Source organism: Salvelinus namaycush, chromosome 41 (genome assembly GCF_016432855.1).
Source record: "Salvelinus namaycush isolate Seneca chromosome 41, SaNama_1.0, whole genome shotgun sequence".
Taxonomy (NCBI): Eukaryota; Metazoa; Chordata; class Actinopteri; order Salmoniformes; family Salmonidae; genus Salvelinus; species Salvelinus namaycush.
Window position 1 is genome coordinate 18052660 of NC_052347.1, and position 144179 is coordinate 18196838.

The 144179-nt window shown below is 43.0% G+C and overlaps 3 protein-coding genes and 1 pseudogene across 6 annotated transcripts; 1 reads left to right on the top strand and 3 right to left on the bottom strand.

Moving 5' to 3' along the window:
- Positions 1-38804: 38804 nt before the first annotated feature.
- LOC120034466 (beta-galactoside-binding lectin-like) lies at positions 38805-43663 on the bottom strand. The gene is made up of 4 exons (XM_038981039.1): positions 43595-43663; positions 40113-40192; positions 39676-39847; positions 38805-39470 (listed from the first exon to the last, which is right to left on the bottom strand). Exons 1-4 carry the CDS (start codon positions 43598-43600, stop codon positions 39324-39326), a joined length of 405 nt encoding a protein of 134 aa, XP_038836967.1. The 5' UTR covers positions 43601-43663; the 3' UTR covers positions 38805-39323.
- Positions 43664-54562: 10899 nt separating this feature from the next.
- On the top strand, positions 54563-64004 carry LOC120033898 (GTP-binding protein 1-like). Its single transcript, XM_038980276.1, has 13 exons — positions 54563-54760; positions 57132-57243; positions 57403-57583; positions 57898-58081; positions 58267-58431; positions 58700-58823; positions 59086-59200; positions 59309-59453; positions 59540-59722; positions 60187-60322; positions 60435-60613; positions 60893-61057; positions 62673-64004. Exons 1-13 carry the CDS (start codon positions 54563-54565, stop codon positions 62784-62786), a joined length of 2001 nt encoding a protein of 666 aa, XP_038836204.1. The 3' UTR covers positions 62787-64004.
- LOC120033896 (small G protein signaling modulator 3-like) lies at positions 63843-99440 on the bottom strand. Of its 4 annotated transcripts, none has more exons than XM_038980275.1 (21): positions 99312-99440; positions 81598-81690; positions 81129-81214; positions 80776-80836; positions 73258-73457; positions 72967-73074; positions 72510-72653; positions 71933-72128; positions 71444-71589; positions 70941-71174; positions 70691-70873; positions 69470-69625; positions 69080-69134; positions 68407-68456; positions 68111-68263; positions 67966-68036; positions 67810-67858; positions 66555-66640; positions 66344-66466; positions 65979-66039; positions 63843-65543 (listed from the first exon to the last, which is right to left on the bottom strand). In XM_038980275.1, the coding sequence occupies exons 2-21, from the start codon at positions 81602-81604 to the stop codon at positions 65460-65462; spliced, it is 2253 nt and encodes a 750-aa protein (XP_038836203.1). In that variant the 5' UTR covers positions 81605-81690; positions 99312-99440; the 3' UTR covers positions 63843-65459. The 4 variants fall into 4 exon arrangements, with proteins under 4 accessions (XP_038836203.1, XP_038836201.1, XP_038836202.1 ...); XM_038980273.1 differs by having other exon boundaries at positions 70941-71204; XM_038980274.1 differs by having other exon boundaries at positions 72952-73074.
- A 26294-nt stretch (positions 99441-125734) lies between these two features.
- On the bottom strand, positions 125735-129610 carry LOC120034027 (annotated as a pseudogene).
- Between the last annotated feature and the right edge of the window lie 14569 nt (positions 129611-144179).

Genomic DNA, 144179 nt, shown 5'->3' on the forward strand with positions numbered 1-144179 from the left:
TGAAAACTATGTCAAGATGTTACTATTCCCTCTGCTATGCAGCCCTAGGACAAGTGAACTGGAACAAAGTCTCGTTGTTGTCTGGCAAATATTGTCTCATACAAACTCATTCATAGAATCTACCGTTGCTTAGTGGTTAGAGCGTTGGGCCAGTACCTGAAAAGTTGCTAGATCAAATCGCTGAGCTGACAAGGTACAAAAAATCTGTTGTTCTGCCCCTGAACAAGGCAGTTAACAAATATGGCAAATATTGTATATCTAATAAGGTGTAAGAAGTATCATACAAACTCATTCATAGAATCTACCCTATAAAGACCTTTACTATACACAGATTCAAAATAGCTACTGATAACAAATGTTTATTTTGTGGTTGAGACTCTTGACCATTTATTTTGGCACTGTTCTTATGTCAGAAGATTTTATTTGAAAAGAAACTAACTTTAATGTTAACTTGAAAGACTCTGATATGATGTTTAATTTGAATCCAAATGATATGGACCCTGATTTAACTTTCATTGTTAAATAGTTTATTTTTCATGGCAGATTCTTTATCCATGAAATGAAGTGGGCGGAGAACAAACCCCTCTTCGCATTGTTTAAGATATAATTGAAATATTATTTAGAAATTATCAGAAAGTGTAAAAACTAAAAAGTCTTAACTTTTTGACAAATTGAAAATATATCTCGATGTGTAATACCCCTGTCTGTTAGGTTTATGTACTCTTGTTAGTATATTCCCACTTCTCAGGGGCTCCTCCATTTGGCTTCCCTATATACACTTGCAAGTTCCACGCATATGATGAAGCAGCATCATGGGCAGCCCAGATCTTGATTCCATATTTTGCGGGTTTGTACTGCCTGAAGGGGCAGCAGCCTCTAAATGACATAAGCCAGTACCAGTAACGTTGGGCCCTGGATATTAAAACAGGGGAAGGCGGTCCACCCACTTGTCCCACACTGACCTGATTGCAGCTAGCTTGTCTCTCTGCCGCCGAGCTGGTCTGGACATGAGTTGGAAGGGATTCTGTGGATTCCCCATTGCATCTGAAAACACCAGCAAGGGTATAAAAACAAAGTATGTGTGATGGACCAAAATGAGTTTGGTCCATCTCCTTCCATTCCCTCCAAATTAGTGCAGTCCAGAATGATTTTCTGGATGGTGTCTGGGATTAACAGTTCAAAAGAAGACTTTATGTCCTGCACATGATTAACCACCATCCGCGTCGGCCCTGGTTGCATCCTTATCACATTGGCAGCCATGCTAGGTGGCTCATTCCTTGGGCAAGAAGACCATTCATTTTCAAAAAAAATTGACATCCATATTTCTCCTCCTGCAGGCTGCTGATGAGCTGGTTGCTGACGGGCTGGTCCTGGCGCTGGCTGAGGGTCAATCTCATCCTTTTCTTCCAACTCACTGTCAGACATGATCCTCATATTCTGAAAATTCTTCATCTTCCAAAGTGGAAGACGCTCCTTCCACACTAGCTTCTCTCTCTGCAATAATTATTTCTAAAGCCCTCTGAGCAGAGATTATTTTTGACATACTGATTGATTGTGGTAAGGAGACACATGCACAGCTGTTTATTTGTTGTGTCCTTCCCCCAATTTGCACCTGGCTGGAGTAGAGTGGGAAAATAAATATATTTTTTACAATGTAACGAAATAATGTATTGTAATAACATTGTGCAGGTTCTCGCAAGATATTGTGTAGTTTGAAAGAAATTTTATCATATCTGTACATTATAGGAACACCTGTAATTACAAAAGTACAATGATTAATGTATTGATTTAGCTTGAGATTAAGAATCAGTGGTAGACACTTTGTAAGTGCGTGAAGAGGTCAACTGTACAAAAAGTCAGATGTCTGTGTCTGTGTGTTGAAACTATACTATCACTTCCTGTTGATATACTATGTCACAGTCTTACTTCTGCTACCACTTGATAGCAATAGGAGGAAGAAGGATTGGGAAACTAAATGCAAATAACAATAAGCTGAACTTCGCCTGGCAGAGACTTCTTTGTATTAGCAACTATTAATTATGAGCTTATATGGTATTAAAGTTAAGGGACCTCACCCTGGGCGGGGTGATCCTCAGTAGGGGATAAAAAGGGAAAACACCATCTTTTGTGCTGAGTGTGTTACTTGCAAATTACTGTAAGTGTAAACTCCGGGTTGCAATCCGGCTTGCAATCCTTATTAAACAAACTAACCTCTGATCAAAGAAGTTTCCTGTGGTCACTTGTGTGCACATAGGACAGAATTCCCTTACAAGTTTCACACACTACAAAGGGTAAAGAGTGTGAGAAAAGCTGTAGACTGGTAGACAGGCAGGGAGACAGACAGGTTCTTGGTGCTATGTTGAAACACCAGGCCCAGGGAGGAGGAAGACAGAGTTTTCACCTACTCACACACTTTTCCACACTTTTATTACCCTGGGGTCCAGTGGACCCGAACACCACTTATGTAAAATAAATGTGGAGGGGGGTGCACAGTGTGCACTCAATGAAAATGTGTTTGTTTACATGTTCTTGGCAGAAAATGAGCCACGGCCAATGAGTCTCAGGTTAAGAAAAAAGGGTTAAACAAAAATAAGGGTGGCACTACCATGGCTATCTGATTCATCATGTTGTGGAAATGCACTGTAAGACAAAAAAACGGTGTTCCTGATGCCACATTGTAGTTCCTATGTTAGCCATAGGTGTGGAAAAGTGTGTATAGACCTGTATGCTGGCTATATCTTGTGCCTAAAACCAAAGTTAGTCTTTAGGGAAAAACGATGTGCTGGTGTAGTCAAATGGGTTAAAACCATAAGGCCAATAGGCCATGGGGGTATAGTGCTCTTTGGAAAAGGGTAGTCTACAGACTGACAGAAAAACTAAGGGGATAATGGCCACCACTCAGTAAAGGAAAAAGCAACATTGATCCTGGGGCTTACTTTTCCCATCTAGGCACTCTGAGAACGGAAGGATGAATGTCTTGTTACTGAAGCTTTTATTGACATGGCATTTCAGTGGAAATCTTTCAAAACTGCAGGACAAACAAACGGCTTGGTACAGGCAGTGTTTTCACTCTAAGTGTTGCGATTGACACGAACCGTAATTGGTTCATGAGCCAATTCACTCGCCACTGCTCGACCAATCAAATACAAGGGAATTAATTCGATGAATGTATATTCTAATGAACAGTGTTGCGGTGGATTTCTTTCACATATCTCACTGTATTTACATGCATTAAATATGTGACATGTCTCAACTCCTCTTAAGCTAGCTATATGCTCATCGTCATAGGCTGAAGAGTGGTTGTGGTTTAATTAACTAGCATAGAAATGTAATGCTGCATTACTAACACATGGTTATTCTTTAAGTATCATAATCAAATACAGCTGGGTGTTCAACCAGTAAATGTGTAGTGAGGACCAGGATGGGTTTGACAATTAGTTACAAATGACTATAACCACACAGGAGTTGCATCGCTGATTTAATGCATTTATAATTAGGCTACATTAATGAATCTGTAGCCTAACATCTTGTAATGCAGGTAATAAAGTCACTGTAGAATACTAGCCTATCCAAAGCTCTATTATGCAGAAACGATCTCTAACATTGATAGCTGCAGAGACATTTACGAAAAGAAAAGATACAATCTGAAATGGTTCCAAAAAATATAATTTTAATGAACAAATATTTTGCACTTTTCTTAAACCACTGCTGAAATGATCTGGAATGATTGTTCCACATTAATGAAATACACATTTATCTTCAATAAAACAATTTCAACACTTCCAAGCTTGTAATGTGCTGCTATTGTAAAATGTATATTTTGCTTGTAGGTTTCACTGTTAGTGGCTCCATCCATTGGTTAGGAATGACAGCTTTAAAACTCATCTCTAATCTAACTGATCTCGATGCCCTGGATCCTGACGTCGCCCCCGAAGTGCATGTATTTATACTTCTCGTCTCCTTGGCGATTGGGGAAGTGGATCACAGAGCCGTCAGGAAGAGCAACTCGGAACTGCATCTTGGTGAAGGTGATATTTATCTGAGACAGAGAAGTAATTACACATTTTTATCTAAAGAGGTGCTTAGGTATTTGGGATGCAGTGATTGCAAGTTATTGCCACCAGAGGTCCCAAGTAGAACTCCCTTACACACATGGGAAGAGAGGAGGACATTCACATCAGCATGGGTTAAATTGGAAACATACACATATCCACCTGTGCGCACGCATACGCACGCACCCACGCACGCACGCACGCACGCACACGCACACACACACACACACACACACACACACACACACACACACACACACACACACACACACACACACACACACACACACACACACACACACACACACACACACAATTTGTAATTTCTCACCTTAAACTTCTCTCCCTGGTTGAAGGGGAATCGTGCCTCTCTGTGCTCCTCAAACCACTTGCCTCCATGGTACGAGTTAAACACCACGGTCCGAGTGTCTCCGAGTTGGTCGAAGCGGAAGCTCATATGCAGGGGGAGGTCATCCTTGCTGTTGCCCACGTTGATGACAAAACTACAGGAAAGGAAGAGGAGAGCACACAGAGAAGGGATAAGGAACCTTTAACATCTACTTTTTCATTGTAGTTTGATAATGTACGTTGTGAATATGAACGGATCATTCTCGTGATACAGTGACTAGTTTCTCTATGAGGTCTCTAGGCTGCTGACTGAGAAGTGGAGTGACAATGAATTGTGTCTGAAGGGGGTTAGCTACTCACTGTGTGGCGTCAGAGTTAGGGATCCCTGTGATGGTCAGGGTCTGGCCCACCTTGAAGGACATGTTCGTTACCACAACTCCCTGTAGAGGGAGAGGGAGAGAGAGAGGGAGAGAGAAAGAAAAGAGAGAGAGGGGGAGGGATAGAAAAGGGAGAGGGAGAAACAGAGAGAGAGGGAGAGACAGAGAGAGAGAGAGAAAAATCCATCAATTGAAAAACATTAGATGTGCAATAAGGGGATAGTTAGCTGATAGGAATTGGCCATAAGTTATCGCCCATAACTTCTGAAACAAAGATGGGTACAAAGGTGTGTACTTAGTGTAACCATTGTTACAGTAAGTACCCACAATGCACAGATGTCAATTCAATGTATAATCCACATTAAAATGATGTGGAACAACATTGATTCAACCAGTGTGTATTCAGTGGTTATAGTGTAGACGTGGAGTCTTTACGTGGCTCTGGTGTAGAGAGCTATAGGGTATGGCTACACCTTGCTAAACCCTTTCCTGTACTTTTATCCTAGCTCCATCAGTCTAACAAATACAACATCTGTCTCCAATTAAAGGTTTTACATCTATGGATTGCCATATAGATTGCTATAAATCCCAGTCCTGGACAGCGTTCCTATTTCCCTGTAGTGATTTGGAATTTGGAAGGGGAGGCTAAATCTGTCCATAAATGATGGGGGAAGGATGGCTGGGTTACACTCAGTAAGGCTGAAGTGAAGTCACATTCTCCGCAGGGCCCATATTATGGTGGGCAGCCAACATGGGACCAACGGAGGTTGGTCACGGCACAGAATCAAAGTAATGAGTAATCTTTAAGTGTCAGGGGAAATATTATTTAGATGATTGCACATATACAGTTCTCTTAATGACCTGCATATAGACATCTTATTGTGGCCATTCTGTCCACATGCCATCTATTGGCCGTGGTGTGTAGTAAATGTTACCCAGGCAATTCCCGCCAACTTCGGTCATTTCTGCTACTTGACAACACCCTGTTCCTTCTCTGACAGAAGACATAGTTAGCCAGTTGAGCTAAAGACCAGGTCGCTAATATACTGTATAACCCTGGGCAACAGCAGATAATCAAACAGGAACCTCACCAAAGGGAAATGACATCAACACTTGTACTTTGGTTTTGTTTCTGTCAGCAACACAGTGGGCATTGGACAAGAAAAAATGTCACACCTTACCCCTGAACATGTGTTTTAACTTTCTTCCTTGAATGCACTTCTTGTAAGTCACTGGGGGATAGGAGTGTGAACTTACACTGCTTACAGTGCTTACAGTGTAACTTTGAACGTACAGTAAGTGCTTAATCATTGCTTACAAGACATACACAGTAGGACACAGTATTTGGCCTTTAACAGCGCAGAGCCAGGCACAAACCCATTGACACCCAATCCAGAAATTGAACAACAGGATAATACTTGACATTAGATTTATGCAGGTTTACTACGGGATACATTTTTTTTAAAGCCACATTATAGAGGATTACCTACCTAGACATACTGACCAGCTCAAATAGACAGAAGCGTGTTATATGGCAAACCAATCCAAACTCATATCTCGGCATGTCCAGCCCAATCATTATCTCAGCCAATCATGGCTAGCGGGAAGGTTGTTGACTTTTTCTGTGGCTAAACCAACTAGGCTCGTAATTTAACAATTTTATTCATATTTACAGATGGCATACAGGTTTGTTATTAAGGCACATGAAAGTTCACATGTTCGAGAAGGCATTTCTCGAACATGTGAACTTTCATGTGTCTTACTAAAAAATTTAAATTAGTTTACGGTCAAACAGCTCTCCTGTGAAGTTGTGACGCCTACTTTCCTGAAACGGGTCATTCGTTTAATAATAGTAATTTAGTTCAATTAATTCATTGAGAGAATAAAATGAACTTTTGCATATGATAAAACTACATATCCTACTGCAATGAGACACCCTTCTCATCTGTAGTCACTGCAGAACAATAAAAAATGACATGTAATAAAGCTTAAACAAGACAGTCGAGCCATCTAGCATGCCAAAAGTCTCATTAGTCTCCCTAGACGCATTGACAACATGGTTGACTATAAAAGGGCATTGTTAGAGAGGACATTGCTCTCTTATTTTGGGCTACAGCACATAGGCAATTAAACCTAGTTAGGGCTAGGGGGCAGTATCCTGAATTTCCACCTGACTGACGTGCCCAAAGTAAACTGCCTGTTACTCAGGCCCAGAAGACAGTAAAGGAATATCATTAGTAGTAATGAATAGAAAACACTCTGAAGTTTCTAAAACTGTTCAAATAATGTCTCTGGCTATAACAAAAACCCAAGGAAAATCCATCCGGAATTTTTTTGTTTTGGAGGTCACAGTCCTTTTCAATGCAAGTCAATGGGTTATATATAAAAATTCCTCCCAGATTGCAGTACCTATGGCTTCCACCAGATGTCAAAAGTCCTTATGCAAGGTATCAGGCTTGTTTCTTGAAAAACAAACAAGTAATTGTAGTATTTCCAAAGGGAGCGACAGGAAAAGTAGTCTTTTGGCGCGCTTTCCTATTGAACATAGTTCTTTCCATATGAAATATTATCATTTATTTACATATTAGGATCACTGAGGATTGCATAGAAACGTTGTTTGACTTGTTTGGACGAAGTTTACCGGTAGCTTTTTGGACTCCTTTGTCTGCATGTTGAAGGAGTGGATTACTGAAATCAATGGCGCCAACTAAACAGACTTTTTTGGATATAAAGAAGGACTTTATCGAACATTCATTGTGTAGCTGGGACCCTTGTGATTGCAAACAGAGGACTATTTTCAAAAGTAAGTGATTCATTTTATCGCTATTTGTGATTTTGTGACACCTGTGCTGGTTGGAAAAATATGTTGATATGGGGCGCTGTCCTCAGATAATCGCATGGTATGCTTTCGCCGTAAAGCCTATTTGAAATCTGACAACGCAGTTGGATTAACAAAAAAATTAACCTTTTAAATGATCAGACACTTGTATGTTCATGTGTAATTATACAAATATTTATTTGAATTTCGTGCCCTGCAATTTCACCGGATGTGATCCCGCTAGCGGAACACCTAGCCCAAAGAGGTTTTTAAAATCTGAGCATTATTCTCCCAACAGTTGTTTAATTAACAGCCGCCAACATGAACCGTTATGAACTTCCACTGCATGTAGACTACTTTTCAGATAACAATCAAATGAACTAACATATTAGACATCGTAAGCCAGTAAAATAAAGGAAAGTTGTACTTACACTCATCTTGACTGCACAAACCGCAAATGTTCACAGGGGAAGAATGCTTAGCTGGCTTCGGATTGCAGTAGAACGGAGCAGGCAGACTTATATGGTCAAGTGCACTAGCCAAATTTGAGTGACGCTATAATAAACCAATAGGAATATAGGCGCTCAAAAAACGAACCAATCACAGATAAGTTATAAAAAGTGTTGTAAACAATGTAGCACCTAAGAGAGGATGTAAAAAAAAATGTCCATAGTTGAAGGTGATTAAGAGTGAAAAGATAATTAACCCTTATGTGGTGTTCATGTTTCTGTTATTCACCCAATGTTCGCGGTTCTGATGCACCCACATCTGATGGACAACATTATTGGGATTTTAAAACAATACAGCCATAACAACTTACGTCAAAATACTTAAAACTTAGATGTTGACTTATATCAGTTACAAGCAAAATAGACATCATACATGGTTAATATTTACCATTTAACTCTACTAGATCACATTTATCAATAAAAGCACTATTCATTTTTTTTAAAGTGATTTTTGTAAACAAAAATCTATTATAATCAAGACATGGGTTAAATAAATCATGTTAATCTTGAAAAGATTATTGTTTTGAACTGAACAAATTGGAAGGACACATTCTACATACAGTATTTTATGGAAATTATAAATGAGCCCCATTGAACACAAATTAAGGCGGGTATACACTACATCCGGGACAGTTTTATTGTGTGTGTGTAACATGTGTCAATGGGTGTTGGAACACTAATAATACATCAGGACATTTTCTTATTAGCAGTAGTATTATTAGTACTATCACTATGCCCTTTTAGTTAGATAATAAATACTCTGAACTGGAAACCTTGTCTTCAACTCCTCCTCATTGCAATATCACTCCTCAACTGAGCCTAAGATACAGTCGACTCTAATCCTTATCTATAACATCACAGACACATTTTACTGCAGCTTTGTTTTGCAAATTCTTTCACAGCCATGTGGGAGATAATGACTGACTTTGCAATGGTCGACTCAAAGGAACTCCCAGATAAACAGTGACAAACGACAGTAGGCTGTGGAACAGGATGTGGCTTTTCTGTGAATTTGGAGATGGAGGCCGATAGATCCGCATCTCATCATCTGTAATGGAGGAGCTGTTCTTGAAGTGTTATTCTGTCAAGGCCTAGCTGTCCCTGTTCTCTAGGAACATGGGGGAAGAAAACATGAGCCATGATGATTATGTAATAGAACACAATTAGTGGGGGACAACGAGGCGATGCACAGCTGTGGGAAGTGAGGATAGCCTGTATTTAATATACTTTGGACTACATTGCTACTGAAGTCAGAATAGCCCACATTTAATATACTTTGGACTGCATTGCTACTGTTTACTCTCGTGGAATATTTCTTATTCAAAGGATAGAGACTTTTAGATTTCTTCAAAACAATCAAAAGGTATTATTAATTATTGAAATAAAGGAGCCCCGTAAGTGATCACTGAGAGCCCAACGAGCAGATTTAGGGTCCAGCTCTTTATTGCAAAGTACATTCCCCTAAATGTTCATGACAAACAAAATGTGTAGAATTATACAAAGGTAGAGTTGAACCTTAGCCAAATACATTTAAACTCAGTTTTTCACAATTCCTGACATTTAATCCTAGTAAAAATTCCCTATCTTTGGTCAGTTAGGATCACCACTTTATTTTAAGAATGTAAAATGTCAGAATAACAGTAGAGAGAATTATTTATTTCAGCTTTTATTTCTTTCATCACATTCCCAGTGGGTCAGAAGTTTATATACACTCGATTAGTATTTGGTAGCATCGCCTTTCAATTGTTTAACTTGGGTCAAACGTTTCGGTAGCCTTCCACAAGCTTCCCACAATAAGTTAAATTTTGGCCCATTACCTCCTGACAGAGCTGGTGTAACTGAGTCAGGATTGTAGGCCTTGCTCGCACATGCTTTTTCAGTTCTGCCCACACATTTTCTATGGGATTGAGGTCAGGGCTTTGTAATGGCCACTCCAATAGATTGACTTTGTTGTCCTTAAGCCATTTTGACACAACTTTGGAAGTATGCTTGTGGTCATTGTCCATTTGGAAGACCCTTTTGCAACCAAGCTTTAACTTCCTGACTGATGTCTTGAGATGTTGCTTCAATTTATCCACATAATTTTCCCACATCATGATGCCATCTATTTTGTGAAGTGCACCAGTCTGTCTTGCAGCAAAGCACCCCCACAACATGATGCTGCCACCCCCGTGCTTCACGGTTGGGATGGTGTTCTTCGGCTTGCAAGCCTCCCCCTTTGTCCTCCAAACATAACAATGGTCATTATGGCCAAACAGTTCTATTTTTTGTTTCATCAGACCAGAGGATATTTTTCCAAAAGTACGATCTTTGTCCCCATGTGCATTTTCAAACTGTAATCTGGCTTTTTTTATGGTGGTTTTGGAGCAGTGGCTTCTTCCCTGCTGAGTGGCCTTTCAGGTTATGTCGATATAGGACTTGTTTTACTGTGGATATAGATACTTTTGTACCTGTTTCCTCCAGCATCTTCACAGGGTCCTTTGCTGTTGTTCTGGGATTGATTTGCACTTTTCGTACCAAAGTACGTTCATCTCTAAGAGACAGAACGCGTCTCCTTCCTGAGCGGTATGACGGATGTGTGGTCCAATGTTGTTTATACTTGCATACTATTGTTTGTACAGATGAACGTGGTACCTTCAGGCATTTGGAAATTGTTCCCAAGGATGAAGCAGACTTGTGGAGGTCTACAATTATTTTTCTGAGGTCTTGGCTGATTTCTTTTGATTTTCCCATGATGTCAAGCAAAGAGGTACTGAGTTTGAAGGTAGGCCTTGAAATACATCCATAGGTACACCTCCAATTGACTCAAATGATGTCAATTAGCCTATCAGAAGCTTAAAGCCATGACATAATTTCCTGGAATTATCCAAGCTGTTTAAAGGCACAGTCAACTTAGTGTATGTACACTTCTGACCCACTGAAATTGTGATACAGTGAATTATAAGTGAAATAATCTGTCTGTAAACAATTGTTGGAAAAATGACTTGTGTCATGCACGAAGTAGATGTCCTGACTGACTTGCCAAAACTTAGTTTGTTAACAAGACATTTGTGGAGTGGTTGAAAAAACAGTTTTAATGACTCCAACCTAAGTGTATGTAAACTTCCGACTTCAACTGTATATAATAGGCGTTGCCAGAGGAAAGCCCATTAAATTGTCAGAGACTCCAGTCACCCAAGTTATAGATTGTTTACTCTGCTACCGCACGGCAAGCGGTACCAGAGTGCCAAGTCTAGGACCAAAAGGCTCCTCAACAGCTTCTACCCCCAAGCCATAAAACTGCTGAACAATTAATAAAATTGCCTATGCATAGTCAATTCACCCCCACCTGCATGTACATATTACCTCAACTAACCTGTACCCCCGCACATTGACTCTGTACCGGTGCCTCCTGTTTATAACCTCGCTATTGTTATTGTAATTGTGTTACTTTTTATTATAACTTTTTGTTTTAGTCTACTTGGTAATTATTTTCTTAACTCTTCTTGAACTGCACTGTTGGTTATTAAGGGCTTGTAAGTAAGCATTTCACGGTAAAGTCTACACTTGTTGTATTCGGCGCATGTGACAAATAAAGTTTGATTTGAATTGATATAGGCTTGGGGCCTGCCCTTAGGGTCACAGGGCTTGTAATTATTATGAAATTACACCCTTCTCTGCAGCTAAGAAGCCAGGCACCAAATACCAACCACAGACATCAACATGAGAACTGAATAAAGCCCCCTCTCCGATTGTCTGAGTGTGACCTCCTCCCCATGGGTTACAGACATCAACATGAGAACTGAATAATACAACCCAAATAGCAACACATTGAAACATGGTAATCCAAGTCATTTTAGATTAAAGTATCAGATGATCAACTATCTCATTTATTGTAATAAACACTACATAGAACACCATGTAGAAGTCCATCCATACCTTCATGATCCCATTCCAGTTGTCCCCAGTGGAGACCTGGAACAGAGTGAGGAAGGCCATGCCGAAGTTCTCAAAGGTAGCATGGCGGCTCATCCCCTCACATGGGTAGTCCTCGTTACACACTGGGAGAGGAGAGTAAGGAGGGAGGGAGGAATAGGGGAGGGAGACATGGGGGAGGGAGGGATGGGGAGGGGGGGATGGGGAGGTAAGATAGAGTGAGAGATAGAGGACGAAGGGATAGAGGGAGAGATAAAGATACATGAAGAGAAAATAACAGTTTATAAAGAGAACATTTATCTGTTCAGTCGTCTTAGAAACCAACAACCAACAGCAGCAGACGTGGTAGTTTGCTCCTGGTCTTAAAGCCGTCTTGGCTGATTGTTTACACATCTCTCTCCTTACTACAGTTGCATGTGGCTCTAATACTTTGCTCAAGACTGATGGGTTGAGAGATGACCTCCAGCAGACATGACTAGAGTCCATAGAGAGAGTGTGACAGTTTGAAGACAGGCCTAGCTGATGTGTTATTGGTTCTCCTGTCTAGTCTCCATGATACTTCTTGGTTCTGGCTGCTTCCAGATACTTTACGACAAGTCCCTTTCTATTTCTGTCTTGGCTCTGTAATCGAACAGGATTGGATATGTATAACTCTGAACGTGGTGCGCCATTGGGTGTGCAGGGTTTTGTTCCAGCCCATCACTACCAACTCACCCAGTTCTCCAAACAGCTCAACCCCCAGTGCTGCATAGATGAAGAACAGGAGCATGAAGAGCAGGCCCAGGTTCCCCACCTGAAACACACATAGGAACAGTGTTAGGAACTGTTTCTGCTCTACATTCTCTTTGTATTGAACCGTTATTTTGACAGGGAGTCATGCTGAGTCCAAGGTCTCTTTTACAGATGAGCCCTGTAATGACAAAAATATACACATCAAACACACTACAAAAGCAAAACAAAGATACAAAACACAATCATAGAAAACAAACACAAAGGTCCTCAATCAGCCATCTGAATTGATGGGAGAGCATTATATACAAGGAAATTCACAAAGCTGCTAATGAGAACCTTAATGACCATGTACCTAGCCGGTGGGGATTCCACTGGAGTGCCCCCACCCAGGCAGTGGCAGTGGTGGCAGCACTAGCTCCAGTAACCCATGGGGAGGAGGTCATACTCAGACAATCGGAGAGGGGGCTTATTATTGTGGCCCTGGTGCCACAAAATAATCAAAGGTCTGACTGCACAGAGATGTTTGGGAAAATGGTCACAACGGGGGACCAGCGTTTGTGTGTTTCAGGGGAACGGGGTGGATCTGATCTCCATCACCTAGGACATGACAATGCTTAATCAAATCTCACATTTTTGCAAATTTTGCTCAATCTTGCATGCTTTCTCAAACAGCTGTAACTGTATATGCATTCATGAATCAGGTCCTTTGTTGAGTTGGGCTCTGGGATGTAACAACCTTTGAGCATCTGAGCTCATGGTTGAGTGTGTAAGAGTGTGTGTGTGTGTGTGTGTGTGTGTGTGTGTGTGTGTGTGTGTGTGTGCGTGCGTGCGTGCGTGCGTGCGTGCGTGCGTGCGTGCGTGCGTGCGTGTGTATCCCACTTCTGTTGCAAGGGGGTAAGGATGTTAGGGCCAATATAGGAGGAATCACAATAATTGTTTTGTAAAATAATAATTACTTGACAAAATGCAATGTAATGCAATGGCAATCCTGGTTATAGGTAACAATCCTTTGCACAAACTGCCAACATTATTATGCATATTAATTGTAAATGATGTAAATTAAGATACGTAGGATATTTTAATATATATGTATATTTTAACAGCAATATATAAAGCAAATTGAGGTGAGAGCATTGGAAATACTTTTAGTGTTTGATCTGTTCTGTGGGTGGCACTGTGTGCTCTTTTCCAAGGATGGGTCCTGGCCTTTCGGGGGCCCTAGGGATCCGGGGGGACGGGGGTGGTCTGCCAGTCACTGGGATGACAACCCAACTTGGGAGGGGCTTTGGCGGGTGGAGTAGTGGGGAACAATTTGAGGATTACTTAGTAGCAATGCAAACATCATGGTACAGCTATGTATATGGACACTCAATCACTATGATACTTTTTAATGGTACATTTACAAACATATATTATGATGAATAGATTTGAAACTTGTATCTCATTATGATAAATTATTAAATAAGTATAGCCAGTTATAATTGTAATGGCTTAGCAGATAATAATACAAATATTTTCCTTGCTCAAAGAGAAGCAATATAATATCTATTGTTTACAGGAAACTCATTCAACAATTTTAGATGAAGTTGAGTGGAAAATGGACTGGTGGGTGGGTGAAATATACTTCTCCCATGGGCAAAGAAACTCAAAAGGGGTGATGATTTTAATTAACAGTAATTTTGATCCAAATGTGCAAATTGTCCAAACAGATCCGCAAGGTAGATGGATGATTTTAAATATGTTATTGGACCATAAACAGATATGGCTTATTAATCTTTACAGACCAAATAATGATCCATGCTGTAACGCTCGTCTGAAGAAGAGGACCAAAGCGCAGCGTGGTACGTGTTCATGATTATTTATTCAAACCGAACACTGAAACAAAATAACAAAGTGGAACAAAACGAAACAGTTCTGTCTGGTGCAGACACAAAACAGAAAAACAACTACCCACAAAAACCCTGTGGGAAAAAGCTACCTAACTATGGTTCTCAATCAGAGACAACGATAGACAGCTGCCTCTGATTGAGAACCACACCCGGCCAAATACAAAGAAATACAACACATAGAAAATGAACATAGAATGCCCACCCAAATCACACCCTGACCAAACCAAAATAGAGACATAAAAAGCTCTCTACGGTCAGGGCGTGACACACGCTTCTTTGAAAATATATATAATAAATGATCAACCCTGCAAGCAATACAAGACTCTATTATTATTGTGGGAGATTATAATACTGTTTTAAATACCTCAATAGACCGTAAAGGAAATCACACTACAAACTATCACCCTCATGCTCTTAAGGAAATCATGAATGTCATGGATATATTGTAACTAGTGGATATATGGAGGCTTATATATCCTGACCTAGTGAGATATACAGTGGGGCAAAAAAGTATTTAGTCAGCCACCAATTGTGCAAGTTCTCCCACTTAAAAAGATGAGAGAGGCCTATAATTTTCATCATAGGTACACTTCAACTATGACAGACAAAATGAGGGGGAAAAATCCAGAAAATCACATTGTAGGATTTTTAATTAATTAATTTGCAAATTATGGTGGAAAATAAGTATTTGGTCACCTACAAACAAGCAAGATTTCTGGCTCTCACAGACCTGTAACTTCTTCTTTAAGAGGCTCCTCTGTCCTCCACTCGTTACCTGTATTAATGGCACCTGTTTGAACTTGTTATCAGTATAAAAGACACCTGTCCACAACCTCAAACAGTCACACTCCAAACTCCACTATGGCCAAGACCAAAGAGCTGTCAAAGGACACCAGAAACAAAATTGTAGACCTGCACCAGGCTGGGAAGACTGAATCTGCAATAGGTAAGCAGCTTGGTTTGAAGAAATCAACTGTGGGAGCAATTATTAGGAAATGGAAGACATACAAGACCACTGATAATCTCCCTCGATCTGGGGCTCCACGCAAGATCTCACCCCGTGGGGTCAAAATGATCACAAGAACGGTGAGCAAAAATCCCAGAACCACACGGGGGGACCTAGTGAATGACCTGCAGAGAGCTGGGACCAAAGTAACAAAGCCTACCATCAGTAACACACTACGCCGCCAGGGACTCAAATCCTGCAGTGCCAGACGTGTCCCCCTGCTTAAGCCAGTACATGTCCAGGCCCATCTGAAGTTTGCTAGAGAGCATTTGGATGATCCAGAAGAAGATTGGGAGAATGTCATATGGTCAGATGAAACCAAAATAGAACTTTTTGGTAAAAACTCAACTCGTCGTGTTTGGAGGACAAAGAATGCTGAGTTGCATCCAAAGAACACCATACCTACTGTGAAGCATGGGGGTGGAAACATCATGCTTTGGGGCTGTTTTTCTGCAAAGGGACCAGGACGACTGATCCGTGTAAAGGAAAGAATTAATGGGGCCATGTATCGTGAGATTTTGAGTGAAAACCTCCTTCCATCAGCAAGGGCATTGAAGATGAAACGTGGCTGGGTCTTTCAGCATGACAATGATCCCAAACACACCGCCCGGGCAACAAAGGAGTGGCTTCGTAAGAAGCATTTCAAGGTCCTGGAGTGGCCTAGCCAGTCTCCAGATCTCAACCCCATAGAAAATCTTTGGAGGGAGTTGAAAGTCCGTGTTGCCCAGCAACAGCCCCAAAACATCACTGCTCTAGAGGAGATCTGCATGGAGGAATGGGCCAAAATACCAGCAACAGTGTGTGAAAACCTTGTGAAGACTTACAGAAAACGTTTGACCTCTGTCATTGCCAACAAAGGGTATATAACAAAGTATTGAGATAAACTTTTGTTATTGACCAAATACTTATTTTCCACCATAATTTGCAAATAAATTCATAAAAAATCCTCCAATGTGATTTTCTGGAATTTTTTTTCTCATTTTGTCTGTCATAGTTGAAGTGTACCTATGATGAAAATTACAGGCCTCATCTTTTTAAGTGGGAGAACTTGCACAATTGGTGGCTGACTAAATACTTTTTTGCCCCACTGTACATGGCGGAGGCTCAATCAAGCTACTTGTCTTGACTTCTTTCTTATGTCATTCTCGTTGGCACCAAAAGTGGAAAGTGTTGACAGGGGATATAACGTGGTCGGACCATCATATAATTGGCATATACATTACTCTTACTGAATTTCCACGTGGGCCAGGATATTGGAAATTTAATCAAAGCCTACTGAAGAAAAACTTGTTTTTAACTAGGACAGAGGAATTTAAAACTGAATTTTTCCTACATAACATAGCAATGTTATCAAGTATAATATATTATAATAATAAAGCAAACTGGATGGAAAATGAGGGAAAATGCACCAAATTATTTTTTAAATCTTCAACATAGAAATGCTACCAAAAAGAATGTACTGAAACTTGTTACAAATGACGGGGTCACCTATGATTCACCAAATCATATTTTGAAAGAGGAAGTAAAGTACTTTAAGCAAATGTTTTCGTTTCAGTCTCCTCCATCTCCTCTAACTGAAGCTAATTGTATGCATTTTTTTTCTATTAATAATGTAAAATTAACAGCCCTCTGAGTATATCAAAAAAGGTTTGGTATACCTCAACTGGTATGGCATCTAGCCCTGGAGTTTTTCCGGACTTAAAGGCTTTAATTGCATCAAGTTCCTCCTCTGTAATTTCACCTTCACATGAGTCTTTCTGAGACATGAGACAGCGTTGCCTCCTGCCATAGGCTATATCTGAAGTTTATAACCCAGCCCCTGGAGGAGATAGAACAACTGGCTTTAGTGGTGACTGCCACCTAGTGAACAGCAGATGGAAGCCATTTTAGCTGAGTGGGGGAGAAATGGGATAATGGTGGATTCTAGTTGGGTCATGTGACTTTATTTTAGGCAGATCCTGTGAAAAGAGAAAGCGTCTGTCATAATGTGTCTGAGTTTTAGCTTCAGCTAGCTAGCTAACATCTGTCAGGGGCTTCTCCATGTAACACCATTACTCTCAGTCTTGACAGTGTGTAACACTACCCTGGCAGGTGATTTTCCATCTCCTTCTCAAGAGTGTTTAGTACGGCAGACTCATTGTCTCCTCTCATCCAACACACAAGCACACACACACACACACACACACACACACACACACACACACACACACACACACACACACACACACACACACACACACACACACACACACACACACACACACACACACACACACACACACACACACACGTAGCTCCTATGCTGTGATGAGTGCGGACAAACAGAGGGGCTGATTAAATGATTATGGCTAGGATTAGAGACACTGTTTACATGTTCAGTGGGAGAAACTGAACAGAAAATTAACAAGCATTTTTATCTGTTTTTCATCAAGCTGTTCTACCAAGGGTTATTATGTAGATGATGGCAGCTGCAAACAATCAAACAATCAAATGAGATGATGATCTTCAAACAGAAGCTATATCTCTGTACATAATGTGGACAGTGTGGGCTTTCAGGACCATGGAGAGTGCTCTGGGAAAGACTATTCATAAAGAGTGCTGATCTTGGATCAGGTCCCCCTGTTTTATTCATTAGGATCTAAAAGGATAAACTGATCCCAGATCAGTACTCATATTCTGAGACACTATGAATACCGCCTTGGTCTAGAAACCTCATGTAGATGTGAAAGGATTTAACATCATGCAATATGGAAGTAGCTCGACCTTTCAGTCTAATATGCTTGGACAGAGTTTGACCATATTGCATACACCTCTCATATCCTTTCTGATCTCTACAAGTGGCTAGGGGTTGTTTCTGGCTGTACACTGATATGAATACCTCTACTACATTAAGAAATGAGGTGTGGGTTATTAGATCTGGTTGGGGTACACTGATATGAATACCTCTACTACATTAAGAAATGAGGTGTGGGTTATTAGATCTGGTTGGGGTACACTGATATGAATACCTCTATTACATTAAGAAATGAGGTGTGGGTTATTAGATCTGGTTGGGGTACACTGATATGAATACCTCTACTACATTAAGAAATGAGGTGTGGTTATTAGATCTGGTTGGGGTACACTGATATTAATACCTCTACTACATTAAGAAATGAGGTGTGGTTATTAGATCTGGTTGGGGTACACTGATATGAATACCTCTACTACATTAAGAAATGAGGTGTGGTTATTAGATCTGGTTGGGGTACACTGATATGAATACCTCTACTACATTAAGAAATGAAGTGTGGTTATTAGATCTGGTTGGGGTACACTGATATTAATACCTCTACTACATTAAGAAATGAGGTGTGGGTTATTAGATCTGGTTGGGGTACACTGATATGAATACCTCTACTACATTAAGAAATGAGGTGTGGTTATTAGATCTGGTTGGGGTACACTGATATTACTACCTCTACTACATTAAGAAATAAGGTGTGGTTATTAGATCTGGTTGGGGTACACTGATATGAATACCTCTACTACATTAAGAAATGAGGTGTGGTTATTAGATCTGGTTGGGTACACTGATATGAATACCTCTACTACATTAAGAAATGAGGTGTGGTTATTAGATCTGGTTGGGGTACACTGATATGAATACCTCTACTACATTAAGAAATGAGGTGTGGTTATTAGATCTGGTTGGGGTACACTGATATGAATACCTCTACTACATTAAGAATGAGGTGTGGTTATTAGATCTGGTTGGGGTACACTGATATGAATACCTCTACTACATTAAGAAATGAGGTGTGGTTATTAGATCTGGTTGGGGTACACTGATATGAATACCTCTACTACATTAAGAAATGAGGTGTGGTTATTAGATCTGGTTGGGGTACACTGATATGAATACCTCTACTACATTAAGAAATGAGGTGTGGGTTATTAGATCTGGTTGGGGTACACTGATATGAATACCTCTACTACATTAAGAAATGAGGTGTGGGTTATTAGATCTGGTTGGGGTACACTGATATGAATACCTCTACTACATTAAGAAATGAGGTGTGGTTATTAGATCTGGTTGGGTACACTGATATGAATACCTCTACTACATTAAGAAATGAGGTGTGGGTTATTAGATCTGGTTGGGGTACACTGATATGAATACCTCTACTACATTAAGAAATGAGGTGTGGGTTATTAGATCTGGTTGGGGTACACTGATATGAATACCTCTACTACATTAAGAAATGAGGTGTGGGTTATTAGATCTGGTTGGGGTACACTGATATGAATACCTCTACTACATTAAGAAATGAGGTGTGGGTTATTAGATCTGGTTGGGGTACACTGATATGAATACCTCTACTACATTAAGAAATGAGGTGTGGGTTATTAGATCTGGTTGGGGTACACTGATATGAATACCTCTACTACATTAAGAAATGAGGTGTGGGTTATTAGATCTGGTTGGGTACACTGATATGAATACCTCTACTACATTAAGAAATGAGGTGTGGTTATTAGATCTGGTTGGGGTACACTGATATGAATACCTCTACTACATTAAGAAATGAGGTGTGGGTTATTAGATCTGGTTGGGGTACACTGATATGAATACCTCTACTACATTAAGAAATGAGGTGTGGGTTATTAGATCTGGTTGGGGTACACTGATATGAATACCTCTACTACATTAAGAAATGAGGTGTGGGTTATTAGATCTGGTTGGGGTACACTGATATGAATACCTCTACTACATTAAGAAATGAGGTGTGGGTTATTAGATCTGGTTGGGGTACACTGATATGAATACCTCTACTACATTAAGAAATGAGGTGTGGGTTATTAGATCTGGTTGGGGTACACTGATATGAATACCTCTACTACATTAAGAAATGAGGTGTGGGTTATTAGATCTGGTTGGGGTACACTGATATGAATACCTCTACTACATTAAGAAATGAGGTGTGGGTTATTAGATCTGGTTGGGGTACACTGATATGAATACCTCTACTACATTAAGAAATGAGGTGTGGTTATTAGATCTGGTTGGGGTACACTGATATGAATACCTCTACTACATTAAGAAATGAGGTGTGGGTTATTAGATCTGGTTGGGGTACACTGATATTAATACCTCTACTACATTAAGAAATGAGGTGTGGTTATTAGATCTGGTTGGGGTACACTGATATTAATACCTCTACTACATTAAGAAATGAGGTGTGGTTATTAGATCTGGTTGGGGTACACTGATATGAATACCTCTACTACATTAAGAAATGAGGTGTGGTTATTAGATCTGGTTGGGGTACACTGATATGAATACCTCTACTACATTAAGAAATGAGGTGTGGGTTATTAGATCTGGTTGGGGTACACTGATATGAATACCTCTACTACATTAAGAAATGAGGTGTGGTTATTAGATCTGGTTGGGGTACACTGATATGAATACCTCTACTACATTAAGAAATGAGGTGTGGTTATTAGATCTGGTTGGGGTACACTGATATGAATACCTCTACTACATTAAGAAATGAGGTGTGGGTTATTAGATCTGGTTGGGGTACACTGATATGAATACCTCTACTACATTAAGAAATGAGGTGTGGGTTATTAGATCTGGTTGGGGTACACTGATATGAATACCTCTACTACATTAAGAAATGAGGTGTGGGTTATTAGATCTGGTTGGGGTACACTGATATGAATACCTCTACTACATTAAGAAATGAGGTGTGGTTATTAGATCTGGTTGGGGTACACTGATATGAATACCTCTACTACATTAAGAAATGAGGTGTGGTTATTAGATCTGGTTGGGTACACTGATATGAATACCTCTACTACATTAAGAAATGAGGTGTGGTTATTAGATCTGGTTGGGGTACACTGATATGAATACCTCTACTACATTAAGAAATGAGGTGTGGTTATTAGATCTGGTTGGGGTACACTGATATGAATACCTCTACTACATTAAGAAATGAGGTGTGGGTTATTAGATCTGGTTGGGGTACACTGATATGAATACCTCTACTACATTAAGAAATGAGGTGTGGTTATTAGATCTGGTTGGGGTACACTGATATGAATACCTCTACTACATTAAGAAATGAGGTGTGGGTTATTAGATCTGGTTGGGGTACACTGATATGAATACCTCTACTACATTAAGAAATGAGGTGTGGGTTATTAGATCTGGTTGGGGTACACTGATATGAATACCTCTACTACATTAAGAAATGAGGTGTGGGTTATTAGATCTGGTTGGGGTACACTGATATGAATACCTCTACTACATTAAGAAATGAGGTGTGGGTTATTAGATCTGGTTGGGGTACACTGATATGAATACCTCTACTACATTAAGAAATGAGGTGTGGTTATTAGATCTGGTTGGGGTACACTGATATGAATACCTCTACTACATTAAGAAATGAGGTGTGGTTATTAGATCTGGTTGGGGTACACTGATATGAATACCTCTACTACATTAAGAAATGAGGTGTGGGTTATTAGATCTGGTTGGGGTACACTGATATGAATACCTCTACTACATTAAGAAATGAAGTGTGGTTATTAGATCTGGTTGGGGTACACTGATATTAATACCTCTACTACATTAAGAAATGAGGTGTGGTTATTAGATCTGGTTGGGGTACACTGATATGAATACCTCTACTACATTAAGAAATGAGGTGTGGTTATTAGATCTGGTTGGGGTACACTGATATGAATACCTCTACTACATTAAGAAATGAGGTGTGGGTTATTAGATCTGGTTGGGGTACACTGATATGAATACCTCTACTACATTAAGAAATGAGGTGTGGGTTATTAGATCTGGTTGGGGTACACTGATATGAATACCTCTACTACATTAAGAAATGAGGTGTGGGTTATTAGATCTGGTTGGGGTACACTGATATGAATACCTCTACTACATTAAGAAATGAGGTGTGGGTTATTAGATCTGGTTGGGGTACACTGATATGAATACCTCTACTACATTAAGAAATGAGGTGTGGTTATTAGATCTGGTTGGGGTACACTGATATGAATACCTCTACTACACTAAGAAATGAGGTGTGGGTTATTAGATCTGGTTGGGGTACACTGATATGAATACCTCTACTACATTAAGAAATGAGGTGTGGTTATTAGATCTGGTTGGGGTACACTGATATTAATACCTCTACTACATTAAGAAATGAGGTGTGGGTTATTAGATCTGGTTGGGGTACACTGATATGAATACCTCTACTACATTAAGAAATGAGGTGTGGGTTATTAGATCTGGTTGGGGTACACTGATATGAATACCTCTACTACATTAAGAAATGAGGTGTGGGTTATTAGATCTGGTTGGGGTACACTGATATGAATACCTCTACTACATTAAGAAATGAGGTGTGGGTTATTAGATCTGGTTGGGGTACACTGATATGAATACCTCTACTACATTAAGAAATGAGGTGTGGGTTATTAGATCTGGTTGGGGTACACTGATATTAATACCTCTACTACATTAAGAAATGAGGTGTGGTTATTAGATCTGGTTGGGGTACACTGATATGAATACCTCTACTACATTAAGAAATGAGGTGTGGGTTATTAGATCTGGTTGGGGTACACTGATATGAATACCTCTACTACATTAAGAAATGAGGTGTGGGTTATTAGATCTGGTTGGGGTACACTGATATGAATACCTCTACTACATTAAGAAATGAGGTGTGGTTATTAGATCTGGTTGGGGTACACTGATATGAATACCTCTACTACATTAAGAAATGAGGTGTGGTTATTAGATCTGGTTGGGGTACACTGATATGAATACCTCTACTACATTAAGAAATGAGGTGTGGGTTATTAGATCTGGTTGGGGTACACTGATATGAATACCTCTACTACATTAAGAAATGAGGTGTGGTTATTAGATCTGGTTGGGGTACACTGATATTAATACCTCTACTACACTAAGAAATGAGGTGTGGGTTATTAAATCTGGTTGGGGTACACTGATATGAATACCTCTACTACATTAAGAAATGAAGTGTGGTTATTAGATCTGGTTGGGGTACACTGATATGAATACCTCTACTACATTAAGAAATGAGGTGTGGGTTATTAGATCTGGTTGGGGTACACTGATATTAATACCTCTACTACAATAAGAAATGAGGTGTGGTTATTAGATCTGGTTGGGGTACACTGATATTAATACCTCTACTACATTAAGAAATGAGGTGTGGTTATTAGATCTGGTTGGGGTACACTGATATGAATACCTCTACTACATTAAGAAATGAGGTGTGGTTATTAGATCTGGTTGGGGTACACTGATATGAATACCTCTACTACATTAAGAAATGAGGTGTGGGTTATTAGATCTGGTTGGGGTACACTGATATGAATACCTCTACTACATTAAGAAATGAAGTGTGGTTATTAGATCTGGTTGGGGTACACTGATATGAATACCTCTACTACATTAAGAAATGAGGTGTGGGTTATTAGATCTGGTTGAGGTACACTGATATGAATACCTCTACTACATTAAGAAATGAGGTGTGGGTTATTAGATCTGGTTGGGGTACACTGATATGAATACCTCTACTACATTAAGAAATGAGGTGTGGGTTATTAGATCTGGCTGGGGTACACTGATATTAATACCTCTACTACATTAAGAAATGAAGTGTGGTTATTAGATCTGGTTGGGATACACTGATATGAATACCTCTACTACATTAAGAAATGAAGGTGTGGTTATTAGATCTGGTTGGGATACACTGATATGAATACCTCTACTACATTAAGAAATGAGGTGTGGGTTATTATGATACCTCTACTACATTAAGAATGAGGTGTGGTTATTAGATCTGGTTGGTACACTGATATGAATACCTCTACTACATTAAGAAATGAGGTGTGGGTTATTAGATCTGGTTGGGGTACACTGATATGAATACCTCTACTACATTAAGAAATGAGGTGTGGTTATTAGATCTGGTTGGGGTACACTGATATGAATACCTCTACTACATTAAGAAATGAGGTGTGGGTATTAGATCTGGTTGGGGTACACTGATATGAATACCTCTACTACATTAAGAAATGAGGTGTGGGTTATTAGATCTGGTTGGGGTACACTGATATGAATACCTCTACTACATTAAGAAATGAGGTGTGGGTTATTAGATCTGGTTGGGGTACACTGATATTAATACCTCTACTACATTAAGAAATGAGGTGTGGGTTATTAGATCTGGTTGGGGTACACTGATATGAATACCTCTACTACATTAAGAAATGAGGTGTGGTTATTAGATCTGGTTGGGGTACACTGATATTAATACCTCTACTACATTAAGAAATGAGGTGTGGTTATTAGATCTGGTTGGGGTACACTGATATTAATACCTCTACTACATTAAGAAATGAGGTGTGGTTATTAGATCTGGTTGGGATGGAATGACCTGACTCTTTTTCCTAATAAGGTTTGGACCAGACCACACAATTCCCACAGAGAAAGAGGGAAATTAAGAGTGTGAGAGAGAGAGAGAGAGAGAGAGAGAGAGAGAGAGAGAGAGAGAGAGAGAGAGAGAGAGAGAGAGAGAGAGAGAGAGAGAGAGAGAGAGAGAGCAGGGAGGACAGGCGATGAGGAGGAAGGAGTGTAGGGAAGATGGATGTAAGGCAGAACAGATCTCCTCTCCTCCACTGCTATCGATCCCTCTCTCATTAATACAGTAATTAAATTAACACCAAGGTGATTAAAGAGGTGTGTGTGTGTGTGTGTGTGTGTGTGTGTGTGTGTGTGTGTGTGTGTTTTTATGTGTGTGTGTGTGTGTTTGTGTGTGCCAGGGTGCGTGCATGCGTGCGCTACCTCGTGCGATCCTCAACACCCTCATGATGCGTATGATGGTAGGGTTGATGGGGAGAGAAGCGCTGTAGTCGATCTCCTCCAGAGTGATGCCCATCACTGACAGCAACACGATGGCCAGATCCAACTGGTTCCACCTACACACAGAGTCAGAGAGCAAAGGGTAGTCACACTGGAGGCCATGTTCCATCAGGGTCATTCATGTACTGTACAGGTACAGGCATGTGTGTGTATGTGTGTGCCCAGTAACCCAGTCTGTTTCCACCTGCCTGCATCTCCACTATGACCCAGCTTAACTGAGTTTCACTGAGAAAACTCAGATCCCTAAATCTGAGTACGCAGAGAGACTGTCCTGCCAGATGTCACTGATGTCATAGAAAAGAGACAAGGTGCTGCCCAATCACACTAACATACATCTTTCTTTCTACCCCCTGTACTCTCTCTTCCTGTTCTCTCTCTCTGTACCCCCTGTACTCTCTCTTCCTTTTCTCTCTCTCTCTACCCCCTGTACTTTCTCTTCCTTTTCTCTCTCTCTCTACCCCCTGTACTCTCTCTTCCTTTTCTCTCTCTCTCTACCCCCTGTACTCTCTCTTCCTGTTCTCTCTCTCTCTACCCCCTGTACTCTCTCTTCCTGTTCTCTCTCTCTGTACCCCCTGTACTCTCTCTTCCTTTTCTCTCTCTCTCTCTACCCCCTGTACTCTCTCTTCCTTTTCTCTCTCTCTCTACCCCCTGTACTCTCTCTTCCTGTTCTCTCTCTCTCTCTACCCCCTGTACTCTCTCTTCCTTTTCTCTCTCTACCCCCTGTACTCTCTGTTCCTTCTCTCTCTCTCTCTCTACCCCCTGTACTCTCTCTTCCTTTTCTCTCTCTCTCTACCCCCTGTACTCTCTCTTCCTTCTCTCTCTCTCTCTCTACCCCCTGTACTCTCTCTTCCTTTTTTCTCTCTCTCTCTACCCCCTGTACTCTCTCTTCCTTTTCTCTCTCTCTCTATCCCCTGTACTCTCTCTTCCTTTTCTCTCTCTCTCTCTACCCCCTCTACTCTCTCTTCCTTTTCTCTCTCTCTCTCTACCCCCTCTACTCTCTCTTCCTTTTCTCTCTCTCTCTACCCCCTGTACTCTCTCTTCATTTTCTCTCTCTCTCTACCCCCTGTACTCTCTCTTCCTTTTCTCTCTCTCTCTCTCTACCCCCTGTACTCTCTCTCCCTTTCTCTCTCTCTCTCTACCCCCTGTACTCTCTCTTCCTTTTCTCTCTCTCTCTCTCTCTCTACCCCCGTACTCTCTCTTCCTTTTCTCTCTCTCTCTCTACCCCCTGTATTCTCTCTTCCTTCCTTCTCTCTCTCTCTCTCTACCCCCTGTACTCTCTCTTCCTTTTCTCTCTCTCTCTCTCTACCCCCTGTACTCTCTCTTCCTTTTCTCTCTCTCCATCCTCTACCTCTTTCTCTTCTTTCTCATTTATTTGATCTCCTCTTTTCCAACCCCTCTCCACTTTTCTCTTCTACCCCTCCCCCTCCTATCCCCTCTCTCTCTTTCTCTGCTCCCATCATAGAAAATGGGTCAATACCATTAAAGCACCAGGTAAATGTTTGTGTTTTGTTCGCGTCAACATCTTGAACATGTATGTGTTGTCAACAGCAGCAGCAGTTCAGCACCAACCATTCAGTACTGAGTCAATGAAATGAATAGATATCCAACATCAGCCACAATCTATCTGCTTCATCACTAACCCATTATGTTGAATGGGAAAACAATTAGAGAGAGAGAATGAGTAGGAATGGCTCTAGTGATGCTCCATGTATCTGTGAGTGGGTTGATCTGGGTCCTGTTAACAGTAATGTGGGTGTCATTTAATTAATAACAGTAATAATAGAATGGGAGAAATCACTGCTCCGCCATGTTGCTCACAGTGAGGGTGAGATATTGGACTGTATAAACTAGAGAAAACACACACAGACACGCCTGATTTCTGTCAGGAAAGTGGCAGGTCGCCTTAAATGATCCCATAACCTGCTACAGTCTTGCCAACGAATACATCTGAGAGACCGGGTTGCTTTTCTGTGTGTGTGTGTGTGTGTGTGTGTGTGTGTGTGTGTGTGTGTGTGTGTGTGTGTGTGTGTGTGTGTGTGTGTGTGTGTGTGTGTGTGTGTGTGTGTGTGTGTGTGTGTGTGTACACAGGAGGAGAGAGGGAAGAAGAGAAGTGAGAGATGCACACACACACACACACACACACACACACACACACACACACACACACACACACACACACACACACACACACACACACACACACACACACACACACACCCGGTTGTCACAGTCTCTCACTTCCTCTTACTGGAGTGGCAAAGAGAGGATTAGTGATCAGCACCACGGACAGCATACAGAAATGTGACGATATGTGATAAGACCAAAACAGCCCTTGCTACACGTTGACTTGTCTGTCGTACTGACAAAGCCCCGAATCACATAGTGTAGTTACAGTACCTTAAACAGTCACAATATAGATAGTATTAGTGTTGGGAAAAACATTTCTGAATTAGGCCTATAATATTATCCATTCCAAACCAGCCAGTCTGTATAATGTGTGGTCAGATGTGTTGATAATTCAAAGAAAAGCTAAAATATTGAGTAAATATTTTGTCCAAAATATTGGGTCACTGAAACTAAAACGGTTCATCCCCTGAATGAGGTAGCAAACAATGTCCTAGCTGTGATTTACAACCTAATAGCAATATTTATTTACTTCCTTGATATTTTAGACCGATATGATTATCTGTTCGTTTCATTTCTCCAAAGTAGTTCAAACATCCATTTTAAGAAATAGCTGATAGCACCGAACTATGAGAAAAACTATTTTTGGTGTATTGTTGTCATTATTGGTCGCTTAGCGCCTCCTAGTGGTTTTATCGACAATAGATGAATCACCAATAAATCCATCATGTCAAATTCTGTGTTGAATGGTTGCTCACCTGAGACACCTCGTCATCTTCTTACTACTTCTCTCTTTAATGTCGATGTGGACCTCCAGTTCCCACATTGTCCTGAATGAATTCCATTTTATGAGGCTCACGCTTTCCCCAAAAGTAGCAAGTGTTAGGATTTATGTTTATGCACTATAGCCTGTTAGCATATTGTTTGAAGATGAATATTGTTTTGTTACACACACACACACAAACAATACAGATGGGTGTGTGTGTAGGTGTGTAATGACTGACCAACACAGGCCATAAAAGCTGTGGTCAATCTGGAGAGGGGAGGGGTGCATCACTCTAGGCCACAGGTGTCAAACTCATTCCACGGGGGGCCGAGTGTCTGCGGGTTTTCGCTCCTCCCTTGTACTTGATTGATGAATTAACATCACTAATTAGTTAGGAACTCCCCACACCTGGTTGTCTAGGGCTTTATTGAAAGGAAAAACCAAAAACCTGCAGACACTAGGCCCTCCGTGGAATGAGTTTGACACCCCTGCTCTAGGCCAACCAGGGAGGTTAGGGCACTGATCAGTACCATATTAGGAATTGTTTGAGTGAAGAATCAAGGGGGAGACACAAGATGGAGCTAATCTACCCAGCAACCAGATGTGGACAAAGGAAAGCACTAAGGGACTTGGACAAGTCCGGGTGCCCCCAAAGGCGGAGCAAGAGTTTAAACCGAGCTCAGCCTCTACTATGATAGGCCAACTGGACGAGTTGGAACTAAAGCTGTCATAGTATAAGAACTGCTATTTGAGTACATTCCACAGTTCCCTGCTTTACCCTGCGTGAAGATACAGTGAACCCGTATATATGAAAATTGCATTTACCATTTATCGTTTGAGTTTAATTAAAATACTTAAAATATATTCGGTGACTCTGAATCACATTTTGTCCTGATACCAGATTTGAACTGACGCAAATCTCTTTCACAAGTGTGACCTGGGAGGTAGGTATTACCACATGACATGATGGGGGCGATGAGACAACCGAGCCCCATTCATTTTCATTTGACAGAAGTGAAGTGAGCTGTCACGTCCTGACCATGGAGAGTCCTTATTTTCTATGGTGGAGTAGGTCAGGGCGTAACTGGGGGGTTAGTCTAGTTTATTATTTCTATGTGGGTGTTCTAGTTTTCATGTTTCTATGTTGGTGATTTGTATCATTCCCAATTAGAGGCAGCTGGTAATCGTTGTCTCTAATTGGGGATCATATTTAAGTAGTGTTTGTTTCCACCTGTGTTTGTGGGATATTGTATTTTGAGTAAGTGTATGTAGCACCTCTGTAGTCACGGTTCGTTGTTAGTTTATTGTTTATTGTTTTTGCGAAGTTTCACTATTAATAAATTATGTGGAACTCAACATTCGCTGCGCCTTGGTCCGTTTCTACAAACGAACGTGACATGGGCGGGGAACCAGTGGGCTATGCCAGCATGGACTAGGGAATGTGAACATGGCTGGAACAAAGTTGGGGAATGCTGAACTCTATATAAATACTCTGCGACATCGCTGTGCTATTGACCAATCGACGATCACTAAATCTTCCAGCCCCGACTGGATTGGATTATTGTTGACATCTGTCATTCCCGAATCAAAAGCCAAACTTCAGGAAAATGTGGACATCGTTCATCGTTTGGGAAGACTCAAGGATCAAGACAAGAGACCGAGGACAACCATCATCTGGTTCACCAACAGATCTACAAGGGATCTTCTCTGGAGGCGAGCGAAGAACTGTAAGTTCCTCATCAAGCAAAAATGGAGGTTCACAGAGCATCTGACCTCAGCGGTCAAAGTGACACGGGAGAAACTGTGGCCGACGGCGGCTGCAGCTCGAAAGGCAGGGAAAACTGCGTTTTTTGTCAGTGCAAGAGTGATCATCGATGGGAAAGAAATGCGGCCAAATCAGAACATTTGAGAGAGCCAGAGTCTAACTAGGACAGAACTGGTAGGCCTAAACACTGCCTAATTGCCAGGTGAAAAACAGCCTTTTATTGTAAAGAATTTACACAAACACTTGAATGAGAAAAGGCTGACTTGAGAGCTGGTAAACCAAACACTAACTATGGGTGAATAACTGCTCATTGTAAGGTCTACACAATGTCTCCCCCTTGTGGGAGTAAGAATACTTTGGTAACTTTATAACCAGTATTTCTTAGTTTTTAGTTGGAGGGGTTAATAATGGGATGGAAATCCTTTTGAGTTACATATCCTTGGAAAAGCTTATATTAGCATGACAAGGATGTTGGTTGAAGTTCATGTCTTTATCTCTTTGTTCAATTAATGTCAGGGGTATATGTAATTTACTCAAATGTATGGCTATTTTCATTTATTGCAAACAGTTTAATGCAGACTTTTACTTTCTAAAAGAGACTGTATTAATGCCTTCTCACATGTATCTGGTTTATCTCTGAATATTAGGAAATGTGAATTATTTACGATGAAAAGATGTGACTTAAACTCTGTATGTAATATCGGGGCTCCCGAGTGGCGCAGCGGTCTAAGGCACAGCATTTCAGTGCTAGAGGCGTCACTACAGACCCTGGTTCAATTTGAGGCTGTATCATAACCGGCATTAAGAGTTGGAGTTGGATTGGGAGTTCCCTAGGGCGGCGCACAATTGGCCCAGCGCCGTCCGGGTTAGTGTTTGGCCGGGGTAGGCAGTCATTGTAAATAAGAATTTGTTCATAACTGACTTGCCTAGTTAATTGAAGGTAAAATTAAAAAAATTATATCCCTGTAAAAGATCACATATCTTGGTGTTAAAGTTAGCAAAGATCAGAAAGATCTCTCCTATTGTAGAGAAAATTGGAAAGAGATTTAACTCCTGGTTATTAAGAGATCTTTCTTTATCTGGATGTGTACTTTTGTCAAAATATGAAGGTTTGTCCAGATTAGTTTATACCTCCCTTGCCTTGGATGTTTCTCTGTCAGTAAATAAAATGGTTGATACTAAGTTATTTAACATCATATGGAGAAATAAACCTCATTATTTAAGAAAAGCGTTAATATGTAGCACCCAAAGTGAGGGAGGGTTGAATGCTCTGGATTTTAAAACCAATAATATAATCTTTAAGATCAAATGGCTACAAAACTATTTGAGAAATAAGAATTGCATTTGGAATAGAATCCCTAATTGAATATTTCAACAGATTGGTGGTCTAGAATTCTTACTCAAATGCAACTTTGACGTGGGTAAGACGCCTATTAAGCTTGCTAACTTTCATAAACAGGTACTTCTAACTTGGAACCTCATGTACAAACATATTTTCTCCCAACATAGATATACAATCTGGAATAATAAAGACATAAAATACAACAAACCAGAACTGGTTTGAGAACAGCATTATCTGGTAAAAATATTGATGATGGACAACAATATGATTATCCAGATTTCATGAGAACACACAATGTCACATTCACTCCTGAGGAGGTTCTAATAGTTGTTAGAGCTGTCCCTAAAGGTGCTATTCTTCTTTTAGGAGAAAATAACATTACTCCAAGTGTAACTGTTGAGGATTTTGTAGCCTCAATACAGCTAGAAGAAATGTACATTTTAAACTATGTCAATATGTTACTATTCCCTCTGCTATGCAGCCCTAGGACAAGTGAACTGGAACAAAGTCTCGTTGTTGTCTGGCAAATATTGTATCATACAAACTCAATCATAGAATCTACCGGGCGGCAGGTTGCTTAGCGTTTAGAGCATTTGGCCAGTAATCGAAAGGTTGCTGGATCAAATCCCTGAGCTGACAAGGTACAAAAAATCTGTTGTTCTGCCCCTGAACAAGGCAGTTAACCCACTGTCATTGGCTGTCATTGTAAATAAAACTTTGTTCTAAACTGACTTGCCTGGTTAAATTTTAAAAAATACCTTTATTATACACAGATTCAAATTAGCTACTGATAACAAATGTGTATTTTACAGTTGTGACCCAGAGACTCTTGACCATTTATTTTGGCATTGTTCTTATGTCAGAAGATTTTGGAGTCAGAAGATTTTATTTGAAAAGGAACAACGATTAATGTTAATCTGAGAGCCTCTGATATTATGTTTTATTTTGATCCAAATGATATGGACCCTGATTTAACTTTCATTGTTCATTTGTTTATCTTTCATGGAAGATTCTTTATCAAACCCCTCTTCATATTGAATTGAAATATTATTTTGAAATAATCAGTAAGTGTAATAACAAAAAAGCAACGTTGGGCCCAGGGTTGTAAAACAGGGGAAGGTCCACCCACTTGTCTCACACTGACCTGATTGCAGCTAGCTTGTCTCTCTGCCGCCGAGCTGGTCTGGTGTCTCGGTTATCGAAGCGGATAATCCTGGAAATAACGTGGAAGTTTTCCAGAGACATTGTTGCACTGAAAAGTTCTCTGACACTTTCTGCATCCAACAGGGATTCTGTGGATTCCCTATTGCATCTGAAAACACTAGAAAGGGTAAAAAATTCCAAAGTATGCATGTAAATGAGTTTGGTCCATCTCCTTCCATCTCTCTCCAAAAACATGCCTTCCCTCCAAATTAGTGCAGTCCAGAATGATTTTCTGGATGTTGTCTGGGATAAACAGTTCAAAAAAAGACTTTATGTCCTGCACATGAGTAACCACCATCCGCGTCTGCCCTGGTTGCATTCTTATCACATTGGCAGCCATGCTAGGTGGCTCATTCCTTGGGCAAGAAGACCATTCAAATTTCACAATTTTTTGACATCCATATTTCTCCTCCTGCAGGCTGCTGATGAGCTGGTTGCTGATGGGCTGATCCTGGGGCTGACTGCTGATGGGCTGATCCTGGGGCTGACTGCTGATGGACTGGTCCTGGGGCTGGCTGCTGATGGGCTGATCCTGGGGCTGGCTGCTGATGGACTGGTCCTGGGGCTGACTGCTGATGGGCTGATCCTGGGGCTGGCTGCTGATGGACTGGTCCTGGGGCTGACTGCTGATGGACTGGTCCTGGGGCTGACTGCTGATGGGCTGATCCTGGGGCTGGCTGCTGATGGACTGGTCCTGGGGCTGACTGCTGATGGGCTGATCCTGGGGCTGACTGCTGATGGACTGGTCCTGGGGCTGACTGCTGATGGGCTGATCCTGGGGCTGGCTGCTGATGGACTGGTCCTGGGGCTGACTGCTGATGGGCTGATCCTGGGGCTGGCTGCTGATGGACTGGTCCTGGGGCTGACTGCTGATGGACTGGTCCTGGCCTGGCTGCTGATGGACTGGTCCTGGGGCTGGCTGCTGATGGGCTGATCCTGGGGCTGGCTGCTGATGGGCTGATCCTGGGGCTGACTGCTGATGGACTGGTCCTGGGGCTGACTGCTGATGGGCTGATCCTGGGGCTGGCTGCTGATGGACTGGTCCTGGGGCTGACTGCTGATGGGCTGGTCCTGGGGCTGACTGCTGATGGACTGGTCCTGGGGCTGACTGCTGATGGGCTGGTCCTGGGGCTGACTGCTGATGGACTGGTCCTGGGGCTGACTGCTGATGGACTGGTCCTGGGGCTGACTGCTGATGGGCTGGTCCTGGGGCTGACTGCTGATGGGCTGGTCCTGGGGCTGACTGCTGATGGGCTGGTCCTGGGGCTGGCTGAGGGTCAATCTCATCCTCTTCTTCCAACACACTGTCAGACTCCGAATGGACAAAGACATGATCTTCATATTCTGAAAATTATCCTTCCACACTAGCTTCTCTCTCTGCAAAAGTTATTTCTAAAGCCCTCTGAGCAGAGATTATTTTTGACATACTGATTGATTGTGGTAAGGAGACACATGCACAGCTGTTTATTTGTTGTGTTCTTCCCCCAATTTGCACCTGGCTGGAGTAGAGTGGGAAAATACTCTTTTTTTTTTTTTTTTTTTTTACAATGTATCGAAATAATGCATTGTAGTAACATTGTGCAGGCTCCCGCAAGACATTGTGTAGTTTCACACACTACAAAGGGTAAAGAGTGTGAGAAAATCTGTAGACTGGTAGACAGGCAGGGAGACAGACAGGTTCTTGGTGCTATGTTGAAACAACATGCCCAGGGAGGAGGAAGACAGAGTTTTCACCTACTCACACACTTTCCCACACTTTTATTACCCTGGGGTCCAGTGGACCCGAACACCACATATGTAATATACGTATGTAGAGGGGTGCACAGTGTGCACTCAATGAAAATGTGTTATTTTACATATTCTTCACAGAAAATGAGCCACGGCCAATGAGTCTCAGGTTGAAAAAATAATTAATTGTAGCATTTTTCTTTTAGTAAACACTGAAAATGGGTTCCACAGAGCCGAACACAGCACAAGGGTTATACAAAAATAAGGGTGGCTATTCGATTCATAATTTTGTGGAAATGCACTGTAAGACAAAAAAACGGTGTTCGTGATGCCACATTGTAGTTCCTATGTTAGCCATAGGTGTGGAAAAGTGTGTATAGACCTGTATGCTGGCTGTATCTTGTGCCTAAAACCAAAGTTAGTCTTTAGGGAAAAACGATGTGCTGGTGCAGTCAAATGGGTTAAAACCATAAGGTCAATAGGCCATGGGGGTATAGTGCTCTTTGGAAAAGGGTAGTCTATGGACTGACAGAAAAACTAAGGGAATAATGGCCACCACTTAGTAAAGGAAAAAGCAACATTGATCTTTGGGCTTATGTTTCTCATCTAGGCACTCTGAGAACAGGAGGAGGAATGACTTAATACAAAAGCCTTTATTTAGTAGAACTCTTGCAAAACTACAGGACAAATAAACAGCTTGGTACGGGCAGTGTTTTCACTCTGTAAGTGTTGCGATTTTCAAACTTTATTGACACGAACTGTGATTGGATCATGAGCCAATTCACTCACCACTGCTCGACTAATCAAATACAAGGGAACTTATTTGATTAATGTACATTTTTCTATTGAACAGTGCAATTTGCAGTGGATTTCTTTTACATATCTCACTGTATTTACATTCATGCATTAAATGTGACATGACTCAACACCTCTTAAGCTAGGCATATGCTCACCGTCATAGGCTGAAGAGGTCGATAATTAATCTACCACGTGGTTTAATTAACTAGCATAGAAAGGTAATGCTGCATTACTAACACATGGTTATTCTTTAAGTATCATAATCAAATACAGCTGGGTGTTCAACCAGTAAATGTGTAGTGAGGACCAGGATGGGTTTGACAATTAGTTACACATGACTATATACAGTTGAAGTCGGAAGTTTACATACACTTAGGTTGGAGTCATTAAAACTCGTTTTTCAACCACTCCACAAATTTCTTGTTAACAAACTATAGTTTTTGCAAGTCGGTTAGGACATCTACTTTGTGCATGACACAAGTAATTTTTCCAACAATTGTTTACAGACAGATTATTTCACTTATAATTGTCACGACTTCCGCCGAAGTCGGTCCCTCTCCTTGTTCGGGCGGTGTTCGGCGGTCGACGTCACCGACCTTCTAGCCATCATTGATCCATTTTTCATTTTCCATTAGTTTTGTCTTGTCTTCCTACACACCTGGTTCCAATCCCATTCATTACATGTTGTGTATTTAACCCTCTGTTTCCCCTCATGTCCTTGTCAGAGGTTGTTTGTCGTATGTAGGTGTGTTATTTGTTCTGGTGTGCTATGGGTTTTGCACCCTATTATGTTATTTTTTGTATACTTTGGTTTTCTGAGTTTTTTTGATTGTTTATTAAACAGCTCCGTTTTTACGAAGTTCATTCTCCTGCACCTGACTTCCCTGCCACAAGCACGCACCGCATTACAATAATTTACTGTATCACAATTCTGTGGGTCAGAAGTTTACATTTCCATAAGTTGACTGTGCCTTTAAACAGCTTTGAAAATTCCAGAAAATTATGTCATGGCTTTAGAAGCTTCTGATAGCCTAATTGACATCATTTGAGTCAATTGGATGTATTTCAAGGCCTACCTTCAAACTCAGTGCCTCTTTGCTTGACGTCATGGGAAAATCAAAAGAAATCAGCCAAGACCTCAGAAAACAAATTGTAAACCTCCACAAGTCTGGTTCATCCTTGGGAGCAATTTCCAAACTCCTCAAGGTACCACGTTCATCTTTACAAACAATAGTACACAAGTATAAACACCATGGGACCACGCAGCTGTCATACCACTCAGGAAGGAGACATGTTCTGTCTCCTAGAGATGAACGTACTTTGGTGGAGAAGTGCAAATCAATTGCAGAACAACAGCAAATTACCTTTTTAATTTATTTATTTCACCTTTATTTAACCAGGTAGGCTAGTTGAGAACAAGTTCTCATTTACAACTGCGACCTGGCCAAGATAAAGCAAAGCAGTGCGACACAAACAACAATGCAGAGTTCCACATGGAATAAACAAACATACAGTCAATAATACAATAGAGAAAGTTTATATACAGTGTGTGCAAATGAGGTAGGATAAGGGGGGTGAGGCAGTAAATAGGCCATAGTGGCAAAATTATTACAGTATGGCAAAATAAACACTGGGGTGATAGATGTGCTGAAGATGAGTGTGCAAGTAGAGGTACTGGGGTGCAAAGGAGCACAATAAATAAAATAAATAACAATATGGTGATGAGGTAGTTGGATGGACTATTTACAGATTGGCTATGTACAGGTGCAGTGATCTGTGAGCTGCTCTGACAGCTGGTGCTTACAGTTAATGAGGGAGATATGAGTCTCCAGCTTCAGTGATTTCTGCAGTTCGTTCCAGTCATTGGCAGCAGAGAACTGGAAGGAAAGGCGGCCGAGGAGGAATTGGCATTGGGGGTGACCAGTGATTGACAGAGTCGAAAGCCTTGGCCAGGTCAATGAATACAGCTGCACAGTATTGTCTCTTATCGATGGCGGTTATGATGTCGTTTAGGGCCTTGAGTGTGGCTGAGGTGCACCCATGACCAGCTCGGAAACCAGATTGCATAGCGGAGAAGGTACGGTGGGATTCGAAATGGTCTGTGATCTGTTTGTTAACTTGACTTTCGAAGACCTTGTAAAGGCAGGGTAGGATAGATATAAGTCTGTAGCAGTTTGGGTCTAGTGTCTCCCCCTTTGAAGATGGGGATGACCGCGACAACATTCCAATCTTTGGGGATCTCAGACGATACGAAAGAGAGCTTGAACAAGCTAGTAATAGGGGTTGCAACAATTTCGGCTGAAAATTTTAGGAAGAGAGGGTCCAGATTGTCTAGCCCTGCTGATTTGCAGCTCTTTCAGAACATCCGCTGTCTGGTTTTGGGTGAAGGAGAAATGGGGGAGGCTTGGGCAAGTAGCAGTGCTGGGTATAGGGCTGTTGACCAGGGTAGGGGTAGCCAGGTGGAAAGCATGGCCAGCCGTAGAAAAATGCTTATTGAAATTCTCAATTATCGCAAATTTATCGGTGGTGACAGTGTTTCCTAGCCTCAGTGCAGTAGGCAGCTGGGAGGAGGTGCTCTTATTCTCCATGGACTTTACAGTGTCCTTGTGAAGATGCTGGAGGAAACAGGTACAAAAGTATCTATATCCACAGTAAAACGAGTCCTATATCGACATAACCTGAAAGGTCGCTCAGCAAGAGAGAAGCCACTGCTCCAAAACCACCATAAAAAAGCGTGACTACGGTTTGCAACTGCACATGGGGACAAATATACTTTTTGGAGAAATGTCCTCTGGTCTGATGAAACAAAAATAGAACTGTTTGGCCATAATGACCATCGTTATGTTTGGAGGAAAAAGGGGGAGGCACTATCCCAACCATGAAGCACGGGGGTGGCAGCATCATGTTATGGGGGTGCTTTGCTGCAGTTGGGACTGGTGCACTTCACAAAATAGATGGCATCATTTGGCGGGAAAATTATGTGGATATATTGAAGCAACATCAAGACATCAGTCAGGAAGTTAAAGCTTGGTCGCAAATGGGTCTTCCAAATGGACAATGACCACAAGCATACTTCCAAAGTTGTGGCAAAAGGGCTTAAGGACAACAAAGTCAAGGTATTGGAGTGGCCATCACAAAGCCCTGACCTCAATCCCATAGAAAATTTGTGGGCAGAACTGAAAAAGCGTGTGCAAGCAAGGCCTACAAACCTGACTCAGTTACACCAGCTCTGTCAGGAGAAATGGGCCAAAATTCACCCAACTTATTGTGGGAAGCTTGTGGAAGGCTACCCGAAACGTTTGACCCAAGTTAAACAATTTAAAGGCAATGCTACCAAATACTAATTGAGTGTATGTAAACTTCTGACCCACTGGGAATGTGATGAAAGAAATAGTTTAAATGTATTGCAGAAAACCTGCTGATAAAAAATCACACATTTTCACAAAGGAAGATACAATCTGAAATGGTTCAAAAAAATATCATTTTAATGAACAAATATTTTTGCACTTTTCTTAAACCACTTCTGGAATGATCTGGAATGATTGTTCCACATTAATGAAAGACACATTTATCTTCAAAAAAACAATTGATATTAATTTAACTCCCAGGTAACTTTCACATTTCAACACTTCCAAGCTTGTAATGTGCTGCTCCTGTAAAATATCTATTTTACTTGTAGGTTTCACTTGTTAGTGGCTCCATCCATCGGTTAGGAATGGCAGCATTAAAACTAACTTAAAACTATGGTGAGTGAGTAAAAAACAGAGGATAAGGCTTGTGTGTGTGTGTGTGTGTGTGTGTGTGTGTGTGTGTGTGTGTGTGTGTGTGTGTGTGTGTGTGTGTGTGTGTGTGTGTGTGTGTGTGTGTGTGTGTGTGTGTGTGTGTGTGTGTGGACCTCTGGAAAGCCAATGAGCAGCCAGACAAGAAAGCTAAAGATCCAATTGAGTGCCTAATGGAGGATTCTTCTCCACTCTGACTGGTCTACTTGATCTCGACGCCCTGGATCCTGACGTCGCCCTCGAAGTGCATGTATTTATACTTCTCGTCTCCTTGGCGATTGGGGAAGTGGATCTCAGAGCCGTCGGGAAAAGAAACTAGGAACTGCTCCTTGGTGAAGGTGATATTTATCTGAGACAGAGAAGTAATTACACATTTTTATCCAAAGAGGTGCTTAGGTATTTGGGATGCAGGGATTGCAAGTTATTACCACCAGATGTCCCTAGTAGAACTCCCTTACACACATGGGAAGAGAAGAGGACATTCACATCAGCATGGGTTAAATTGGAAACATACACACACACACACCACACCCACACACAGTGTAATTTCTCACCTTAAACTCCTCTCCCTGGTTGAAGGGGAATCCTCCCTCTCTGTGCTCCTCACACCACTTGCCTCCATGGTAGGAGTTACACACCACGGCCCGGGTGTCTCCGTGGGCGTCGAAGCGAGGGTTCATGTGCAAGGCGAGGTCATCCTCACTGTTGCCCACGTTGATGACAAAACTACAGGAAAGGAAGAGGAGAGCACACAGACAGAAGGGATAAGGAAAATCCTTTAACATACAGTGCAAGAGGGTCTGGATTGATAATTACACAGAAACAGTTTATAGCTATAATCTACTTTTCCATTGTAGTTTGATAATGTACGTTGTGAATATGAACGGATCATTCTCGTGATACAGTGACTAGTTTCTCTATAAGGTCTCTAGGCTGCTGACGGAGAAGTGGAGTGACAATGAATTGTGTCTGAAGGGGGTTAGCTACTCACTGTGTGGCGTCAGAGTTAGGGATCCCTGTGATGGTCAGGGTCTGGCCCACCTTGAAGGACATGTTCTTTACCACAACACCCTGTAGAGGAAGAGAGAAGGGAGAGACCGAGAGAGAAATACATAAATTGAAAAACATTAAAAAGGTGCAATTAGCTGATAGTTAATACGTAATTGGCCATAAGTTATGACCTATAACTTCTGAAACAAAGATGGTTCTATCAAACCATTGTTATAGTAAGTACCCAGATGTCAATTCAATGTATAATCCACATTAAAATGATGTGGAACAACGTTGATTCAACCAGTGTGTGTTCAGTGGGTATAATGTAGATGTGGAGTCTTTACGTGGCTCTGGTGTAGAGAGCTATAGAGTATGGCTACATCTTGCTAAACCCTTTCCTGTACTTTTATCCTAGACCCATCAGTCTAACAAATACAACATCTGTCTCCAATTATTATGGAACGGCCCAAAGCTTTTTATAAATCCCAGTCCTGGACAGCGTTCCTATTTTCCCTGCAGTGATTTGGAATTTGGAAGGAGAGGCTAAATCTGTCCATAAATGATGGGGGAAGGAAGGCTGGGTTACACTCAGTAAGGCTTAAGTGAAGTCACATTTTCCGCAGGGCCCATATTATGGTGGGCAGCCAACATGGGACCAACGGAGGTTGGTCACGGCACAGAATCAAAGTACTGAGTGATCTTTACGTGTGGCAGGGGAAATGGTGTTTAGATGATGTTTGTCTGCACATATACAGTTCTCTTAATGATCTGCATATAGACCTCTTATTGTTGCCCTTCTGTCCACATGACATCTATTGGTCGTGGTGTGTAGTAAATGTTACCCCGGCAACTCCCGCCAACTTCGGTCATTTCTGCTACTTGGCAACACCCTGTTCCTTCTCTGACAGAAGACATAGTTAGCCAGTTGAGCTAAAGACCAGGTCGATAATATACTGTATAACCCTGGGCAACAGCAGATAATCAAACAGGAACCTCAAAGGGAAATGACATCAACATTTGTACTTCGGTTTTGTTTCTGTCAGCAAAACAGTCGGCAGTGGACAAGAAAAACTGCCACACCTTACCCCTGAACATGTGTTTTAGCTTTCTTCCTTGAATGCACTTCTTGTAAGTCACTGGGGGATAGGAGTGTGAACGTAATGCTTACAGTGTAACATTGAACGTACAGTAAGTGCCTAATCATTGCTTACAAGACATACACAGTAGGACACAGTACTTGGCCTTTAACAGTGCAGAGCCAGACACAAACCCATTGACACCCAATCCAGAAATAGAACAACAGGATAATATAACATTAGAGCTCTATTAGTGTTGCACAGACTAGAAGACTGCATTCTGACAAGAGATAGAGAGAGAGAGAAAATGTAGAGAGAGAGAGAGAGAGAGAATGTAGAGGAGAGAAATAAGAGAGAGGAGCAGAAAGGGAAAGGGAGGGGTAGAGGGTGGAAGAGATCTACAGACAGAAAGAAAAGTAAAAAAAAATTGAAATAGGGAAAGTGGTATAAAGTTCAAAGAGAGAGAGAGAGAGAGAGAGAGGGGAGGAAAGAGAGAGGGGGAGAGAGGGGAGGAAAGAGAGAGGGGGCGATAGTGAAGTATTGCATTCTTTCCGTGTTAGTCCTCCCTCCTTAATGTAAACTGTGTGTAAAATCTAGCTGGACTTGGCTACATGCAGCCCAGTGCTACTTCAGACTGCAGTTCCCATCCCAGTGTGAGACATACCTCCCCACACTGTTTGAGAGACACAGGACAGCTGGGCTGCAGCTGCAAGCAACGCAGAAATAGGATGGGTAGAATGGATATACATAGTTCGGAAATCCACATGATAACTCCTGGCTGTTACTTACTATAAAGCTTACCTGACTGACATTTACATTATAGTCATTAAATAGCAGACGCTCTTATCCAGAGAAACTGCACACATTTTCACACTGGTCCCCTGTGGGAATCGAACCAACAACCTTGGAGTTGCAAGCACAATGTTCTACCAACTGAGCTCAGGACATGACAGCCAATCTAGCCCTTGTTAACCTGATGTTTACTGTAGGTATATCCTATAGCTCCGCTTGGGGAAGATCATACTGGCTCACTGGATATAACATCACTCTGCTACTCTATCTATTCTGACTTCTGTTTACGGTAACTTGAATTCATTTAGATCTGAATAGAATTAACCCTGTTGCTCTCCCAACACATCTATGATTACCATGGCAACCACAAAACAGCCACGGTGAAACAAAGCCTTTATTATTATACACAGCCAGAGACCTCAGAGTGTTAACACACACACAGCCAGAGACCTCAGAGAGTGTTAACACACACACACAGCCAGAGACCTCAGAGAGTGTTAACACACACACTCAGCCAGAGACCTCAGAGAGTGTTAACACACACACACACACAGCCAGAGACCTCAGAGAATGTTAACACACACACAGCCAGTTAACTGTATTACAAGACCAAGGAGAGTCATTGTTAGTCACATCCAAGACAAAATGCTGCACATTGAGTTCCTGTTAAAAGTGAGGGAGTGGAGTAAGTAATATTATTATCTAAATGTGGATTGTAATGTCCAGGAACTGTAGGGGTGGCCCAGGTTGAACCCACAGTGATGCTGTTCATGATCATACTCTGATCAGAGGCTGTCTGTCCCACACTGCCTACTGTACCCACATAACTCCCACCCAGCCAACTGTACTGTACCCACACAACTAAATACATATGGGTTCAAATTACACACCCGAAAAATAGTGGTGCGGACCAAAGTCGATCTTATCAACACTCCTGGGGGTGCAGACATTGATATCCTATACTTCTGCTTATGTGTTCCCTGATTTGTTAAGGGTGTACCAAACACCCCCATAGTTCAACCCATTCAAACCCTACTAGTACACACTGATTAGATCATCAGATCTAAAGATCACATGGAAGGTATTAAGAGTATACGGAACTATTTAGAAGACACATGAATCTTATTATCCCAAAAACAAACATATCACTGCATGTCTTCTACATGCCTGCCCCACCCTGCCCTATGTCCGTAATATCATTAATTGAGAGAATCAAATGAACTTTTGCATATGATAAAACTACATATCCTACTGCAATGAGACACCCTTCTCATCTGTAGTCACTGCAGAACAATAAAAAATGCTATGTCATAAAGCTTAAACAAGACAGTCGAGCCATCTAGCATGCCAAAAGTCTGATTAGTCTCCCTAGACGCATTGACAACATGGTTGACTATAAAAGGGCATTGTTAGAGAGGACATTGCTCTATTATATTGGGCTACAGCACATAGGCTATTAAAATCAGAGCATTATTTTCCCAACAGCTGTTTAATAGCGCCAACATGAACCGTTATGAACTTGCACTGCATTTAGGCTACTTTTCAGATAACAATCAATTGAACTAACACATCAGACATTGTAAGCCAGTAAAATACAAAAAGTTGTACTTACACTCATCTTGACTGCACAAACCGCAAATATTCACAGGGGAAGAATGCTTAGCTGGCTGCGGACTGCAGTAGAACCAAGCAGGGGAGTTTATATGGTCAAGTGCACTAGCCAAATGGGAGTGACGCTATGATAAACCAATAGGAGTATAGGCGCTCAAAAAGCGGACCAATCACAGATAAGTTTTAAAAAGCGTTATAAACTATTTAGCATGCAAGAGAGGACGAAAATATAACGTCCATAGTTGAGGGTGATTGAGAGTGAGAAGATAATTAATGAACGTTTATTTATGATCTACTTATAATAACATTATATTTGAGTGAGTCAGAGGAAAGGATGTAGATGACCACAAGACCAGAGACACCATTAGAGATCACTTTCTTGTTGCCTGGGAGACAGCAAAATATTTGGTGCCAGACAAACTTTTTTAGCTTTTGACTAGGGGAAATTAAATTGTAGCTTTTAACTGAAATGTGTTTTTAAAATCATTGATCAAGTTTGATGTAGGACGGTATGGAAGAAAAAAGAGTAGTCACAAGCTGACATCAAGGTAGTCTTACAGTAGTGAACTTTGGCAGCAGGCCCCCATCAAACAAGAAACGGACTCGTATGACTGCCTCCGCCTCTCTTTCCCAGGACGACATTTAAGATCAGCAATAAAGCAGAAATGCTTATTTTCGTCAAAAGGTGGCATGATATTTCACCAACACAGAGTACATTTCCTGGACTAGCTTGTTGGAGGTGAAGTGGTCTATTTGTGACTTTGGCCAGTGGTGGTGGGGCATCTGTGAGGTGTGTGTGAGAAGGCTCTGGCGTGTGTGTAGGACGCAGGGAGAGAGAGGTGGGACCATTGGTTTGTTTATGTGAATATAGGTGGACTGAGCACTAGACTGATTAATTAGGCCGTATCTCAGCAATGGGCTCTGTTTACACATAACTCATATAAATAATCAACAAGACTCTCTCTCTTGCATACACACTGACCTCATGCACACACAAATAATCAACCCAGAACACACATGTAATAAAAATCTAATCAAATAAACTCATATTCCCTACTCAACACACAATGATCATATATCATTTTGACAATGTCACCGTGAGTTCACAGTTATCAGAAAATATGGGCTGCATTCACTACGATTTTTACGTTCTGGAATGTTCAATTGAACGGAAACGGTGCTATACTGAAGGACCATTTGAAAAATGGGGAGGGGTTTGGTTGAGGGTTGGGGAACGCTGTCAAGTTTCAAGCCACAATTCGCCACACCCACCAAACGGGAGCAAAAATACCTCAAAGTCTGTTCAAGAACTTACAAGAACGTTTTGGGGAAAGGTGATGTTCAGTACATACCAGCGGTTGGAACCGGTTCAGGGAACAGAACCGATAACCCATTTTTTTTTTTGAGGAACAGAATCAGAACCGCAAACTAATGTGATCTATACTGTTCCAGAACAGAACCTTTATTTTAAAATCATGGGAACAGGTTAATAATCCGGGCATTTTTTTTGTCACACAAATAATGCAACAAAGCCCCTTTGCAAAGCCCTCATAGTATCATTCAGCAACTTATTCCAGTGTCTGCCTGCCTGACAGAAAATATCTGCCAGTGTATGTGCCAGGGTTTTATAGCCTATTTTTTGTTTTATTTTTTACTTTCTTAAAACAATAATTGTACATCTCATGGTTCAGCTGTCAGAGTTTTGGCCACTAAATACATCAGGGCATTGCATGCATAGGCCTATAGGCTTAGATGTCCACTGTATGATATTACAAATAAATAATAACATAAAATACATATAAAGGAAGAGAAGCTTAGGACTAGCCCTGAGAGATAGAGAGAGAAAGAGAGAAAGAGAAGTATGCCAGCGGCATGCTTCAACACCAACATGCATTTCTTTATGTCAGACAGCTACTGTGTCTAATATACAGATATAGACCTACAGAAGGAGGCTACTTCATTCATTTTCGATCAGAATATTTTGTATAAAGATAAGCATTATATTGTTAGATTACAGGAGTAACTCTGGTAGGCCTTAAACGTCTTCCTCACCTCAAGTTCAACTGTCAGAGACAGTTGGAGCCCAGATGCTCACTGCCTTCATATCATAGGCCTGTAGTAGCCTGTAAAGCTTCATTATAGCCACACCACATCAAACCTTCAGAAATGATTCTAAACTTATTAACCTGTCTGGCTCTGGCGTTCCGCCAGCGGAACTCCTCCCACATTCCACTGAAAAGGCAGAGCGCGAAATTCAAAAGATATTTTTTAGAAATATTTAACTTTCACACATTAACAAGTCCAATACAGCAAATGAAAGATACACATCTTGTGAATCCAGTCAACATGTCCGATTTTTAAAATGTTTTACAGCGAAAACACCACATATATTTATGTTAGCTCACCACCAAATACAAAAAAGGACAGACATTTTTCACAGCACAGGTAGCATGCACAAAGCCAACCTAACTAACCAAGAACCAACCAAACTAACCAACAAACAACTTCATCAGATGACAGTCTTATAACATGTTATTCAATAAATCTATGTTTTGTTCGAAAAATGTGCATATTTCAGGTATAAATCATAGTTTACATTGCAGCTACAATCAGAAATTGCACCGAAAGCAGCCAGAATAATTACCAACGTCAAATACCTAAATACTCATCATAAAACATTTCTGAAAAATCGATGGTGTACAGCAAATTAAAGACAAACATCTTGTGAATCCAGCCAATATTTCCGATTTTTTAAGTGTTTTACATCGAAAACACAATATAGCATTATATTAGCTTACTACAATAGCCTACCACACTACCGCATTCATTCATCAAGGCACGTTAGCGATAGCAATAGGCACGTTAGCGATAGCGAATAAACCAGCAAGATATATAATTTTTGACTAACCTTGATAAGCTTCATCAGATGACAGTCCTATAACATCAGGTTATACATACACTTATGTTTTGTTCGAAAATGTGCATATTTAGAGCTGAAATCAGTGGTTATACATTGTGCTAACGTAGCACCTTTTTCCCACAACGTCCGGATATTTTTTTGACACTTTTTCTGACACACATATTCTGACCAAATAACTATTCATAAACATAACTAAAAAATACATGTTGTATAGGAAATGATAGATACACTAGTTCTTAATGCAATAGCCGTGTTAGAATTCTAAAAATAACTTCATTACGACATCCAGCTTAGGTATAGCGAGAGAGTACCCAAAAGCTGGGCGCAAACGACTAGTACAACATGTTCGACAGATATATGAAATAGCATCATAAAATGGGTCCTACTTTTGCTGATCTTTCATCAGAATGTTGTACAAGGGGTCCTTTGTCGGGAACAATCGTTGTTTGGATTTAGAACGGCCTTTTTCCCTCTCGATTTAGCAAGCACACTTGCCAAGTGGCGCGAATCTCTCCATCGTCAACAAACTCAGAGAACGGAACACGGCAAAACTCCCGAAAAAATTTCAATAATCTGATTAAACTATATTGAAAAAACATACTTTACGATGATATTGTCACATGTATCAAATAAAATCAAAGCCGGAGATATTAGTCGTCCATAACGACAGCTTATCAGAAGGCAAATCCAGGTCCCTTCTCGCGCTCTCCAGAAAACAGGAAACTGGTGACACGTCATGCCAAGAGCTATTATTCAAGCCCAGATCAAGTTACACACTCAATTTCTTCTCTCACTGCTTGTCGACATCTAGTGGAAGACGTATGAAGTGCATCTAAACTAATAAATATCAAGGACTTTAATAGGCAGCCCCTAGAAGAGTGCATCGATTTCAGATTTTCCACTTCCTGTCAGGAAGTTTGCTGCAAAAGGAGTTCTGTTTTACTCACAGATATAATTCAAACGGCTTTAGAAACTAGAGAGTGTTTTCTATCCAATAGTAATAATAATATGCATATTGTACGAGCAAGAATTGAGTACGAGGCCGTTTAAATTGGGCACGATTTTCCCCCAAAGTGAAAACAGCGCCCTCTGTCCTCAACAGGTTTTAAGGTAATATCAAAACTAACTCAGGCCATTGTGTATAGGGAAAATATGAGTACGCTATTATGTTGCCGCAAACACAGAATTACAGTTAGAACTTCATTTGGCCAAAGAAAATGTCTCAACAGAATGAAACAGAACACCTGCAAACTGGTTTAAACCACTGTCGTAACGTTTGCTGTCATTAAATGTGAAGACTGTTATATTATCAAATCAATTCTCTTTGTGTGATTAAACGAATCACGGAATAGTAATTAACTAGGAAGTCGGGGTACAACGGGAAAATGTTGTTTATAGAGTTGCAATTTCCCGAATATAACTCTACAGATATTTTATTATCTTATCAATTACAGTCTTCTATTAATGTATTATTACCTCATCAGTCTCATTCCTGAATGTCGCAAACCCTTGGATATCTGCACAAACCCTAGCATCAGAAATCATGAATCAGCGATATACAAATTGGTTTAATTACTTATTTACTAACTAACTAATCAATCACAGAAATACATAAACACACACACAATAGTTATAGATTGTTTACTGACATGATACACTGAAAAGTCCCTAGTGGGCTATGCCGATATGATGGCTTGATAGACAAAGGAAAGGGGTGGGGCCAGCTCAAGAGCGGGAAACTCAGAGTGGACCTACATCGACTACACTACACTCATGGGAATGCTTATACTTTGAACATGAACAACCGCTCATTCAAAAATAAATTGCAATTTACATATTTACGGGTTCATGCCTTTGTTGTCCCTTTCTGCGAATGCCGGTCCGTCTGCTGGATAGTCAATCGACAGAAAGTCTCTGGATGGTCCACCAGAGATCAAAGTTTTTCGTAGTTGTAGTTTGTTATAATGGATACGTCAGAGTACCATTTGGTCGTTCGACCGGTTGTGTTTACCAGACTAAAGAATTTAAACAGCTGCAGCCTGAATAATTGCTCTTTAGTTTGTAGATTTCTTAACCATTTCAGCGTGGGGATGCTCTCCACGTTCTCTGGTCTAAGATCACATTGTTATCTTTCCAAAAGTATTTCTATACTCAATCATTTATTTTATACAATATTCAGATGCATCCCCCATAATTGAGAAGTGTATACAAACAAAAAAAGAGTAATGTGTGTCTCCTGTCCTTCATGAGGTCACCAAATGAAACAAACTTGACATGACTGTCCTTAAGTGTCCACGGACCACTCCAACTGCTTGGAATACAGAAATACTGTTCAATTATTCAACCTTTTGATGACCAAGTGTCTCTCTGTGTTCCACAGACATTCCAATCTCGATACTACAGAGCCCAGAAGCAGAGTATTGTACGACCGCCATAAAGCGGCCCCCTCCACCTCTGTGTGAGAGAGAGGGTGCTGTAGAGCGGACCCACTGTAACCTGATCCTTCAGATCCTCACAGGAGAGTCATGACACCACAAATGTTTTGAACAGGCTATATTGCAGCAATTACCCAAAAAGGCTAGTGCCTACCATACCCAACAAATGACAGCAATAGCCTACTGTTATTTATTTTACAACAGGCCTACTTATAATCTATCTTAAACTAAATATGGATCACACAATTAAAAAGACAGATTCAACTAAATTAAAAAAATTGGCATATTTAAATAACTTATTTTGATTAATAAATAGGCTAACAATAATAACCATGATATACAATAACAATAATGATAAAACAAATTATTACAAATACAAAAATAAATAAATGTAAGTTCCAAAATTGCAATCTACCTGAATAGTGAGTTTCACAGCAGCCTGCATTTGGCCTCTCCAAAGTTCTTCTTATCTTAGTCCAATAAAATATTAAAACTTGTCCACACAGAGGATATTCCACTTGTAGGCTTTTCACTGTAGGCATTGTGCAAACTGTTCCACAATTTAGCAAACGTTCAAGTGAACTGAACGTACCTCTGAACTTACTCTGCTAATCACCATTCCTCTCCCTTCCTCTGGTATATAAACAGCTTGTTTTACCTCAGTATTTGTTGAGTGTTTGTGGTGACATAGACCATTTAACTGACAATGTCACAAAAATGATGTGCAAGCTTCAATCTGGCAGAAGTCCATGTGTTGTTGTGATTCTGATTGGCCAGATAACTAGTGACAATGACAAGAAATTGCCATATGGGGAATCGTAGGCTAGTTTTATGTTGTTTTGAGTTTTTTTGACTGATGTCATGTCTATGCTAATGGCTATTGCAGGTTTGAATAGTTTGAATTGTAAGAGTTGTTGCCCTGTCCCTTCCTCTTCTCTGCAATTGTCATTCTAATGGAATCCAGAGAGAGCAAAACCCTGTTCTCAAACATTGACATCAAAAGGTGCAAAGTTATGGGCAAAGACACAAAACATCCACATCAAAAAAAAACATAAACATAAAGAAAAAAATGCACAATACAGTAATTGAGTACATTGAGACATCAAGTGGTTTGTGATTATGTGATGTGATAATGTGCCTCAGTTGGTAGAGCATGGCCCTTGCAATGCTAGGGTTGTGGGTTTGATTCCCACGGGGGGCCATTATGAAAATCTATGCGCTCACTACATCAAGCAACTATTTTCAGATTAACTGTTTTATACAGATAATTATCAGACTCAAGATACAAATGCTGGTAAACTGGGCCCTTACTAGTTCTGTATTAGCGGACCGATATACTGTCCAAAAACTTGCAGCACCCCCACCCCAAACGACTTCCCGCGGCTATGATTGGCAACGCATCCATTTTGTTGCTAGAAATAACCAACCCATCTATTGGGTGGCCCAATTATTTTGCATTTCCTTTTGTTGTGCGTGACCTGACTAAAAACAGCAACTTGTATCACACAACCATACCTACCGGCCTTACAAGCTATTCCATATCTCCATCCTATCCCCAATATGGTCCAGTGTCCTTGTGCTATGCTTTTTTAGTTAGTTAATAAATACTCTGAACTGTAAACCTTGTCTTCAACTCCTCCTCATTGCAATATCACTCCTCAACCTAGCCTAAGATACAGTCGACTCTAATCCTTATCTATAACATCACAGACACATTTTACTGCAGCTTTGTTTTGCAAATTCTTTCACAGCCATGTGGGAGGTACAGTAAGGACTGACTTTGCAGTGGTCGACTCAAAGGAACTCCCAGATAAACAGTGACAAACGACAGTAGGCTGTGGAACAGGATGTGGCTTTTCTGTGAATTTGGAGATGGAGGCCGATAGATCCGCATCTCATCATCTGTAATGGAGGAGCTGTTCTTGAAGTGTTCTTCTGTCAAGGCCTAGCTGTCCCTGTTCTCTAGGAACATGGGGGAAGCCTACATGAGCCATGATGATTATGTAATAGAACACAATTAGTGGGGGACAATGAGGCGATGCACAGCTGTGGGAAGTGAGGATAGCCTATATTTAATATACTTTGGACTGCATTGCTACTGAAGTGAGGATAGCCTATATTTAATATACTTTGGAATGCATTGCTACTGAAGTCAGAATAGCCCACATCTAATATACTTTGGAATGCATTGCTACTGAAGTGAGGATAGCCCACATCTAATATACTTTGGAATGCATTGCTACTGAAGTGAGGATAGCCCACATCTAATATACTTTGTACTGCATTGCTACTGAAGTGAGGATAGCCCACATCTAATATACTTTGTACTGCATTGCTACTGAAGTGAGGATAGCCCACATCTAATATACTTTGTACTGCATTGCTACTGAAGTGAGGATAGCCCACATCTAATATACTTTGTACTGCATTGCTACTGAAGTGAGGATAGCCCACATCTAATATACTTTGGACTGCATTGCTACTGAAGTGAGGATAGCCCACATCTAATATACTTTGGACTAAATTGCTACTGAAGTGAGGATAGCCCACATCTAATATACTTTGGACTGCATTGCTACTGAAGTGAGGATAGCCCACATCTAATATACTTTGGACTGCATTGCTACTGAAGTGAGGATAGCCCACATCTAATATACTTTGGACTGCATTGCTACTGAAGTGAAGATAGCCCACATCTAATATACTTTGGACTGCATTGCTACTGAAGTGAGGATAGCCCACATCTAATATACTTTGGACTGCATTGCTACTGAAGTGAGGATAGCCCACATCTAATATACGTTGGACTGCATTGCTACTGAAGTGAGGATAGCCCACATCTAATATACTTTGGACTGCATTGCTACTGAAGTGAGGATAGCCCACATCTAATATACTTTGTACTGCATTGCTACTGAAGTGAGGATAGCCTATATTTAATATACTTTGTACTGCATTGCTACTGAAGTGAGGATAGCCCACATCTAATATACTTTGTACTGCATTGCTACTGAAGTGAGGATAGCCCACATCTAATATACTTTGGACTGCATTGCTACTGAAGTGAGGATAGCCCACATCTAATATACTTTGGACTAAATTGCTACTGAAGTGAGGATAGCCCACATCTAATATCAGTTGGACTGCATTACTACTGAAGTGAGGATAGCCCACATCTAATATACTTTGGACTGCATTGCTACTGAAGTGAGGATAGCCCACATCTAATATACTTTGGACTGCATTGCTACTGAAGTGAGGATAGCCCACATCTAATATACTTTGGACTGCATTGCTACTGAAGTGAGGATAGCCCACATCTAATATACTTTGGACTAAATTGCTACTGAAGTCAGAATAGCCCACATCTAATATACTTTGGACTGCATTGCTACAGTTTACAAAAACATATCCTGCATTCAGTAGCACACACACACCATCCAGAGAATTAGACGTTTACAATGATCATTCTATGGTTCTGTGGTTTCATGCACACATACCCACATACCAGCACAGTATCAGGCCAAATTCAGATGACATTGTGTGTTGCTAAATGTGGTGTAAGAGTTCAATGTGTAGCACAGACTCAGTTCCCTTGGGCTGGTATTGAGACAGTCATAAGACTCCATTACAACACAGAAACCAGAGCTGGATGGACAGAGGAAACAGCTGCATAACTGATACTTCTTCTACAGCAAACTGTACACTGGGTTAGATATAGAGGACAATGTTCCAGTCACATAAAGTAGTCCAACAGATCTTTACACATCGTCATTTTATTATAATCATTTCATTTGGTGGCTGCTTATATTTGTCATGTTCAAGTGTGTATTATACACATGTGGTTATTGGAAATGTGTTTTTTTGCATATCCTTCTCTTCCTGAGAAACCCTCGGAGACTGGGGTCACGGCCAGGGTCTGCCATTATCAGTGGCGACCATGGAGCAGTTACGGTTAAGTGCCTTGCTCAAGGGCACATCGACAAATGTTTCACCTTGTCGGTTGGGGGATTTGCCCACTATCATTAGTAATATCTATGTTGGTCACCAGCCCACTATTTCTCAGGCTTGGGCACACCCAGTTACTGTAAACTGTGCCCATGGCATCTGAATAACGTTATCCACATAAACCATTCCTCCCTCATCTATACTGCCCTCGTGTGTTTTCACTGGGTAGTACACTTGCAATAGAAACCATAATATAGCCCTACAATATATGCCAGGTTCAAATCACATTTTATTTGCCACATGCGCCGAATACAACAGGTGCAGACTTTACCGTGAAATGCTTACTTACGAGCCCTTTCCTAAAAATGTAGAGTTAAAAAGTAATAACAAATGTGCCGAATTAAAAAGGAAATCGTTGCCAACATACACATCATAGGCCATCATCCAGCCTACATATCAGTCAGTCAGACTGAGCGGTAAGGGGCATTACTAAATCATATTAACTAGGTAGACTTGAGTAGGGAGAAAATAGTATTTAATTTCCATGGAAAAAACCCTTCTCTTGGGTATGAAACCTCCTTGTACTGTATTTAGCCCCTGTACCTTCCTGTATGAAACTCACTCAATTCAATGGGCTTTATTGGCATGGGAAACATATGTTAACATTGCCAAAGCAAGTGAAGTAGATAATATACAAAAGTGAAATAAATAATAAAAATGAACAGTAAACATTACGCTCACTCACTCTCTATATGTGTCATAGACTAGCGTTACTACGGCCACTGCCAAGAGGTCTAGGCCTTTGCGTCACAGTTGGTAGTGTGCCTGCCCCATGATTGCACACTGGCTGACTCGCTGGCAGGCTACATCATAGCTTCGTGGTCTGTTTATACCAAAGTTCCATCAGAATCCTCAGTTGCGGTTGAAGCTAACTACATCACAGCTCTTGCTGTTTCCCCTTTATCATCATAGTATCACATTGGCATCTCACGAGGAAGTGTTCCCTGTTTGCAGATTTCCCCTCAATGTCTGGTTATTACTTGGTTACAATTTACCTATGGCTTATTTGGGAATAACGTTAGGCATGTCAGGCATTTGTTGCACCTCTTTGCATCATTCGGTTTAAGCGACTTTATCTTTATTCAATGAATGAGCAGGAACCAATCCTGATACAATGAGTTGACGCATTGCTGATATCAACCACGCCTATATTTTAACCACGCTGGACGTTTTTTCTAATTATATGTGAAGGACTAACTTGCTCTGATTGGTTTATTCTGGAATATTATTTGGGTATTCGGCGCGCAATTGGTTAGATTTTTGATAAGAAGGTGTGTCAGCAAAAAAATAAAATAAACTATGAACCAACCCCCTTATGTTTTTTAATTTACGTCAACGCAATTTTCTGTTGCCACTTGGAGGGTTGTAAACATATGTTTTATTGCTAGCTACACAGAAAGCAGATAGCCAAAACGTACGAGAGAGTTTTTGTATTCTGCCTGTATCATACAATTGCTTTGTTTCTCAGTTCTGTGTAATAACTGCACATATATCAGCTGTTTAGTGGTCTGAATTGTTTGCAAACGGTACTGAAGCTAGCTAGCTGTCATCAACACAAGAGACAGCAAGAAGACAATATAACAATCGTTACTGCAAAGCTGACATAATGGCATCGTTGGCTGCACACGAGCCGAGTATAAGCCCAAATTCGATACCAGTCCTCGCAGACGCTCTGATGCCCGCGAGCATTTTCGCTCCGGATGGAGGAGGTTGTGGAGATCATGACGCCGGGGAAGAGTGCTTCGAGGACGGCGACCTCTTCAACGGCGAGGCCGGGGATCTCGGCATTGACTTCACTAGCAAGGTAGTTAGCTAGGCCGCGCTAGTCGGGGCTGTGTTTATCATCTTCAAATTGGCGTGTATTATGCCTAAACTTGCTGTCATTCTGGCTGCTGTATTGCAAGCTAAGTTAGCTAGTTAGATGAACGATTGTGCTATATACTAATTAATCTAGCTGAGTGCCCAGATTGCTTAAAATGTTATGCAGAATTGCATATATAAAAGTTCAGAACTATATTTTGTGGCAAAAGATTGTGATTTTAAATGTCCTACTGACTCTATCATCTTACGCTTCGGTTGACCTAACGTAGGCTAATGCAATTAGCATGAGGTTGTAAGTAACAAGAAAAGAAAAATATCCTTAAGAGGCTTTAGCTAGCATATCAGATGTGGTTTGAATGGGTCTTGAATGTGTTATGGCTGATGTAACTGCTGGCTAGAGAGGACACTCCAGCAGCAGTGTGACTCAAACCACAGCCATGGGCATGACTGTCTTTCTCTGGTTGATGAGTCCCCATACATACTGTGCCACCACTTGGCCTGATGAAACACAGGGCAATAGGGAAATGGTGTGTGTGTCAGAAGGAAGTGTTTCTGGCAAATGGGTCAGGCTCAACTTACAGTGCTGAACCATGATCAGTGTGTGGTTGACTGACAGGAAACTCATCTCCCTCCATATTTGGCACTCACCCATATTAAGATCAGTATCAACAGAGAGAAATAAACTAGAATAACTCTGGTGTCAGACCTGAGCTGCTCCGCCTGTACAGAAAGATGCAATACTTCTAGGACTTTTGTGTCAATACTACAGAACAAATAGGCTAGGTGTGTGTGTGTGTTTATTTTTTATTAAACCTTTATTTAACTAGGCAAGTCAGTTAAGAACAAATTCTTATTTACAATGACGGCCTACCAAAAGCCCCTGTGCAGGGACGGGGGTTGTGATTAAACATAAATCAAATATAAATATAGGACAAAACACAGACAACACTACATAAAGAGAGACCTAAGACAACACAGCAAGGCAGCAACACATGACAACAACGCATGCTAGTGCGGTAACATAACAACAACATGGTCCAAACATTATTGTGCACAGACAACAGCACAAAGGGCAAGAAGGTAGAGACAATAATACATTGCACAAAGCAGCCACAACTGTCAGTGTGTCCATGATTGAGTCTTTGAATGAAGAGATTGAGATTAAACTGTCCAGTTTGAGTGTTTTGTTGCAGCTTGTTCCAGTCGCTAGCTGCAGCGAACTGAAAAGAGGAGCGAGCAACCCAGGGATGTGTGTGCTTTGGGGACCTTTAACAGAATGTGACTGGCAGAACGGGTGTTGTATGTGGAGGATGAGGGCTGCAGTAGGTATCTCAGATAGGGGAGAGTGAGGCCTAAGAGGGTTTTATAAATAAGCGTCAACCAGTGGGTCTTGCGACAGGTGTACAGCGATGACCAGTTTACAGAGTATAGAGTGCAGTGATGTGTCCTATACGGAGCATTGGTGGCAAATCTGATGGACGAATGGTAAAGCACATCTAGCCGCTCAAGAGCACCCTTACCTGACGACATAATTTATAGATCTCCGTAATTTAGCATTAGAAGGATGGTCATCTGAATAAGGGTTAGTTCGGCAGCTGGGGTGAAAGAGGAGTGATTATGATAGACGAAACCAAGTCTAGATTTAACTTTAGCCTGCAGCTTTGAGTAATAATGACTGAGTCATTATTATGAAACCACTGTGATGATTTACAAATCTGCCATCAATGTATGTCTCGAAAAAGCCAAATAAGTCTTCTTCGGATGCAACACTCAGCAACAGAAAGCTGTCAGGCAAGTTCACTTGCTTTTGATTGGGCGATTTCTTTTTCCGTGGCTGGGTGCACTGGGTGGGTAGAGATTTCAGTTTAGGACCAATGGAATGGTCTTAAATGTGAAAACCCCGCCCACCGGGGCCCCGAGTGATGCAAAACGAACTCACTCACTGTTTGGATTAATCTATTTTCAAATAAATAGTGGAGCATTCACAACTCTAAATGGTCTTTATCAGGGTTCCCTAAGCTGAGAACATTGTATAGAGATTGATTTGGACTGAAAGCAAGCTTGTAAGGTATATCTACAGCCAAATCTGAGTACCCAGATAGTCAAATGTTTTTAGACAAGATGAATAATCTATTTTTCACAGAAAGGGTGTAGCATTCACACCTCTACCCAGATAGAGGACAATACAAGATGAATAGCCCTATAGCTTTTGATAAGGTACAATTAGGCCTATATCAATGGAAATATGTGTAGGCTTTCCACCATGGCCATGTTATAGGATACCCAGGCCTACGTCAACCAAGCAGGAATCTAGATTGTATACATTTTCTGTCTCTCCTTCCCTCCCTCGTCAGTTGGCCTTGGTCAGCCCTAATGGAGTGCAGTATGACTCGTTACTACGACAACTCCGGGAGAGGATGGACGAGGGTTGTGGGGAGACCATCTACGTTGTTGGGATGGGCTCAGGTAAGTCGGCCTCACTCACTCACTTAATGAGACTATACAGTATGCACTGATTTGCTCCTACATTCACTAGCTCACAGAATCAGTCACTCACTGTAGCGAGTGACATTTTACACCAATAAACACCCCCCCCCCCCCCAACCCCTCATCCCTCTCTCTCAGACGGAGGTGACTATGGTCTGGATGAGGGAGACATGGAGGCGTCTGTAGCCACAGTTCAGTCCCTGTGTGAGCAGACAGAGTCAGAGCTGATCCTGCTGAGGGAGCGTATCGAAGCTGGGGGGCAGGTACGCGACTACCTCATCCGCCGACGCGTGGGTGATCAAGACTTCCTGGAGGTCAGGTGAGTTGGGGGAAGGTCAAGTGTAGGGTCAAAGGCTGACTTGATCAACAATTAGATGTGTTTTGACATTAGACCTGGGCTGACGAGGACAAGCATGTCTCTCAAATGCAATTTAAATTCAAAAAAGCTTAAGGGGATGTTGACATAAAGGGGGGAAATCCAGTGTTGTCAAGGCAACACACGAGCAATATTCTGTTTTCATCCCTCTTCTCTTCATCTTGATCTGATCTTGTGTCCCAAATGTCAAATCTCTCCTCCCCTCTCTCTCTCTTTCTCTTTCTCCCTCTCTCTCTCTCTCTCTTCACCTCTCTCAGGGTAGCGGTGGTGGGTAACGTGGATGCAGGTAAGAGCACCCTGCTGGGGGTGTTGACCCACGGGGAACTGGACAACGGCAGGGGGTTCGCCCGCCAGAAACTCTTCAGACACAAACACGAGATGGAGAGTGGCAGGACCAGCAGTGTGGGGAATGACATCCTGGGCTTTGACCAGAAGGGACAGGTGAGGGAGATGACATAGGAGGGGCGTATAGGTGACTTAAGGGTGATGGAGATTACACTGGGATAACATTGACATGAGACATGACAATGTAAGGCCTGCTTCATTGATCATTTTGTTGATGAATTGGTTTTATAGATGGAGACATGAAGTTGTTGTTGTGTGTATTCTCTGTCCCTGTATCCTAGGTGGTGAATAAGCCAGACAGCCATGGTGGCAGTCTAGACTGGACTAAGATCTGTGAGAGGTCCTCTAAGGTCATCACCTTCATAGACCTAGCTGGACATGAGAAGTATCTCAAGACCACGGTGTTTGGAATGACTGGACACCTGCCTGACTTCTGCATGCTCATGGTGAGTGAGGGGGTAGTGTGTGGGGGTAGTGTGTGGGCGTTGGAGCTTTTTCTGACTTTACTACCCATCAACGGTACTGATGAATCTTTCACCATTTTCTTTTGCTCTCTCTCTCCCTCCTTCCACCCTCCCTCGCTCTCTCCCTCCTTGCTCTCTCCCTCCTTCCACCCCCCTCTCCATCTCCCCCTCGCTCTCTCCCTCCTTCCCCCCCCCTCGCTCTCTCTACCCCCCCCCACTCTCTCTACCCCCTCTCCCGTCCTCTCTCTAGGTGGGCAGTAATGCAGGTATCGTAGGGATGACTAAGGAGCATCTAGGTCTGGCCCTGGCCCTCAATGTGCCTGTGTTCGTTGTGGTCACCAAGATAGACATGTGTCCTGCCAACATCCTACAAGGTCAGTTCCTTCCTTTCTCTTTCTGGGTGCATCTCAAGTCTACATCTGCTTCCTTTCCTGGACTCCTTCCCCACATCTGCACTGATATGAAAGAATTATACAGGTGAAACCATATTCCCTCTACCCCACCATACTGCTTTCTCTTAGATTTAGTGATGAGAGGACCCCCCCCCCCCCCCCCCCTCCCCCCTCCCCCCTCCTTTTGTTACAATATTGACAGTCATCACAAAACCTGACTTTACTGGTTGTGTTATTGTAACAGAGACGTTAAAGCTGCTCCAGAGGTTACTAAAGTCCCCAGGCTGCAGAAAGATCCCTGTTCTGGTCCAAAACAAAGATGACGTCATCGTCACAGCCTCCAACTTCAGCTCTGAGAGGTAACGTTAAGGCACACACTTTGTAGCCACAATCACGCACACTCTTTATAAACTGGATTTTGCTTCAATTATAAGGGACCATAATTCAGTGTGTGTGTGTTTGTGTAGGATGTGTCCAATCTTCCAGATCTCCAATGTGACAGGAGAGAACATGGACCTGCTGAAGATGTTCCTCAACCTGCTGTCTTCTAAAACCTCCTTCAGAGAAGACGAACCTGCAGAGTTCCAGATAGATGACACCTACTCAGTACCGGTTAGTCACATACACAAAGCAGCTGCTACACATGCATATTGATGCCACACACACACCTCTCTAACCATGTTTACCTTCTCCGTCAGGGTGTAGGCACAGTCGTTTCAGGGACTACTTTACGTGGATTGATACGTCTGAATGACACAATGCTGTTAGGCCCAGACCCACTGGGCAGTTTCCTCCCCATTGCAGTCAAATCTATCCACAGGAAGAGGATGCCAGTCAAGGAGGTGAGAGGTGGACAGACTGCCTCCTTCGCCCTCAAAAAGGTATGTTTTCTCTTTAGTGTCCCCTGCTGGAGATGTTTGGTATTACAACACTTTTCTGATGCACAGATAAATGTTTAGTTGAACTGAATGTTTTTTTGCAGTGAATAGGAGTCAACACCAAGTCTCTCTCTCCCTCTCCCCAACCTCTCCCCAACCTCTCCCCTCCTCTCTCCCCTCCTCTCCCCCCAACCTCTCCCCTCCTCTCTCTCCCCCTCTCCCCTCCTCTCTCTCCCCCTCTCCCCAACCTCTCTACCTCTCTACCCCTCCCTTCCCGCTCCCTCTCTCCTCCTACTGTCCCTCTCCCCCCTACCTTCTCTCTCCCTCTCTCCCTCTCCCTACATTCTCTCTCTACCTCATCTCTCCCCTCCCCCTCCCTCTCTCCCTCCCCCACCACGTTCTCTCTACCTCATCTCTCCCCTCCCCATCCCTCTCTCCTTCCGCTCCCGCTCTCTCTCCCTCCTTAGATCAAGCGTTCATCCATAAGGAAAGGCATGGTAATGGTGTCCCCCAAGTTAAACCCACAGGCATCATGGGAATTTATGGCTGAGATTCTGGTTCTGCACCACCCAACTACGATATCACCCCGCTACCAGGCCATGGGTGAGACTCACACACACACACACACACACAGAGAAACACACACACACAGCTGTCTCATGTCTGACTATATGTCTCTCCTTCTCTCATCATTCCTCTTTCTCCCCCTCCGCAGTGCACTGTGGCAGCATCAGGCAGACAGCCACTATCCTGACCATGAACAGAGACTGTCTACGAACAGGGGACAAGGCATCGGTCCACTTCCGCTTCATCAAGACCCCTGAGTACCTCCACACGGACCAGAGACTGGTGTTCAGAGAGGGACGCACCAAGGCTGTGGGCACCATCACCAAGGTCAGGGGTTAGAAAGGCTTATGAAGGGTTTATGAATGGTTGGAAAGGGTTTATGAAGGATCATGATCATGAAGACCCCAGAGTTTCTCCACATAGACCAGAGAGTAGACTGGTGTTCAGAGGGATACACCAAGGCTGTGGGTATCATCACCAAGGTCAGGACTTAAAGGCTTATGAATGGTTCAGAATGGTTTACGAAAGGTCATAAAGACACCAGAGTACCTGCATGCAGAGTACTTCCCTCATGCCTTACTCTTATTGGTGGGTGGGTGTTTACAGCTGCTGCAGTCGACCAATAATTTGCCGTCAAACTTCAAACCCCCGCAAATCAAAATGCAGTCTACGAAAAAGGCCCCGTACCGCAGAGAGGATGGAGCCACGCCAGCCAATGAGGACGAAGCGAGCACAGCCCGACCAGACAGTCCACACCAATCACAACAACCGGTGAGAAAGAGGAAGTGAAGGAACGATGTAAAGGAATTGAAAGGATGGATGGAGCGATTGATGAAGGGAGTGGAGTGGATGGTTAGATGGCGGGTCGTGAAAGTAATAGTTTCAGGGCAGTTGAATAGGTGTAAGTGTTTAACTTGTGGTGCGTAAGCTTTCCTCTTCACTTGCTTTACTGCTTCTAGAACGTTCTCTTCTGTAGCTGTGTCTAACACCTCTCCTTTCCTCCTTTCCTACTATTCTTCTCCTCTCCATCATGTTTTTACACCCTACTGTTTCCTTCCTTTTAATTGCTATTCTCATTTACTGATTACTCCACCTGCCACCCTGTCTCTTTTCCTCTCACCCTCTGTCTCATTTACTGATTACTCCACCTGCCACCCTGTCTCTTTTCCTCTCACCCTCTGTTTCATTTACTGATTACTCCACCTGCCACCCTGTCTCTTTTCCTCTCACCCTCTGTCTCATTTACTGATTACTCCACCTGCCACCCTGTCTCTTTTCCTCTCACCCTCTGTTTCATTTACTGATTACTCCACCTGCCACCCTGTCTCTTTTCCTCTCACCCTCTGTCTCATTTACTGATTACTCCACCTGCCACCCTGTCTCTTTTCCTCTCACCCTCTGTTTCATTTACTGATTACTCCACCTGCCACCCTGTCTCTTTTCCTCTCACCCTCTGTTTCATTTACTGATTACTCCACCTGCCACCCTGTCTCTTTTCCTCTCACCCTCTGTTTCATTTACTGATTACTCCACCTGCCACCCTGTCTCTTTTCCTCTCACCCTCTGTTTCATTTACTGATTACTCCACCTGCCACCCTGTCTCTTTTCCTCTCACCCTCTGTTTCATTTACTGATTACTCCACCTGCCACCCTGTCTCTTTTCCTCTCACCCTCTGTCTCATTTACTGATTACTCCACCTGCCACCCTGTCTCTTTTCCTCTCACCCTCTGTTTCATTTACTGATTACTCCACCTGCCACCCTGTCTCTTTTCCTCTCACCCTCTGTTTCATTTACTGATTACTCCACCTGCCACCCTGTCTCTTTTCCTCTCACCCTCTGTTTCATTTACTGATTACTCCACCTGCCACCCTGTCTCTTTTCCTCTCACCCTCTGTTTCATTCTCTGCATTCCTTTCAATTTCCACGTTCATTTGATCTTCATCCTCGTTGTGCATTTCAACATCCTTGATTTGCCCTCCATTCCTCCTCTCTTTCTCCTCTCTGTGTTGGTGCTTTGCTTGCTTCCTCAGACAGAGGGGGAGGATGACCCTCAGAGTAATGAGGGAAACAAAGAGAGCAAGGTAAACAGAAACAAACAGGGCAAGATAAACAATGGGAACCAGGCAGGTAAACAAAAGAGAATTAGGTCAAATGAGTTATGTAACAATTGAGGCGTGGGAAATTAGTCTTGTCCAGTAACTTCTGTAAATATCCTGAAACAATGCATGCCTCAACTGATGTGAACCAAACATGAATCTTCTAGAGATGTGTACACAGCATGTAGTTCAGTTTGATAACATCAGTCTTAGCTGGAAGTGATTTTGAATGTTAACCTAGTTGTTTCTATGTTCTCCATCTGTCTGATTGTGATCTGTTCTCTACAGACAAAGTCAGGAGGCGGGAGCAGGAGACGAGGAGGACAGAGACATAAAGGCAAATCAAACCAGAGCAGCTCCACCACAGCAGCCCTGTCATCAGCAGGCACAGGAGGTTCCTAAACTACACCCCTCAGCCCCCAAACTACAGTACTTCCTCCATGCACCTGTTTCAGCAGACTACTACCCCCCTTCACAAAACTACTCCGCTACTAACCCCCGTCGAAAAAAATGGGGTCGTAAATGGCCCTTTCCCCACCTCTCTCCCACCCTGCTATCTATCGCCTTATCAAGTGTCTTTATCACTCACACCAGAGAAAGTCTTAAGAGGGACTAGGTGAAAAGCAGCTCCCAGCTCTGTGCTTGTAGATGGTTACCTCTGCCTCCTCACGCTCATCTTATCTCCGATTAGTTTAGAAAGCATCCTTATTATATTTACAGTATATGAACCTGATATGCCTTCTTTCATTGGGTCTACGGTGAGAATCACTAATACTGTGTATACTTAATCATGGACCCAAAGCCCCATGAGCAGCTATTCCCTTACAGTAGAGTAACCCAGCTCCATGCACTATAGCTTACTGTTTAGCAGGCATACTAGTTTCTCTCATTTCCTACTAGAATCCCCCAATATGACATAATGAAGCATGTTTTCTATTTAATTGTATACTAAAATGTAAAGAAGTAAGGTCACAACTGATGGTACATTTTAGTGGGCCTTCATTATGAGTGAAATATTGTAGATAAGATGTTTATTTTATGGCCATCAGGGAAAGTCTGAAGATCATCACACACTTGCCCTTTCTCATTTGGGAAAAAGTCCATCCTCTCTCCTCCATGGCCTGGAAACCGATCAGCGGTTGAGTGAGAAATGGAAGAATATCCTCCCCTCCTCGATAGCCACCTTTCATGGAGGACAGTCATGTGTATCTTCTCTGAAGAGTTTAGAACCATCCTACACCCCCTGTGAATCAGCTATAGCTGGGTGCATGGTTTTGTCTAGCACAACTAAATGCATTTATCACTTTATACTTATTTAGGGATCACACCTGTAAATGTCATTTGCCTGAGCAGAGTCGTTATTTCATACAAGCACATTTATCCACGTTCCCTCTCGTCATTTTTCAGGAGGTGAGAGGATGTGAAGGCCACTTGTCCTGTCTAAAATAAATTATTCCATTTACACTGAAAATAAGGTTTATTTAAGAATATAATGTACACTTGATTAGCAACTGTTTAAGTGAGACATTGATTGTAATAGTTGCAGTGCTGTTTGGACCATCACCGTTTACATAGTTGTTTGCTTCTGACATTCAATAAAAACAGGCTTTATTGATCTCTGGTCAACTGTGTTGTGTACATTAATTCAAACAGTGAAAAGCATAGGGGTTGAAATTAGGGTTAAAGGTTGTGTATAGTTTGAGGTTAGTGTGAGTCTGAACGATATCATTTGTCTCTGTGCAGTATGAAGGAAGTTAGCTCAATGAAGTCTATAGGTACGGTAGCATTGCTAAGGGTTAAGATGAGGGGAAGGAATACAAGTTATAGGGTTAGTACACCACCATTTTCATTTAATATCAGAGCACAACATGGAGATTGAGTTGATTTTATGTATATAGTGTAATAGTCTAGTGGCTTTTCTTCAGTAATTACACACCAAGATGGAAGTTCGTTTTTGATGGCGGGTGGACACACCCATTGTAATGACTGTTTTACAAAGAAATTAACTGAAATGAAAAGTTTACATGGTTATAGATTTCATTTTTGGACACAGTACAGTAGTTCTTCCCAGTCAGCACAAGTGACTACTACAGATACACTGTTTAGTAGCCCACGCGGGACAAACCTGGTTTGAGAGCCATGTTGGCACCAAACAGACAATAGTGGATGGGATTGTTGGGTGCCAACACAGATCGACAGGGTGGTTGCGGAGTACGTTGCACATCCTACTACAGTACTGGTAGCAGAACACAGGTGCTACTAGGACATCAGATCAGTGCCCACTGTAGCAAAACGTTTCACAACAAAAACAAGTTTCTATGGGACAAATTCAGGTACATTCCTCCCCGTTTGGTTCCTAGTGATACACCCCAGTCCTTGAGTCTGAGGAAATACTTCATATGGCACAGTAGAGGTGACTACTCTGTACCTAAGGAATGCTACAATCAGCACTTTCTGTATGTTCCTAGTCTTCTGCACCTGATCTAAAGTATCAGAAACACTGGTGTGGACACAACATACACAGCAGCTTCAACTAAGAGCCATGGTGACAGCCAGGACTATCAACCTTGGTTACATGCTAATTGCTTCCTCAAAAGACCTCTGATTGGTTAGCAAGCTCAGAGGGTAAATGTAATTAGTTGATCGTCTTTGGGTGTGTCTCAAATGATACCCTGGCCACGTTAAGTTGCAGACAGAAATGCCATGAATAGAGCTCATGTTATTCCTTATTCCACATGTCAGAGGCATGTTTGTTCTACAATGCTTATTTCTATCTGAACATTCCCAAAAGTTGCATCTTGCTGAACGCGCCCCCTATTCCCCTAGTGTACTATCCTCAGTAGAAAGGCTTCGGATACAGTTCAGTTGAGACGAGGAGGGGAAACCACGATGCATATCAATGTGTTTGTAGAATGATGATCAAATGTCTGAACAATACAATACTTCCTAGTGAGAGGTAGTGATGGAAACACTAGTAGTGGGTTCTGACATAGCAGTCAATATGAAAGATCACTCTGGTAGACACACAGCATGTGTTGGGCAGGGGAGTTTTTTGCAGGCTTTGGGTGTGTGTGTCTAGCCATCAATGTCCCAGCTGAAGAGATGATGCTTCACCAACATGTCTTGGACTCCTTCCTTCAGTGGCCTCTGATCTTTCTCCTGGAGGGAGGGGGGGGAATAAAGAGTGAAAGAAAGAGGCTGTTTGTTTAAAGGGAGTGTATAAGGAACAGCAGTTGCTGGGTGCAGTTTAAAATGTCCACAATGGAGGTCAAAGGGTCATGGGTGAGGTGTGCGCATTGGGATGGTTTTCACCAATGTTCACTATTCTACTATCACTAGCCACCACCAGCTACGTTCTCCAACAACAACCAGGAACAGCTTGTTGTTTAGATAACTAGTCTCCTATTCTAGTCCCTAAACCCATAGTTGAGTAACTAGACCGACTACATTGACCAGAGATCAGAGTTTACCTAGAGATCCCAACTAAAGAGGTAATGGTCAACCAACATCTGCAACCCCTTCTTTGAGAATGGCTGAATTCTGTAAGACCACAGAGGTATGAGTTCACAGGGTGGGTGTGTTTTACACACATACCTCTTTCTTGGCAGGAAGTTCACAGTCCTGAGAGAGACTGAAGGCAAACTTTGAGAGAACCCTAAGGAAACATAACTTTTTTTAAACCACACCACCATCCTTTTCACACAGACCATTTTATATCCATTTCACTTCATCCTGGCCTCTAAGTCTTTCAAAAATAATCTAGCTGTTAATACACTTGAATCGCGTGATTTAACCTTGTAATATTCTGCTGGCACCGTCTTGTATGCGTCACTCTCTCATTCATTCTCACTTGTGATCTCATAGTTTCACTCAAATCTCTCGTTTGTTTTATTTCTCAATCATTCGCTCCAATCTCTCCCACTCTGTCTCTCTCGTGGACATCTGTCTCCATTTCTTACCTGAGCTCACACTTGATCTGGACCCATCCTGGGCTGCGTAGGAAGGACCAGGGCTGGTACCACTTCTCTACTGCAGGCATACTGGAACACAACACCTCCAACCACAGGTGTAACACCTGCTCACTGTGGGGTGAGAGAGATGTGGTTAGGGAGTGTTCACTGATAGGAGGGACAGCCAGGATCTCTGAGTGAGAGAATCTGTGTGACTCACTTGAGGCCCACGCAGAGGAGCGAGCGGAACTTGACGTCCATCTGAGCGTGTGCAGAGTCGTGGCTCATATTTACAGACTGCACCGCCTGAAAGAGACAGACGGAGGGCGCTGAAGCATCACTGAAACAAATGCTTATGAACATAACATTCACTGCAAAACTATCTGTAGCCTAAGGCCTAAGTTTCTAACAGTCAACCTTTACAGCCCATCGGTCCCTACCACTAGGGCACTTCCTCATTCCCCCTTTGAAAGCACCTGAAATGCAGATACTAAGTATTATCATTTTTTAAATTGTACTTTTTACCCCCTTTATCTTCCCAATTTCGTGATATCCAAATTGGTAGTTACAGTCTTGTCCGATCGCTGCAACTCCCGTACTCCAGAGAGTTGAAGGTCGAGAGCCATACGTACTCTGAAACACGACCCTGCCAAGCCACACTGCGTGTTGACACACTGCTCTCTTAACCCGGAAGCCAGCCGCACCAATGTGTCGGAGGGAAACACCGTACACCTGGCGACCGAAGTCAGCGTGCATACGCCTGGCCCGGGACGTCCCGGCCAGCCAAACCCCTCTAACCTGGACGACGCTGGGTCAATTGTGCAGAGCGTCATGGGTCTCCCAGAGGTTTGTCAGGGAATTATTGTATAGTCAGTCTAGCCCGGGATTGAACCCAGGTCTGTAGTGATGCCTCTAGCATTGCGATGGAGTGCCTTAGTCTGCTGCACCACTCAGGAGGCCCAGATACTGTAAATTCAATAGAGAACTAGGTCCCATATTAGTTTTTTCAGATTTTGGAGATGGAATGAGGAAGTCTTTAGTGGCAGGGTGTGAGGAAGTCTTTAGTGGCAGGGTGTGAGGAAGTCTTTAGTGGCAGGGTGTGAGGAAGTCTTTAGTGGCAGGGTGTGAGGAAGTCTTTAGTGGCAGGGTGTGAGGAAGTCTTTAGTGGCAGGGTGTGAGGAAGTCTTTAGTGGCAGGGTGTGAGGAAGTCTTTAGTGGCAGGGTGTGAGGAAGTCTTTAGTGGCAGGGTGTGAGGAAGTCTTTAGTGGCAAGGTGTGAGGAAGTCTTTAGTGGCAGGGTGTGAGGAAGTCTTTAGTGGCAGGGTGTGAGGAAGTCTTTAGTGGCAGGGTGTGAGGAAGTCTTTAGTGGCAGGGTGTGAGGAAGTCTTTAGTGGCAGGGTGTGAGGAAGTCTTTAGTGGCAGGGTGTGAGGAAGTAAACAGGCTTGTTATAGGATAACATTGACAAGAGGACTCACTCTGTAGAGCAGCTCCTCTGGTGTGAGAACCTTGCCATCCTCGTCTAATCTGGGGGGAGAGAGAGAGAGCTGATGGACTGCACCACACAACTAACACAAATGTGTAGGAATCATAGCTGTTCATATGGTACAGAGGTCTGTGTGTGTCTAAGTTACCTGTACGTCTTACACAGCACCAGTCTGGAGTAGACTGAGTTAAAGTCCCTCTCCACCTCTCTACTGGCTGCCTGAGGAGAAAACAGACCAACGAACAGTCAGGTACAGCACCGACAGACACTGAACCCAGCCCTCTGTCTCCTACCTCCTCTATGAAGAGCCAGGGGTGGCAGGCTCCTCCCAGTATGGAGGGTTTCTTCAAACCGTGTTGGAAGATGGCCTTCAGGGCAGGACACAACGTCCCTCTGACCAGGTCTGTCACCGCCTCAGTCACCGAGTCATCACCCGCCAGAGAGTACTGGGGACAGCAGACCAGTTATACATAGAATACTGACAACACAATACTGACAAACCCATAGACTGGATTGATCCACTAAAAGAGCACTGACAAATTTAAGTCTGTTTTTACTAGACTGACTACACAATAATTCACTGACAAACCTCTTTGCTCCGCTCATCGAGGATTTCTACGAACTTGGCTGGAAACCAACCTTGAGTAAGAGAGCAGATCATGAGATAGAAGGTTCCCCAGTGTTAGGAAAACATGGACTACGACATTCTACAGGACGTGGGGAGGGGAGATTGGGATAGAGATGGACATTCTACAGGACGTGTGGAGGGGAGATTGGGATTCTACAGGACGTGTGGAGGGGAGATTGGGATTCTACAGGACGTGTGGAGGGGAGATTGGGATTCTACAGGACGTGTGGAGGGGAGATTGGGATTCTACAGGACGTGTGGAGGGGAGATTGGGATTCTACAGGACGTGTGGAGGGGAGATTGGGATTCTACAGGACGTGTGGAGGGGAGATTGGGATTCTACAGGACGTGTGGAGGGGAGATTGGGATTCTACAGGACGTGTGGAGGGGAGATTGGGATTCTACAGGACGTGTGGAGGGGAGATTGGGATTCTACAGGACGTGTGGAGGGGAGATTGGGATGGACATTCTACAGGACGTGTGGAGGGGAGATTGGGACAGAGATGGACATTCTACAGGACGTGTGGAGGGGAGATTGGGATGGACATTCTACAGGACGTGTGGAGGGGAGATTGGGACAGAGATGGACATTCTACAGGACGTGTGGAGGGGAGATTGGGATGTTTTCATTCACCTCTCAGCCCGTTGAGCTCTCCCACCCAACAGTGCTCATCTTTCTGGGAAAAAATCTGAGAGAGAAAGAGAAAAACAGAGGGATGAGATGGAGGAGTGAGTTAGTCACTTTTGTAAAACGTTTTTTACACGTATGTTTTCACATTCATTTCACACGCTGTGTTTGCGAAAACAAAGTCAGTGTGCTGTTAACAGTATAGCTTTCCCACTGTCCCTGTACCATACACCGGGCTCTAACTAGTGAAACTCTGCTCACAAATACACGTGACCAACTTCCTTGACAACGTACCAACGGATTGTGCTATACAAATACATGGCAACATTTAAAGCAGGCTGTGGAGTGAAATTACAGCACTTAACGCCATTACATGTATGTGTTCTGTCCACTCACTGTGATGATGTCGTTCTTCCTGAAGCCCAGTTCGTCGTCGTCATGGCGCTCAAAGTCCAACAGGGCTTTGGCCCGTCTCCGTCGGTTACGAGACACAACCAGGAAGTTCTCGTGGTCTCTCTGGTGGCTCTCCATGGAGTAGTCTGGAGTCAGGTCCTGAGAGGAGGAGGGACAGAGAGAAAGATGAAGAGAAGGCGAGAGGGGGAGGGACATAGATTCATCTAATCAAATTAGCTCAGAATGTGCTAGTGACTTGTGCATCAAACATGTCAATCAGAATGACTCCACTATTTCCTAACTGTGTTGCAGTGTGAAGCACCATTGATTCAGTGATTTGATTTAATGACCGAGTGTTGGGTAAAATGACTCACAGTGCTGCTGTGTCAGGGGAAGAATTCAATTATATGACTCATGCCACGATTACACCAGGCACTACCTAAAGCCATCTACTGGAGATCAGTCATGGGAAAGGGGGATAACCTAGTCAGTTGTACTACAATGCATTCAACTGAAATGTGTCTTCGGCATTTAACCCAACCGCTCTGAATCAGAGAGGGGCAGAGGGCTGCCTTAAATTGACATCCATGTCTTCGGCACCCAGCGTGGGGGAGGACAAGAGATACATACATTCAGCGACTTAACAGCCAGCGACAGAGCTCAGAGACCAGAAAGTCACAGATTTCTGCAAATAAGCAGCAAGACGACCACAAGATAACCAATTGAAGGAGGGAGGGACTCCCTAGCTAGCTTTGTCACCGTACCAGATAGACTAAGGTGACATTGTGCATGGTGTTTAGGGAGAGCTCAGCTACTTCTTACTACAAGGCAGCTTCTCTCTTAAACGCGGAGGTCAGTGAAACTGAGTCGATTCAGTGAGTTGATTCAGTAGTGAGACTCACAGTGCTGGTGTGTTGGGGGTCCAGACAATTATATGATTCTGTAATCTGATTCGTTAGTGAGACTCACAGTCCTGGTGTGTTGGGGGTCCAGACAGCTATATGATTCAATGAGTTGATTCAGTAGTGAGACTCACAGTGCTGGTGTGTTGGGGGTCCAGACAGCTATATGATTCAGTGAGTTGACTCACAGTGCTGGTGTGTCGGGGGTCCAGACAGTTATATGATTCAGTGAGTTGATTCAGTAGTGAGACTCACAGTGCTGGTGTGTTAGGGGTCCAGACAGCTATATGATTCAGTGAGTTGATTCAGTAGTGAGACTCACAGTGCTGGTGTGTCGGGGGTCCAGACAGTGGAAGTGTTCAGCGGTGCGGGTGATGGTCTCTCGGAGCGCTGCTACCAGCTCTGTCTGCTTGATGTTCTTAGACTTGAGAGCCTCCGCCTCGTCCTCACCCCACAACAGAGAGCTCAGAGTGGACTTCCTACGTACCGACTGTCTCCTCACAACCTATAGACACACTCTGGTTAGACATGCCATCACACACACACACACACACTTCTATCAGACCACTCACTTTATTGAGGTTGGTGTTGAGTGTGTGGGAGTTGTTGGTGTTGAGCTGGGCCTGCTCATTGAGGATGTAGGCCAGGTGTTTGTTCCTCTGGGCCTCCAGCGTGTCCTGGGACAGCGCCCCCGCCAGCCTCATGGCCTCCCCCAGTACTGCAGCACCGTCACCCAGCTGGCTGGGCAAATCAGACAGTGTGTTGAAGATGGACGCAGAGTTCTCAGAGGACACCAGCTCCTCCTCCTGTAGGGGAGAGAGGAGAAGGTCAACCTCCTGTAGGGGGGAGAGGAGAGGGTTAAATAGGGGAATGACCAAACCCAAATCCCCAAGACACTTGTAGGCCTCTAGATCTGAAAGGGTTAGATATATGTAAGAAAAGGTTATTACCATATGATTTTCTATACCAATCCAATCCTTTCTGATCTACACAGGTCTAGGGAGTAGGGGTTGGTTTAAAATCAAACCAGCAACCAGCCAGCCAATCAAGAGTCAAAGAGAAACAACTATCCCACCTTGATCTTGAGCATGCCCAGTGTGACCTGGAAGAGGACCACAGAGCCCTGGTAGAACAGTAGGTCCCAGATCCTCAGCAGGATGCGGATGTCCACCACACTGGCAAACGATGTCAGGAACCAGTGCAGCGTGATCAGAGACAACTCTGGGGGAGGGGAGGAGACGAAGGGAAGGGTTAGGACACACAGGCAGGTTGGTCTCCTACACTACACCTGGCATTCTTAGCAATGTTTGTGGCCTCTAAACACCAGACTTTAAAAGCCTTGTTATTGTAGCTCCCCTAGATCCCTATTCACATTTTTACATTTTAGTCATTTAGCAGACACTTTTATACAGAGTGACTTACACTAGTGCATTCAATCTTAAGTTAGCTGGGTGAGACAACCACATTTCAGAGTCACAGTTCTTTTTCCCTCAAAGTGGTTACCAGCAAAGTAGGAAAAGACAAGTGAGAGTGTTAAAGTGTAAAGAACCCCCGTCTCTCTCACCGATGTCGTGCTCCTGCAGAAGCCTGTCCAGGCTTGGTAGGTACTGGACAACGAGCTGTCTGAGGACCCTCTGGTCTGTCTGGACCCCCAGCAGGGTGGAGGAGAAGTAGGAGGGTGGCAGCAGGTCCTCGATCAGGGCACACATCATCCACAGCACGTCCTCCTCCTCCAGGAACAGCAGCAGACATGACACCACCTGGGGATGGGGAGAGGGAGGAGAAAAGAAACAGAATAGATCTTTATTGTCCCCGTTGGGCAATTCAGTTGCAGTGAAAATACAGAGTCTGGGCAGATACAAACATATACAAATTACAGTAGAGGCATTACAAACTCCCTAGATTAAAGAGTTAATCAAGAACACAAGATCAAAGTACTATTTAAAATGTGCAGAAAGGGAAGGAGGAGAGAGAGTGAGAAGTTCTTAACCTTTTCTGAAAGGGACCCGGATCATATGCCAGGTCTTTGCCAGCCAGAGGAAAGTTTATTAACCTGGATGGTAATACGCCAGGTCCTGCCAGCCAGAGCAAAGTGTATAGACCGTAACAACACAATAGAGTACAGTGAAGGTCCTACTTACCATGCCTGTGCCCTGGCAGTAGCCGATGTCTGGATAGAGCCATGCCAGGCCCCGCAGTACCCGCCTCAGCCTGGGAACACCCACACTCTGCAGGCTGCAGAAACACGCGTTGGAGGGCATGGTCCGCAATAGGTCCTTCTCTATCTGAGAGAGGAGGAAGAGATGGACGGAGGGAGATGAGAGGGGGTGGAGAGAGAGGGGGGAAATATTGTTTTTCAACCAATGTGTTGTAAGAGTTTACAGATTTATTAGCATCTATAAATGAATAATCAAACCATTAATAAATCCCCTTGTAAATCACTTATATTTTACATATATTTTTTTAAACAGGTTAACAATGTTTGATCCTCCATCACAGATTTTCATCAAGGGAGAGACAAACATCTTTACATCATCAGTACCATTCCACCCCTCCACCTGGAGTCATCTGGATGTACAGTACCTCAGCATCCAGTACCTGTTTGGCAGCAGTGGTCTCGTCGTTGGTGCTGTTCTTAACGATCTCTTTGTAGGAGATCTCTGTAGTCCTCTTCTTCTGCAGAGCTCCAGACAGACGCATCCACAACTATCACGACCAGAGAGGGGGGGGGCAGTGAGACAACAGACATCTCTGAATCAGGTTACATACCGTAGTAGGAGTTGGCCCTTTGACCACTTCACCTCCCCTTACTAGTCTGTGGTCTCATTCTGTCTTGTCCCTTTGTTAAAACCTCTACTGCTGTGTTTTCCCCCCTCTAGGCCCCCTTACCTGAGGTCTCATGCTGTGTGGTATCCCCCCCAGCACCAGGGAGCGGAGGCGTTCAGAGCGGGGCAGGACGGGGGAGATGAGGTCCCAGGTCAGGTCTCCTACGGTGTGGTTGTGGGTGAACTCCAGGTGGGCCTGCCAGCGCAGCCTCTGCTGGGGGTCCTCTCTCTGGGTCTCTGGCCTCAGTTCTGGCTCTACACCATCTGGAGGGGGAGGGGGGATGGTATTCAACTTCAGTTATCTTTGAACAGTGTTATACCTCTGCATTCCTGTTACTTTGGCACTCAGTCTGCTTCCCGTTTTAACGGTTTCTCCTCCACCAAAGGTCTGCTTCCCCTGTTTTAATGGTTTCTCCTCCTCCACCAAGGTCTGCTTCCCCTGTTTTAACGGTTTCTCCTCCTCCATCAAGGTCTGCTTCCCCTGTTTTAACGGTTTCTCCTCCTCCACCAAGGTCTGCTTCCCCTGTTTTAACGGTTTCTCCTCCACCACCAAGGTCTGCTTCCCCTGTTTTAACGGTTTCTCCTCCACCAAGGTCTGCTTCCCCTGTTTTAACGGTTTCTCCTCCTCCACCAAGGTCTGCTTCCCCTGTTTTAATGGTTTCTCCTCCTCCACCAAGGTCTGCTTCCCCTGTTTTAACGGTTTCTCCTCCTCCATCAAGGTCTGCTTCCCCTGTTTTAACGGTTTCTCCTCCACCACCAAGGTCTGCTTCCCCTGTTTTAACGGTTTCTCCTCCACCACCAAGGTCTGCTTCCCCTGTTTTAACGGTTTCTCCTCCACCACCAAGGTCTGCTTCCCCTGTTTTAACGGTTTCTCCTCCTCCACCAAGGTCTGCTTCCCCTGTTTTAACGGTTTCTCCTCCTCCACCAAGGTCTGCTTCCCCTGTTTTAACAGTTTCTCCTCCTCCAAGGTCTGCTTCCCCTGTTTTAACGGTTTCTCCTCCTCCACCAAGGTCTGCTTCCCCTGTTTTAACGGTTTCTCCTCCTCCACCAAGGTCTGCTTCCCCTGTTTTAACGGTTTCTCCTCCTCCACCAAGGTCTGCTTCCCCTGTTTTAACGGTTTCTCCTCCTCCACCAAGGTCTGCTTCCCCTGTTTTAACGGTTTCTCCTCCTCCACCAAGGTCTGCTTCCCCTGTTTTAACGGTTTCTCCTCCTCCACCAAGGTCTGCTTCCCCTGTTTTAACGGTTTCTCCTCCTCCATCAAGGTCTGCTTCCCCTGTTAACGGTTTCTCCTCCTCCACCAAGGTCTGCTTCCCCTGTTTTAACGGTTTCTCCTCCATCAAGGTCTGCTTCCCCTGTTTTAACGGTTTCTCCTCCTCCATCAAGGTCTGCTTCCCCTGTTTTAACGGTTTCTCCTCCTCCACCAAGGTCTGCTTCCCCTGTTTTAACGGTTTCTCCTCCACCAAGGTCTGCTTCCCCTGTTTTAACGGTTTCTCCTCCTCCACCAAGGTCTGCTTCCACTGTTCTCCCCTGTTTTAATGAATTCTAAACCTCCACCAAAAAGGTCAAACATCTACACATTGGTTAACCCATTAGACATGGGCCCAACAACAGCCCCAGTGTTCAGCGGTGTCTCAGTTCCTTTACAGTGGACTACATCTACAGTATCAGCAACAGGTCAATAGGATTTCAGCAAGCAGTGCAGGTCACATTTTGTTACCTTTATTTAACTAGGCAAGTCAGTTAAGAACAAATTCTTATTTACAATGACTGCCTTTCCCCCGGCCAAACCCTAACCCGGACGACACTGGTCCAATTGTGTGCCATCCTATGGGACTCCCAATCACGACCGGTTGTGATACAGCCTGGAATCGAACCAGGATCTGTAGTGACGCCTCCAGCACCGAGATGCAGTGCCTTAGACCGCTGCACCACTCGGGAGCCCCCAATTCAATGCCTGTGAATTGATCACAGGCATTGAATTGATCGGTCACACGTTGCATACAGCTATGGCTGAAAAAAAATCTAATAGACGATGGCCAGAGCTTACCCATGATGTTGCGTAACGATTTTATTCAATAAGTCAGTTTTAGTCAATGTATGGAATTGTTGGGAAATGACAAATCCGAAGTGCCCACTTTGTGAAAATGTGTGTGAATGTGGTGTCTTTTCCTATGATATATGACATGCACATTATTTTCAGCCTACGTTACATTTCAGGGCTGGGTTTTATTTGAGTGTTACCACCAACCAGCATGGCATAGTTTATTCATCAGAAACAGGTGGGTATTATTCATTTTCATGACTGAGATGAGCCAAACAGCCTTGTGTCCACTTGTCAACCTGAGCCATGGAGCAAATTAAAATGGGGTGTGGAAACTTGTTTGTTTTTTTACCAGAAATGCATTATCATCCATTGGATAATATATTTTTAATAAAGACTAAATAAAATAAAAAAAATTATCTATAATTGCGTGATATGATAATATTTTGCAAACCCGCAGCCGTATGGTTTTGACCACTAAAGTTTCTTCGACACGTTCCACTGCTTTGATTGGTGTAACGTTAGCTAGAAACCACACCTGTCTATCAAGATAATGAAAAGCACCCGTGAAAGAACATTCAAGGAACTTAGTCACGACTTGGCTTTGTTATACCGCAGCCGAAGCCTGCCAGTAGCCTACCTCCCAAAGGTTGCACTGTGTCCATTACAATGTAGAAAAACACATCAGCTTTCTTTCAATAGTAATCCATATTACCAGAGCGTCATATTTTTTCTAACAATTTCAATGGTGGATTCGTGGACGCAATTTAGGAAAGATGCCACAACAACAGAGATAAAAATAGGTGGCGAAGTCAAAGATAGGCCAGTGGTTTCCATCTGTGGAGTAGTTGTCCCTGAATCAATGCTTATGACTTGCCATGACCCAGATTAAATTAGTGTTGAACAACAAGGAAAATCTCCACTGTGTTTTGATCCAGGGAAAAGAGAGAGGGCTGAGCGCAACCCACCACGGTAGTCAACTCTTAATCTACTGAATGACTGCTAACATATTGATGGGTGAGTCTAGACCGATATCATTTAAAACAACCAAATCAGGTTAAAATTGATGCATGCAATGAGTGATACGTATCTGTGATGTAGAAGGTTAGTCCTTTGTTTGCTTTATTAAAAGGTTAGAGTCCTTTGTTAAAGGTTTGAGGCCTCTGTTTTTGTTAAAGCACCATCAGTTAAATAAGCAACAATTGATTAAGGGTGTGAAACCTTGTTTTTGCATAGAAGAGAGTTGCTAGTTGAGTAGCAATTGTTACACGTGTGGTTAATGTAAGCCTTGTGAGCATTCAACAAGCTTTTGAAGTGAACACAAGTTTTATGGGTAACCAGGCCCTACAGAAACAATGTGTTCTATAGATATGTTTGAATCCTCAAGTGGTTATACAGACACACACATTTTGGGGTTAAATAAATATATAAACATATATTATACAACTTTTGAAGTTAATGTAATGTCATTGTTAAGTGAGAAAACCACTGGAGAAGGGGGGAGAACACAGTTGGTGGAATTGGTGGCTTTGACAGAAGCATGCAAACAGGCTGAAGGAAAAACAGCTAATATCTACACAGACTCACGGTACAGACTGAATGCTCTCCACTTACCTGGACAAGTTCAATTTTGAAAATGAAAGCACAGAGAAATCATAGACAGACAAGTAAAATATGTGTGGGGAATAACTCCCGAGGGGGGACATGACGTAGTACCAGGACAGTGTGTGATGGTAATAAAATATATAACAGAGACATTAGGACCAAAATGGGAAGGTCCTTATCAAGTTTAGCTCATAACGAGGTCAGCAGTGAAAGTCACGATTGATATATGTCACTCATTACAAGGTTGTCCATTTTGATGACAAAGCGGTGCCTGGAGAATAAAGAACTGGTTGATTAGCAAATTGGGGGCCAGTCTCAGGTGAAGCAGCACAGTAAGATGATCAGAACCTGATAAGCTTCTATGTTGTACACCGCAGTCATCATATTAGGGATATCTAGGTGAAATGTCCAACATTTTCCTGAAAATCAGGACATGCTTACTTAGGGAAATCTATGTGAAATATACATTTATCTTGAAACCAGGACATGTTACTTTCACTTTTTTGTTTCCTTCATTACAGGTTATGAGAATCTACCGTCTGAAGCAATATCTCTTGACCCAAGGCCTGTACCTGAAGTGATCCAAGATCACCAGTGAAGTGTTAGAAGTCCTTATCAACCAGTGGAATGAAAGTAGAATTTCTCACTACCGTCAGAACCTCATATTTAATAGTTAACTATGTGGGACTGATACCAGTGTGGAAGAGCTGGTCACTTTTAAAGGACTTGGTGAATGATTACCTTGACAATAGGACGATTGAATATTGTCTTGCAGACTATTTATTTTGTGAGTTTCCTCCTAATACAGGATGTGGTAGGAATCGTAAGGGACATCATCATTACACCTGTTAATACTTATTTATTTTCTATAACATTGTTAGAAATCTATTTCTTATTGTAACAGCAAGTAAAATATGCCCTTTGCGCTTTATAGAAATGCAAGGTGTTTAATGTAAATCATTTTATGCTTACTTCTGTTTTTTTATACTGTGTATTTTTTTATGTTTTCTAAAAATACATTTGAAGTATATGTATTTTTAAAATGGTCTAGGGGGGAGTGTAAGAATATTTTAAGATAATACACAACGCAGAGGACTAAAAGTCAAGAGGACTAAAGGTTAAGAGGGAATTAACGATCAATGGAAATAGTGTTTTTTCTGTAATATGGAATTAATGATCAACGGGTCAGAAACACGGGGGGAATTTGTCTAGGCTTTGAGCCTGAAACAGGATACTTATTTGGCCATAGGAATTCTAATTGGTCAACCACAGGCTAGGGTTGGGTTATAAAACTACATCCTGTCCCTTTGTTCTGTGGAAAGAATCACTGAGGACAGGTATGCCTGGTATGGCAACTGCTCGGCCTCCGACCACAAGGCACTACAGAGGGTAGTGCGAACCTCCCAGTGCATCTGGGCGGTTCACTGGGGCCAAGCTTCCTGCCATCCAGGACCTCTATACCAGGCGGTGTCAGAGGAAGGCCCTAAAAATTGTCAAAGACTCCAGCCACCCTAGTCAGACTGCTCTCTCTGCTACCACACGGCAAACGGTACCGGAGTGCCAAGTCTAGGTCCAAGAGGCTTCTAAACAGCTTCTACCCCCAAGCAATAAGACTCCTGAACAACTAATCAAATGGCTACCCAGACTGACTGCATTGCTCCTCTTTTACACCGCTACTACTCTGTTGTTACCATCTATGCATAGTGACTTTAATAACTCTACCTACATGTACATATTACCTCAACTAACCGGTGCCCACGCACATTGACTCTGTACCGGTACCCCCCTGTATATAGTCTCACTATTGTTATTTTACTGCTGCTCTTTAATTACTTGCTACTTTTATTTCTTATTCTTATCCATATTTTTTTTAAACTGCATTGTTGGTTAGGGCTCGTAAGTAAGCATTTCACTGTAAGGTCTACACCTGTTGTATTCGGCGCGTGTGACTAATAAAATTTGATTTGAATGAAAATCTACCTCTCAGCATAACATCTATGATTTGTCCTCTTTGAATAAACCTATTTTCCTCCCCCTGAATTGCTTTGGGGTCTGTGTTATTGAAGAGTAACAGACTGCTAACACAGCCATAGACCCAGCAGGCTAACCTTTTGAATACGGTGTAGATAAAAAAGAAAACCAGCAACAACAGATAACATTAGCTAGCTAGATAAACGTTAGAAAGACAGCCAGCAAGCTAGATAAGGTTAGCATGCTAGCTAGCTACACTGACAGCTGTCAGTGCCCTATTTGTTGATGTTTATCAACTCCACATGTAAATTCCCACGCCTAATTCGTGAGTAATTAAACTCAGGACCCTGTCTTTCAAAGATAATTCGGAAAAATCTAAATAACTTCACAGATCTTTATTGTAAAGGGTTTAAACACTGTTTCCCATGCTTTTTCAATGAACCATAAACAATTAATGAACATGCACCTGCGGAACGGTCATTAAGACACTAACAGCTTACAGACAGTAGGCAATTAAGGTCACAGTTATGAAAACTTAGGACACTAAAGAGGCCTTTCTAATGACTCTGAAAAACACCAAAAGAAAGATGCCCAGGGTCCCTGCTCATCTGAGTGAACATGCCCTAGGCATGCTGCAAGGAGGAATGAGGACTGCAGATGTGGCCAGGGCAATAAATTGCAATGTCCGTACTGTGAGACGCCTAAGACAGAGCTACACGGACAGCTGATCGTCCTCGCAGTGGCAGACCACGTGTAACAACACCTGCACAGGATCGGTGCATCCGAACATCACACCTGCGGGACAGGTACAGGATGGCAACAACTGCCCAAGTTACACCAGGAACGCACAATCCCTCCATCAGTGCTCAGACTGTCTGCAATAGGCTGAGAGAGGCTGGACTGAGGGCTTGTAGGCCTGTTGTAAGGTAGGTCCTCACCAGACATCACCGGCAACAACGTCGCCTATGGGCACAAACCCACTGTCGCTGGACCAGATAGTGCTCTTCACTGACGAGCCGCAGTTTTGTCTCACCAGGGGTGATGGCCGGATTCGTGTTAATCGTCGAATGAATGAGCATTACACCGAGGCCTGTACTCTGGAGCGGGATCGATTTGGAGGTGGAGGGTCCGTCATGGTCTGCGGCGGTGTGTCAGAGCATCATCGGACTGAGCTTGTTGTCTTGCAGACATCCTCCTCCCTCATGTGGTACCCTTCCTGCAGGCTCATCCTGACATGACCTTCCACCTTACTGCTCGTTCTGTGCGTGATTTCCTGCAAGCCAGGAATATCAGTGTTCTGCCATGGCCAGCGAAGAGCCCGGATCTCAATCCCATTGAGCACGTCTGGGACCTGTTGGATCAGAGGGTGAGGGCTAGGGCCATTCCCCCCAGAAATGTCCAGGAACTTGCAGGTGCCTTGGTGGAAAAGTGGGGTAACATCTCACAGCAAGAACTGGCAAATCTGGTCCAGTCCATGAGGAGGAGATGCACTGCAGTACTTAATGCAGCTGGTGGCCACGCTTGATACTGACTTTTACTTTTGATTTTGACCCCCCCCCCCTTTGTTCAGTAACACATTATTCAATTTCTGTTAGTCACATGTCTGTGGAACTTGTTCAGTTTATGTCTCAGTTGTTGAATCTTGTTACGTTCATACAAATATTTACACATGTTAAGTTTGCTGAAATTAAACACCGTTGACAGTGAGAGGATGTTTCTTTTTTAGCTGAGTTTTTAAGTAGCCTTCGTTATTCTTTGGAGGTGGAACCGAAATGTGCATGTCCTCTCTAGGACAGGAAATTACATTGAAATAATGGCGGCAACTTCCTCAGGGTGGCTCCTTTAACAGATATTCTCTGATGTTATTTTCTCCTCAGGTCTAATATTAGCTTAGCGAGAAATGCATGAGTGAAATACAGGATAAATAAAAACAACTAAGTGGGTAACTAATATGAGTGTTCTTACCGTCACTGTCCAGCCTGAAGCCAAACTCATCATACTGCAGTTCTGCCTCTGTTGGGTCCTTCTGTAAACAGAGACAATAAGAGCATACAACGAGTTCCATGACATATTATATTAAAGCACAAGATAAATCACAGCAAACACTAACGGTTAAGCAGTACCTTTATAGGTCAATGTGTGCAAACAAGACGCTACAAGAATGAATGGCAAAAAATATGAATATGGGCAGGTGTGGTAAAAATGTTCACATACAATAAATCCAGAAATAGCCTAGACAACCACAGTACTAAGCTAGAGGGTCCCTCTCCTCAGTGTTAATCTAGCAATACCAAGATATCGGTTCTGTCAGGTCTTACCTGATAGTACTTGGCCAGGATGTCCTGGGGCCACATACTGGAGGTCAGGGCTGAGAAGGGGCCCCCAGGGGCCGGAGTGTAACCACCTGGAACACAGAGGGGGGAAGGAATGAGAGAAGAGGGAGATAGAAGAGGTAAATGAGGTACTGTGAGGAGAAACTGATGGAGAGTCAAATAAATGTGAGGGACATAAAGAAAATAGAAGGACAAGAGGAAACATGAAGGGAAAAGGGCGAGGTGGGATGACAGAGGACCGAATGAGAATAGACTGACGGGGATAATCAAACCCTGACAGAAGTTTGAGAGAAAGACGGAATGGAAAATGAGAGGGGGGAGGGGGGTCAGAGGAGAAACTGGCAGAAGGATAATCAAAAGCACTATCAGAAAGGGGAAGCGTAAGGGAAAGAAAAGGGAGAGGACAGAGGGATTGAGGGAGGGAGGAGCGGAAGAGAGGGATGCGAGCCCTTACCTGACATGCTGGAGGAGAGCAGAATGAATAAGGTGTGTGTTGGTGTAGAAAACCACTCTGGGAAAGGAGGGAGATCAGATACTAGCAGCGACTCTGGAAGGAGAAAACACAGACAAATGACCCATCTGACCCAGTAACTCACACTAATGTCCCAGATTATACCCCTTCAGTGAACTGCTTTTTCAATCCAAGAGGCAGAAGAGCTCTTGCATGTTCAGTTTGGTCTTCAATTCCATGTAGCAAGGCAGCCAGCATCAGTACATCCTTTGTAATCAGTCTTTCCCTCCCCTAGTAAGGAGGGGTCAAACACATTAACAGACACTAGACAGAGCACACAATAAGAGCTTAACCCTTCTCCATGTGAAGCAGTAGAACTACTAGAGCAACAGCCTCTCTCATCAACACACCTCTTCCTTATAGAAAACAAACAAACAGAAGAGACTCACATGACCTATTCTTGCACCATGCAGCCGGGATCAAAACTGATAGAACAAGAGAGGGAGGTCAGGATGGAGAGCGATACAATGAGGAAAGAGACTGAAGCGAGAGATAAGGAGGAAGAACAGATAATCAGAGCAAGAGAGAGTGGGAGAAAGAAAACTGGGGGTGTGTGAAGGAGGAAGAAAGAGGGATAAAACTCCCTGAAGCACCAACTGTTCTCATGCAATAATCATGGCAACGTGACCATGGCTGCTGCTCTACATACTGTAAATATTGCCCTTCCTTGACTTCTCTCACAAACACACACACTATAAGAGTGTTATTGTCTTGAAAGTAAACCCATGACATGCCTAGCTCCTCAGGGAGTAGAAGGGGGGCTGGCAGTAGCATTTGAACAGTGTCTTTAAATGAACAGCAGTTAAGGTAAGTGTACCCATTAAGACCACTTCCATCTTTGGATTAAAATCAGAAAAATACAAATTTTCTGCTATTTAATGTTTCAACCAGTTATTCTAAGCCAATCAGATGTCTTATTAAGTTATGTACAGTTCGAACTAGTGGCCAATTTCAAAGCTGCAAAAAAACTTTGACATAACATTTCTGATATTTTTAGTACTACCTCAGATACTCAGATACTTCATGTAAAAATAGGAGATGAATGTGTTGATATATGCACATGATAGCATACTGTGTGTTAATTACTATTTATTGCCAATTGAAAATAGGTTTTTCATGCTAGCAGTCGCATCACATCAAAGTCAATACTGTAGCAGCAGAACTCGGTGAACCACAACTATATAATCAAATCACATTTTATTGGTCACATGTTAGCAGATGTTAATGCAAGTGTAGTGTCGTGTCTTTGGCATCATTAAAACTGAAGACTAATTTATCAAATAACTATTGTTACGCGATTAAACTGATTAATCATGTAACTGTAATTAACGAGGAAGTCGGGGCATCAAGGAAAATATTCAAATTACAAAGTTATAATTTTCCTAATATAACTTTCAGATATTTAATATCTGATCAATTAGTCTTCGAATTAATTAATTATTCTTTACCTCACGTTAGTCTCATTCCAAACGTCGTAAATTGTTGGTTTTCTGCACAAACCCAGTCTTCACTATGAGTCATCAATACATCAATTGTCTTAAATCATTTATTTACTAACCAAGTAATTCACAGAAATGCATAAACAAACTGTAGATCGTTACAAGGAAATGATAACGGAGTTTCCCTAGTGGGATAAACCGGTATCGCGGCTTGGTGGACAAAAAGGGAAATGGGGGTCAACTGAGATGAGACACTACAAAGTTGATAATTATAACAATTGAAATGCTAATCCTTTGCACATGAACGCTCACTCATTCGGGAATAATTGCAATCAATATATATACACTGCTCAAAAAAATAAAGGGAACACTTAAACAACACAATGTAACTACAAGTCAATCACACTTCTGTGAAATCAAACTGTCCACTTAGGAAGCAACACTAATTGACAATAAATTTCACATGCTGTTGTGCAAATGGAATAGACAAAAGGTGGAAATTATAGGCAATTAGCAAGACACCCCCAATAAAGGAATGGTTCTGCAGGTGGTGACCACAGACCACTTCTCAGTTCCTATGCTTCCTGGCTGATGTTTTGGTCACTTTTGAATGCTGGCGGTGCTCTCACTCTAGTGGTAGCATGAGACGGAGTCTACAACCCACACAAGTGGCTCAGGTAGTGCAGTTCATCCAGGATGGCACATCAATGCGAGCTGTGGCAAAAAGGTTTGCTGTGTCTGTCAGCGTAGTGTCCAGAGCATGGAGGCGCTACCAGGAGACAGGCCAGTACATCAGGAGACGTGGAGGAGGCCCTAGGAGGGCAACAACCCAGCAGCAGGACCGCTACCTCCGCCTTTGTGCAAGGAGGTGCACTGCCAGAGCCCTGCAAAATGACCTCCAGGAGGAAACAAATGTGCATGTGTCAGCATATGGTCTCACAAGGGGTCTGAGGATCTCATCTCGGTACCTAATGGCAGTCAGGCTGTCTTACTAATTGCCTATAATTTCCACCTTTTGTCTATTCCATTTGCACAACAGCATGTGAAATTTATTGTCAATCAGTGTTGCTTCCTAAGTAGACAGTTTGATTTCACAGAAGTGTGATTGACTTGGAGTTACATTGTGTTGTTTAAGTGTTCCCTTTATTTTTTTGAGCAGTGTATATATTTACGCTCAGTGTGTCGTCGGGATCTCTGTTGAAAAGTTTGTTTCTGTTGGAGAGTTTGTCCGCCCTCTCTCTCTGCCGTGGTTAGAATGGATAGTTCAGAGTGACATTCATTCATGTCGTTATAGAATAGATGTTTTGGCAGTTGTCGGCCTTCGCGTTCAATGATACCGAATTCTTAGCTGCAGACTAGTAATTAATATCAAAGACTTGTTCTTATTCTGTTGGTATCGATAGTCTAAGAGTTTAACCACGTGGGATGGTTAAAAGATTCAGCAATCTACTCAAACCCTTATTTTCCTCTGTGATAGAGGTACTGGTCTGGTCTCAAACCTTGGCCCTCTCGTTATTGAGGTAAGCTGGTCTGATGATAGAAAACCCAGGTGGGGGTTTTATTCGGGACATAGAAAAGGCTGTCTCATGACGCCAGGTCCTGTCTGTGCCCCTGGGGGCGTGCCAAAGACTTAGTGAAACTTTTTAGGGAATTGGAGTTTCCTTCATTAAACAGTCCAAACTCACATCACACAAATTCACAAACAGTTCCATCCTCACTCATTCATTTTATACAACAATTAGATGTAGGCCTCATAACTGAGGCTATTGTATAAACAGCGTTATGGTAATGTGGCCGATTTCAAGTTTTCATTTTTTTTTTACACCTTACACCTTTAACTAGGCAAGTGAATTAAGAACACATTCTTATTTTCAATGAGGGCCTAGGAACGGTGGGTTAACTGCCTTGTTCAGAGGCAGAACGACAGATTTTTACCTTGTCAGCTCGGGGATTCGTTTTTGCAATCTCCCGGTTACTAGTCCAACACTCTAACCACCTGCCTTACATTGCACTCCACAAGGAGCCTGCGTGGCAGGCTGACTACCTGTTATGCGAGGGCAGCAAGAAGCCAAGGTAAGTTGCTAGCTAGCATTAAACTTATCTTATAAAAAAACAATCATTCTTAACCTGTCTAGGACTAGCGGAACCCCTCGCCAACAGCCAATGAAATTGCAGGGCGCCAAATTCAATCAACAAATCTCATAATTCAAATTTCTCAAACATACAAGTAGTAGACACAATTTTAAAGATAAAATTCTCGTTAATCCAACCAGAGTGTCCGATTTCAAAAAAGCTTTCTGGCCAAAGCAGAACATATGGTTATGTTAGGTCAGCAACTAGTCACAGAAAGCATACAGCGATTTCCCAACCAGAGAGACGAGTCACAAAAAGCAGAAATATTGATAAAATTAATCACTAACCTTTGATATTCTTCATCAGATGACACTCCCGGGACAACATGTTACACAATACAAGTCTGTTTTGTTCGATCAAGTTCATATTTATATCCAAAAACCTCAGTTTACATTTGGCTTTGTCTCCAAAACATCCCGTGAATTTGCACAAAGCCACATCAAATTTACAGAAATACTCATAATAAACATTGATAAAAGATACAAGTGTTATTCACAGATTTAAAGATATACTTCTCCTTAATGCAATTGCTGCACTAAGCGATTGCAAAAATGTTTGATTTGTTCCATAAAGTCCATCCAAATTACTCCTTTTGGTTCGCGCGTTCAGTACACAATCTAAACTCACGACGCGCGGGCGGGTCCAGGCAAAAGTTCAGACGAAAAGTCATATTACAGTCCGTAGAAACATGTCAAACGAAGTATAGAATCAATCTTTAGGATGTTTTTAACATAAATCTTCAATAATGTTCCAACCGGAGAATTCCTTTGACTTCAGAAATGCAATGGAACAGAGCTCGCCCTCACGTGAACAAGCGTCACGAGCTCAAGGCATTCTGGCAGACCTCTGACTCATTCCCCCCCACTTCACAGTAGAAGCATCAAACAAGGTTCTAAAGACTGTTGACATCTAGTGGAAGCCTAAGGAAGTGCAACATGACCAATATCCCACTGTACCTTCAATAGGGAATGAGTTAAATAACGACCAACCTCAGATTTCCCACTTCCTGGTTGGATTTTTCTTCAGGTTTTTGCCTGCCATATCAGTTCTGTTATACTCACAGACATAATTCAAACAGTTTTATAAACTTCAGAGTGTTTACTATCCAAATTACTAATAATATGCATATGTTAGCTTCTGGGACTGAGTAGCAGGCAGTTTACTCTGGGCACCTTATTCATCCAAGCTACTCAACTTCTTATGGCTGGGGGCAGTATTAAGTAAATGTATTAAAGTGGCCAAAGAGTTGAGCCTGTATGTTGGCAGAAGCCTCTCTATGTTAGTGATGGCTGTTTAACAGTCTGATGGCCTTGAGACTGAAAAACAGCTTCTGTCTCTCGGTCCCAGCTTTGATGCACCTGTACTGACCTCGTCTTCTGGATGATAGCAGGATGAACAGGCAGTGGCTCGGGTGGCTGTTGCCCTTGATGATCTTTTTGGCCTTCCTGTGACATTGAGTGCTGTAGGTGTCCTGGAGGAAAGGTAGTTTGCCCCCGGTGATTCTTTGTGCAGACCGCACCACCCATTTCGCTACACTCGCATTAACATCTGCTAACCATGTGTGTGACAAATACAATTTGATTTGTTAAATCATCCCCCGTTTGGCGAAGTAGGCTGTGATTCAATGATAAATTAACAGGCACCGCATTGATTACATGCAACGCAGGACAAGCTTGTTAACCTAGTAATATCAACAACCATGTGTTGTTAACTAGTGATTGTGAAGATTGATTGTTTTTTATAAGATAAGTTTAATGCTAGCCAGCAACTTACCTTGGCTCCTTGCTGCAATTGCGTAACAGGTAGTCAGCCTGCCACGCAGTTTCCTCGTTGAATGCAATGTAATCGGTGTCCAAAAATGCAGATTACCGATTGTTATGAAATCGTCCCTAATTAAAATCGGTCGACCTCTAGTCAAAAGCCAAGCACGCTCATTTTCCGGTTGAGCACACACACAATTGCTACCTCATTAATAATATATCTAATACACATGTCCAGAGTTTCTCATGTGTCTCAACATGTAATGATGGCACTGAAGCAGACATGAGTGCAGAAAAAAAAAAACTTTTGCCAAAATGACTACCACCAATCCCTGTGGCAAGTTGCCATGTGAGGGTGCTTTAGGACCGTACAACCACATCAATACTAAGTGTTATTCCTGTCAATGTCCATCCATGCAATCTAAATAAGCATTAGAGCTATTAAGAGTGCTATTCTTATGAACTTTATATTAGAATTGTAAATAAAGATGCAAATGTAAGAGCCTTTTTTGGGAGGGAGCAGGTATGAAATTAATAGATGGACTTGACAGTGAACATTTTAACACACTTAGTCTTAAAGTTGTTATTTCTAAATTGTAAGTATCATTAATTTTTTTTTTTTTAATTTGCAATCTCATGGTCATTTGTTTATAATTAGTATTACCCTACGTCATACTTCTATCATGATCCAATACATCATTACAAGACAGGTAGTCATTTCATGTAATTCTAACAATTGCAGTGCTGCTTTTCACATTTATTCTTATAACAAGACACAGGCTACTTGTAAAACACAGTATGTAACGTCACTGATGCAGAACCTACATCTCCATGTAAATGCAACTGGTATCTTAGTGGAAGACACACACAGGATGCAGTTTCAACTCTGTTACACTGCCAGTAATTAAATGAGAAGCATAGTAAACTAACACATGAAAATGGCAGATACTGCTCTTTGCTTTGGTACTACCCTACAATTTGTAACTTATCATGCCAAGGAAGAAGGGAGTAACTGATGTTTAAGGGTCAAAGGTCACAGAGGTCAGAGTCAATTTTTTTATTACTCATAGTAAGACAACAGATCACTACAGTACATCTCCAATGATCTCCCTAGAATAAACTTTGCTTAAAAAAAAAAAAAAATCCAGCTATCTCAGTTCCAAGCTATGAGCAGTTACTGCCTTTTTTGCTTGGTAGTGCAGAATAGAACTCACAGCTAATTGTAACGCATTTTGTTTTACTGTTAAATGAACCTTGCATTGTTATACATAAATGTCACATTTACAAGAATTGCATCTATCTCAGGTGGGCTTAAAGGGTACAGTATCACAAAAATCCCCCCCTCTAAACACAATGTAAATTAATATAAATATTGTTCAAAATAATCAATACTAACTTTGCATAATATTGTAGTATATTCATATCCCAGACAATTGGTTTCCAAATATTTTATGAGTAATGTGAACAAGCTTTCAGATAACGCAACATTTTTTTAATGAGTTATGGTCTTTGTGCATGGAGTCTTGTCCACAGAGGGTCGGTGCGGGGGCAGGGTTTTAGTCTAACCAAGCAGTAACGCACCTGATTCAACTAATCAAGTCTTGATTGAAGTCTATGATTAGTTGAATCAGGTGTGTACTGGTGGCAAGAACAAAAGCTTGGGACCAAATTGATCTCTGTGGTTACAATTAGACACCCAACTCCCTGTTATGAATGCTACTTTCATGATGAATAGAAATGGGAGATTATAATTTATGTAAGATTACATTATAATCAACTGACATTTCTTAACGATAGGGGGCAGTATTTTCACATCCGGATGAAAAGCGTGCCCAAAGTAAACTGCCTGTTACTCAGGCCCAGAAGCTAGGATATGCATATAATTGGTAGATTTGGATAGAAAACTCAAAAGTTTCTAAAACTGTTAAAATAATGTCTGAGTATAACAGAACTGATTTGGCAGGCGAAACTCCGAGAGGGGTTAGTCATAGTATTTCCCAATAGTTTTCTATGGGAAGCCCTATTTAATGGGAACCTGGTTGTAGTTCCTATGGCTTCCACTAGATGTCAACAGTCTTTAGAAATTGGTTGATGTTTTTCTTTTGAGAAATTTAGAAGTATGGCTGTTCTTTGTAAGTGGCACTCCATGTGGACTCTGTTTGTTGCGCGTGAACTGGAGCATGCTTCACGTTGTTTTTATCCGGTATTGGAAACAGTTTATCCCGTCTTAAATTTTATAGATTACTTACGTTTTAGGATACCTGAGGTTGGATTAGGAACCTTGTTTGAAATGTTTGGACTAAGTTTACAGGTAACTTATTAGATACTTTGTAATCATGTTGGGCGAGTTGGCGGGCGCTGTCTCGCAATAACGCAAGCTGTTTGTTATGGTAAAGTTATTTTTAAAAATCTAACACGGCGGTTGCATTAAGAACCAGTGTATCTTTCACTTGCTGTCCAACATGTATTTTTTAGTAAAGTTTATGATGAGTTCTTTGGTCAGATTAGGTGAGTGTCCAAACTAGCTCCGGACATTCTGGTGAATCGATGCTACATATTCACAATGTATAACCACGGTTTGCAGCTCTAAATATGCACATTTTCGAACAAAACATAAGTGTATTGTATAACCTGATGTTATAAGACTGTCATCTGATGAAGTTTGTCAAGGTTAGTGATTAATTTTATATATTTTGCTGGTTTTTGCGATCGCTACCTTTTGCTGCTAATAAATGCATTTGTGTGTTTGGCTATTGTGGTAAGCTAATATAATGCTATATTGTGTTTGCTGTAAAACACAAAAACAAAACAAAAACAAAAAATCGGAAATATTTGCTGGATTCACAAGATGTTTATCTTTCATTTGCTGTACACCATGTATTTTTCATAAATGTTTTATGATGAGTATTTAGGTATTTCACGTTGCTCTCTGTAATTATTCTGGCTGCTTTGGTGATATTTTTGATGGTAGCTGCAATGTAAAACTGATTTATACCTGAAATATGCACATTTTTCGAACAAAACATAGATTTATTGTATAACATGTTATAAGACTGTCATCTGATGAAGTTGTTTCTTGGTTAGTGACTAATTATATCTCTATTTGGTCGGTTTTGTGATAGCTACCTATGCAGTAGAAAAATGGTGAAAATATGCGGTTGAGTCTTTTGCTATTGTGGTTAGCTAATAGAAATACATAGTGTTTTCGCTGTAAAACATTTTAAAAATCGTAAATGATGGCTGGATTCACAAGATGTTTATCTTTCATTTGCTGTATTGGACTTGTGATTTCATGAAAATTATATTATATCCCTGTCGCGTTAGGCTAGGCTTGCTAGTCAGCTTTTTTGATGAGGAGGATCCCGGATCCGGGAGAGAGAAGCGGTAGAGGTTAAAATCAATACACAGAAGTATATATTTTTTAAACCTGCATATTGATATAAAAGAAATTCATGTTAGCAGGCAATATTAAACTAAGGAAATTGTGTCACTTCTCTTGCGTTTATTGCATGCAGAGTCAGGGTATATGCAACAGTTTGGGCCTCCTGGCTCGTTGCGAACTAATTTGCCAGAATTTTACGTAATTATGACATAACATTGAAGGTTGTGCAATGTAACAGCAATATTTAGACTTATGGATGCCACCCGTTAGATAAAATACGTAACGGTTCCGTATTTCTCTGAAATAAACGTTTTGTTTCCGGATTTGACCATATTAATGACCTACGGCTCATATGTGTGTGTTATTATATTATAAATTAAGTCTATGATTTGATAGAGCAGTCTGAGCGGTGGTAGGCAGCAGCAGGCTCGTAAGCATTCATTCAAACAGCACTTTCCTGCGTTTGCCAACAGCTCTTCAAGCATTGCGCTGTTTATGACCGAGATTAGGCTGGCAATACTAAAGTACCTATTGGATGTTCTAATAGTCAAAGGTATATGAACTACAAATGGTAGAGAGAAATAGTCCTATAATAACTACAACCTAAAACTTCTTACCTGGGAATATTGAAGACTCATGTTAAACGGAACCACCAGCTTTCTCATGTTCTGAGCAAGGAACTTAAACGTTAGCTTTTTTACATGGCACATATTGCACTTTATTTTCTTCTCCAACACTGTTTTTGCATTATTTAAACCAAATTGAACATGTTTCATTATTTACTTGAGACTAAATTTATTTTATTTATGTATTAAGTTAAAATAAAAAGTGTTCATTGTTCATTCAGTATTGTTGTAATTGTCATTATTACAAATATATATATATATATATTTTTTAAATAATAATAATAATTTAAAATCGACATCTGCTTTTTTTGGTCCTCAAATAAATCAGTTTCGGCGTTGAAAAATCATAAATCGGTCAACCTCTAGTCTGGGTAAGCATTATCTAATTATTATAAAATATTTTTTGGGACAGTTTCTGTTTTTGATATTGCTACTATACAAATATGCAAGTAACCATATCACTGTATCGTTTCCACCTTCTGTATCTTGGCCATAGTGGAGTTTGGAGTGTGACTGTTTGAGGTTGTGGACAGGTGTCTTTTATACTGATAACAAGTTCAAACAGGTGCCATTAATACAGGTAACGAGTGGAGGACAGAGGAGCCTCTTAAAGAAGAAGTTACAGGTCTGTGAGAGCCAGAAATCTTGCTTGTTTGTAGGTGACCAAATACTTATTTTCCACCATAATTTGCAAATTAATTAATTAAAAATCCTACAATGTGATTTTCTGGATTTTTTCCCTCATTTTGTCTGTCATGGTTGAAGTGTACCTATGATGAAAATTACAGGCCTCTCTCATCTTTTTAAGTGGGAGAACTTGCACAATTGGTGGCTGACTAAATACTTTTTTGCCCCACTGTATGTGCATAAATACAACTCATAAATAACACACTGTATACATAAGTGATTATGACAAAAAAAACTTTAAAAAGTTGTTATTGTAATGAGAAATTACAAAAAAGTTAAATTTGTAATATTTTTATTTTCAGTGTGATGTTTAAGTCAGGACTTGTCATTAGGAGAGCAATGTTACAAAATATTATAAATAGATTTGCTTACAACTTTTTGGGACTTTGAAAACTGTTGCAATAATGAATGTTTTTGCATTGGTAGTTGTGGAAATTGGGGTCAAATGTATCCTAATAATAATAATAATAATAATAATAATAATTATGATATAGATATCCCAGTGCTCCAAGAGGAAATGTCATGAAAAATAACACCATAATTTTTTGGGTCAAATTTCAGTTGTGTGAGAATGACCCATGCTTGTGTATGTTTGTATGTGTGTTTGCAAGGACAAATCAGCAGGCATTAGTCTATCTGGTGAATGAATAATGAAGCCTAAAATCATACGAGTGAGTGGGTGAAAGAGAAACCCTTATACAGCCAATGCAGTCAGTAGAAAATCCCCACTCAATAACACACAAATCACACACAGTAGTGTCCCTATCAGTTCATACCCAGACTCATATCACAGCGAGTAAAAACAGAGCTACACAGACAATCGCAGTTACTTCATCACAGGCCAAAAGAACACCTAGTTGGTTACCCATGGAGACCGTTTCCCCCGGAGACAGTGTCATATCTTAATCTTGGGTTGGGAGGAAAACTCACTCAAGTCTTATGAGCTGTGTAGCCTAGAAGATGTTTGTTTGCCATTCCTTTGAGCCAACAAGTCATGTTCTCTAATCACTATGACAAAAACACATTACAGCGCCCCTGGGCCCTAGTAACACAGTGTCCATGGTAACTAACAGTACTTAGCCTATTGAAGTTGTAATCAGCGACAGTCAGAGACTTGTTGACCGGAAGTGATGTGGGGACAGGTCACACAGAAAAATAAAAAGCACACACGCTCAACTTTAAGTTTTCCAGATGCATTTTACGACACCAGGAGACCTTTTACAAACCTGTTTAGCTTGCTGAACTGTGACAATCACTCCCGGCAACTATACCATGGTAACCGACGACAGCTTCATGGAAACAGACAGTCGGAAATCAAACGTTGCGGCAACAACACGACCACCTTGAAATTATTAAAACAGCAGGAGGCTCGCTCTTCTGATACAACTTCCTAGAGACCATTCATTCACAGTAAACAGCCCCACTATCACCTCCTCATAAACAGACTACATTAGCATAATAGTTATAGCCAGCCAGCCAAGCATATCAGGCCAACCACCATGGCAACAAAGCAGTCATTCATCCAGACAGGAAGTATCAGCATATGAAGAGGATATTTGGGTCTTGAGAAATTAATTGGTGGTTTGGAGGCTGGCCAGAGCAGTCCTAGACTAGACCTTGTGTTTCTCCTGATTCGGGGTACAGGGCAACAAGTAGGCTACATAGTCATTTGTTGGATTGGTATTACACATTTATAGCGCAAATGTATCCCTTTTCTACATTCTTAAAGACAATTCTGGAAGAAAGCAAGATAAAGAGAGATGGATGGACAGATTTTAAGGCGAGGCTAACCTGTGTTTACCTACACTTTACACAATGAAGATCCTGCTGTGTGGGCTGGGAGTGCCCTGTGTGTGTGAGCCCTCAGTCACCAGAGCAGGAGATCTGGCTTGCAGATTCAGTGCCTTTTTAAATCCCTGCTGAAAACATTTTTATAACAATGTGTTTAATGCATGATTATCCATCTTGTATCTTTGTCCTTCCTCCTGTCTTTGTTAGTACGTATATTTTATGTTGTTTTATGATGTGAAGCACTGTTGCTTGTATTGAAAGGTGCTATACAAAACATTTTTATTTATTTATTATTATTAAATGGCAGCTAAATTTGACATTCGAGTCATTTAGCAGATGCTCTTATCCAGAGCAACTTACAGGAGCAATTAGGGTTAAGTGCCTAGCTCAAGGGAAGACACAGATTTTTTCCCCCACCTAGTCGGCTCTGGGATTCGAACCAGCTGCCTTTCAGTTACTGGCCCAATGCCAACTTCTTATGGCTGAGATCCCGTTAACGGGATCGATATGACAACAGCCAGTTAAAGTGCAGGGCACCAAATTCAAAACAGAAATCTCATAATTAAAATTCCTCAGACATACAAGTATTTCACACCATTTTAAAGATAAACTTGTTGTTAATCCCACCACAGTGTCCGATTTCAAAAAGGCTTTACGACGAAAGCACACCAAATGATTATGTTAGGTCTGCACCTAGTCACAAAAAACCCAGCCATTTTTCCAGCCAAAGAGAGGAGTCACAAAAAGCAGAAATAGAGATAAAATTAATCACTAACCTTTGATGATCTTCATCAGATGACACTCATAGGACTTCATGTTACACAATACATGTATGTTTTGTTCGGTAAAGTTCATATTTATATCCAAAAATCTTAGTTTACATTGGCCCGTTATGTTCAGTAATGTTTTGCATCCAAAACATCCGGTGATTTTGCAGAGAGCCACATCAATTTACAGACATACTCATAATAAATATTGATAAAAGATGCAAGTATTAAACATGGAACTTTAGATAAACTTCTCCTTAATGCAACCGCAGTGTCAGATTTTTTTAAAAAACTTACCGGAAAAAGCACACCATGCTATAATCTGAGTACAGCGCTCAGAGCCCAAATAAGCCATAAAGATATCCGCCATGTTTTGGAGTCAACAGAAGTCAGAAATAGCATTATAAATATTCACTACCGTTGATGATCTTCATCAGAATGCACTCCCAGGAATCCCAGTTCCACCATAAATGTTTGTTTTGTTCGATATAGTCCAAATACCTTAATTTTGTTTGCGCGATCAGGCCAGTAATCCACATTCATGATGCACAGGTCATGATGCACAATTCCATCACAGTTTGTAGAAACATGTCAAACGATGTATAGAATCAATCTTTAGGATGTTTTTAACATAAATCTTCAATAATGTTTCAACCGGAGAATTCCTTTGTCTTCAGAAATGCAATGGAAAGCAGGTCACTCTCACGTGAGCGTGCATGTTCAGCTCGTGCCAGACACCTGACTCAAAGAGCTCTCCTTCCCTCATTATTCATAGTAGAAGCATCAAACAAGGTTCTAAAGACTGTTGACATCTAGTGGAAGCCTTGGGAAGTGCAATAGGACCAATATCCCACTGTATATTGGATAGGCAAACCTACAAACCTCAGATTTCCCACTTCCTGGTTGGATTTTTTCCTCAGGTTCTCACAGACATCATTCAAACAGTTTTAGAAACGTCAGTGTTTTCTATCCAAATCTACTAATAATATGCATATCTTAGCCTCTGAGCCCGAGTAGCAGGCAGTTTACTCTGGGCACCTTTTCATCCAAGCTACTCAATACTGCCACCCAGCCATAAGAAGTTAAAGGAAGTGCTGTGATGGGCCCTCTCCCTCTCGGCTGCTGCAGACTCTGGTGAAAGTGACCTGTTCTCTGCTCAAAATCCTTAATCCATCCCCTTACTCCCTGGCTCTCCCTTCAGCAGGTCCCCTCAGAGCCAGCCAGTCACGTCAGCAAATGGTGAGTCACAGCAGGCTATATCATTGGACACACACACACACAATGCAAGAGACTAGCTGCCACGAGCACCACTCTGCTCAACAGCTAAATTATGATCAGCAGGCCCCATTCTCTTTGGCATGCTGGCACCGCACACACAAACAGTGGCATACACGCCCCATCACAGGTTCCCACACCTATTCCAACACACAGACATGTGTGACACGGTAACGAGAAATCACCCTTTCTCTGAAATCCCAAATACTATTCTGGGGAAAGCTCCATAACTCCACAGCCTTCCAAGGAGCTTAGAGGGAACTTAAATGTCATCACATCACTCCCTACTGAGGAAACAGGCTCTGCCTCTGATCCAAACGAACACAGTATGCAACAGCATCAGTCACACTGTAGTCTTTAACCAACAGGTGTTAAAGGCAGAGTGTGTGGTGGAGCCAGTAAGATGGTACCATTCATTTCAGTATTGAAATGTGTAGATGTTTCCAACACACTGGAGCAACATACAGAAGACTGAGACTTGTTATTTTTATCGTTGCTGCATTGTATAGGCTTAATACAACCATCCTAGGCACTCAGACCAGACGCCGATAACAAAACAGAGCCATGTATGACAACCTAAATCAATACTTAACGGTGTCAGTAAAGTAATGCACACCACTTTAAACATCTAATAAGGATGAAAATTACACCCCTTCAAGCACCTGACAGAGGGAAGGGCAACTTTGTTCATGGCTCAGGGGTCTGCCTTTTGGGGCCCTATGTGAAATTGTCTTGGGCCCTCCCCATCCACCGTGCAAGCAAAACTTTTAGCGCCCCCCACCCTGACGGCAAAGAAAATACAAAATATTTTGGGTTATATTACAAATGTCATGCAATTCTACTCATTTTGCCACGGTGCGGATTTTTTGTTAAATTAAACGCACTACGCATTATGCGGGTTGAATGCTGTAACAGAATAAAACAATTAATACAATTCCCACGATGGTAGTGACTGCTTCTCACTTATTAACCATCAGTTATTCACATTACTTTAATATTTCAGTTGTGTACATTACATTTGTTTTATTTGGTTACTATCATTTCATTCCAAGTCATCATCTCTATAGAGCTGCTGCCTACGCTGTCTGACAAAAATCACTATTTTAGTAGTTCAGAGTAAATAAGGCAGACTTATGACTGCTGAATATCAATACCTCAAAGCAACTGCTCTCCGTGTACCCCCTCTTGATCCTGCATTCATCTGTAGCTTACGTAGCAGGCATAAAAGAAACAGAACGGACAAGTAGCCGCGCAATGAATTATAGGTCAATGTAGTTAATTATCATGTTTTCTGCACTAAACTATGTAGAACATTGGCCAGTTGGAAACTAAAACATCGTACATTTCAGACATGATCCGATTTCTCTACAGAAACTGCAGTACATTGACAGAAAAGAAACAAAAAGGATTTCAAATAATTAGCTAGTTGTTTAAAAACGGAAAAACAACCGACACTTCGGTTAAATCCCTAAGCACTAGTAGTGGTGCGTGACTCCTGTGGTTGGAGTCGCCTCTTGCTCAACTCCAAAATACGCTGAAACGGATGCACACACACCACCTCATTATTGCTGAGTCCTACTAGGAAGACTGCATTTGCATTCTAGAGGACTGACATGAGCATGATGCTGCCCCTTTGCTCATCAACTTAGCCTTTAAAAGGACTAGGTGATGTGTAGGAGCAAGAATACTTCTGTGATATTTCTGCTGTGTGCAGCCTTGATGGACCCCATGGAATGACGTGGCGCATTCTACGCTGATAAGGCCAGCAGGTTAGCAGATTTGAGGAAAATTAAATTAAACATTTGGTCCCATTTAGAAAATTGATTTCTGTTAAGAAAACATGCGTTTCATAATCCACCGAAATATTTTGTCTGCATTAACATGGCCTAGAGGAGTGTCCCAGTTTGACAGTAGGTGAAAGGGACTGTCAAAATGTCACTATTCTAAAAAGGTGGGGTCCACCATGGGGCCCATCAAGGCTGCGCACAGTCACTTAGATTTACATCCCATTACAAAATATGTAATGAATATCCTTTCTTAGTGGAAAAAAACAATAGAACCTTAACATCAATTACCTCAGAAACCCTATGTCATTTGACTTACCATTATGCCTCTAGAGACATGTCATTACACGGGATGCCACGCACACAATGATGCCCATTGAACCAATTTTTTTAATCAGTCACATACTTTCTCAATAACACACAGGCATTGATTGTTATTGTACACATTTATAGGATATCCATTACAAAGCTTAAGTCTCCCACTTTGCCAGGTGTCCTGCTTAACAATACCCACTCTGTACTTGAATATACAGATGATGAATTTACGAGGCATTAATAGACAAGACATTGCTAGATACAGATTAACAAAATATAACCAATGCACATGGCTCTGACTTTCGGCCCCGATCCTCTCTGTCCCTTGCTGGCTTGCCTGTTACTCTTTCTCTTCGCTATGAAAAATGCTAGTGTGTGTTTGGTCTTCAGTATGTTGAGTGTAGAATAGCTCAGCCTACTCACTGATAGCCCCTACTTTAATGAATTTGCGCGAGACATTGCAAGACAAGAAATGGCAAAATACAGCATTGCGATAGCCTACATCTTCTGATTACTGATGCACGGTTCTGGCTGTCAGCCTAGTGGCCGACACACCTACCTGTGCCTGGCTGTGCTCCTGCCCATCACTCTCTCCCTTGCTAGCTGGCTCTTTCTTTGCTGTGAAAGATGCAAGAGTTTGTGTTCTCGAAGTAGACTATGGCAAATAGTTTCCACCTTTGCAAAAATACTGAATCTTAGGAGTTGATTCCAAGCGGAGCAGATGTCAGAGAATGGAGCAGATAGAGGGGGGCAGATAGTCAAGGAATCGATTCTTTTGGAGTTGACTACCCACCACTAAGCACTAGCCGTTTTTCAGCTAATTTCCTGCAATTCTACACATGTTGCCATTGGATGTAGAGAAATGTTTGCAGTTCATATGATATCTGAGTGATATATGAATAAGGGCCCCTGGTCACTCATTTGACCATGATTACAACAAGTTTAGATAGCTGGGTAGACTAATTTACCAATCTAAAAATGTTTTGCTGACATGGGCTAATTGAGTGACCATCTGTGACAGCCATAAGAGAAAACTACTGATGCACAACCACATTTTGAAAATGCACCTTGTGTTTCTACTATTCTAACTCAGTAAGTTGAGACCAACTGAGTTCCTAAAAATAAAAATAATCAAAATTAAAAACAAAATATCCGCGGGTCTACAAAAGGTGTACACGTGTACACTACGCATGTGTGGAAAAACGTAGTAAGCACCATCATCCATGCCATGGCACCAATCACAAATCATCATCAATGAACTCGCCATACTAACGTTAGTTAACTTTAATTTTTCGGTTATAAATAACATTATCATATTCCATTGTAGCAGCAACACATTATATTGATGCCAACAGCCCAACCATATGTCACGACTTGGATGGATGGAAACCTTTACCGTTCGTCATCACTTGACATGAACATATTATTTGATTCGTAATTGTATTGGCTACCTAACAAGCTAAACTTCAGTTTACTAATATGCTGTTCAGAACTAGCTAGCTAGCTACATTGCCAATCATGATAGATTCAATGAACATGCATGAAGGCTGGCTGGTAAATTACAGTTCTAGCTTGCTTGATAACAACGCGACTGTTACCTAACTGGCGAACTAATAGGTAGCTAACCATATGTTAAATATGGCTCTGGCTACAACAAGTGCAGTGTCAGTGACTACATTACAATAGCTAGTGTCTTACCTTATTGTCATTCTGTACAATTACAAAGGATGTCCAATGTTTTCCGACGGTGTTTCTTAGTTGTAAAAATAGCCAAATCTGCTACTACTAGGGTTCTCTGTTTTGCGTCATGCACCTGTTTGCGGTGCGTTTCTCTTTGGTATCACTGCGCTTCTCCAGTGTTCTCCAATGTGAAAAGTAGTCCCAGATCCCGGAACTACAGTACGTAACGTAATCTGTCTCCATATCCTTCCGCCTTGGACTCGATTAATGACGTGGAGTGTGGATTGATATGAATGAATATGGATCAATTTCTTTATTTAAATGATATAATGTATACTTTGACAGTGATTCAGTCCAAGAACATATATGAATAAATTTAAAGATGAAGAATATCGATATTTGAGAGAAATAAAGTGAGTATCGAAAGAATAGGCATTGAATTTCCTGTTCAGACATTCTCTGACATCTGCTCAATGTAAACAGACGCATTGCAATGGCAAATACAGCCCATTACCAGTGAGTGATTAGCTAACTATTGGATGGATGAAAGATAATGGCTGATTGATAAGGTTGTTCAGATATATATACTCCTCCCTCTTTCCTTTTCTCCAGCTCCACCACTCCCCCTTATTTCTCCCTCTAGCACTCTCCTATTCATCTATTGTTTGTGTAATTCTCAGCTGTGGTCAGACAGAGTGCCTGGCCCTTGACATAGAATAAACAATGGGAGCACAAGAGTGGGAAGAGAGAGGGTGCGTGTGTGTGTGCGTGCGTGCGTGCGTGTGTGTGTGTGTGTACTTACCTTGTGCACAGACATGGAACACTAGTCACTTTAATAATGTTTACATACTGTTTTACCCACTTCATATGTATATACTGTATTCTACTCAAGGCCTATCCTAATTTAACTATTGCTGTACATATACTATTCTATCCTACGTATTCTTCAAATATACTACATATTCTATCCATATACTGTCCATATTTATATATATATATATATATATTTATATATATATATATTTATATATATATATATATATACAAAGGCATACATACATACATACATACATACATACATACATACATACATAAATACATAAATACATACATACATACTCTGGACTCAGACATTGCTCGTCCTAATATTTCTATATTTCTATATTTCTTAATTTCATTTTATTGCTTTTTTAGATTTGTGTGTATTGTTGTGTATTGTTAGATATTACGGCACTGTTGGAGCTAGGAATTCAAGCATCTCTCTACACCCGCAATAAAATTAGCTAAATATGTGTATTCGACCAATCAAATTAGATTTGATTTGCTTGAGATTTAGGAGAAGCGTAAACTGCTTCTATGGAAACCTTTCATCTCTGTATACTCGTCGCAAGACCCACTGGTTGATGCTTATTTATAAAACCCTCTTAGGCCTCACTCCCTCCATCTGAGATACCTACTGAAGCCCTCATCCTCCACATACAACAGGAGTTGTGCCAGTCACATTCTGTTAAAGGTCCCCAAAACACACACATCCCTGGGTCACTCTTCTTTTCAGTTCGCTGTAGCTATCGACTGGAACGAGCTGGAAAAAACACTCAAACTGGACCGTTTTATCTCAATCTCTTCATTCAAAGACTCAATCATGGTCACTCTTACTGACAGTTGTGGCTGCTTCGCGTGATGTATTGTTGTCTCTACCTTGCCCTTTGTGCTCTTGTCTGTGCTGCTGCCATGTTGTGTTGCTACCATGCTGTGTTTTCATGTGTTGCTGCCATGCTATGTTGTTGTCTTAGGTTTCTCTTTATGTAGAGTTGTGGTGTCTTTCTTGTCTTGATGTGTGTTTTGTCCAATATTATTATTTTATGTTTTATTTTTAATCACAACCCCGTCTCCGCAGGAGGACTTTTGCCTTCTGGGAGGCCGTTATTGTAACTACGAAGTTGTTCTTAACTGACTTGCCTAGTTAAATAAAGGTTACATAAAAATAAATAAAAGAAAATAAACCTGTGGCTAGAGCTGGATTTATAACATATTTCAATAATGCACTTATCTTCATCACCACACGGTGTCGCCCGTCCCTATATTTTCCCCCCTGCATGTCAATGCCAGATCTGGCAGCCTGCCCTCAAAGACGTAACTCTCTATGGTTCATCACGGTAAGGGACAGCCTCAGAATAGAACTTCATAATGTGGAGGCAGGTATTAGAGCTGAACAAGGGGAGCCTGGAGGCGAACAAGCCCTCCTTCAGATGTAAATATCGTGTAGAATAGACCTTGGGACCGCGACGTCAGCCTGGTCTCATAGACTAGACGCAACACGCTAGATATAATAAAAATTGTAATATGCAGTGATGGAAAAAGTACCACATTTTCATACTTCGGTAAGAGTAAAGATACCTTAAAAGAAAATGACTTAAAAAGTAAAAGTCACCTAGTAAAATACCACTGGAGTAAAAGTCTAAAATTATTTGTTTTTAAATGTACTTAAGTATCAAAAGTATAAGTAATTTAAAATCCCTTAAGATAAGCAAACCAGACGACATGATTTTCTAGTTGTTTTAAATTACGGATAGTCAGGGGCACAGTTCAACACTCAGACATAATTTACAAACGAAGCATTTGTGTTAAGTGAGTCTGCCAGATCAGATGCAGTAGAGATGACCAGGGATGTTCTCTTGATAAATGTGTGAATTTCCCTGTCCTGCTAAGCACTCAAAATGTAACGAGTACTTTTGGGTGTCAGGGAAAATGTAAGGAGTAAAAAGTACATTATTTTCTTTTGGAATGTAGTGGAGTAAAAGTAAAAGTTGTCAAAAATATAAATAGTAAAGTAAAGTACAGATACACACAAAAACTACTTAAGTAGTACTTAAGTACTTTACACCACTGATAATATTGTAATGAAACAGGCAGGGTGCAGGTCTCGAACCCTCGACCTCCTAGCCCGAGGTCCGGCGCGCTATCGACTGTGCCGCAAAAGCATGCTCGAGCGGCAGAGTCGATTTCCGCGCTTATAAACCCAGGGTCGTTACAATATGTTATGTTGGTATGGTTACATAAGACAGATGGTTACTTAAGGCAAAAGCAAAAGTCTCAAATGTCTAGCAACCCAATGGTTGTGAGTTCAAATCTCATCATAGACAACTTTAGCATTTTAGCTAATTAGTACATTTTCAACTACTTCCTACTTTTTTGCTATGTTGCAACTACTTAGCATGTTAGCTAACCCGTCCCCTAATCCTAACCTTAACCCTTATAGATAACCTTAACCCTTTCACCTAACTCCTAACTTAACACTTACCTTAGCCCCTAATCCTAACCCATAGCCTAGCTAACGTTAGCCAGCTATCTAACATTAGCCACGTAGCTAGAATTCATAACATACTGTATTATCAGTGGCAATTTTAGCATGTACAGTTGAAGTCGGAAGTTTACATACACTTAGTTTGGTGTCATTAAAACTCGTTTTTCCAACCACTTTACACATTTCTTGTTAACAAACTATAGTTTTGGCAAGTCGGTTAGGACATCTACTTTGTGCATGACACAAGTTATTTTTCCAACAATTGTTTACAGACAAATTATTTCACCTATAATTCACTGTATCACAATTCCAGTGGGTCAGAAGTTTACATACACTAAGTTGACTGTGCCTTTAAACAGCTTGGAAAATTCCAGAAAATGATGTCATGGCTTTAGAAGCTTCTGATATGCTAATTGGCATCATTTGAGTCAATTGGAGGTATACCTGTGGATGTATTTCAAGGCCTACCTTCAAACTCAGTGCCTCTTTGCTTGACATCATGGGAAAATCAAAAGAAATCAGCCAAGACCTCAGCAAAAAAAGGTTGACCTCCACAAGTTTGGTTCATCCTTTTTCCAAACGCCTGAAGGTACCACGTTCATCTGTACAAACAATAGTATGCAAGTATAAACACCATGGGACCACGCAGCCGTCATACCGCTCAGGAAGGAGACACGGTCTGTCGCCTAGAGATGAATGTACTTTTGTGTGAAAAGTGCAAATCTATCCCAGAACAACAGCAAAGGACCTTGTGAAGATGCTGGAGGAAACGGGTACAAAAGTATCTATATTCCCAGTAAAACGAGTCCTATATCGACATAACCTGAAAGGCCACTCAGCAAGGAAGAAGCCACTGCTCCAAAACCGCCATAAAAAAGCCAGACTACGGTTTGCAACTGCACATGGGGACAAAGATCACACTTTTTGGAGAAATGTCCTCTGGTCTGATGAAACAAAAATAGAACTGTTTGGCCAAAATTACCATTGTTATGTTTCGAGGGAAAAGGGGGAGGCTTGCAAGCCGAAGAACACCATCCCAACTGTGAAGCACGGGGGTGGCAGCATCATGTTGTGGGGGTGCTTTGCTGCAGGAGGGACTGGTGCACTTTACAAAATAGATGGCATCATGTGGATGGAAAATTGTGTGGATATATTGAAGCAACATCTCAAGACATCAGTCAGGCAGTTAAAGCTTGGTCGCACATTTTAATTTTTTGATTTAACCTTTATTTAACCAGGTAGGCAAGTTGAGAACAAGTTCTCATTTACAATTGCGACCTGGCCAGATAAAGCAAAGCAGTTCGACACATACAACAACACAGAGTTACACATGGAGTAAAACAAACATACAGTCAATAATACAGTAGAAAAATAAGTCTATATACAATGTGAGCAAATGAGGTGAGATAAGGGATAAGGCAAAAAAAGGCCATGGTGGCGAAGTAAATACAATACAGTAATCCCTCGTTTATCGCGGGGGTTACGTTCCGAAAATGACCCGCGATAAGTGAAATCCGCGAAATAGAAAACTTTTTTTTTTTTTTACAATTAGCAACTATTACATGTATACAAATACAGTGACTCACGTGTAGGCCGTTTCACTGCTCTTCAGACTGGGCCGCTGCATCCTGACTGCGCTCTGCAGTGTTCTCTTCTTCTGAAGCCCGCGGTGCAGGTGTGTTTGTTCGGGAGAAGAACATAGTGATAGGCAGCTGTTGTCGCTCTTTTTTCTTCTTTGCAAAAAGATCCTTGTACACCGACATGCCACCATCGATTACGTTGGAGAACTGTAATGAACGGCTCATCAAAGGGTCCCATTCCTCAGCTACTCGCTTAAGTTCAGTGGCCATTCGCACCATGGTTGCTAAGCGACCAAGCGTTAGTCCTTCCTCCTCATCTCTCGTGTCCTCTTCTCCCTCTTCTCTTTCATCGTCGCTTTGTGGCTTTGTCATTTCTGCCAGCTCTGCATCGGTCAGCGGCTGTGCGTCTCCATCAATCAGGGCGTTTATGTCATCCGGACTCATGTCATTAAAGCCGTCTCCTCCAATCTGTTTAGCCAGATTCACAGCTGTTTCTACGGCAGAGTGGTGGACCTCGTCAATTTGGCCAACTTAATGTAAATTTGCCAAGCTGTTTTATGTACGTACACATAACTGCACGAGACGACAAAATGATAGCACAATTCGTAGCATGTTTTGATACAAGAAGCGGGAGTGAGTTTTTAGCGAATCAGAATGCAGAGCACAATGCACCAAAAAAAAAAAAAAAATGCATTATGAAAATCCGCGAAATAGCGAATCCGCGATAAGTGAACCGCGAAGTGGCGAGGGATCACTGTATAGCAAGTAAAACACTGGAATGGTAGATTTGCAGTGGAAGAATGTGCAAAGTAGAAATAGAAATAATGGGGTGCAAAGGAGCAAAATAAATAAATAAATACAGTAGGGGAAGAGGTAGTTGTTTGGGCTAAATTATAGATGGGCTATGTACAGGTGCAGTAATCTGTGAGCTGCTATGACAGCTGGTGCTTAAAGCTAGTGAGGGAGATAAGTGTTTCCAGTTTGAGATTTTTGTAGTTCGTTCCAGTCATTGGCAGCAGAGAACTGGAAGGAGAGGCAGCCAAAGGAGGAATTGGTTTTGGGGGTAACCAGAGAGATATACCTGCTGGAGTGCGTGCAAATGGGTCTTCCAAATGGACAATGACCCCAAGCATACTTCCAAAGTTATGTTAAAATGGCTTAAGGACAACAAAGTCAAGGCATTGGAGTGGCCATCACAAAGCCCTGACCTCAATCTCATAGAACATTTCTGGGCAGAACTGAAAAAGCGTGTGCGAGCATGGAGGCCTTCAAACCTGACTCAGTTACACCAGCTCTGTCAGGAGGAATGGGCCAAAATTCACCCAATTTATTGTGGGAAGCTTGTTAAAGGCTACCCGAAACGTTTGATCCAAGTTAAACAATTGAAATGCAATGCTCCTAAATACTAATTGAGTGTATGTACAATTCTGACCCACTGGGAATGTGATGAAAGAAATAAAAGCTGAAATAAATAATTCTCGCTACTATTATTCTGACATTTCACATTCTTAAAATAAAGTGGTGATCCTAACTGACCTAAGTGTAACGGCTGTCGTAATCCTCCTCCTCGGACGAGGAGGAGAGGCGAGAAGGATCAGACCAATATGCAGAGTGGAAAGTGGTCATCTTTTAATTCACGTAGACTGAACACTTAACATACAAAAACAACAAACGTGACAAAACCGCAAACAGTCCCGTGTGGTACTAACACTGACACGAGATACAAACACCCACAAAAACGACGTGAATCACAGGCTGCCTAAGTATGATTCTCAATCAGGGACAACGATTGACAGCTGTCTCTGATTGAGAATCATACCCGGCCGAACACAAACAACCCAACATAGAAAATAACACCTCGACAACCCACCCCAACTCACGCCCTGACCAACTAAATAAACACAAGAAAAAGGAAAAACAGGTCAGGAACGTGACACTAAGACAGGGAATTTTTACTTGGATTAAATGTCAGGAACAGTGAACTGAAACTGAGTTTAAATGTATTTGGCTAAGGTGTATGTAAACTTCTGACTTGGTGGGGCAAACAAAAACATTTTTTTTTAGATGCGTGCCAGCAAAGCCACCTCACTACACAACACAACACTAAACAATACATTAATTGCACTATAACGGTGACAAACGGTGCCCACAAACTGTTAGGTCCTACATAAAGCTGCCCCAACAGCAGTCCCAACACCTTGGGACTGCTACACCTGGCTATCAGCGGAGCCTTGTCTGGCAGCGACTCATTTCATTCAGCGTCATTTACGGCCTTTTAAAAAAACATGGCTGACTTGCTTAAACTAATGTGGTTTCTACTGGAAATTGAGATGTACAAACTATGGCATAAGAAGATGATGAGCAGATAAGAGGCAATCCGTAATTTTGATTAAGACATTAATGAGCGAGCTAGGATGGACGTTGTCATCATAACTATTTGTTCAGCACTTTAAAATGTACAGCGACAGAATTCAGAACATGGGCCGTTCTTACAGTATACTCCCTGTATATGAAGTCAGAACCATAGGATAAATAAAGGGGGCATAGAAGCAGACAATGAAAGCTCTTACAATATTCAATGATTATACTTCTCTAAAACAGGCTATAGGCTACATGTGCACCACCAAGTCAGAGCTGTTTGTGAAATTAAGAGGGGGAAAAGGGACCAAATTATTACATTATTACATGGGCTACTACACAACATACACTTAGTATTACCTTCTTAGCTACAGTATACATATCTTCCTTGCATATTACATCATTTATGCAGCAACATACAATACATTTTTGGACTCACCTTGTTGTGCCGTGTTCACTTGAACAGGAAGGTGGCGAGGCGATCCTTTGTGGGCAAATTTTGTCATCAGACTTTGTCATCAAAGTCTGTCATTCTCTGAATTTATGGTGCTTTCAAGACAACTGGGAACTCTGAAAAAATAAGGTTGAATCATGATAATGTCAGTGATCTTCAGATCCGAGCTCTGGAAAGATGCCCGAGTTCCCGACTTGCAATTCTGAGTTGGATAACCGCTCAAAACGTATTTTCCCAGTCAAAGCTAGTTTTTTTCTGAGTTCCCAGTTGTCTTGAGCTCACTGAAGTCAGATTTCCCAGTTCTAAGTTTCCAGTTGTTTTGATCGTGGAAGAAGTCATGCCGGATTGACAGCATGGCCAATATTGAATGTTTATCTTTTTAAACTTGGAAAAGAGACCCTTAAACCGAGACTTGGAACCACACACCCACTCCACTGAATAGCAGGGTAGTGATTCCTTCCAAACCACTCATTGTTGAATTTGCGATTTCCAACTTGTTGTGTAATGTTTATGTTCAATGGCCGATGAGCAACGATACGTTTTATCTATAATTTATCTTCATTATTTCTCTTCATATGACAAGGATTAGAAAGCATTTGCCAGTAGATTGTCGACTTGATTCATGATGATGACTGCTAGCTTGCTAGCTAAGATTTAGAAAGTATGATGTTGACATGATCAGTTCAATCAAAGCTACTGTAGATATAACGTGATTTGACATCATTTTATCTGTGGCCAATGACATTGAGCCTTCTTGGATGGACACTTCTAATGTAATTCTATGGCAGCACCCAAGGGGCTTACATTTTCAAGCTCTACCCTTAGTTTTGGCGGTGAAGTAGTGTCCCCGTGAGTGACAGAATACTAAGCCAATCACGGCACAACTAGAGAACATTACCAACCCCTACACTCCGTATTCTCCGCTGGCTGCCCCACCTCCACAGAAAGCACTGAGCTAGGCTGAAATACCAGCATTTTGGAGCTCCCTTATTCAAGAAAGTAAAAAAGAGACCAAGTTTGTATGGGGCCTTATTAACTCAATTATTATTTAATTTTTTGATATGTGACACATATTAATGCCAAAATAACAGACTAAAAAGGTGGGGCTGAATGACGGATAGCCACTGTGTATCTTACATAGCACGCAAATTTGTAACATATTGTACGTTTTGCAAAGCCATAATATTTTGTACATTTTGCAAATTCATAACATATAATACAAATTGTAATTAATCAACATATCATGCAAAATGGGAGATGGACATCCACAAATGAATACATATCATACTAAACGTAACATATCTTACTCAATAGAGCATCTCGGATTTACATACAAAATAATAGGAAATGCTCTAAGACCAGGTTGGGGATGTCCTCAGGACATTCACAATGTTCCCTAGTGGTCCCTTGCTGGTCTTTATGGAAAGTTGACTTGCCTCTCGAAAATAATAATAATAATTTATTTAACTTGTGAAGAACTTTTCATTGGAGAAAATATTTTCAAAGCGCATATGTAGAGTAAGGAATCATGTAATCTCTATTCATTACATTTCTATCTGTATTTTCAGGAAGTGTTTTGGTGTTTTACATATCTGTCAGGAAATGGAAGGCGTCAAGAGGGTTTTTGAAGCCAAATGACCCTATCAGCAGTTTATTCTGTCATGGAAGTTCCAGGCACAACCTTTATATATGTTTTAATGATACGGCTGGAAAATCTGCACAGTGGGAGGTCGTATTTCATCTCTGTACCTCCAGCTGAATATAGCATTGGTTATTGGTGTGTGTGTGTGTGTGTGTGTGTGTGTGTGTGTGTGTGTGTGTGTGTGTGTGTGTGTGTGTGTGTGTGTGTGTGTGTGTGTGTGTGTGTGTGTGTGTGTGTGTGTGTGTGTGCATTTGTGCATGCGTGAGTGATTGAGTGTGTGTGAGTTAGTGTGTGTGTGCCTGCATGCGTCTGTGCACGTGTGGATTTTCATGTAGGTGTGTATGAATCTAGCAGTGGTTATCTGTGTTTGAGGGTGGGAGGGAGTCCTGTAAATAAATGAAACAAAGTATGATGAAGAGAGTGTGTCATTTGTAAAGGATTTGCTGGATTGTAAATGTGCAGGTCCATGTTTGTTTACACATTGTAATTGTTAATGTATATATGTGCATACGCATGGATAAGGATATGAATGTGTGTGCCTGCGTGTGTGTGGCTGCGAAAGAGCAGCGTTGCACAGTCTCCTGAGTCAGCAGCCAATCCCTTTGGAATGCTAATCACTTAGCGTTTCTCTCCACCTGCACCTCCCTCCTCTCTCTCTTTCGCTCTCTCTCTCTCTCTCCCTCACTCTGGCGTCGCTCTCTTCCCTTCTTTCTCCATTCCTCCCCTCCCTTCTCCCTTTTCATTCCTTCTCTTCCTCTCTATGTCCAACCTTTCTTTCTCTCACTCTTCTTCCCCATCCCCATATATCCTCTCTCCCCCTCTGTCCCTCTCTCTCCCTCTCCCTCTCTTTCTCTGACATGTTTCTATGAAGTTGGTCTGTCTATTAGCTGGCCCTGTTGCAGGTTCATGTTTGGTCCTCTGCAGCAGTGGTGGGGTGAGTCAGACATAGAAATGTGACTGATAGAATAACTTTACTTCTTCTCAGGGGAATTTATACAAAGCCTGGTAGCAGCGGCTGTTTAAAGACAGATTATAGGGAATATTATTCTAGCGTCTCTATGACGTGGTCTGTAGAGCCTGAGTTTAGTACACACCTCTCCTCCTCCTCCTCCCCCTCCTCATTCCGTTCTCTGATCCCCCTTTGTCCATAACTAGCCCCCAGACAGATGGAGAGATGTATGATGTTCTGCTCTGCTCCATGTTCTATTCGACTGCAGTTGCTATGACGTCAGAGAGGGGAAGACGGCGGTGCTAGAGAGAGGGGGAGAGAGGCGAGGAAGAGTCAGGCTGACAGGGTTCACTGGGTTTGTTTTGGGATATTTTCCATTCTAATAGAACAAATCTAAATGTATTTGTCACAAGCTTCGTAAACAAGAGGTGTAGAGTGAAACGCTTACCTGTTCCAACAATGCAGAGTTAAAGATTTACTGTATATCTTTTTTTTATTTATGAGAAATAGACACGAGGAATAACAAATAACAATAACGAGTAAAAAAGAACATGGTCTACTTGTACAGAGTCGATGTGCAGGGTACCATGTCAACTTGTGGACGTGAGAGGGCTGTGGGGACACGCACAGTGACACTGACCATGGTCATATTGATTACGGTCCTATTGACCATGGTCATAATAGATCACATTCATTAGGATGAATCAGCAGGTTATTTTCACATGAAATAACAGAGGGGAGAAGAACATCTTAGTGTTCAGTTCTCTCACAGATTCAATTCGCTGCAGTCATGCAGTTATTTTATTGGACAGAAGAGAGCGCCTTTGGATAAATGAGGAAATGTGTGAAGAATCAGTGAGTCTGTGTGCTGTAGTTGAGAAAGAGAGATTATTAGGTTGTGTGTAGGGGTTGTGTGTGTGTGTATGTTTGTGTATACAGTTGAAGTCAGAAGTTTACATACACTTAGGTTGGAGTCATTAGAACTCGTTTTTCAACCACTCGTTTTTCAACCACCAGATCGTACTTTTTGGAGAAATGTCCTCTGGTCTGATGAAACAAAATAGAACTTTTTGGCCATAATGACCATCATTATGTTTGGAGGAAAAAGGGGGAGGCTTGCAAGCCGAAGAACACCATCCCAACTGTGAAGCACGGGGGCGGCAGCATCATGTTGTGGCAAAATGGCTTAAGGTCAACAAAGTCAAGGTATTGGAGTGGCCATCACAACGCCCTGACCTCAATCCTATAGAAAATTTGTGGCAGAACTGAAAAGTGTGTGCGAGCAAGGAGGCCTACAAACCTGACTCAGTTATATCAGCTCTGTCAGGAGGAATGGGCCAAAAATCACCCAACTTATTGTGGGAAGCTTGTGGAAGGCTACCCGAAACGTTTGACCCAAGTTAAACAATTTAAAGGCAATGCTACCAAATACTAATTGAGTGTATGTAAAATTCTGACCCACTGGGAATGTGATGAAAGAAATAAAAGCTGAAATAAATAATTCTCTCTACTATTATTCTGACATTTCACATTCTTAAAATAAAGTGGTGATCCTAACTGACCTAAGACAGGGTATTTTTTACGAGGATTAAATGTCAGGAATTGTGAAAAACTGAGTTTAAATGTATTTGGCTCAGTGTATGTAAACTTTCGACTTCAACACTGTTCACTGTGTATCTTTATCTTTGATCTTCACTCCACAGAAACCAGCACAGAACCATTGAAGATGTCCATAGACAGGACATCATAAGCTAATGATTTCACATATCAACTGGACCCCCTCACCAAGCCCAGAGACCAGATCCCAGGAGGGACAAATAGTTTGGAGTTGTGTAACATGCATGATGAAGTCTTGCCTGGAGGCCACGTTACATCATTCACATGCAGGCAATGCTAGCTCCAGTCTCCAGGGGCCTTTAATGCTTCTGTTGCCCCACTCTGAAGACCCTCTCCTTTGGTATGAAGGCTGAATGTAAGGGGCTGCTGTAAGATGTTGTGGTTCTATGATGCTGCTCAGTGGTTGACTTGGTGTTTGGACAAGGATGGTATGAGGCTGTTGGGTGTTTCTGTCTTGGACTCCAGTTTCAGCAGGTTGCCCCCGGGGTTACACAAGGCTGGGCAAGTGGCTAGTATAACAGCATGCTTATTTCACCAAGTCTGTATTGTAAAAGAGGTAAAACATGTTCAAATAAAGCAGTGTTACAGTGTTTTAAATGGTGATGGCTTTTGATGCGGGTTGATCTTTGTGGGGGGGGGGGGGGGGGGGGGGGTATCTATTTTACTTTAACAGGCTCATGTAAGTCAAATCCCTCTCTATCTCTCTTTTTTTCTTTCTCTCAGTTCTCAGAGCTTGTTCTGTATTGGTGTGTAGAGACACTGAGCTGTGTGAGAGAGAGAGAGAGAGAGAGAGAGAGAGAGAGAGAGAGAGAGAGAGAGAGAGAGAGAGAGAGAGAATGAGAGAGAGAGAGAGAGAGAGAATGAGAGAGAATGAGAGAGAATGAGAGAGAGAGAGAGAGAGAATGAGAGAGAGAGAGAGAGAATGAGAGAGAGAGAGAGAGAGAGAGAGAGAGAGAGAGAGAGAGAGAGAGAGAGAGAGAGAGAGAGAGAGAGAGAGTGGGATAAAGGAGAGCGAGGGGAGAGACCGGGATGGAGGGGAGCAGGAGAGAAGGGAAGGAGCATAAGAAAGGGTAGGGGTTGCACATGCAAGAGAGGGAGTGCAAGGAGTGACAGACAGGCACAAAATAAAAAGGGAGAGAGAAAATGATTGAGAGAAGGAGACAAGAGAAGGAAAGGGAGATGGTGTGGAGTGATATACAACTGCGGAGATTTACAGAGAGAAATAGAGTAAGGTTCAGGACAGAGACAGATAGGCAGGCGGAGAATGATGTAGAGGGAGAGAGGAACCAAAAGAGAGAGAGTGAGACAGAGCGAGAGAGGTAAAGAGAGAGAGGGAGAGAGAGAGAGGGAGAGAGAGCGAGAGTGAGACAGAGCGAGAGAGGTAAAGAGAGAGAGAGTGAGACAGAGCGAGAGAGGTAAAGAGAGAGAGAGAGAGAGAGAGAGAGGGAGAGAGGGAGAGAGAGACCAACAGATAGCCAGAGACACTCTCCAGTCCGGTTGCCACATCAGGTCACTATGGTAACAGCTGTAGCAACCGATCCGTCATCATTAATGATCCATCATATGTCTCTATAATTCATGTTTATCATGCCATGTGCTGGGACTGTACTGTATTGCTGATATAATAGTGGATATTGAGGTGAGAAGCAGTTCAGTGCTTCGGCTATATTGCTTCAACCCCCAGACCCTTAGTTCTGTCAACACCACAGAGTGTTTCTTCATTCAATCTTGGTAACTGCGTTTCTATAGCCTGTGTATTTGTTTCTGCATGTGTGTATCTTGCCAAACAGTCTGGAATAATTCAATGCAGCAGTATGACTTTGTGCAGAAACAGTAGGGTTTCTAAGCTAAAAATGGGATACTCAATTAAATCAAACATAATTCTTCTTGCCCAGCATGAATGTATTTTTTTATTCATATTTTCATAAAAAGGGCTGACTGGTTAAAGCAAAAGGCAACTTAACGCCACAATAAATCAAAATATGTTTTGTTTTGTTGTAATATTTTTTCTCCAGACTTGACTTAAATTGGGCCCTGGGTTAGTGGCTGGGTCAGGCTGTGTTACCAACCTCTGAACCATCCCATTACCAAGTGATTATCATAGCCTTCAGGGAGCTTTACAGCTCAGTGCCTCCATTCCTTACATTATGTGTCTGTGGAGAACATAAATCATAGATGTGTGTGATGTAATTCTCTCTCCCCCTCTCCTCCTCACCCCTTTTCTCTGTGTCTAGTGTGTGTGTGTGTGTGTGTGTGTGTGTGTGTGTGTGTGTGTGTGTGTTCGTGTATGCATGTGTCTGTGCACTCACATTCATTCGTGTGTGTGTGCATTTATCTTTTCACGTGTGTGTATGTCATACAAGTGTGTTATCCAGTCTGCAGAACAACCACAAAATATGACCAGAATAACTTAATCCATCCTCTGCCTGTAGATTATAGCATTTACTGTTCAATCTGTTCAATTAGTTCAGCTTTGAGGGTTTTTGTCCCCTGGGGGAGGGGGGGAGGGGGGGTAATCATGCAGCTGAACAACTGACTCAAGAGTTGACTTCTGGGTTAACAGAGATTAGGCCTGGCTGGGACACACAATGAAACTGTAGACTAAACCACTCATTTAGCCCTCCCAGATACAGCATTGTGCATGGTGGCCAAAATGGCACCCTATTCCCTGTTTAGTGCACTACCAGGGCCCATTTGGGACACAACCCATGCCACTATGAAGCTGGATGGTCACCCACTATAGAGCTATAGCTAGCTATGTAGCACGGCGACAGGGCAAAAGTTCAGGCCCTGGTTCTGTAAGCTGGTCTGACAGAACAGCCGGCAACGTCACTCTGACATCTCCTTTGATACGGACGGCTAATTAGATCTGCTGTAATAGAGAATAGTGCTGGAGGCTGGAGGTGGTTACATCTGTCCCAGGAACTGGAGGAGTGGATACAGGACCACAGGGCTGGCAGAGAAGGGCTATGGCACCATGCACACACACATTCTTATTCTGGCTCCTACTACTCTTCAACCTTTTAAGCTAAACTTCAACTTAACCTTATCTAGACAAGACAAAGTCAATCATGTATTCACTTAAAATACATTATTTATTGTACAATGCTTGTCATGTTTGCTGTCATGTTTGCAAAATTAAATGCCATATTGAATGTTCAAGCCACTGGGGCAGGTGTTTTTACTTGGGCCACGCTTCGTAGACAGCGGATGCATCAATCAATCAAATGTATTTATAAAATAATTTTTACGGGCCTCCCGGGTGGCGCAGTGGTCTAAGGCCACCACCCATGGACCTGCCACCAGAGAATCTGGGTTCAAGCCCAGGCTCTGTCGCAGCCGGCCGCTACCGGGAGGTCCATGGGACAACGCACAATTGGCCCAGTGTCGTCCGGGTTAGGGAGGGTTTGGCCGGTAGGGATATCCTTGTCTCATCGCACACTAGCGACTCCTGTGGAGGGCCGGGCGCAGTGGACGCTGACCAGGTCGCTAGGTGTACGGTGTTTCCTCCGACACATTGGTGCGGCTGGCTTCCGGGTTGGATGGGCATTGTGTTAAGAAGCAGTGCGGCTTGGTTGGGTTGTGTTTCGGAGGACGCATGGCTCTCAACCTTCGTCTCTCCCGAGCCCATACGGGAGTTGTAGCGATGAGACAAGACAGTAACTACTACCAATTGGATACCACGAAATTGGGGAGAAAAAGGGGGTAAAAAATAATAATAATAAAAAATAAGCATTTTTACATCAGCAGATGTCACAAAGTGCTAAACAGAAACCCAGCCTAAAACTCCAAACAGCAAGAAATGCAGATGTGGAAGCATGGTGGCTAGGAAAAACTCCCATGAAAGGCAGGAACCTAGGAAGAAACCAAGAGAGGAACCAGGCTCTGAGGGGTGGCCAGTCCTCTGAAGATTACAAGAGTATATTGCCGTTTAAGTCCAGATTGTTCTTCAAGATGTTCAAACGTTCATAGTTGACCAGCAGGGTCAAATAATAATCACAAGGGTTGTAGAGGGGGCAACAGGCCATTACCTCAGGAGTAAATGTCAGTTGGTTTTTTATAGCCGAGCATTCAGAGGTCAAGACAGCGGGTGCGGTAGAGAGAGAGAGAGAGAGAGAGAGAGAGAGAGACGAAAACAGCAGGTCTAGGACAAAGTAACACGTCAGGTGAACAAGCCAAGGTTCCCTAGCCACAGGCAGAACAGTTGAAACTGGAGCAGCAGCATGACCAAGTGGACTAGGGACAGCCAGGAGTCATCAGGCCAGGTAGTCCTGAGGCATGATCCTAGGGCTCAGTTCCTCCGGGAGGGGAGGAAGCACCCGGCCTCACCCTGCTAGAATCTGAAGTCAAATGTCTTCCGTTTGCTGATGATCTGGTGCTTCTGTCACCAACCATGGAGGGCCTTCAGCAGCACCTAGATCTTCTGCACAGATTCTGCCAGACCTGGGCCCCTGGAGTAAATCTTAGTAAGACAAAAATAATGTTGTTCCAAAAAAGGTCCAGTCGCCAGGACTACAAATACAAATTCCATCTTGACACTGTTGCCCTAGAGCACACAAAAAACGATACATACCTCGGCCTAAACATCAGCGCCACAGGTAACTTCCACAAAGCTGTGAATGAGCTGAGAGACAAGGCAACAAGGGCATTCTAAACCATCAAAAGGATCATAAAATTCGATAAACCAATTAGGATCTGGCTAAAAATACTTGAATCGGTCATAGAACCCATTGCCCTTAATGGTTGTGAGGCCCGGGGTCCGCTCATCAACAAAGAATTCACAAAATTGAGACTCTGTATACAGAAATATCACCCGTGTATAATGTAAAACACCAAATAATGCATGCAGATCATAAATTAGGCCGATACCCGCTAATTATCAAAATACAGAAAAGAGCCGTTAAATTCTACAACGACCTAAAAGGAAGCGATTCCCAAACCTTCCATAACAAAGGCATCACCTACAGAAAGATGAACCTAAGCAAGCTGGCCCTGGGGCTCTGTTCACAAACACAAACAGACCCCACAGAGCCCCAGGACAGCAACACAATTAGACCCAACCTGTCAGGACCCGGTGCGAGAAACAGTCACTAATAATCGTCAGAACCCAGAAGATGAGGCAGACACAGCAGTACTAGAGATGGTGGTTTAATTAAAGAACAAAATCTTCAGGCAAAGAAACTAAATCCACAATGTCCAAAAATAAAGCCAAGAGGCACAAAGTGGAAATCCTCCAAAATACAAAAGAAACTCCACAAAGTGGTAAAAAAAACAGCAGGGAAAAACAAACCTCAAAAGACTACTCAAATAATACACAAGAACTAAACCAGAGAACCTCTGGAAAATCCAACAAGAGAAATATCTATATAAAACAAGGCTTGGGCTGGGGCTGGGTGCTAACTTACAAACACTGAGCAAGGAACTGAGGAACACACAGGGTTTAAATACTAACAAGGGAATGACCTACAGGTGCAAACAATAATTAGAGCAAGAAAAACAAAAGGTACAAAAAAGGTGCAATGGGGACATCTAGTGACCAAAACCCGAACAGTCTTGGCCAAAACCTGACAGAATCCCCCTCCTAGGAACGGCTCCTGACGTTCCTACCAGCCTTCTCAGGGTGGAGGGTCCTGAACTGACGAATGAGGTCAGGGTCCAGTATGTCCTTGGCAGGAACCCAGGAGCGCTCCTCGGGACCGTAGCCTTCCCAGTCCACCAGATACTGCCAGGACCGCTGCACCCGGCGGGAATCCAGTATCCGGTGGACGGTATAAGCCGACTGGCCACCGATGACACGGGGCGGAGGGGGAGGTCTGCCTGCCGGGATAAGGGGAGAAAAAACAACAGGTTTTAATAAAGAAATGTGAAATGTTGGATTGATCTTAAGGGATCTGGGTAAGTGCAGGCGAAAAGTAACGGGATTGACTCTCCTGGCAATCTTAAAGGGACCGATGAACCTCTGGGACAGCTTGCGAGACTCCACCCGTAGTGGTAAGTTCTTAGTTGAGAGCCATACTCTCTGGCCGGGGTACAGGGTAGGACCGGGACGGCGACGTCTGTTGGCTTGTCGTTGGTACTGCTGAGAGGAACGCAGAAGATTAAGACGTGCCTTCTTCCACGTAAGCCGACAGCGTCTGATGAACCTCGAGGCTGAAGGCACTCTGACTTCTGCCTCCTGGTCCGGGAACAATAGAGGCGCATAACCAAACTGACACTCATGCGGGGATATACCAGTGGAGGAGGAGCACAAGGTGTTGTGCGCGTACTCGGCCCAAACAATGAAGGATGACCATGTGGACGGGTTGTTGGAAACCATGCATCTGAGGGTGGTTTCCAGCTCCTGATTCATCCTCTCAGTTTGGCCATTGGACTCCGGATGGTACCCTGAAGATAAACTGGCCGTGGCCCCTATGAGTTGGCAGAAGGCCTTCCAAAACCTTGAGGCGAACTGGGGACCTCTGTCGGAAACCATATCTTGCGGAATCCCAAAGACTCGGAACACATGGTTAATCACCAACTCAGCTGTTTCCTTGGCAGAAGGTAATTTGGTCAAGGGAACAAACCTGGCCGCCTTAGAAAACCTGTCGATGATGACTAGGATCGTAGTATTACCATGGGACGGAGGAAGGCCAGTAATAAAGTCCAACGAGATATGGGACCAGGGTCGGTGGGGAATAGATAGAGGGTGAAGGAGTCCTTGAGGGCGGAGGTGAGAAGATTTGCCCTGGCAGCACACGGAACAGGCCTTGACGAAAGTGGCAACGTCTTCTTTTATGGTGGGCCACCAGAACTTACGCTGGATGAACTCCAAGGTGCGACCTACGCCCGGGTGACAGGTGAGGCGAGAGGAGTGCCCCCACAGAAGGACTTGGGACCTTGCTGCCTTGGGAACAAACAACCGATTAGCAGGACCTCCTCCAGGGCCCGGTTCGATGGCTTGAGCTTGTTTCACGGTATCCTCCACTTGCCACGAGATCGGAGCCACGATCTTAGCGGCCGGAAGGACAGTCATGTCAGTATCTTCTCGAATGGCAGGAGAGTAGATTCGTGACAAGGCGTCCGGTTTGAGATTCTTCGACCCGGGTCTATAGGTGAGGATAAACTGAAATCGGCTGAAGAAAAGAGACCATCGAGCTTGTCTGGAGTTCAACCGCTTCGCCTGCTGGATATACTCCAGATTTTTGTGGTCCGTAAGCACTTGAAACGGTTGAGAAGCCCCCTCGAGCCAGTGTCTCCATTCCTTCAATGCCATCTTAACCGCTAGGAGTTCACGATCCCCCACATCGTAATTCCTCTCGGCCGGGGTAAGCCGGTGAGAGAAGAAGGCGCAAGGATGAAGCTTCTTGTCTTCACCCCTCTGAGACAGGACAGCTCCAACCCCAACCTCTGATGCGTCTACCTCCACCACAAAAGGTTCATCCGCCGTTGGTAGTGTCAGGATGGGAGCAGAGAGGATGCGCTGCTTGAGTCCTTGGAAGGCCGTCTCAGCTTCTCTTCCCCACAGAAACCTTGTGTTGCCACCCTTGGTTACAGCTGAGAGAGGGGCTGCCACCGAGCTGAAGTTCTTGATGAACTTGCGGTAAAAGTTGGTGAAGCCCAGGAAACGCTGAACTTCCTTAACGGACTTGGGGGTGGGCCAATCCGCTACCGCCTCTACCTTCTTGGGGTCCATTGGACTCGTCCGGGTTCCACTATAAATCCCAGGAATTGTACTCGAGAGGAATGGAATTCACACTTTTCCGGCTTAACGTACAAATGGCTGTCTAGGAGGCGTTTGAGCACTTGTCTGACATGCTTAGTGTGTTCTTGAAGGGAGCTCGAAAAGATGAGGATGTCATCCAAGTAAACAAACACAAAGATGTTAAGCATATCCCTAAGCACATCGTTTATGAGCGCTTGGAACACAGCCGGAGCGTTGGTCAGGCCGAAGGGCATCACCGAGTATTCGTAGTGACCAGTAGGCGTGTTGAAAGCGGTCTTCCACTCGTCCCCGGGTTTGATCCGCACAAGATGGTATGCGTTCCGCAGGTCAAGCTTAGTGAAGACAACTGCTTCCTGGAGCAGCTCAAAGGCTGTGGCCATAAGGGGTAGCGGGTAGCGGTTACGGACGGTTATGGCATTGAGTCCCCGGTAGTCGATGCAAGGTCGTAATCCACCGTCTTTCTTGGCCACAAAGAAAAACCCTGCTCCCGCCGGCGAGGTAGATGGACGCATGAGGCCTGCTGCCAGAGCGTCCTTGATGTAGGTATCCATAGCAGCTCGTTCGGGAGGAGAAAGGGAAAAGATCCGACCCCTGGGAGGGCAGGTCCCCGGCAACAGGTCGATGGTGCAATCGTAAGGTCTATGGGGTGGTAGTTTGGTGGCCCTCTGTTTGCTAAATACCAGTTTGAGGTCATGGTAACACTCGGGAACTCGGGACAGGTCGATGGATTCTAGAGACTCGGAAGGGGAACTCTGGGAACTCGGGAAGATACAAGTGGCTTGGCACGTAGGACCCCACTGCTTGATAGTGCCCACAGACCAGTCGATGTGAGGGTTATGGCTGTGAAGCCAGGGATAACCAAGGACGAGAGGGAACTCGGAACAGGAGATCAGATGAAAGTTCATCACTTCCTGGTGTTGGGAAACTGAAAGTCGCAAGGGGGTAGTGGCACGAGTGACAAGTCCAGATCCCAAAGGGCTTCTATCCAACGTAGTAACCCTTATGGGGTCACTTAGGAGAATGGCGTTCCTTCTGAACCTCTTCGCCCAGACCCCATCCATGAAGTTACCTGCGGCTCCAGAGTCTACCAAGGCTTGAAGAGAAAACTCGTGGTCGTCCCAGGAAAGGGTAACTGGAATGAGCAGGCGGGAGTTGGATGGATGGGAGGAGGTTATGTTTCCCGTTACAGTCCTCCCAGGCCTGCACGGGAGAGTGCGTTTCCCTGGAGCCCGGGACACGTGGAGCGGAAATGGCCCGGTTTGCCGCAATATAGACAGCATCGCTCCCTCATCCGGCGGTCTCTCTCAGCCTGGGAGATGCGTCCAACCTGCATGGGTTCTGGTGGAGCCAGCGAGGATAAAGGTGGAGACTCGGAGCTGGAACCGATAGGAGCTAGGGTGAGCGGTCTATGGTTTTGTTCTCTCTCTCTCAGACGCTGGTCTATGCGTGAAGCCAACTTGATAAGGGACTCGAGGTTGTCCGGTGGTTCCCGAGTGGCCAGTTCATCTTGGATGGTGTCAGAAAGACCCTTCAAAAAACACACTGTGAGCGCCTCGTCGTTCCAGCCACTTGCTGCTGCCACAGTGCGGAACTGGATGGCATAGTCCGTCACGCTGCGCCGACCTTGGCGGAGAGTCAGGAGCTGTTTGGCTGAGTCAGGGCCGTTGGTAGGACCTTGAAACACTCGCTTGAATTCTTCAGCAAAGGTAGAGTAGCTGGCACAGCAGGGACTTTGGGCATCCCACACAGCAGTAGCCCAGGCTAGGGCTTTTTCCGACAGCAGGATGATGATATATGCTATCTTGGACCGGTCGGTGGGAAACGACGATGGTTGCAGCTCAAAGGAGAGAGAACATTGGGTGAAAAACCCCTTACAAACACTCGGATCCCCTGAGAACCGTTGGGGAGGCGGCAGACGAGGTTCAGCCAGGGGATTAACTGCCAGGGGCACTTGAATCGGATGAACTGGAGCAGAAGCGGTTGCCGGGGAAAGTCGATCCGAAATCTGCTTTATGGAAGTCAGCATCTCTGACAGAAGTTGAGAATGTCTAGCCATTAAGGCCTCTTGCTGAACCAGAGCAGCTTCGTGGCGTTGGACAGTCCCCTCGTGGTGGGACAGCATGGAAAAAAGATCCTGGGTACTGGCTGCCTCTGGGTTCATTATAAAGGCTCAGTGTTTCTGTCAGGACCCGGTGCGAGAAACAGTCACTAATAATCGTCAGAACCCAGAAGATGAGGCAGACACAGCAGTACTAGAGATGGTGGTTTAATTAAAGAACAAAATCTTCAGGCAAAGAAACTAAATCCACAATGTCCAAAAATAAAGCCAAGAGGCACAAAGTGGAAATCCTCCAAAATACAAAAGAAACTCCACAAAGTGGTAAAAAAAACAGCAGGGAAAAACAAACCTCAAAAGACTACTCAAATAATACACAAGAACTAAACCAGAGAACCTCTGGAAAATCCAACAAGAGAAATATCTATATAAAACAAGGCTTGGGCTGGGTGCTAACTTACAAACACTGAGCAAGGAACTGAGGAACACACAGGGTTTAAATACTAACAAGGGAATGACCTACAGGTGCAAACAATAATTAGAGCAAGAAAAACAAAAGGTACAAAAAAGGTGCAATGGGGACATCTAGTGACCAAAACCCGAACAGTCTTGGCCAAAACCTGACACCAACCAAATCATGAGAAAACAAAAAGATAATTACTTGACACATTGGAAAGAATTAACAAAAAAACCCAGAGCAAGCTAGAATGCTATTTGGCCCTAAACAGAGAGTACGCAGTGGCAGAAAACCTGACCACTGTGACTGACCCAAACTTAAGGAAAGCTTTGACTATTTAGAGACTCAGTGAGCATAGCCTTGCTATTGAGAAAGGCTGCCGTAGGCAGACCTGGCTCTCGAGAGAAGACAGGCTATGTGCACACTGCCCACAAAATGAGGTGGAAACTGAGCTGCACTTCCTAACCTCCTGCCAAATGTATGACCATAATGTAGACACATATTTCCCTCAGATTACACAGATCCACAAAAAAATTGAAATCAAACCCAATTTTGATAAACTCCCATATCTACTGGGTGAAATACCACAGTGTGCATCACAGCAGCAAGATTTGTGACCTGTTGCCACAAGAAAAGGGCAACCAGTGAAGAACAAACACCATTGTAAATACAACCCATATGTATGTTTATTTATTTTCCATTTTGTACTTTAACTATTTGCACATCGTTACAACACTGTATATAGCCATAATATGACATTTGAAATGTCTTTATTCTTTTGGAACTTCTGTGAGTGTAATGTAATATTTACTGTACATTTTTATTGTTTATTTCACTTCTGTATATTATCTACTTCACTTGCTTTGGCAACGTTAACATACGTTTCCCATGCCAACATGGCCCTTGGATTGAATTGAATTAGAGGGAGCATACTTAAATTCACACAGGACACCAGATAAGACAGCAGAATTACACCAGATATAACACCCTGATCCTAGCCCCCCGGCACATAGACTATTGCAGGACATATACTGGAGACTGAGACAGGGGTGGGTCAGGGGACACTGTGGCCCCATCTGACGATACCCCCGGACAGGGCCAAGCAGGATATAACCCCACCCACTTTGCCAAAGCACAGCCCCCACACCACTAGATATCAACAGACAGGAAGATCACGTCAATGACTCAACCCACTCAAGTGACGCACCACTAATAGGGATGGTATGGAAGAGCACTAGTAAGCCAGTGACTCAGCCCCCGTAATAGGGTTAGAGGCAGAGAATCCCAGTGGAGAGAGGGGAGCCGGTCAGGCAGAGACAGCAAGGACAGTTCGTCGCTCCAGTGCCTTTCCATTCACCTTCGCACCCCTGAGCCAGACTACACTCAATCATAGAACCTACTGAAGAGATGAGTCTTCAGTAAAGACTTAAAGGTAGAGACCGAGTCTGCATCTCTCACATGGATAAGCAGACCATTCCATACAAATGGAGCTCTATAGGAGAAAGCCCTGCCTCCAGCTGTTTGCTTAGAAATTCTAGCGACAATAAGGAGGCCTGCGTCTTGTGACCGTACGTGTAGGTATGTACGGCAGGACCAAATCGGAGAGATAGGTAGGAGCAAGCCCATGTAATGCTTTGTAGGTTAGCAGTAAAACCTTGAAATCAGCTCTTAACAGGAAGCCAATGTAGAGAGGCTAGCACTGGAGTAAAATTATAAATTGTTCTAGTCAGGATTCTAGCAGCCGTGTTTAGCACTAACTGAAGTGCATCTAGTGCTTTATCCGGGTAGCCGGAGAGTAGAACATTGCAGTAGTCTAATCTAGAAGTGACAAAAGCATGGATTAGCTTTTCTGTATAATTTTGGTACAAAAAGTTTATGATTTTTGCAATGTTACGAAGATATTCTTGATATGTTCATCAAAAGAGAGATCAGGGTCCAGATTAAAGCCAAGATCCTTCACAGTTTTATTTGAGATGACTGTACAACCATCAAGATGAATTGCCAGATCCAACAGCAGATCTCTTTGTTTCTTGGGACCTAGAACTAGCATCTCTGTTTTGTCCAAATTTAAAAGTAAAACATTTGCCACCATCCACTTCCTTATGTCTGAAACACAGACTTCCAGAGTCGGCAATTTTGGGGCTTCACCATGTTTCATCGAAATCTACAGCTGTGTGTCATCCGCATAGCAGTGAAAGTTGACATTGTGTTTCCGAATGACCTCACCAAGAAGTAAAATATATAGTGAAAACAATAGTGGTGCTAAAACGGAACCTTGAGGAACGCTGAAACTTACAATTGATTTGTCAGAGGACAAACCATCCACAGAGACAAACTGATATCTTTCTGACAGATAAGATCTAAACCAGGAAAGAACATGTCCATGTAGACCAATTAGAGTTTCTAATCTCTACAAAAGAATGTGGTGATGATGGTGTCAAAATCAGCACTAAGGTCTAGGAGCACGAGGACATATGCAGAGCCTGGTCTGACGCCATTTAAAAGGTAATTTACCACCTTCACAAGTTCAGTCTCAGTGCTATGATGGGGTCTAAAACCAGACTGAAGCATTTCGTATACATTATTTATCTTCAGGAAGGCAGTGAGTTGCTGCACAATAGCTTTTTCATTTTTAGTTGTTTGAGGAATGGGAGATTCGATATAGGCTTTTTTGATTTTCCGGGTCAAGGTTTGGCCTTTTCAGGAGAGGCTTTATTGCTTCCACTTTTAGTGAGTTTGGTACACATCGTGGATAGGGAACCATTCATTATGTTCAACATATAAGGGCGAAGCACAGTAAGTAGCTCTTTCAGTAGTTTAGTAGGAATAGGGTCCAGTATGCAGCTTGACGGTTTAGAGACCATGACTATGTTCATGAATGTGTCAAGAGATACAGGATTAAAAAAACTCCATTGATCCTAGGTCCTGGCAGTTCTGTGCAGACTCAGGACAACTGAGATTTGGAGAAATACGCAGATTCAAAGAGGAGTCCGTAATTTGCTTTCTAATGATCATGATCTTTTCATTTAAGAAGTTCATGAATTTATCACTGCTGAAGTAAAAGCTATCCTCTCTTGTTGAATGCTGCTTTTTAGTTAGCTTTGCGACAGTTTCAAAAATAAATTTTAGATTGTTCTTATTCTCCTCAATTAGGTCATAAAAATAGGTTGATCAAGCAGCAGTGAGGGCTCTTCCATATTGCATGTTACTGTCTTTCCAAGATAGTCGGAAGACTTCCATTTTGGTGGAGCGCCATTTCTGTTCCAGTTTTCTGGAAGCTTGCTTCAGGGCTCAGGTATTTTCTCTATACCAGGGAGCAAATGTCTTGTAACAAATGTTTTTTGGTTTTTAGGGGTGCGACTGCATCTAGGGTATTACGCAAGGTTCAATTCAAATCCTCAGTTAGGTGGTGAACCGATTGTTGTACTCCGATGTCCTTGGGTAGGTGGAGGGAGTCTGGAAGGGCATCTAGGAATCTTTGGGTTGTCTGAGAATTTATAGCACGGCTTTTGATGATCCTTGTTTGGGGTCTGAGCTGATTATTTGTTGTTATTGCAAATGTAATAAAATGGTGGTCCGATTGTCCAGGATTATGATGAAAAACATTTAGATCCACAATAATTATTCCACGGTACAAAACTAGATCCAGGGTATGACTGTGGCAATGAGAAGATCCGGAGAAATGTTGGACAAAACCCACCGAGTCGATTATGGCTCCGAAAGCCTTTTGTAGTGGGTCTGTGGACTTTTCCATGTGAATATGTAATGTCAATATTATGTGAATATTGTGAATATAAATGTGAATATTATCTGCCATGACTACAAGGTCGGATAGAAATTCTGGGAACTCAGTGAGGAATGGTAGCTCTTCAAAGTGATTGAGTAGACTGCATAGATTTCATGACTAGAAGCTCAAAATAAAAAGTAATTTCATTTTTTGCAAATTGAAATTTGCTGTCATAAATGTTAGCCTCACCACCGCCTTTGCGGGATGCCTGGGGATATGGTCACTAGTGTAACCAGGAGAGGCCTCATTTAACACAGTTAATTCATCAGGCTTGAGCCATGTTTCTGTCAAGCTAATCACATCAAGATTATGATCAGTGATTAGTTCATTGACTATGACTGCCTTGGAAGTGAGGGATCTAACATTAAGTAACCCTATTTTGAGATGTGAGATATCACAATCTCTTTCAATAATGACAGGAATTGAGGAGGTGTTTATTCCAGTAAGATTGCTAAAGCAAACGCCACAATGTTTTGTTTTGCTCAACCTAGATCGAGGCTGAGCTGACTATCCCCATTGAGACCGTGTCTGTGCCTCAGTCTAGGTTGGCGTGCAGGGTCTGTGGGGACTCCAGCATGTGGAGCAGCTCAGAGTTCTCCAGCTCCACGAGCATGCCTGTGATTTCTGGAGCCAGATTGGAGGGGTGGATCAAGAGGTAAAGTGTCTGACTTGGAGGGAGGGAGAATAAAATAAACCATCAGAAAGGACCATGGAATGGATGGTCACAAGTTCTTGAATGAGGAAGTGAATTGAAAAGAGAGATGGATTCCAGACTCACACAGACTTTATTTTGGGTTCTCAAGGGATAAGGTTGACAGCATGGAAGCAGTCAGAGGCTCCTGGACATGGACAGCAGGCTTTTGCATGTGGACCTGAAGCAGGGCATTCATTTCCTGCTGAGAGGTTTTCTGAGGCATGCTCACTATGGCTGCCTGGGAAGCTGGGGGGAATATAATTATGATCAGAGATGTGATGATGACAATAGCCAGTATTCTTCCAACTAAAGATATTCAAGGTAAATGCTATGGGAGTAGTATCAACAATGACTCCATCATTTACATATATGCTGCCTCATCAGATATACTCCCTCATCTGATGGGAGGATGAGGCACTCATGGTGCATGGATGCATAATGGCGGGTGCAGGCTGGTTGGGGTTGATGATGGTTGGGTTTGGGATGGCCATGACGCTAGCCATCCTCTGCAGGTAGCGGTTCTTCAGATACACCTGCTGTAGGGTCTTGTGCTGGGCCTGGAGCCACAGATAGCGGCTTGTTGGTCACTATGTGACTGTTCATCTCCGACAAAGCCTTTGCTTCAACCGTGCTCCATCACCTTGGTGCTTGTGATTGTTCCGAAGCGGAAAAGCTCTTTCTGGAGATGATGATCGTTCCAGCTATCATCCATATTATTCATGTACAGATTGACTCCGTTAATGCGGCCTTCTTCCTCAGCTCAATCCTGCATTTTAGCATCGTCTGGCACTTGAATTTCCAGCCAGGGCACCGGTGATACAAGGATTAGATGTCCATCCATGTCTGAGGATGTCGGGAGATGACGTAGAAACTGGCCACTTTTTTTATTTTTGTTTTAAGCCTATCTCAAACATTAACACTTACCTTAACCATTCACAGTTAATGCCTATCCTTAAAAATTCAGAGTTAATGCCTAAACTTAACCTTAAACACTTCTAAATTTTAAGTTTGGAACAACTTCGAAATCTGACGTTTGAGAAACATGGATAAACGTCTAATTCTGACATGAGATTGTGAGAGCTTGTTGCGCATTTCTTCTGGCCGTGGCCTACATAGATCCACCTCCTGTTCACCTCCTTCTCATTTATCTGATCCACAGCCTGACGAAATCAGATGCACTCCAATGACACACTGGTCTCCCAGACACTGAGCTCTGTAACACATCTAGACAGTGACAATAATGGATGACATCTCTCACCTTCTGTGCATCCTCCTTCCTTTTGAAACTGAGGAAGCCGAATCCTCTGGATTTCATGCTGTGATCAACCATGACACTCCCTGGAGATGAAAAGGACAGAATCGTCCTCAACTCAATAAAAAGGTCACGAAACAACAAGAGAATATACAACAGTAGGCTACACAAGACACATCTGCCAAACACTCACCATGTCAACCATGTCTCGCAGTTTGTCATCGTCCATGTTGATGGCAAAGTTCTTGATGTACACATAGGTGAACTCCTTGGCCCTGGATCCAAATTCAGCCTCTCGCTGTTTACATGATTTAAATGGTTCAATGCTCACTATTTCATCAGCCGACATCTTACCATTCAATCTCTTGGCTCGTTCAACAGCGTCCTGGGTTGTGCAATCTACATAACCATACCCTCGGGATATGCCCTTAGTATCACAAACAACCTTGGAGGACAGAATATAAAATGTGTCCCCTAATGCTTGGCTTATCCAGATGCTTGACGATAATATTCACAACGATGCTCTTCCTCAGAGAAGGATCTTGTAGATTCCACATGAGTCACATTCCATGTCATACTGTCCAAGGCAGACTCAACATCCTTTTGGTAAAAGTTTATATATCTACAGTATATCCCAATGATCGTTGGGTCTTCCTATCTCCGCAGACCTTAATTGAGTGGATTGTCCCTTTTGGACTGAATTTATGGAATAAAGTATGTTCATTCGTAAGAATATGTAAATGACCTCCATATAAGGAGACCAGGCACCCTCATGTCCATGACGACCATACAAGGGTTAACACATTTGACAGTCTAATATCTTCTCAGTAGACAGTTCGATAGATACCTTGCATGCAAGACAAATGAGTGTTCCAGCACATGAGATGTCAACAAGTATGATTCTGGAACCCTATGTCACGGGCACTTTGTGATGTCATAAAGAGTGTGTATCAAGAATGTAATCTATCAAAACAACATTTTACATTTGTTTCTCCTTCCATTTATTAGTGTGCTTCCATCAGCAAGGTTAGGGTACAAAAATACTAACATATAGCTTTTTGATACCATTTCTATACTTTTAAAACTGCACTGGTTTTTGTTCTCCCAAGAACCTCCCATCCTCTCCAATGTTATTTCTTCAACATTCTAAAACTTCCATTGTTAAGTCAGCTATGACATTACACATTCTAGCTACTGTAATCCTTTCAATCACACCCATATACGCAATAGAATAGGATAGAAATTAATAGAATATATTAAAATATAATATACTTTTACAGAATCAAATAGAATAGAATAACTAGATTTTTCCCTTGAGGGAACTTCTCTCCATCCATCCCTTCACACAATTCATTATGAATTATTGATTAGATTGTATATTGTCAGAAACGTACCCTAGGGGGGTGTATGGATTCAGAGAGGATGGAGTGTTCAGTTACTTAAACACTGTCACAGTCCAATAGTTGCACAGTTACACACTGCGTATCTGATTCAGTGGAGGCTTCTGAGGGGAGGACGAATTATAATAATGGCTGGAACGGAGCGAATGGAATGGCATAAGACACCTGAAAATCATGTGTTTGATACCATTCCACTTATTCCGCTCCAGCCATTACCACGAGCCCATCCTCCCCAATTAAGGTCCCACCAACCTCCTGTGGTCTGATTGTATTTTGTGTTTGTTTGATATCAGTTTATCTCATTTCTAATCTGGCCATGATGATGAACTGTTTGTTAGTTTTGAATGTTTTGAACAGCCGGTTTACTGTTTCATTCTCCTTTTCTGTCTACCTTCTATATTCTCTGCCTTCTATTCTCTCTACCTTCTATTCTCTCTGCCTTCTATTCTCTCTGCCTTCTATTCTCTCTGCCTTCTATTCTCTCTGCCTTCTATTCTCTCTGCCTTCTATTCTCTCTGCCTTCTATTCTCTCTGCCTTCTATTCTCTCTGCCTTCTATTCTCTCAAGTCCAGTTGAGTTTCATATGAGGCCTGGTTGCTCCATACAGAACATCTGTGAGTGTCAGTGATGTATCAGTCCTGCCAGGGTTCTTTGAGAAGGTCTAAATTATTCTTGTGAGTGTGTTGTACAGAAAGGACTGTGAGGCTATGAGAGATGAAAGATGAAAGGTAACATTCACATGTATAGCGGCTTGTTGGTCACAATGTGCGTGTGTGTGTGTGTGTGTGTGTCACTGTAAGAATTGAATTGGTAAACACAGGTGTTTTCCACTACTCTTGCTGTTGATAATAACACAATTTCCCACTGGGACCTCTGGAAAGGTCAGTGTCATATGTGGCCATTATAGACCAAGATAAGCTTTTACCCTGCTACTGTAAATCATCCCCACAAACACTCCTCTCCCCCACCTCTCTCCCTCACTCCCTCCATCGCTCTCACCATCACTCATCAACCTGCTCTCTAGCTCTTTATTTTGCTCTCTCTGTCGCTCTCACCATCTTTCATCTTTTCTCTGTGGAATTCCCTCGGCCTTCCCCTTAGTCACTCTCCTTCTCTCTCTCTCCCTCTCTTCCTCATTACCTCCTCTCTATCCATTCTTAACATTTACTTTCTCTCTCTCTCTCTCTCTCTCTCTCTCTCTCTCTCTCTCTCTCTCTCTCTCTCTCTCTCTCTCTCTCTCTCTCTCTCTCTCTCTCTCTCTCTCTCTCTCTCTCTCTCTCTTTCGCAGTGCATGCTGGGTGTTTTTGGAGTTTGAGTGTTTGGTGTGGAAAGCTCTATCCTAACTAACTTTCTTGATTCTTTTCTTTACATGTTATTTTCTATGGTGGAGGGTTAATGCAGTATTTGTTTTAGCGGTATCCAAAGTTTTTTTTCAAAGTTAGGGTGGAAGAGGACAGAGTAATTTTCCTGGGGTTTGGAAGGTGCGGTGTGCGCGATGGCTTCTCAGCCTAGCGCGGAGGAGACGCTGTCGATACAGCATGGATTCAGGTGTGTTCCTGAGAACGGAGTTAAGGTGGAGGAGGTTCTGCTCGCGGTCGGTGAACAGGTAGGAGCTGAGTTTATACATTCTGCTTCTAGAATGAACAAAGCTGTGGTTGTGTTCATGAAAAGGGCTAATTTGGTTGGTAGGCTAATTGCTAGCGGAATATTTGTAAGGGATGTGTTGGTGTCAATTTCACCTCTCTCTACCCCTTCAACAAGAGTTGTAGTGGCCAATTTGCCTCCGTTTATTACGGATGATCAAATTAGGAAAGAGCTGAGTCGTTTTGGTAAGTTTGCTAGCGGTTTCCGTGTACTATCAGCAGGTTTTCAGGCAGATGCCGTTAAGCACGTTGTTTCGTTCCGGAGGCAAGTGTTTATGTTTCTGAACAACAATGAGCAACAGCTAAATGTGCACTTTAAAGTGAGACATGGGGAGGGGCTCTATGCAGGTTTTGCCAGCACAGATAGTCTACGGTGTTTTGAATGTGGGGATTTGGGGCACAAGAGTTTTGCGTGCCCACACAAAGGCCGTAGACAAGGTGAGGGTACAGGCGCCAGTGGGGGAAATCGAGGTCAAAGTGCAGGGGGTAAGGAGATGCAGACAGCAGAGGCTGGGCCTAGTCAGGCTAGAGATGGTGGTGTAGATGAGGTTGGGCCTAGTCAGGCTAGAGATGGTGGGGTAGCTGTAGCTGAGTTTAGTCAGGCTAGAGATGGTGGGGAAGCAGAGGCCGGGTCTAGTCAGGCTAGAGATGGTGGGGTAGCTGAGGCTGGGCCTAGTTATGCTATGGAGGGTGGTGTAAAGGGTGCTGGGTCTAGGCAGGATATGGATGGTGGTATAGAAGAGGCTGAGTCTAGTCAGGCTATGGATGGTGGGGTAGCTGAGGCTGGCCCTAGTCATGCTATGGAGGGTGGTGTAGATGATGCTGGGCCTAGTCATGCTATGGAGGGTGGTGTAGATGATACTGGGCCTAGTCATGCTATGGAGGGTGGTGTAGATGATGCTGGGCCTAGTCATGCTATGGAGGGTGGTGTAGATGATACTGGGTCTAGTCAGGTTATTCTAGTGGATGAGGAGAGTATAGTGGGGAAGTGTAAGAGATTAGGGGTGGAGGAGGAGGGTGTCAAGCGGAAAAGGAAAAAGGGTGTGGGCAAAGGCACAATGGAAATGTTGCCTGTTGCTGTGGGTGAGGCCCTAACCAGAGAGAAAGAGCAGGTGGTCAGGGTGGGAGATAGAGAAGAGGAGGAAAGTGAGTCTGAGGAAGAGGATGAGGAGTTATTTTTTTCAGACTCTTCTTCAATTGGCCCGGAGCTGACAGCCAGTCAACCAGAGGGGTCTAAGTACACGTTGAGAGAACTGACAAGGTTCCTGAATGAGACTAAGGGGAAAAAAGTTAATCTTGAGGCTTTTTTTCCTGATCCTAGAAAGTTTGTAAGATCAGTAAAACATGCAATGAGAAATGAGGGGCATGGTGTCCTCTCACCCAGGAAACGGTTTAGGTTGAGGAAGTGGGTCACAACAGTGCGTAAAGGTTTACCTTCAGACACTGTATTAAATGTTTAATTTCTTTCTGACACTGGGGCTTTTTGAGCTTTTCTATTGGTCTATTTCTCTGCTGGCTTTTCTCCCACTTCTTATGGAGACTCTTCGGGTAGGCTCGCTTAATATAAATGGCGCCAGAGATGCGGGAAAGAGGAGTGTGTTGGGTGAATATGTAAAACAAAAAAAAGTACAGGTCTTGTTTCTGCAGGAGACGCATAGTGATGTGGTGAATGAAGTCGATTGGGGGCTCTGGTGGAAAGGGGCAAGTGTGTTGAGCCATGGGACAAATCTTAGTGCAGGGGTGGCAGTCCTTTTTGCACCGGGTATGTCTGTAAAAATTTGCTCCTCAAAGGAGGTGTGTAAGGGCAGGTTGCTTGTTGTTAAAGCAGAAATTAACAGCATGGGCTTTGTTTTTATAAATGTGTATGCGCCTAACACAGGGAGAGAAAGAGGGGTTCTATTTGGGAGTCTTAGACAGGAACTCTCACAAGTAGCGCCTGAGGAGACGCTGGTGATCGGAGGTGACTGGAACTGTACAATGGATTTTACAAAAGACAGAAATGGGGAAGAGCCTCATTCAGTGTCAGTGGGAGTGTTAGGGGACATCATTAACCAGTTCGACCTAGTGGATGTTTGGAGAACTAAACATCCAAACACAAGACAGTATACATGGGTGAAGGTCTTTGGGGCTAGGGTGAGTGCAGCCCGACTTGATCGTTTTTACATGTCCAGGAATCAGAGCAATAGGCTGCTGGGCGCTACCATTCTCCCAGTGGGGTTTTCGGATCACCACATAACCATGGCTCGGCTGTCTATTTCACCAGGGCCCCGGCAGGCATCTTATTGGAAGTTCAATGTAAAGCTCTTACAAGATGCCACTTTTTGCTCAGGTTTCCAGACTTTTTGGGAAAGGTGGGGGCAGCGAAGAGAGGAGTATGAGTCTCTGAGTCAATGGTGGGATGTGGGGAAAGTGCAAATTCGGCTTTTCTGTCAACAGTACACAGCTCTCTCATCCTCAGAGGCTAGGAGAGTATTGGGGGAACTAGAGCGGTGTATTAGTGAGATGGAGGTAGAGATGGTGGGGCAAGGCAATGTAGGCCTCCAGGCTAATTTAGCCGAATTACGTAGGGACCTGGGCAGTTTTTTCCAGGTTAAAGCAAAGGGAGCACTTGTAAGAGCTAGGTTCTCCATGCTCAAGGAGATGGATGCTCCCAGCTCCTTCTTCTTTGGTTTGGAAAGACAGAGCAGTGAAGCCAAGGGTATGCATTGTTTACGGCTCTCTGATGGGCGGGTGACCTCTGTGGTGGGGGAGATGCGGGAGCGGACTGTGGAGTTTTATACTGAATTGTATAGGGCAGAAATGTGTGATCCTATGTGTGCTCAGGTCTTGTTCGCAGGACTCCCTAAGCTCTCTCGGGCACAGAGGGATGAAATGGACATTCCTCTGTTGTCACATGAACTGGCAGAGGCCGTAACCCAGATGTCCCCCGGTCGTGCACCGGGGGTCGATGGACTTCCAGTGGAGTTTTACAAAAAATTCTGGGGAATAATTGGACAGGACTTCTTTTGCGTCTTGCGTGAGTGCATCGGGGTAGGAGAGTTGCCGATGAGCTGCCGTCGGGCGGCACTGACTCTCCTGCCCAAAAAAGGGGACTTGTGTGAACTTAAGAACTGGAGGCCTGTGGCATTACTCTGTGCGGACTACAAGATTTTTGCCAAGGTCCTCTCTAACAGACTGAAGTCCCATCTGGACTCTATAATACACAAGGACCAGACATATTGTGTACCGGGACGCTCAATCACGGACAACTTGTTCTTGATTAGGGACATGTTGGACTTGTCGAGAGGTTCTAATGTGAACTTTGGACTGGTCTCTTTAGATCAAGAGAAGGCCTTTGATAGAGTGGATCATGAGTATCTGTTTAATGTGATGTCTGTGTTTGGGTTTGGGAAGAGTTTTGTGACCTGTGTGAAGCTGTTGTATGCTGGGGCGTCATGTATGGTTAAGGTGGGAGGGGGGCTCAGTAGGCCAGTCTGGGTGAGACGGGGCATTAGACAAGGATGCCCTCTATCTGGGCAGCTATACACACTAGCCATTGAGCCTTTTTTAGGACTGCTACGCAGGAGATTGCAGGGAGTGTGCTGGACAGGCATGGATGTGGTGACAGGAATAGCAGTCTCAGCATATGCAGATGATGTTTCTGTGATGGTCAGGGATGGGCAAGATATGCAGGAACTAGAGACCAGTCTGAAGGTGTACGAGGGAGCTTCATCAGCTAAGGTAAACTGGGGAAAGAGCAAAGCTCTGTTATGTGGGGCATGGGGGGATAGGGCTCCTCCTCTGCTTCCAGGGGGTTTGCAGTGGGGTTGTGAAGGGCTTAAAGTGTTGGGGGTGTACCTGGGCTCGGAGAGGTGGGTCAGGAAGAACTGGGAGGGGCTGTCACAGGCAGTGGTGTCAAGACTGGCCAGGTGGAGGTGGCTCCTATCTCAAGTGTCATATAGAGGGAGGGTGCTGATAATTAACAACCTGGTGGCATCTTCCTTGTGGCATAAACTGGCTGTCCTCAACCCCCCCGCCGGTCTGCTTGCAGACCTGCAACGCAAGCTGGTGGACTTCTTTTGGTCGGGACATCACTGGCTGAAGGCAGCAGTGTTGTACATGACCGTCCACGAAGGAGGACAGGGCCTGGTGGAACTGGAGAGCAGGATGGCTGCTTTCCGGCTAAAGGCGGTGCAGAGACTGCTGTACCATACTGATGTTGGCTGGAGGGAACCAGCATGCGCGCTGCTGAGGAGAGCTGGTGGATTAGGTTTGGACCGGCAGCTGTTCCTCATGAAGCTGGAGAGGCTGAGTACAGCAGGTCTCTCAGAGTTTTACTCTGCGGTGCTGAGGACCTGGCAGCTATTAAGACCCACACGAGAAGGGGGTGTGGAGCCTGGGCAGTGGGTGTGGGAGGAGCCTATTTTCCACAACCCAGCCATCCCTTTGAGATCGGTTCAGTCTGCCACCCTGCAGAGGCAACTGATGGCAGGGGGTGTACAAAGGCTAGGTGACCTGAGAATGCTGGGAGAGGAGGGGTGGAAAACCCCGGAGGTCTTGGCTCAACAAACAGGAATAACGTCTCTTAGGCTGCTGGAGAGATTCCTGGAGGAGGTCCAGGAGGCACTGTCTGAGCAGGTAAGGGGGGTGTTTGAGAGGCCAAAGGGAGAGGGGCCACCAATGTTTCCGCCACTGCAGGTGACGGCAGAGACTGGAGACTGGCAAGGGGGTCTGGAGGACTTGTTAGATTTTAACACTCCGAGCCTGGGGGAGTTTGAGGGGGTGGGAGGTAAAGCCCTCTACAACCTCTGCGTTAAGGTTAGGAACATTCGGAGCCTAACAGGAGTGAAGGCACATCAGTGGCAGGGGGTATGTGGGGTGGAGAGTATGGTGGGTTTTAGATGGAGGGCGCTCTATAAACCCCCAGTACCAAAGAGGTCAGGGGACCTCCAGTGGAGGGTTCTTCATGGAGCCCTGGCCACTAACAGCTGGTTGGCGCGGGTTGATCCGGGAATTGGGCAGGGGTGTCCTTTCTGTCAAATGAAAGAAACTGTGATTCATGTGTTTTCTGTGTGCACCAGGTTAATGCCATTAATGTCTCTGTTGGAATGTCTGTGTGAGAGGTTGGGGGTGGTTTTTGCTGTTGGGATGTTTATAATGGGATACAGGTATTCGAGTAAGGAGAAAGAAAAATGTGTTTTGTTGAATTTTCTGTTTGCTCAGGCGAAGTTAGCTATTTGGCTAACAAGGAGAAACAGGGTCAAAGGTGGGGGGATAACAGACCCTTTACTACTGTTTAATGGGATGGTCTCTGCGCGCCTTAGGGTTGAGTTTGAGTTCTATAAAATGATAAAATGTGTGGAGATGTTTGAGGAGATATGGTGTGTTGGGGGGGCTGTATGTACAGCTGGGGAAGATGTTTTGGATATACGGTTGTAGGAGAGGGTATGTTTTTTGTGTATGGTGATTTGTATCATGTGGTAGATGGTAAGGTGAGTATGGTACATGTATGCAGTACAGGCTATATTTTGTTTTTTTATTTTAGGGGGGGGAGGGTGGCGAGTTTGAAATGAAATGAGAATGTTTCAGTAAAGAAAGTCAAAAGTCTCTCTCTCTCTCTCTCTCTCTCTCTCTCTCTCTCTCTCTCTCTCTCTCTCTCTCTCTCTCTCTCTCTCTCTCTCTCTCTCTCTCTCTCTCTCTCTCTCTCTCTCTCTCTCTCTCTCTCTCTCTCTCTCTCTCTCTCTCTCTCTCTCTTTTCCCTTTCACCTCCCTTTCTGTTCCTTGTTTTACACTGAGTGGACAAAACACGGCTCCTTCCATGACGGAGGCTGACCAGCTGAATCCAGGTGAAAGCTACGATCCCTCACTTTTTAAATCCACTTCAAATCAGTGTAGATGAAGGGGAGGAGACAGGTTAAAGAAGGATGTTTAAGCCTTGAGACAATTAAGACATGGATTATGTATGTGTGCCATTCAGAAGGTGAATGGACAAGACAACATATTTAAGTGCCTTTGAACGGGGTATGGTAGTAGGTGTCAGGAGCACCGGTTTGTGTCAAGAACTGCAACGCTTCTGGGTTTTTCCACACTCAATAGTTTCTCGTGTGTATCAAGACTGGTCCACCACCCAAAGGACATCCAGCCAACTTGACACAACTGAGGAAAGCATTGGAGTCAACATGGGCCAGCATCCCCGTGGAACACTTTTGACACCTTGTAGAGTCCATGCCCATTCTAAGGGCACAAGGTGGTGCAACTCAATATTATTAAGGTGTTCCTAATGTTTTGTCCACTCAGTGTACATCCCTCCAGTTTCACTCTAACACTCACACTGTTCTTTCCTTCTCTCTATATATCCCCTGTTTCTACAGCACCCTGCTCTTCCTCTTTCTGCCCCTCCCACACTCCATCTCTCGCCCTCTCATGTTTAATCTGTCTGTCAAGCTGCCTTCACTGCAGGGAGGTCTGAATTATTGATCTCAAGGCCAGGATTAAAACAAGGTGGAACTGCCGCATCAATAAGGAGCAGACAGATTACGAAAAGACAGATGGAGAAACATGAAATGAATTCTATTGGAGATTGCTACAGTAGACTGCAGAGGTGTTTAAGATAGAGAGATATGTGAGAGACCATGAGTAGAGGAGAGAAAAGAGGACAAGTCTGGAAGATATAGAGAGGTGCTGTGGCAGTAGCCGACAGACAGACAGACAGATAGAAGAGAGAAGTGCTGTTTTCCTTCTCTGTTTTGTCAGGCAGCTGTCTGATGTAATTAGCCACAGCGCTAACGCTAGCCCAGTGTTAGCTTCCGATGGCTTGTTTCATCTCCATACCCCCTGCCTGCATCCCCTCCGGGTAGAGCTGTAACCGTTAGCCGATGTTGCTAACGACCCGTCATGGCATCAGCTAACGAACATTAAAAACAAAGGGATGGGGAGAGATAAGAGCGATTGAGAGAGCGGGAAGATATTTCATGTCCCACATCTCCCGACTAATGACCATCAGCTACAGAGGGAGAAGGGGAAGACAAAGGAGATGCGTCATGTCACACAATGAACTATCAAAATAAAGAAAGTAGCACACTCCATGTATAAACTCCCAGCAATATAATGGGTATACCAACGTTTCGGCATCAATGTGCCTTCTTCACCCTGCACAGTGATGCCGAAACATTGATAAAACCCATTCAATTTCTGGGAGTTTATACATGGAGTGTGCGACTTTCTTTATTTTGATAGTTAATAGTTTATTCGCCGTTAGTCAGCACCTCCACACAAACTATTATTCTGGGTGTGCGCCAGCTCATGTTTTTTAATGTCACACAATGAAGACACAAACTCCCACTATCTGTCTGCTTCTATGGATACATAAAGATGTCATACTGCACTGATGGATGGGAAGAAGTCTTCCTTCCTTCCTGTGATCAACAATGTGACATTACTGTAATATGACTACAGGGAAACCTTTCTTTAACCTCTCCAGTCATGTTGGATAATGGACACATGATTTTTTTATTTATTTTTTTATTATTTTTTTTATCCCATTTTCTCCCCAATTTTCGTGGTATCCAATCGCTAGTAATTACTACCTTGTCTCATCGCTACAACTCCCGTACGGGCTCGGGAGAGACGAAGGTCGAAAGCCATGCGTCCTCCGAAGCACAACCCAACCAGCCGTACTGCTTCTTAACACAGCGCGCCTCCAACCCGGAAGCCAGCCGCACCAATGTGTCGGAGGAAACACCGTGTACCTGGCCCCCTTGGTTGGCGCGCACTGCGCCCGGCCCGCCACAGGAGTCGCTGGAGCGCGATGAGACAAGGATATCCCTACCGGCCAAACCCTCCCTAACCCGGACGACGCTATGCCAATTGTGCGTCGCCCCACGGACCTCCCGGTCGCGGCCGGCTGCGACAGAGCCTGGGCGCGAACCCAGAGACTCTGGTGGCGCAGTTAGCACTGCGATGCAGTGCCCTAGACCACTGCGCCACCCGGGAGGCCCCGGACACATGATTACTCGATTTATAGTACTCGATTTCCTTTTTAAATAATTGCTCCATTATTCGTTTTAAGAGTTGTGTTTGTAATGTCATCACTAGAATCTTGTAGAAGTCTCAAAAAAGCTTTGCATGTTCAATCAGTTGTTTCTTATCAAGGTACTTCTGAGCTGTCTCAGATTATCCAATAAAAACAGGGACATGGGAGTGCTAGGATATCAAGCAATTTGTTGGAAATCTAGGATACACCGACACCCCCCCCCCCCCCCCCCACACACACACACACACACACACACACACACACACACACGCCGACACCCCCCCCACCCACCCACCCACACCCCCCCCCGAACCCCCCCCACCCCACACACACACACACCGACACCCACCCACCCACCCACACACAGACACCCCCCCCCCCCCCCCCCCACACACACACACACACCGGACACCCACCCACCCACACACAGACACCCCCACACACACACACACCCCCCTTACACACACACACACACACCAGATACTACATTTCAGTAGAGGCAGAGAGAGATTAGCTGGTGTTTGACTGCATGCCTCAGTGCATTAACACCATAGCGCGTCCTGAGTGGAGAGTGGGTGACACAGAGGAAGAATAGTATATCAATATCATTGATCAGACATGATGCTATTATGTGACTCCAAGTGGAAGTAGAGGACAGAGCAAGAGAGAGGGAGAGAGAGAGATATTGAGATTGAGAGAGAGAAAGAATGGGGAGAGAGGGAGAGAGATTGAGGGAGAGAGAGAGAGAGAGCGAAATGAACAAGATAATGAGCAAATAAGGTAGAGAGAGAGAGAGAGAGAGAGAGAGAGAGAGAGAGAGAGAGAGAGAGAGAGAGAGAGAGAGAGAGAGAGAGAGAGAGAGAGAGAGAGAGAGAGAGAGAGAGAGAGAGAGAGAGAGAGAGAGAGAGAGTGTGATAAATAATGGGGGGAGAGGGAGAGAGATTGAGGGAGAGAGAGAGAGAGAGAGAGAGAGAGAGAGAGAGAGAGAGAGAGAGAGAGAAATTAACAAAATAATGAGCAAATAAGGTGGACAGAGAGAGAGAGCCTGTAATGCCAAGAGCTGGTCCCGAGGCTGAGTTCACAAACCTGTTCTAATAACACACTGAAGCCTCAGGACCAGAACATCCAATCAATCAGAATAAAACAAATTACAACACAGTCAAAACAAAACTATATTGCTTATTGGAAAACACAAGCACAAGCACAAAGCAAAATGCAGTGCTATCTGGCCCTAAATCGACAGTACACCGCGGCTAACTATTTGACCATGGTTACTGATCAAAACCTTAGAAAAACCTTGACAAGATAATGAGCAAATAAGGTGGACAGAAATAGAGTGAGAATGGGGAGAGAGGGAGAGAGAGAGAGAGAAATTAACAAGATAATGAGCCAATAAGGTGGACAGAAAGAGAGAGATAGAGATATTAACAATATAACGAGCAAATAAAGTGGACAAAAATAGAGAGAGAACGGTGAGAGAGGGAAGATAACGAGAGATAATGAAGAATTAAAGTGTTAAGGTCACCAAGCCATAATGAAAGGAATGAAACCTCTACAGGCAAAAGGTACAACAGAGGTCCCAGACCGGGATATTGCTTCCTGATGAATGTGGTGATTTTGCAAGATGCAATGTAGCATGGAGTTTCCTGCTCATGGAGTATCCTGCTCATTGAATATCCTGCTCATGGAGTATCCTGCTCATGGAATACCCTGCTCATGGAATACCCTGCTCATGGAGTATGTTGTAGAATAAGAAAGACTCCTCCAGTCTTATTCAGAGCTCTGAGGCTGCAGCACCTCATCAGTGTACAGACACTGTAGCCCATACTGACAAGATACAAGCCTGAGAAGCTCAAAAATAAGATGGGTTAGGTCTCTGTCTGTCCGTCCGTCCGTCCGTCCGTCCGTCCGTCCGTCCGTCCGTCTGTCTGTCTGTCTGTGTGTGGTCGATTGTGATGCCCAGAACAAGTGCTCATTCCTGGGTTCAGCGGCTTCTACCCCCTCAGCGCTATGGCCCCTGATCCAAGTTCTCACTTTAAATCTAGCATACTGACACTATTAAAGAACGTGTCAGTCATTTTCAGCCATGTGAATGCCTGTATTGGCTTAAACCAGGCAATGTTCCTTTGAGACTTTCCTAATCCTTCGTTTTCAGTAAATAGTCTTGACAGTAGGCTCCATTGAACAGCAACTGGAACCTCTCCAACTTTCCAATAGCTCAATCTGTCAAGGGAACACACCCATGCTTGAATAAACGCACACGAATGCACACACACCACACCTCCGAACAGATACACTGACACATGCTCATGATGCACACACACACACACACACACACACACACACACACACAAGCACCAGTCTAACAAAAAAAACATGACGTCTTTCCATGTCTTCAAAGCCAGCAAGGCCGTTAGCGGCAAATTTGACCAACAGTCAATCATTTCATGGATCCTCAAATGGTGGGAGATAGAGACCCTGAGAGATTGTCTGACTAACTTGTGGAGAAGACAGGCTCTGGTATTAATGTCAGGGAAGTTCCCTGGCTGTCTGGGAAAACCTCACCAAATATGGCTGTTATCATATATTCATGCTACTCACCTACATAATGTCTCTAGACTCCAGAATTTATAAAACTTTTTACAGTACTACAGAGGGTGAATCCCAGCATTGTTATACTATAAGCAAGATAAATGTAAATATAATATAAGCAAGATAAATGAGAGCCAACAGGTTCCCTGTTTCAGGGCCTGACTTACGGGTGCGTCTGTCCAAACACAAACATGGAGCTGCAGGGGAGAATGTGCTTGTGGCCGTTTTTCAGCTCCTCCTCCAATTCCTTCTTCTCCTCATTCAGAGGGAGGCTCTCACATTCTATGTTATTCACTATTAGACAGAGAGAGGTCGAGAGAGCGCGAGAGAGGACGGGAGAAAGAGAGAGTGTATATTTGTGTGTGTTGCTGTGTGAATGTATGTATGCCACAGTATTTAACACCCGTGCTGTAAACATTTTGAATAAAACAACAGTTAGTCAGTTACTCATCTTTTTTGAACAACACAGAGAGAGTCCCAGCCTCTCTCCTTACGCATATTTATGGCAGTGAAATGGCCCAGTAAAATGTACGACCACACCGCAGCTTGACTGAGTGGGCGCAAATTGAAAAAGCAACATGAGGGTCTGCCACTTCAAATTCCCTCCCGCCTCGACAATGTGAATCAAGATGTGTGTGTGTGTGTGTGTGTGTGTGTGTGTGTGTGTGTGTGTGTGTGTGTGTGTGTGTGTGTGTGTGTGTGTGTGTGTGTGTGTGTGTGTGTGCGTGCGTGCGTGCGTGCGTGCGTGCGTGCGTGCGTGCGTGCGTGCGTGCGTGCGTGCGTGCGTGCGTGCGTGCGTGCGTGCGTGCGTGCGTGCGTGCGTGCGTGCGTGCGTGCGTGCGTGCGTGCGTGCGTGCGTGCGTGCGTGCGTGCGTGCGTGCGTGCGTGCGTGCGTGCGTGCGTGCGTGCGTGCGTGCGTGCGTGCGTGCGTGCTCGCGTGTGTGACTTCAAATCAAATTTCCAAAAGCAATTAGGGGATTAGTGCTGTAACGATCACAGTGCTGGTGAGTGTCTGTCCATCCATTCATCTAGCCATGCAGCATCACTGGCAGCAGTCGATACAGTCAAAGTCATTACCTTTCAAGAGGGTTAGAGTCCCACAGGATAGCCAGCCTCATCCTGCTTGTTTGTTCAAACCAGACATGGGTTCAAATACTATTCGGAAATAATTTCAAACACTGTATCTGTGCTTAATTTAGCTTTCCTGTTGTAATGTAACCAATAGAAATATCTAAGAAGTGTAAACCCCACCCATCAGGCACTCCAGGCAGGCTAACGCAGATGATTAAAGCATTTTGAATAGTATTTGAACCCAGGTTTGCTTCATACTGGGATTGTTGATATCATTCTGCTCAGCAGGTATTGAGCTCATTATAATAAAGCCTTGTGTATGATCCGTACAGTCTGTAGATTTAATACAAAGACTGATTTGATTTCAAAGACATGCCACCCTATAAGATCCAATCACTGTATATCAAATATCCCATTACAAATAAATGCACTTGAAAGTGGATGCACTTCTGTTTAGGTTAACTGCGTTATGCATTAGCTTAGGATAAATCAAGGGACAAATAGCTTGCATACTGTAACGTTCAACACTCCTATGGGTGGGATGAGGGCCTCCACGTACTGGGACCTAAAAGGTTGGCATGTATTATGTTGTACATCAATTGCACCTGCAAGAGATTTTTCCCAGTCGTGAGAGTGAATTCCCTTTCAAGTCTCCCCAAACTTTCAATAGCAGCTTTCATCCATACTCAAAATCAAAGACTTGTAGAAAAAGAGCATTCACTGTTTACCCCCACTCCCAAACCTGGAAGTTAAAACCTGCATGTGCTAACACCACATACTGAAAGCCTGTGTATTAAATCAAATCAATTGTTATTTGTGACATGTGCCGAATACAACAGGTGTAGACCTTACAGTGAAATGCTTTCTTACAAGCCCTTAACCAACAATGCAGTTCTAATAAAAATAGTGTTAAGTAAAAAATAGATAAGTAAAAAATAAAAATAACAAATAATTAAAGAACAGCAGTAAATAACAGTAGCAAGGCTAAATACAGGGGGTACGGGAACAGAGTCAATGTGTGGGGGCACATGTTAGTTGAGGTAATTTAGATAATATGTACAGTCGTGGCCAAAAGTTTTGAGAATGACACAAATATTAATTTTCACAAAGTCTGCTGCCTCAGTTTGTATGATGGCAATTTGCATATACTGAATGTTATGACGAGTGATCAGATTAATTGCAATTATTTGCAAAGTCCCTATTTGCCATCCAATCCCCAAAAAACATTTCCACCGCATTACAGCCCTGACACAAAAGGACCAGCTGACATCATGTCAGTTATTCTCTCGTTAACACAGGTGTGAGTGTTGACGAGTACAAGGCTGGAGAACACTCTGTCATGCTGATTGAGATTGAATAACAAACTGGAAGCTTCAAAAGGAGGGTGGTGCTTGGAATCATTGTTCTTCCTCTGTCAACCATGGTTACCTGCAAGGAAACACGTGCCGTCATCATTGCTTTGCACAAAAAGGGCTTCACAGGCAAGGATATTGCTGCCAGTAAGATTGCACCCAAATCAACCATTTATCGGATCATCAAGATCTTCAAGGAGAGTTGTGAAGAAGCCTTCAGGGCGCCCAAGAAAGTCCAGCGAGCGCCAGGACCGTCTCCTAAAATTGATTCAGCTGCGGAATCGGGGCACCACCAGTACAGAGCTTGCTCAGGAATGGCAGCCGGCAGGTGTGAGTGCATCTGCACGCACAGTGAGGCGAAGACTTTTGGAGGATGGCCTGGTGTCAAGAAGGGCAGAAAATAAGCCACTTCTCTCCAGGAAAAACATCTGGGACAGACTGATATTCTGCAAAAGGTACAGGGATTGGACTGCTGAGGACTGGGGTAAAGTCATTTTCTCTGATGAATCCCCTTTCCGATTGTTTGGGGCATCCGGAAAAAAGCTTGTCCGGAGAAGACAAGGTGAGCGCTACCATCAGTCCTGTGTCATGCCAACTGTAAAGCATCCTGAGACCATTCATGAGAGCATTGCTTCTCAGCCAAGGGAGTGGGCTCACTCACAATTTTGCCTAAGAACACAGCCATGAATAAAGAATGGTACCAACACATCCTCCAAGAGCAACTTCTCCCAACCATCCAGGAACAGTTTGGTGACGAACAATGCCTTTTCCAGCATGATGGAGCTCCTTGCCATAAGGCAAAAGTGATAACTAAGTGGCTCGGGGAACAAAACATCGATATTTTGGGTCCATGGCCAGGAAACTCCCCAGACCTTAATCCCATTGACAACTTGTGGTCAATCCTCAAGAGACGGGTGGACAAACAAAAACCCACAAAATTTGACAAACTCCAAGCATTGATTATG

Bases quoted from the DNA above. Each gene is read 5' to 3' on its own strand.
- LOC120034466 (XM_038981039.1), bottom strand. The intron at 39,848-40,112 runs GTGAGTAGCTAA...CCTTTCCTGTAG, and splicing joins CCTAACTCTGACGCCACACA to TTTTGTCATCAACGTGGGCA. The intron at 39,471-39,675 runs GTGAGAAATTAC...TCTCTGTCTCAG, and splicing joins ACCAGGGAGAGGAGTTTAAG to ATAAATATCACCTTCACCAA.
- LOC120033898 (XM_038980276.1), top strand. From the start codon at position 54,563: ATGGCATCGTTGGCTGCACACGAGCCGAGTATAAGCCCAAATTCGATA. The intron at 57,244-57,402 runs GTAAGTCGGCCT...CCTCTCTCTCAG, and splicing joins CGTTGTTGGGATGGGCTCAG to ACGGAGGTGACTATGGTCTG. The intron at 59,201-59,308 runs GTAACGTTAAGG...GTGTTTGTGTAG, and splicing joins TCCAACTTCAGCTCTGAGAG to GATGTGTCCAATCTTCCAGA.
- LOC120033896 (XM_038980272.1), bottom strand. The intron at 73,075-73,257 runs GTAAGGGGGCCT...TGGTCGTGATAG, and splicing joins CACACAGCATGAGACCTCAG to TTGTGGATGCGTCTGTCTGG. The intron at 66,040-66,343 runs GTAAGAAATGGA...ATGTTTCCTTAG, and splicing joins CAGATCAAGTGTGAGCTCAG to GGTTCTCTCAAAGTTTGCCT.